This window comes from Solea senegalensis, linkage group LG13 (assembly GCF_019176455.1).
Source record: "Solea senegalensis isolate Sse05_10M linkage group LG13, IFAPA_SoseM_1, whole genome shotgun sequence".
NCBI lineage: Eukaryota > Metazoa > Chordata > Actinopteri > Pleuronectiformes > Soleidae > Solea > Solea senegalensis.
Window position 1 is genome coordinate 7,183,492 of NC_058033.1, and position 144,179 is coordinate 7,327,670.

At 42.1% G+C, this 144,179-nt stretch overlaps 1 protein-coding gene across 1 annotated transcript; it reads right to left on the bottom strand.

Annotated features, from left to right (window-relative positions):
* Window positions 1–32,753: 32,753 nt before the first annotated feature.
* LOC122779521 (polypeptide N-acetylgalactosaminyltransferase 10) lies at window positions 32,754–104,496 on the bottom strand. Its single transcript, XM_044041966.1, has 12 exons — window positions 104,053–104,496; window positions 74,812–74,914; window positions 73,065–73,203; window positions 69,834–70,000; window positions 54,031–54,216; window positions 53,187–53,370; window positions 48,843–48,960; window positions 42,729–42,836; window positions 36,800–37,021; window positions 36,587–36,703; window positions 35,643–35,792; window positions 32,754–34,840 (listed from the first exon to the last, which is right to left on the bottom strand). Exons 1-12 carry the CDS (start codon window positions 104,212–104,214, stop codon window positions 34,676–34,678), a joined length of 1,821 nt encoding a protein of 606 aa, XP_043897901.1. The 5' UTR covers window positions 104,215–104,496; the 3' UTR covers window positions 32,754–34,675.
* Between the last annotated feature and the right edge of the window lie 39,683 nt (window positions 104,497–144,179).

Here is a 144,179-nt window from a genome sequence, read left to right on the forward strand (position 1 = left end):
CTTCTGGACACACAATGTCAAACAAGGAGACTAAAGCGTGAGAGCGGAAACAAACTGGGCTGTCGTATGTAAATGGAAGCTTCTGTATGAATGTTTTATTCCAGCTCGGCTGAGGAAGCGTGAGCAGAGGTAGCAGCATGAAATATACATCACTCGGTCTGTCTGTCTGTGTGTGTGTGTCTGTGTGTGTGTGTGTGTGTGTGTCTGTCTGTTTTCAGTAAGTTAATGAACGTGAGTGAAGCTTGTGTGTGACTTTGACACCAGTTAGCGGCTAACGCTAACAAGAACGCAGTGAGAGTTCATCGGCGAAGCAAAACAAACAAACTTTGTTTGTCAACTTAACAACAACAACAACAACAGCAAGACATGGTGGCATCCAGGGAGAATAAATCACGTTCACTAATGAATTCATTTACAGTCACATGACAACAAAAGGAAGTGAAGGTTCTGACATCACAAAGAGTCAGAATTGAATTTGAATCCGTCCCAGACGTGGATTCATCTTGACATAATCTGTGATAACAGTTTGTCTCTGTTATTAGAAAAGACTACATTTCTGCTTCAGAAAACATGGACCAGTTCAGAGACGAGGAGGAAGAGGCAGATTTAAGTGCAGGGGTCTGCAACCTGCGGCTCTGGAGCAACATGTGGCTCATCAGCCCCTCTGCAGTGGCTCCAGTGTTGTCTTTAGCAGCCATTTTAGATTCAGTCAGTATTATTATTATTATTATTATTATCATTATTTGTGTTGTTATGTCGTTGTGTGTCCTGAGTCTTTACCTGACACACTGTTGATGTGTCCTGATACATTTTTTAAAAATGACACAAGACTTTTTGAATCTTACAAAAAACACTGAAACTCAACAAAGTCATTTGAAATTCAGTATTTAGTGAAAAACAAAGGGACTTTTACGGTGTGTGCGTGTAAATTGAGCGGCTGCTTGAAGAACTCTGGATGAGAAACTAAGTTAGTTAATTGGCGCTCGAGGGGAAAATGCTCTTCTTTGATTCGCCTGCTGAGATTTTTTTACTCCAACAATGAGATGATGATGATGTTCGCCTCGGGAGTTCTTCTGCATCTGCTGCTGACTCTCACACACACACACACACATGGCGACTCGCTGTGGTGAGACTTGTGTGTGCCTGCGGCACGCGGTGGTGGTGGCGGCGACCAATCTGCAGCGTCGCGTAATCGCTCAGCAATGTGTGTGTCCCTGAACGTCCTGTTGAGAAGCTGCTCAGGCTGAAGCTGACGACCCCGACGTGCTTCAGAAGCATCTCGCTCCGCGTCTGATGATTCCAGAGATCTTCTCTGTGTCAGTAAACAAGCGACTCTAGACTTTTTTTAGAGTCTAGAGTCGAGAATTCCACGACACGGTCCCAGCACGACTCCACGTGCTGTTTCTGCTTTTCCATCAGAGACCGAACCTGGAGTTTTTCTTTATTTCTGCTCTGACGAGGTTCAGCTGAGCCGACGTCGACAGACTGCCGGAGAGTTCTTCACTTAAGAGTCACGAGCGCCAACAACGTCCAACTGTAGATCAGTGAAAAAGACTTCAGCGTTAATCTCCAACATTTCTAAAATGTCAGCGTTTAACAGAGGAGAATTTCCAACATTCAATTCTCAATCTTCAGCTTTAAGTCAGATTTACGAGACTTTATTCAGACTTTTGCATTTAAAGTTGGAATTTTTGCGATTAAAGTCAGAATTCTGTGATGTTAAATGTGAATTCTGAGATTTTGAGTCAGAATTCCGAGATTTTAAATAAGAATTACAAGCTTTTAAGTCAGGCTTCTGAGATTTTAAATAGGAATTTTTAGATCAATGTCAGAATTCTGAGATTTTAAGTCAGAATCACAAGATTTTAAGTCAGAATCACAAGATTTTAAGTCAGGCTTCTGAGATTTTAAATAGGAATTTTTAGATTAATGTCAGAATTCTGAGATTTTAAGTCAGAATCACAAGATTTTAAGTCAGAATCACAAGCTTTTAAGTCAGGCTTCTGAGATTTTAAATAGGAATTTTTAGATTAATGTCAGAATTCTGAGATTTTAAGTCAGGCTTTTGAGATTTTAAGTCAGTTTTCTGAGATTTTAAGTCAGAATCACGGAATTCGGTGATTAAATTTAGAATTCCGGAATTTTAAATTAGGCTTCTGAGATTTCAAGTCCGAATTTTGAGATTAAAGTTAGAATTCTGAGAATTTAAATAAGAATTCTCAGATTAAAGGGGTCACTGAAGAGTCCTGAGCGCGACGTCTGACACAAGAATCAAAGCTAACAGTGCTGAGTTAAAAATCACTGAAAGTGCTTTCAGACAGACACAGTTCTGGTTCTGGCTCCGTTCTGGAGTCTCAGAACCTTGGTGCTTTCTGGCAAAACCAGCCTGCGTTCACACCAGTTGAAGAGGAACGCGAGGAAAGGTTTTTGGTTCCAGCTGAGAACCAATTTTTCTGTGATGTGTCGGCCAGTTCAAAATGAGGTCGGGTAACCGGGGTGAAATGTTCACTAATCAAGTTTTAGAGTATTAGAGGCAGCGCTCTGTCTCAGAGACTTGAAGACATTTAACCATCACACTGACCTAAAATCCTGCACAGTTCCAGGTTATTCTAAAATCTCTCTGTTTTATAGTTTGTTGGTTTTATGCTCCATGCAGCACACTTTGTTACTGCGTTTCTAAAAGTGCTAAATAGGTTTTATCGTCTTGTCGCACACACACACACACACACACACACACACAGTACAGTGGTTGAACTGATGAGATAAACTCTGCCGCAGCTCTTTATCTGGTGGTATGTGAAGAAAAAGCCCGCAGCTGTTTTTTCTTGAGACAAAAGCTTTCACCTCCTCCGACTTTAACGCGTGACTCCACTGTGAACAGAAGCCGCCTGCAGAACTTTAAACACCGTTATAGACGAGACGACGGTGGCCCTCACAAACCGCTTCTCCCTCGTTTGTGTCTGATTTGCTGTTTGCTGCAGCTCTGCTTCTCCCTCTGGGCTTTGAAATGAAACATTTTCACGCTCTTATCGAATCAAGAAGCCCTGACTGTCCTCTCGCTCTCGCTCTGCTGCTGCAGTGTAACTAAGACAGATTAACATGCTTCTTTTTCTTTCTTTTTTTTGCTCTTCTTGGTCAATAAAGCAACACGGATCCTGAGGCCATTCCTTTCTCTTTTCAGAAAATGCTGCGTGTGGTTCTGCAGACAGACGCGGACGTCACGCTAAATCACGAGCCTTAGAGACGCCGCCACCGCTCCGGCGCGTCTCACTTTTCTCCATTAGCGACTTTTTGAGTGAGTGCCTCTGGTCCACTCGCACCAAATCAAAAAAGCCTGGACGAGGACAGCTGCCAGAGGGGCCCCGCGTGATTTGCATCCGTGCCACTTCCCCCCTCTGGCAGGCGAATGCAGATCGCAAAACCATGACAGAGATTGTGCCACAATTCGTCTTCAGATTACAGTAATTAAACTGTCAGGAGCTCAGAGCGGCCATATTTCAACCGGGGAAACATGCAATTTTATCAACGCTGCATTATGGACTCGCTTTAAACATCTTTAGGGCGACATCTGGAGCAAAGCGGCCTCCATTAGAACAACAAATTTAATGAAGCCGCCTCGCACACTGCAGCAACTTCAACAGAAGAGCAAGAAAACATCGCAGGGGATTAATAAGACGGGATAACAGTCTGATACAACAGGTGGCTCAAACCATGGCTCAAGTCAAATCTCTTCTATGGGACACCGGATAACTATGAAAGGACCAAAAGTCTGATTTCTGTGTCCAAACAGTCACAGAGTCTTGATAATCTGGATGAAACCTTAGCTACTGTAATAATGATAATAATAATAAAGTTAATTTAAAAGCGCCTTTCAGGTCACTCCAGGACACTTTACAAACAGAATGAATTAAAATCACACAATTAGATAAAAACACATAAAATCAACACAATAAAATAGGGAAGTGACGGTAAAAGCAGGGAGGTTAGAGGGAGTAGGCGGTCCGGAGTCTTTTGAGTCTTGATTTGAAGAGGTGGAGACAGTCACAGTTATGGAGGTCAGGTGGTAGTGTGTTCCAGAGCTGGGGACACACTACCGCCTGACCACCTGTATTGTTCACCTGTGCAAAAGTCCAGAAAAGATTTAAATTCAGATTTCTGTCATTACTGTACGCCGTAAATAAAGAAATCTACAGCATAAAAAAGCAGTTTATGACTGAAAAATTCAAAAATCCTGCACCGCATTATACCAGAATATCTTTTATTCCAAGACGACATCAACATTTACAGTATTCAACTTTATTCACAACAGTTTTACACCATTCTTTAAGTTTCAAGAGGGATCTGAAAACTCGCTAAAGATAGCTAAATTTCCACCAATCAGGGTTTGTCATCCCACAGCCCCGCCCCTCTAATCCCTTGTAATCTGAATCGGATCGTCCACAGGAGAGACAGACGGACGTGGAACAAAAGTAACAACGCAACAAATTCACGACAGATCCACATTGATACTGCGATAAACAATCTGCGGCAGAATCCCCGCCTGCACCGACGTGGAGGTGAACGTCTCTGTGTGTGTTTGACCCAGCAGCTGCGACCACAGCTGCCTCACTGACATGTTGCTTGATAATTTAGTCGCTGAGCAGATGTGTGCCAGCTGCTGCCTCGGGGGTTCGCTTTGCGCGCTCCGTTGCCACGGCAGCCAGACAGAGAATCATTTAAAGTGTCTAAAGTGACCGTATCCTACTGTTATCGGCACCGGTCGATGCTCGAGTTTGTGACCTCGGTATCGTACGCGAGGTCACAGGGTCCACGACGTCCACATTCACTCAGTTTTTAAAAGTCTGTGAAAACAAAAACCCCATAAAAATAAAAGTTTCCTGACGTGAATTGAAAATATTGAATTCTTCACCACGCGTCAGCTTCCACCCGCTTCCTTTCAAACACAGCACATACGACACGGAGCGCACTCGGCATTAACACAATCCCATTAGGGCACAACAGAGAGTGAGTGGACTGTGGTCGGCGTGCAGACCCGAGACCTCATCCATCATAGCAGCCTCTGGTTTTTTTTTTTGACTCCAGCCTCGCTATGAATTATTCAACGGGAGATTCATTAACCTGACCGGACGCACACGCAGAGGATGAGACCCGTCCAGAAGTCGAGGAGCTGGGAAAGCTCTCAGAATAATTGAGTTGTGGTTTGGGAGAGTTTGGGCGACGGAGGCTCTCTCTCCATCTCATCGTATTAAGCACAAAAACAAACACAGTTGACCGCCGTGATGGATCTGAGACGCGGGGGGAGAGTCTGTCTGCTGTGGCTTAGGCGCAGCACAGGAAATGACCATTTTAAGACTTTTAAAGGGGATTTTTTTGCCTTAAAGAAGGAGACAAAGGGTGAAGAGCGTGGTTCTAAAAACACAAATGGCTTTTGCTCCTGTGACGGAGGAGTGATTCGACTCAAAGTCTCGACTTAAGCGAATAAGCTACTGGCCAAATGCAGGAAAGGGCTGCTTGAATGCTAACTGTTGTGTTTAGAGATTCAAGTTCGTGTCCAGTGAGACACCAGAGGTCTTCTGTCCTCGGGTAGTTTGCTTCGTTTGTGCAGGTGTGAAAGTTCATCCAAACTCTGAAAACACGGGTCTAGGTTTGGTTGCTGCTGCTGCTGCTGCTGCATTTTTTCCTTTCACCACAACCTGTCTTGGCACATGGTCGCACATCTTTGAGTCTGGCTCTGTCAGAGATTTCTTCCTGTGTTTGCCTATTGGTGGAAGAAGGTTTTTTTGTCTCTGTTGTACAACATGTAGCTATACAACCCCAAGTTGAAGAAAGGACAACTCGCAAACCTTGTTGTGAAAAACCAAACCACAAGAGTGCATAAATGTGGCGTTTGTCTCCACTGTTTGTTTCTGAAGACCATGGATTTCCCTTTTTGGTCCCAGACCATCGATGAACCGGGTTCTCTTCTTTCTTGCTGGTCAGTGTCTGGTTTGGACAACACAGCCTCAAACAAGCAGTTATTCTCACTGTGTGACGTTTGGTCCAGTCACAAAAGTGCAGTGAGAGTCTCTCAGACAAACTTTTACAACCCTTCTGACTATTTTAATTGTAATTTCTGTAAAAGAAAACATGTCATTTCCAAGAGATCAAAGATGAACATAAATGTTGCATATTTACGTAAAAACATCAGAAACAAAAAGCTGGGAACACATTTTTCGACTCTTTTTAATATTAAATTCAGATTATAGTTTACAAGATGGACGCCAAGATCAAATCATTGACAGAAGTACAAACAGTCTCTCAAACTCAAAATAACCCAAACATATTTCAAAATAAAAGTGTTTGTTTATATCTATACTTCACAACAAAACCTACTCATTAATCAGATTAACTTGATTTTCAGAGTAATCTGAGACCTCTGGTGTAAAGAGCAGAGAAGTAAACAGTTTAAGTTCAATCAATAATTCTAAATCATTGATTACTTTTTAAAGTGATTTAATTAAATTGGGGGACGGAAAAAAAAAAGGGATGAGCACTTCATTCTAATTTGCCCACTGCAACAACAACCACCAACATCCCATAATTCAGTGGGAGTCGCTGTGTCATGCAGGATGTAGACTGCATTTATACACACACACATTTTCAGGTCACACAACGATGAGGAGGACACACAAATAAATGATGTTATTATTATTATTATTATTATTATTATTATTATGTTCCACGCTTCTCTCTCTCTCTGTGTCAGTCAGACGGAATGAAAATGAAAATCTCTGTGGCTCAAATTGGATTTGCGTCTGATGAAGGTCATTTCACTGGAAGCGAGCAGAGCAGAATAATTCACAGAATAAGAATTGATCCAGATTGTTCCGCCCGCCTCGGCCGCTCGCGTCCCTGTTCTGCCACCAGCCAGGCCTCGGTGGATTTACACGGTGATTCCACGTCAGCTGCGGGTGACTGTGTTCCCCTCGAGGCTGCATCCACCTCAGAGCTGCAGCTGATTCTGAAGCTGTCCATCTGATTCATCCAAATCAGCTGACTGCAGTAATCATCACAGTTTATGTCTGACAGGAAACTGAAGTCTGTAAACCACTCATTCTCTCACACCAAACCCCATAGAGAAAATCAGTGACTTTAGAAGCTGTGTCCATGAGGGAAATGAGGGATTTCATTATTAGAACTTCCTGATGGAGGCAGCAGTGGATCAACAACTCCTGTGTGCTGTGGTGTAAAATTGCTCATTTTCCCTGTGGGGTTTGGTGTGAGAGAGTGAGTTGTTTCCTGTTGAAAAAGTCTGTCTAATTGTGAAAAAAGTGAGTGAACATAATATTCTAAAGATATCGTAGACTTAATATACAACATAATACACACAATCTCACTGTTAAACAGACTTTTCTAACAGGAAACTGAAGTTTCTCTCATATAGAAAATCAGTGATTTTAACATCACAGAGTTGTTGATGCACTGCTGCCTCCATCACTGAGTTCACACGTCTTATTTTGTCACTTCGACATTTAACATCTTTGTTCAGATTGACCTCAGTGACACAAACTAAGAAATGAAGAATGATCACATTCAGACACAAACACTTCAGGAGAGTCCATGTTGGACGAGATGTTTTGGTGAATTCAGGGATTCATTTTTCATCCATGACAAACTCCTCCTTCACTCTGATCCTCTGTCTCTGTCAGCTTCATCACCAACGCTGAAAGTGGTCCAGTGGACAAGGACGTGGCTTCACTGATCAGCAGGTCGTGGGTTCAAATCCAGCTCAAGGTAAGGATCTTCCAGAATGTGTGTGTGTTTGTCTGGGTATACAAAACTAAAACCTCTCAAAAACCAATTTCAAACCAAACTAAAACTCTCATCCGTCGGTCACTTGCGTTGCGTTTGCGTCATTTCATTTCATTTCAACTTTATCATCAACACCTGCAATGACAAGAAAATGGGACAACTGAGCTATCCTGGAAAAGGCTAGCTCCGACTTTTTAAGTTTTTGTTGACGCATGGTTGTAAAAGATTTGAACACAAACCCACAAACACTGACTGTGCTGTGAGCGCCCCCTGTGTCTAGAACACACACTAGATTTTATTATCAGTTTAATCAAAGACATCTGAAGAATGTGTTCACGTCTTTATCTCACTGTGAGACAGATTTTTCCAACAGGAAACTCAAGTCTGTAAACCACTCACTCTCCCACACCAAACCTCATAGAGAAAATCAGTGATTTTAGCTCACAGGGACACAGGAGCTGCTGGTCTGCTGCTGCCTCGTGTGGTCACTTTGTGTCACTGAGGTCAATCTTAATAAAGCATTTCAAATGCAGAATTCTGTGATGTTAAAATCACAGATTTTCTCTATGGGGTTTGGTGTGGGAGAGTGAGCGGTTTCTAAAGCTCAGAAAAGTCTTATTTTAAGGATACAAAAAACACTTGTTACACTTATAAAAACGTTCTTATTGGTTCTATTCTGCCAATAAATCATCACGTTATTACACACGAGAATAAGGCCTTTCAACATTTGCCGCATTTGTTGTCTGGAAAACCTCACCGAGCGTTAATAGTGTGTAGAGAGTTGTTGACTGTTATTGCCAGGGCTGGCACAAGCCTTTATGGGGCCTTAAGCTGAATTTGATCTGAGGGCCCCCCTCCCACCACCTCAGAGTAGCTGGTGCTTGATTATTATTGATGCCACTGTCACTTTAAATTGCGTTAACCCCTTAGAACACAGAGCATTTCAACTGTTTTCCCATGACTCTGTTGTAAACATAGAGCGTCTTATGTCACAACCTCGAGGTAAATCTGATGAAATTATCATCTGCGCAGCAAGTTTGGAAATATGTCAGCGTTCAAAGTTTGCTTTTATGCTTTTATGCTCGCTTTTATGAAGAAAAAGAAAAGAGTTTATTTTGCGACTTCTGCACAAGTATCACTACTCACGGAGTTTTTTTAAATATGGCATATGAAATAAATCCTATTTTGGACTTAACTTAAAAAAGCCCAGGATGTCCATATAAGGAGTTGTGTATTATTCCTATAAACCAGTGTTGCTCTTGTGTGTTTTTTTTAACAGTAAAATCACAAACGTGTCCTCTTACTAATTTGAAGCGCTGAGTAAACTTGACTTTAGTTTTTTTTTTGTTTTTTAAACTTAGAACAGACGTGCAAATGTGCACTAAATGAGCAAATCTTCAGATTAAAACTTGGGCCCCCCCACCCCCGGTTAAGGCCGGCCCTGAGTAAAAAAGCCCAAAAACTGTCCATGTAAATCCTGACACCACGCTGTCGTGCATCAGCGACACGTTTTTGTGCTACCAAACAGACACAGTTTGAGGCGGCAAAGTTTTCTCCAAACTTGGAATTGCACTCGTGAGCTCCGTTCCAAAGCCTCTCATCCTCTCCTTCAATCACCCGACAATTTCAAGCTGTTTCTTTTCTTTTCTTCTCCAAACGTGGTGAAAGCGGCGCGGGCGTTTAAGGAGAACATCTGCCGGGATGATACCACGGGCCTGAGAGGCATTACTTCATTTATTTATATATTTATTTAAGTCCTCGCTCTCTCTCTCTCTCTCACTCCTCCTCCTCCTCTTCTCCTTTCACCGTGAGGGATTTAGTTCAGCCCGACCAGCTCTGAATACACAACACAGAAAAACACAGCTCACAGGGTAAATACTCACACACACACACACGAGCACGCGTGTGTGTGTGTGTGAGCAGCAATAACAGATACGACACATCTGCACGGGGGGTGTTTTACAGCCAGCATAATAGAGCAAAGTAACATTAGACGTCTGACTTTTAAAAAAGTGCAGCCGGGCAAAGAGGAGGGGAAGGAGGGGGAGAAGGAGGAGGGGGAGGAGGAGGGGGGAAAGTAAAAATAAAGACGGGAGAAAGGAAGAGGAAGACGACTCAGGGGAGTTGGTTTGTTTTGTGCTGAGTGCTGAGGCATGAAATGCAAAACAAATTCCCATGCATGCACACACACACACACACACACACACTGCAGTGTTATGTTGAAAGTAAATAATAAAAAAACAGCAGAGGTGGTTTATTCCTGCCGGCGTGTTTACTCCCCCATATATACTGTACTATACATACGTGTATATATATATATGTATATATATATATATATACATATATATATATATATACATACATGTGTGTTCATATACCTGTTTTTAGCTGTTAACATCAGTTCACCCCGATGTGTTAAGATGTCGCTGAGATATACAAATTATGTTTAAATTGCTGCCAAATCCGTAATCTGGACCAGATTAGGCTTAAATTTAGTCTGAAATTTGGTAGAAAATCCAGTTCTGCACACATGTACCAAATTTCATTCATATCCGAGTTTGTGTTTTTGAAAGAGATCGATTTTACTGTGGGGATTTCTTGTATTGTGATGTCGTCAGTGGGCAGATTTCATTTCAACTAAATTTCCGCCAAATCCCTGAACTGGATCAGATCTGGATGGACCTTGGTCTGATGGTGGAGCGTATCATCCCCCATGCATGTCGCAAATTTCGTTAAAATCGGAGTTTCTATTGTCGACGTAAATGCGATCATTTGAACAGTTTCGCCCATTACAAGCAATAGTGATTTCTTGTCAGTGAGTCGATTCACGATAACACTTGTTCATCGTGATAGCAAATAAAAAGTCCTGTCATCACAAGAGCAACACACAGTCAAAATAAGAGCAGAAACAATCACATGAAACTGTACAGGAAGTGTTAAAGTGCAAATAAAGTTTGTTCTGCAGCCTGCGCATGCATATGATCGTCATCAAAGTACAAGCGAGCAGACGCTGCAGCAGATTTTATGGAGCGATATTAAGCTCAATGAATCAAATAAAAGCCACTTTATATGAAATAAACTGTGCTGTTCTCCTCCAATCACTTACAGTCACACACGTACGAATAATATGGGAAGAATCTCGTTTTTGAGGGCGTTAACGTGCAGAAAGCCTCTTGAAACTGTGCATGTACGTCAGGTTTGCCACAGCGTTTAAAGCAGAATTCATGGATGACGACGGGAAACAAGACGGCGTGTTTTTATGCAGACGACGTCGCGATGTATGAAGACGACCGTGATGCATTTCCTCGCCGTAACCAGAAAAAACATTTTATCCTGGTGGACACCGGGTTGCACCGAGTTCCACGTCCTCGCTGAGGTGGTGGGATGGTCCATTCTGTGGACGGGAGAGTGATGGGTGAAGTCAGTCCTGACCGGTCCTCTGTCACACACTGATGGAATAAAACGTGCGTCTGACAGAGAGATAATTACCGTCTATAGAAGATTCTCCTCAGACGCCTCAGAGGCAGCGGGACGGAGACTAAAGGGAAGAGACAGGAATTCATTGAAATAGATGAAAGAATTAAAAAAAAGTAGGAGGAAGTGAAGAAGGATGGAGAGACGGTGAGAGGCAGCGAGAGTTGGGCGCTAAGTGGTGAGGAGGTTATTAAAGGAACCTGAAATGATCCAGGTCAGGGCAGCGGAGAGATCCAACATCCTGTGGCCACTTTTAAATTTAAATGTGCGGCAGGAGATGCCGTGGAAGGAGGAGACGGGAAGACGGACAGCGTCCAAACAACGAGCACCAGCCTCCTTTACTTGAAAAATCCAAATCCCACTCATGTGCTGAGTGGGAGACACTCGCGTAACGCGGCCATGTTGACGATGTGACCTGTGCTCAGAGGACGGGGACGTCCTTCTCAGAGCAGGCGCACAACTGTTATTGTTTACTTTAGGATTTATTGCTTTATTTTAGATTTAGTGTTTGTTTAAAGATGAAGAAGACAGAGAAGAAGAAGGAGGTCAATAAAAGAAATGAGGCTGGCTGAGATATTGGTCTGGTCCTGATGTTTACACACAAACACACTCTCTTTTGTTCAGTAGACAGAAATGGTCTCTTCACGGTTTTAGAATCTCCACTTTCGATGAGTCATTTCGGGAATGAAGTGTTTTGGAAAAGAAAGAGCACGTGTCCTTGAGTCAGAAAGTAAAGAAGCCAAATGGACGTTTATTGCGGGAGATTAGCTGCGTTTATTTACGACCACAGAGCCGTTATCAGAGCATTGATTTATTCTGCTGCCCGCCGCCGAGCGAGAGCAAAGCAACAACAACAAAAACCACAGCAGGACGACGGAGTATGACGAGAGTCCTTTTTATTCCTAAGAAAAATAACGTTCTGTAGTTTTTTAAAATAAAAAATCATTTCAAAAAAGTAAAATGGATGAGGATTTTGATGTTAAACTGGAATATGATAATAATAATGATAATAATCCTCGCTCATATACAGTCCTTCACAAATGCGTCATAAAAACAAGAAAACAAATGTTTCCAAATCTCATTTAAAACTAATGTTGTTATTTGTCGAGGACGACAAAGCACGTCAACGTCGAGGTCATTACCCTTAGCGGCGTCAAATGATCGCGTTAATTGCGATTAATTAATTACGGTCATGTTTATCGCGTTAATCTAATTTTTAATCTCTGACGTTACTGTTTCTGTATGTGAGTCATTTTTAGGTGCGATTAAAAAAGAGATTAATTAGATGAATTAATTACAAATCATAATGAATGAATCGCTCAATCTTTTTAATCTCTTGAAAGCACTAATTACGGTAATTTCACTTGTGACGTTGCAAGAAGCCGGCGAATCAGCGTCTTTGTCACCAGAGAGGAGAGAGTTGAGACAAAAACTTAAACAATCGCTGTCCAAAATGTTTTTTATGCTGAAAATCCACCTTCATGAATCCCGGCATCCACAGCCCTCATTATGTTTAATACACTCTCTGAAAGGACGACTGTCTGAGGCTTTATTGACCCAAATAAAGAGTGAATTTTATCACACGCTTTTGTTTTCTGTTTGCTTTGCAGCTCTGAGGCTTTTTCTTCCAATGAGAAAATATCAACGTCTGCTTTATAGAGACTTTATAGAGACGTCCGGCCACTTTGATGATGATGATGGAGGTTTATGTGGCTGATTATCTCTCCGGCATATGAACAGGTGATAATCTGGAAAGAGAACGTTTGTCTCTTGGACTCGTGTTTTCCAAAGATGACAAAGTGTCTACATGGTGTGAAAAGCAGCAGAATTGTTTGTGTACTGGGAAACAAATCATGTTTGGTAAATTCATTAAAAACTTTATCCGTATATATATATATGTATATATGTATACACATAATAAATATGTTTTCCTGTGTGGTTCTAATCCTCTTCCGTAATGTCCAGATTCTTCAGCTCATACTGAAAGTGTGTGGACTTAATTCCCAGAACAACCCCTGCCCTGTGCTGCCGTGTCCTTTGCCGCTGTCGTATTCTTAAAGAAAATGGATTGAATCGCTGAAGACAAAGGTTTCACTGCGGCGGAGACGTGGGCGCGTTCTGTTTCTCAGCTGGAAAAATCAAAGCAAATTCCCCCGCGTGTTCTGCTCGTCCGCTCCGGCGAAAGATTGAATGTCCTAAATTAAACCAATTTGGCACAAAAACACTCGGCAGAGGACACTTTTCTGACAGGCTCAGGGTTTTTTTTTGCAAAAAGGCCTCGACAAAAGCAAAGAGATGTGTGCGCGGCGGCTCTGCTCTTTCTGCAAGAAGGGAAAATTAGATTAAGTTTTTGGAGGTTTAGTGAAGTGAAGTGTGAAAGTCAGTTACAATAAGAGGCTCAGTCAGTCATCGCTGTGCAGAGAATGTGAGAAAAAAAACAAAAAAGAGGAGAGGAGAAATCCAGGCTTTGGAGATTCTGTAGATTCCGGTTTCCTAGAAACTGCAGCTCTGACTGAGAGTGTGCTGCTGCAGACACAGGTCAAAGGTCACACAGAAGGCTAAATGTTAAAGAGTCACTTCAGCTGCTAAACGTCGTCCACTCTCCCACACCAAAGTCCATAGAGAAAATCTGTGACTATAGCTGGTGGGGACACAGGAGCTGCTGGTCTACTGCTGCCTCGTGTGGTCACTTTGTGTCACTGAGGTCAGTCTGAACGAGGGATTTTAAATGCCAACATCAAAAAAGAACAAGTTTGAAGTGAGTGATGGAAGCAGCAGTAGATCAGCAACTCCTGTGTGCTGCAGTGTAAAAAGATGTGTTTTTTTCTATGGGGTTTGGTGCAGGAAACAGAGACACCTGTCCCTCATCCTTATGTAGTTTACAGTTGAACTTTAGTGAAGTCTAAAACTCTGTAAAACAAGCAAGTCGGACTAACATACCTGGATAATGAGATTCATAGTCTGATTACTCTTGCATGTGTACATTTAGTCGGACTAACATACCTGGATAATGCGATTCATAGTCCGATTACTCTTGCATGTGTAAACTTAGTCGGACTGGAGTCAGACTTGGTGTCCTCCCCGGTCTTTGACGCTGATGGCGGACACATCATCCGGCGGCGGCGTCTTCCTTCAGCACCGGTTGTCTGTCGTCAGTGGCGTCACCTCGGTGGCGTAAAGTCTATAGTGGGATGACTCACTAATGAGAGTAAGTGTTGCCCTCAGACGACACAGGTGGTTGAGTTTGAGGCCGAGGCTCAGCGCCGCGCGACCATTAGAACTAATGTGGTAATTTGACAGAGAGCAAGTGAACGTTCCAGTGCAGCGCCGGGTTAATGTGATGTCCACTCTCATTTCCTGGTTATTAGTGCTGAGTGATTATGACAGCTTTTCTGGGAGTTCAATTCCCGCTGCTTTGTGAACACAGAGTGAAAGAAAAAGTGTTTGTTTCATTTCAATCTTTTTCCTGGTTTGTCGTCAGACCTTTGTCGTTCTTCCCTCACCGTCTTATTTCATCTCTGTTTTCCAAGCTTGCATCAATGCCAACAGGCTCTATTGAGTCGTTTATTTGCCTTTTTTTCTGCACAGCGCCCCCTTGTGTCTGTCTCTTAAAGGCCTGTACAAACTCAACAAGAGCAGAGAAATGTCGCACGTGGGCGATAATACACCGCGTTCCAAATTATTATGCAAGTGATATTTTTCTCAAATGTCTCTAAATAGTTGATGCAAATGACAGTCGTGAGATAATACGTTGCATGCGCACTTTACTAAGTTGCACGCGGGAGATACTATGTCGCACGTGCACTTTACTAAGTTGCACGCGGGAGATACTATGTCGCACGCGCACTTTACTAAGTTGCACGCGGGAGATAGTATGTCACACGCGCACTTTATAGCGTTCATATGTACAGTCAGAAAACATGTTTCTCTGTGCAATGACATTCATTCTTTGCTGTCCACACTGAGTTAAAAGTCAAAAAGAAATAGATAAATAGTTGATAGTTAAATAGTTCAAGTAATAAAAGAACACACAACAAGGGCAGTAAAAGTAGAAATGCAATAGAAAGGAAATAGACATCATTATACACGATGAATTCAAAGTATCTCAAACATGAGCTGTGCATGTTGTGCAAACCGTGTTTGTTAAGAAGCTGCTTTTCTCTGTCTTAGAACAGACTCTGACCCTCTTGTGTGGAATTATGTTAAAAAAAAAAAAATAACGAAAAAAGGAGGTTATAATGCAACAACTTCAATGTTCTGGACATGAATTATGATTTTAAATGTTTTCAACACGTTTAACTGGCTCCACTATGTCTATTTCTTGTCTGTAAATGTGTATTTATGACTAAAATGTATAAATAATAGTGTCTGTATTCATGTACAGATTGAATTAAACCTGGAAGCCATAACTCGCTCCCTCTCGCTGCCACGTAAATGTCAGCCGCGCCAGAATGAGATTTCCTCAGAGCGGAGGAATGAACTTGTTTATTTGAATAACAGCGTGACGGAGCATGAGCGGGCGAGCGAGCACTGACTGCACTGAGAGAGAGAGAGAAAATGACTCCCGCTCAAACTTTGGTGACCAGCGTGACTTTAAAGGACTTTCACAGTCTGTCTGGTCAAATTTAAGGAACCAGAACATTTATATTTTTCACTGCTGCGACAGAAACGTCAGAGAAAACTCTGTCGTCTTCGAAGACGCATTAGCCTGAACACATTATTGATCGTGTGGTTCCTCGGATGATTTAATGCTTTTTCAAAACTCTGCCAAGAACATTTTGTTTAGTCGCCGTCGCAGCAGCAGCAGAGCAGATATTCACGACATCAGAATTACAGCCGAGTCGTCGTTTTGCAACCAGACCAAAGAGCTTCACTCTGCTCCCACACTCTCTCCTCCTGCTTTAAGGGTTTTCTAGTAAACATCTGCAGGGATTTGCTCCTGTTCAGAGTTTCACTCTGATCAAGTCTGGCTTACACTTCCTGATCCACTTCATCAAAAAAGGGTGTTGAGAAGATCTGAGGTCAGGGTTTTGTGCAGTTTTCTTGGGGTCACAGCTGTTTTCATTGAAACTTTAGATCCAGAAACTGAAGCCTGTATTCTCTTGACTCACCACCAGGGAGTTAGATGATGTCATACTTTTTTTTTCCCACCTATCACAAATAATAATACAAAAGTGTCTGCTATTTCCACTAAAGTGTAGATAATTGGAAAAAAAAGGCTCCTACAGTTAAAAAGGCCCAAGTACCAAACATGGTATTTCCTCCTATTGTAATCTCTAATCCAAGGAGTCAACCTCTCGCTGAAAACATGGCTCCCAGGAGAAGCAGAAGCTCAAACTATAATATCTTGAAAATATGATCTCATCTGTTAAACATAAGATAAGATAAGTCATTATTAGTCCGTTTGTAAACCACTCACTCTCCCACACCAAATCCCATGGAGAAAATCAGTGATTTTAACATCACAGCTCACAGGAGTCGTCGAACCACTGCTGCTTCCATCGGTCACTTTAAAAGTGTTGTTTTGTCACTTCGGCATTTGAAAATGTTTGTTTAGATTGACCTCAGTGACACAAAGTGACCACACGAGGCAGCAGCAGACCAGCAGCTCCTGTGTCCCCACCAGCTATAATCACAGATTTTCTCTATGGACTTTGGTGTGGGAGAGTGGACGACGTTTAAGGTCTGTCTAACAGTGAGATAAAGACATGAACACATACTTCCATCCCCTCAATATGTTGCAGTGAATTCATGCAGCTATTTACTGGACTGTTTTTTTTTTTTTATCTATGTTTAAACCCTGCCACATATTTTCCCGTGGCAAAGCCTTCGCTCACTCTGAGTTGTGGTGCTGCTGCGGGAAGCGATCATTCCTTCACTGCCACCTTCACTCACAGAGGGAATAAGTGGGGCTTGTATTGATTCTCACACACACACACACACGCGCGCGCGGTCAGTGACCTCGTACGTTAAAATGACCCGCACTCCTTCAATCAAACACCAGTGACTGAATAATTCCTCGGGGCGGCTCCATGTCCGCGTGGTGTTTACTGTTTTGTGCTAAACACGTCGTTGATGCACAGTTAAAAAAAAAAAACTCCCTCGCAGCGTGCACGCCGCCACTTTGACTTATTGCTTTCTGACCTTTCGTGGCATTTGGAAAAGGGCAGCTCTGGAGACAGATGGCGGCGTACACGACGTATGCAAATGGACGGCCTGAGTTTGACGGTGGGTTGAATCCCAAAGTCTAGTAACGACCTCTGTATGACACTGATGTTTGACTTAAGGCCTAATGTTACGCCCCTCAACAACAACACACACCTCAGGTTCTGCATAATCTCTCTGGGACATAATCAAATCACTCTCAGTGAGTGGAATCGTGGGAGTGACGCTGCCCTTTAAGGACGAGGAGCGGCTGCATTTGAACGTGCCGCACCTTTGACCTCGCTGTCGTTAGAAATCCGTCCAGTCAGAGTTGGTTTGTCGAGGTTAACTGAATAAATGCTCGGTTTTTTTTTTGTCCCGCGTGACCTCAAAACTCAGCTCATTTACAGCTCAAACGCTGAAACGTGTCTGACGCGTTTTAAGACTGTCATGATATAGAATAAAATCATAGTATAGAAAAAAGGGGGTCAAATGTGCAAAATCATCATAATATCATAGTTTGTCAAACCACGTCTCCGCAAAACTAACATTTCAACACAATTAACTGCATATTTATTTGGTTTGGACTGACAGTGACGCATTTCGCACATATTTGAGGCAACATTCACTCTCATGTTGCCAAACCGCTTCATGAAAGGCGTCAAAAACGTCATCCAGTCCAGTAAAGATGTTAAAAACGCCACAAAACGAAAGAATATAAACAGGTCATCGACAAATGTCCCAGTGTAGCCGGCAGTAAACGTCATAAGGTTTCAAAAATATAGATCCTTCTCAACTTTTCCGCAAGTTTTCATATTTGAAAACGCCACACATTTGTTCTGCATATTTGCATTTCTTATTACATATTCTGTTAGTACTTATTTGTAAGAATATGTTTAGTGTAATAAAAAAAAAACCCACACATTTGGAGACAAAAACAATCCGTTTGGTTGTTGTTTGGCACACTTTTGTGCCACATTGAGTGGCCGCCTGGTGATATCCTCACTGAAAATAGAAATGTCACTTTTCTCCTTTGGTTTACTCCAATTAACTCAGGCTGATAACAGACACAATGTTATTCCTGTGTCTCTGAGGTCCCTCGATGTCCTTGCATATGAACCTTAACATTGTGGAGCTATTTTTCATTTACTTCGTCTTTCAGGCATTTTTCTCTGAAAATAATGGTCATAGTCCGACTAAGTAGTGTTGGATTCATGTTTAAATAAATGATGTAAATTCTGACTTAAAAACACTTTATGCTATTTAAAAATCTGGAATTAACAAATTGACTATTTTAACTGAAGAACTTGGTATTTTATTTGTTCACTTTTTATTTGAAGTCTGTTTTTCCTGCTAAAATAAGTATAAAATGAAAAATCTAAACAGATTTCATGAAGTTTCTAATTGTGTTTATATGAAAACATACTGTATAGTTACAACAAAATATTTACTATAATGACAGGGAATTGATGAAAAATGGGAAAATACTTTTTCTGATTCTGATTTCATAAATGCATACGACATTTAATCTGTGTTTTATTCCGTGTGTTTGATGCAGATCCTGTGTTTTAAACTTGGAAACATTAATCTCATAGAACTGATGTTCTGTTTAAATGAAGCAACCTTTATTCCACGAGAAAAAGACAGTAATTTAAAGTTTAAAGAGACTGAGCTGAGTTAATCTGTGTTTAAATGTCAAAGCACTTCTTGTTTTCTCGCTGTGGCGTCTCTTAATCCCGTCACAGGGAGATGGGATTATTCTCTTCTCACGTCCAGACTTCTTTGACTCCGTGACGTGAAATACTTGAAGAAAACTGTGCTGTTTTCAGGCGACAAAACGTGGACGATGAACACCGTTGTCATTTTTGGAGCAGCGGAGGAAGAAGAGGAGGAGGAAGAAGAGGAGGAAGAGGAATGTGTGATGTCGTCGCTCGGGAATCTCCACGGAGCTCGTTCATCAATCAGACCAACAGAATTCTCTCCAGACCTTTCAGCCGCTGATGATTCTGAAAATAATTGTTCGGACCTTTAATTTAATCCATAATCTGAGCTGGATGTCCTCACCTGGGAGCTGCAGCGTCGTCGAAGCCCACCTCACATTTCAGGGAAACACCAGACACAAAAAAAACAAACCCAAAAATGTTGACTAAGATCAGTCTGAAGTGAACATTAACTTTGTTTTTAAAATGTCCCTGATTTGTAAAACTCACTCACTCTCCCACACCAAAGTCCATGGAGAAAATCAGCGATTCTCGCTCACGGGGACACAGGAGCTGCTGTCTACTGCTGCCTCGTGTGGTCACTTTGTGCCACTGAGGTCAATCTGAGCAGAGGATTTCGAAAGCCGAATTAAAGTGGACATATTATACCCTATTTCCCCCATTAAAATAGTTCCCTGGTGTCCTAATGAACATGTCAGTGACATGCTTTGGTCAAAATACCATAAGGATGAAGAATCATAGCAGTTCAATAATCCTGCTAAACCCGCCCCTTTCAGAATGCTCGGTTTTCGAGCATGGTCCCTTTATATGCAAATGAGACACAGGCAAACACACACCCACTTCTTCCAGGGGGTTTCTGATTTGTCCTCTTTACAGCGCTCACTCGCTCAGATCCTGTTCCATTTCTCTCCCCCTCCCTCCACTAGTTCTCTGACAATATCAACATGGCAGCGTGCGCAGAAAACAGCGAATCAGTTAAAAATACTTATGAACAGCACCATTGATCGCCACCGCTGATCGCCAGTGGTGCGCGGCAAGCTGAATAAACTGCCGCTGTATGTGACTGTATCAGACTGAGTCTGTGCTCCGGTCATGGAGCACAGACTTTAAATATTTTTAATTAGGACGTGTTAGAATGGTCATTTATGAGTTCTATGTGACCTTTTCTTAACAATGTGTGTGTTTGTACGTCGGTGAAATACGTCCCCTGACTAAATACGGCGACCGCTGGCCACAGTCTGATGCGAAGTGGTGCGAACACACAGACACACGTTTGCTGACTTTATCCGGCACATTAGCTTCATATATAAAATCCTCTGAGGCTGGAAGCTTGTGTAAAACACTGTGCTCCACTGTGCAGCCACCAACAGCACACTTGTCTCTCCGCGTTGACATAATACCGCTCTTCCTCCCTCGCCTGCACTCTCGCAGGGACAAGGTGGAGCTAAGGTGGAGCTCTCGAAGTAAACTTACTGGTGGGGCGGTAACATTCGCGGTGAAATGCGCATGCTGCCGTCATAAGCGCAGGGAATTCAACATCGTGTGTTTTATCGCCTATACTTACACTAAGGGGGACCACGAAAACATGACTGATTCTTTTTCCACACTTAGGCGACTGGTAGGGCCTCCAGAGTCCCAAATATAAGTATTGAAATGGTTAAAAAGTTGATTTCGCATAATATGTCCCCTTTAAAGAAAATAAGACATTTGAATTTACTGATGGAGGCAGCAGTGGATCAACAACTCCTGTGTGCTGTGATGTTAAAATCACTGGTTTTCTCTATGGGGTTTGGTGTAGGAGAGTGAGTGCTTTACAAACCACTTTCCTGTTGGAAAAGTCTGTCTAACAGTGAGATAATGACGTGAACGTGTTCTTAAAGACGTTGTAGACTTAAGCTGATGGAGAAAAATCAGCTGCATGGAAGATAAATTTATGCGTCCATGTCCTCATTAACTTCAACAAAAACTGTCCAAATTTAAACTATCAAAAATGTCCTAGTACAGTATGTTGACAGTGTCATTGAGTGGAAAAAGCAAGTTTTTTCCCTAAATAAGTCCAAAAACACTGCTACCTGGTGGAGAGTAGTAAAAACGATCACTTCCAATGCAAACGCCCGGACGAACAAACATCCTTCCATCCATGATATAATAAAATGCATTATGCTTTAATGGAAGTGAGATGAAAAATTGCAGTTTGAATGGAGTTACAAGTCATGAACAATTATTTGGACACAACAAAAATGTCCAAAAATAAATAGTATAGTAGTATACTATTTTGTCAGAAACTGGACAAATGTGAACTGACATAGGGCGATAGGCGGGTATTTTATATCTTTAAAAACTGTCCAAACATACACCGTTAAAATGCCTTGGTATATAGCATGTCGAGAAAAACTGTCCAAATAGAAACTGTCAAAAATGTTTTAAAAGTTTAGTATAGTATAGTATAGTATCTTTTTTGAAGATACTATACTATACTAGGCTAGTATAATACTAATACTAATACAAATATAAAATGTCAAAAGTGTCCTAGTAATACTCGGACACAACAAGAACAAAAAATATCAATTTATTGTCACAACATTTATTGTTGATCATTTTAAGACAAAAAGCTAAAACAGGATCATTTCGGCAGCTTTTAGAAGACGAGGGGAAAAGGACATCCAGTCCAGCAGGTGGCAGAAATGTTTTGAAATAACAACAATTTCAGCTGCCATTGTTCTTTTATTTGTCCAGCGAGGACATGAACGTTGATTAATTACAGGTGGAGCTGCTCCTGTACAAAGATACACTGATTTAAAAGCCTTTGTGTACTTTTCGTGACTTGGTACATTCCACTCCTCCCCTCTGAGTCGATCTATTTGGAATGTTCCACTTCCTTTGTCGGAGGCGGAGCTTCTTCTACGCAGAGACAGAAACGGCAGGAGGACGAGAAGCATCGCGGACAAACGTGTGGACATTCGTGTGGTAAATACTGCTTGAGCACTGAATGAGCCACACATTTCTTAGACGCTCTGTTCACACCTGCTGTTCACAGCTGACCTGAGCGATCTGAACACAGGTGTTCAGAGTACACCTGCTACTGCTAACGCTAACGTGACGTCACTGCTCCACAACAAACACACTTGTGTTGTCAATGCGATTGTATGGCGTAAAAACTGTCCAAATATGAACTTTCCGAGTTTAGTATGTCATCAAAAACGTTAACATATAAATTGTCCACATATGTCAAAGAATGTCCTCAACAAAAACTGTCAATATATCATTAAAACTGTTCAGAATGAGTATCTAGTCCGGCCAGTAGCAGGTTAGCTGCTGCTAATGTGACGTCACTGATCCGCAGCAAACACACGTGTGTTTTCAAAAAAATTGACTTGGTGTCAAATTATTATATTGTATTATGTCATACTGTCAACAACTGTCCAAAATGTCATTCGTATAATATGTCAACAAAAAGTTAAAAAGTCTAAAAGTGTCCTAATATAGTATGTCCTAAAAGAATATTATTTAGTAAACTGTCCGATTATAAACTGTCAAAAATGTTCAAATGTAGTATGTCAACAGAAAATGTCACTAGACCGTTAAAACTTAAGAATGAGTATCTAGTCTGGCCAGTAGGGGGCAGGTTAAGTTAAAAAAAAACTGTTGCGGAGCAGTGGTTTAGTAGAATTTCAAAATAAAAGTGTCTGTGTTGATATGGATCAATATATAGTTGACAATAAAAAGGTTTTCCTGTGTTTTCATCACATTTCTTCACTCATTTACTGCAGTGAGCACATTTGAACACTTTAAAGTGGACACTGCTTTGTCTCATCATGTCCTCTGACTGACGACCTGCAAACAGCTGCCGTTAAAGGCACAGTTCATGTTGTTTCAAGTCATTCCATTCACAGTCGTCACTAAATACATCAGAATCCTCTGTTAAATATAGAGATTTTACAAATGTTTTCAGGATCTTTAAAGTCTTTGTAATGTTTTTTTGGAGCAGGGCTGAGCTGCCGGATCAGGAGCCAGGACCAGGACCAGGACCAGGAGGAGCTGGAGGAGGATGAGGAGCAGCGGGGACAGATGTGTGGTAGCTGCTGCTTAAAAATTATCTGCACATTTCTTAAATGTTCTGTTGACGCTCTGTTCACACCTCCTGTTAACATCCGACCTGAGGGATCCGATCACAGGTGTTCAGATTACACCTGCTAATGCTAATGCTAATGTCACGTCACTGCTCCACATGTAAACACACACACCTTTCATTTCACTTCACATACAAATGATGTTGTTTTCTGTTTGTTACAGAAAGACAAAGAATCCAGGGAATGTTATTTATTAATTTTTTTTATCCACAAACCAAAAATGATTCAGTTTTAATTATTTCTTTGTTATTATAGTAATAATAATAATTCTAAGCTCATATATCAGAGTGCAGTCATTAGTCATATCGACAGACCTCGCACATATCCCATAATACTTTTCCAAGCAAATATCTGCCCATAACGATAATATCATGCATCCCAAGTCAGGTGTAAACTAACAACAGTTTTTTAAAGAACGAAATCAAGCTTTGTGATTTTCCAGCTTCTTAAATGGCAACATCATCATTTCCACCTTTAAAAAAACCCTCATCAACATTTTAGCACATTTTCTGGAGCAAACCATCACTCTTTCACCTGTGATTTCATCCCCTCACACGGACGTTAACAGCACTTGTCAACAGAGCCTCTGTTTAATGTGTTCACATCATTTTTACATTGTTAACAAGTGAAAACTGTGGACGAGTCAAAGTGACAACATTCAATCAATAAATACACCATTAAATAATGACTCAAATGTGTCTCACATTCATTCATTCACATGGGAATTAAATACAGAAATGTCTCATTGTTAAATGTGTCATTCATTCACATACTCAATTCATTTGATGTAAAAAAAACATATAGAATTACTTAAAGACTATTTAATGAATTATTTCATGATTTACTGCAACACAGGACCATGAAATAATTCATTAAATAGTGAAGAAGTTAGGTATGTTTTTTACATCAAATGAATTTGGTATTTGAATGAATGAATGACACATTTAATAATGAGACATTTGTGTATTTAATTCCAATGTGAATGAATGAATGTGAGACACATGTGAGTCATTATTTAATGGTGTATTTATTGATTGAATGTTGCCACTTTGACTCGTCCACAGTTTTCACTTGTTAACAACGTAAACATTATGTGAACACATTAATCACACAGAAGTCTCATTCATGTGCTCATCATTATTAAGCAGCAGTTACTGGACACCTGGACCCAACTGTGTGGTCAACAGTCCAGGGAGTGAACCCCGGTCATTTTTTTTTGTCTTTTTATGGCTTTTTTGGGATTTTTTTGGCCAAAAATGTGAAATAAAATGTTATAACCCCCTGCTGTTATCTGTGCGGGGGGGCCGGGGGAGCACAGCCCAGCCCCAGCCCCCCACCACCACAATGGCAGTGAGAGCGCGCAGTTTGGCCCCGGCGCCGGGGCCAAGTGTTCGGAGGATGCTGGATTTGAACCAGCCACAGCCGGACTGGCACAACCTTGCGGTTGCGAATCAACCCACCACGCCACGAACCCTTTTGCGCTTTGGTAAAGGAGCTCCGGGCGTTTTTGACTCTTCACTTTGGCTGTGGAACCTTAAACCTTGACGTATAAAGGAATTGAACTGTCAACGTCAGGACTGAAAGGCTGCTCTCTAACCAGCTGAGCTAACTGTCCACACTCTTCCTCGGGTTTTCTCACACCTATTCACTCTCTGTGTTGAATATTGGGCTTAAAAAGTTGCTTCATCGAAGATTTGAACCTCTGACCTCAGGAACTCCAGTCTTTGTCTGAACCACGTGAGCTATTTGTCCTCACACACTTCTTTTTCCACGTTGGACGACTTTCAATAACAGATGAGCACAAACATGACTTCAAAAAAACCTCCCACTGATGAAGTATTTAAGGATACATGTCCTCCGTAATGGGCCAAACACTTGGTGTAGTGGTTAGTGCTCTTGCCTTTGAAACAGGAAGACCTGGGTTCGAGACCCATTTGGAACAAGTGTCTTTCCGGAGTTTTTCATGTTCTCCCCCTGTGTGTGTGGCTTTTCTCCAGGTGCTGTGGCTTCCTCCCACAGTCCATTAATCATCTATCGCTTTGTCCTCCACTGGAGGGTGGAGTGGGGTCCTGTGCCAAGCTCAGCTGTCATAGGGTGATAGGCGGGGTTCACTCTGGACTGTTCCCCAGAACATACAAAACAGTGATCAGGTTAATGTCCACTGAAACAGTCACTTGATGTAAGATTCGAACCCCTGACCATAGGAACGCCAGTCCATGTCTGAACCATGTGAGCTATTTGTCTTTGCGTAATTTTCCGCACAATTTGGAAGTTGTTCAATAATAGAACTCATGACTTCAAAAAAAGGTCAGACTGATGAAATATTTAAGAACGTCTGTTCCCGAATATGGACAACATGGTTGGTGTAGTGGTTAGTGCTCTTGACTTTGAAACAAGAAGACCTGGGTTCGAGACCCAGTTAGAACAAAGGTCTTTCTGGAGTTTTTCATGTTCTCCCAGTCTATGTGGATTTTCTCTGGGTTCTCTGGCTTCCTCCCACAGTCCATTAATCATCTACAACTTTGTCATCCACTGGAGGGTCGTGGGGATTCCTGTGCCAAGCTCAGCTGTCATAGGGTGATAGGCGGGGTTCACTCTGGACTGTTCCCCAGTCCATTCAAAACAGTGATGAGGTAAATGGCCACTGAAACAGTCACTTGATGTAAGATTCGAACCCCTGACCATAGAAACGCCAGTCCATGTCTGAACCATGTGAGCTGTTCGTCTTTGCATAACTTTTCACACAATTTGGAAGTCTTTCAATAATAGAACCCATGACTTCAAAAAAAGGTAAGACTGATGAAATATTTAAGAACGTCTGTCCCAGACGACGCACAACCTGGTTGGTGTAGTGGTTAGTGCTCTTGACTTTGAAACAAGACGACCAGGGTTCGAGACCCATTTGGAACAAGGATCTTTGTGGAGTTTTTCATGTTCTCCCAGTGTTTGTGTGTGTGTGTGTGTGGCTTTTCTCCGGGTTCTCTGGCTTCCTCCCACAGTGCGAGAACATGCAATATGGTGATTAGGTTAATTGGTCACTCGAAATGGACCAACTGAGGCTGAAGTCTGTGAAGTCAACTATTGAAACACTTGTAAAGTTGTGACAGTGAATGTGTTGAAAGGTTCATTGTCTCTAAAACTCCATGCACAAAGATTCTTGTTCCAAGTGGGACTTGAACCCGGATCCTCTCGCTGCAAATGTAAGAGCACTAACCACTACACCAACCATGTTGGCCGTGGGACAGAATGTTCTTAAATATTTCATCAGTCTGATTTTTTTGAAGTCATGGGTTCTATTATTGAAAGACTTCCAAATTGTGCGTGGAAGTATGCAAAGACAAATAGCTCACATGGTTCAGACATGGACTGGCGTTCCTATGGTCAGGGGTTCGAATCTTACATCAAGTGACTGTTTCAGTGGACATTTACCTCATCACTGTCCTGCATGTTTTGAATGGACTGGGGAACAGTCCAGAGTGAACCCCGCCTATCACCCTATGACAGCTGAGCTTGGCACAGGACCCCACTCCACCCTCCAGTGGAGGACAAAGCGATAGATGATTAATGGACTGTGGGAGGAAGCCAGAGAACCTGGAGAAAAGCCACACACACAGGGGGAGAACATGAAAAACTCCAGAAAGACACTTGTTCCAAATGGGTCTCGAACCCAGGTCTTCCTGTTTCAAAGGCAAGAGCACTAACCACTACACCAAGTGTTTGGCCCATTAAGGAGGACATGTATCCTTAAATACTTCATCAGTCGGAGGTTTTTTTGAAGTCATGTTTGTGCTCATCTGTTATTGAAAGTCGTCCAATGTGAAAGAAGAAGTGTGTGAGGACAAATAGCTCACATGGTTCAGACAAAGACTGGAGTTCCTGAGGTCAGAGGTTCAAATCTTACAGGAAGCAACTTTTTAAGCCCAATATTCAACACAGAGAGTGAATAGGTGTGAGAAAACTTGAGGAAGAGTGTGGACAGTTAGCTCAGCTGGTTAGAGAGCAGCCTTTCAGTCCTGACGTTGACAGTTCAATTCCTTTATACGTCAAGGTTTAAGGTTCCACAGCCAAAGTGAAGAGTCAAAAACGCCCGGAGCTCCTTTACCAAAGCGCAAAAGGGTTCGTGGCGTGGTGGGTTGATTTCGCAACCGCAAGGTTGTGCCAGTCCGGCTGTGGCTGGTTCAAATCCAGCATCCTCCGAACACTTGGCCCCGGCGCCGGGGCCAAACTGCGCGCTCTCACTGCCATTGTGGTGGGGGGGGCTGGGGCTGGGCTGTGCTCCCCCGGCCCCCCCGCACAGATAACAGCAGGGGGTTATAACATTTTATTTCATATTTTTGGCCAAAAAAATCCCAAAAAAGCCATAAACAGACAAAAAAAAAATGACAGGGGTCCACTCCCTGGACTGTTGACCACACAGTTGGGTCCAGGTGTCCAGTAACTGCTGCTTAATAATGATGAGCACATGAATGAGACTTCTGTGTGATTAATGTGTTCACATCATTTTTACATTGTTAACAAGTGAAAACTGTGGACGAGTCAAAGTGGCAACATTCAATCAATAAATACACCATTAAATAATGACTCACATGTGTCTCACATTTATTCATTCACATTGGAATTAAATACACAAATGTCTCATTATTAAATGTGTCATTCATTCATTCAAATACCAAATTCATTTGATGTAAAAAAACATACCTAACTTCTTCACTATTTAATGAATTATTTCATGGTCCCGTGTTGCAGTAAATCATGAAATAATTCATTAAATAGTCTTTAAGTAATTCTATATGTATTTTTTTTTTTTTACATCAAATGAATTGAGTATGTGAATGAATGAATGACGCATTTAACAATGAGACATTTCTGTATTTAATTCCAATGTGAAAGAATGAATGTGAGACACATGTGAGTCATTATTTAATGGTGTATTTATTGATTGAATGTTGTCACTTTGACTCGTCCACTTGTTAACAATGTAAAAATGATGTGAACACATTAAACAGAGGCTCTGTTGACAAGTGCTGTTAACGTCCGTGTGAGGGGATGAAATCACAGGTGAAAGAGTGATGGTTTGCTCCAGAAAATGTGCTAAAATGTTGATGAGTGTTTTTAAAGGTGGAAATGATGATGTTGTCAAACGTGTTGTTGAAAACAGAAAGTGTTGCCATTTAAGAAGCTGTAAAATCACAAAGCTTGATTTCGTTCTTTAAAAAACAAACAATGTTGTTAGTTTACACAGTTGTCGTGGAAATGTGTCGGGATGCACGATATTATCGTTATGGGCAGATATTGGCTTTGAAAAGTATTATGGGATATGTGCGAGGTCTGTCGATATGACTAATGACTGCACTCTGATATATGAGCTTAGAATTATTATTATTACTATAATAACAAAGAAATAATTAAAACTGAATCATTTTTGGTTTGTGGATAAAAAAAATTAATAAATAACATTCCCTGGATTCTTTGTCTTTCTGTAACAAACAGAAAACAACATCATTTGTATGTGAAGTGAAATGAAAGGTGTGTGTGTTTACATGTGGAGCAGTGACGTGACATTAGCATTAGCATTAGCAGGTGTAATCTGAACACCTGTGATGGGATCCCTCAGGTCGGATGTTAACAGCAGGTGTGAACAGAGCGTCAACAGAACATCTAAGAAATGTGCGGATCATTTTTAAGCAGCAGCTACCACACACCTGTCCCCGCTGCTCCTTGTCCTCCTCCAGCTCCTCCTGGTCCTGGTCCTGGTCCTGGTCCTGGCTCCTGGTCCGGCAGCTCAGCCCTGCTCCAAAAAAACATTACAAAGACTTTAAAGATCCTGAAAACATTTGTAAAATCTCTATATTTAACAGAGGATTCTGATGTATTTAGTGACGACTGTGAATGAAATGACTTGAAAACACATGAACTGTGCCTTTAACGGCAGCTGTTTGCAGGTCTTCAGTCAGAGGACATGATGAGACAAAGCAGTGTCCACTTTAAAGTGTTCAAATGTGCTCACTGCAGTAAATGAGTGAAGAAATGTGATGAAAACACAGGAAAACCTTTTTATTGTCAACTATATATTGATCCATATCAACACAGACACTTTTATTTTGAAATTCTACTAAACCACTGCTCCGCAACAGTTTTTTTTTAACTTAACCTGCCCCCTACTGGCCAGACTAGATACTCATTCTTAAGTTTTAACGGTCTAGTGACATTTTCTGTTGACATACTACATTTGAACATTTTTGACAGTTTATAATCGGACAGTTTACTAAATAATATTCTTTTAGGACATACTATATTAGGACACTTTTAGACTTTTTAACTTTTTGTTGACATATTATACGAATGACATTTTGGACAGTTGTTGACAGTATGACATAATACAATATAATAATTTGACACCAAGTCAATTTTTTTGAAAACACACGTGTGTTTGCTGCGGATCAGTGACGTCACATTAGCAGCAGCTAACCTGCTACTGGCCGGACTAGATACTCATTCTGAACAGTTTTAATGATATATTGACAGTTTTTGTTGAGGACATTCTTTGACATATGTGGACAATTTATATGTTAACGTTTTTGATGACATACTAAACTCGGAAAGTTCATATTTGGACAGTTTTTACGCCATACAATCGCATTGACAACACAAGTGTGTTTGTTGTGGAGCAGTGACGTCACGTTAGCGTTAGCAGTAGCAGGTGTACTCTGAACACCTGTGTTCAGATCGCTCAGGTCAGCTGTGAACAGCAGGTGTGAACAGAGCGTCTAAGAAATGTGTGGCTCATTCAGTGCTCAAGCAGTATTTACCACACGAATGTCCACACGTTTGTCCGCGATGCTTCTCGTCCTCCTGCCGTTTCTGTCTCTGCGTAGAAGAAGCTCCGCCTCCGACAAAGGAAGTGGAACATTCCAAATAGATCGACTCAGAGGGGAGGAGTGGAATGTACCAAGTCCAGTCCTGCCACCTGCTGGACTGGACGTGCTTTTACCCCTCATCTTATAAAACCTGCCTAAATTATCGCTTTTTAGGTCTTTGTCTTAAATTCGAATCACAAACAAATCAGAATTCTGACTTCAATTCTACTGAGATTAAAGTCAGAATATTGAGACTAGTTAGAATTCTGGCCCTTTTTATTCTTTATCCAAAAACAATGTTCACATGTGGCCGTAATCCTCTTCCGTACCTTTTTAACACAACATAAAAACGGGTTCTGAGATTAAAGTTAGATTCCTTAATGAATTAATCTCAAATCAAGTAAATAAAGTCCCCATAATCCTGATTTTTTAAATTTGGTCCCCAAGAAAAAAAAGTCTGAATTCTGACTTTACTCTCAAATCCCAAAGAAGTAAAGTCAAATCTTGACTTTTTTGCTTTACAGAGATTAAAGTAAATATTCTGGGAAAAGTTCTGATGTGGCCCTAATCCTCTTTTGTACCTATTTAACACCACAAAATAGTCTGAAAACAACAAACAATGGGGTTTTATAAGGATTAAAGTGAGATTAAAGTCAGACTTCTGAGATTAAAGTTAGATTCCTGAGAAAATCCTAAATTTTGATTTTTTCCCCTTAATCTTGATTTTTTTTTTAAACTGAGATTAAATACAGTATTCTGGCATTTTATATTATATTTTAAAGTTCATTATATATATATATTTTATAGTTTGTTTCCCCAAAAATCTGGCCCTAATTGCGTTTTAACACAACAAAACCATGTTTTATAAGTTTACGTTGACCTTTCGTCAAAAACAAGTGTGAGTTTTTCAATCATCGTCACAAACAAACACATTTTCATCCAAATATAGAAACTTCTTTATTTTTTTCACAATTTCCAGAAGAGAAAGAAAAATATCGTACAATTCCAGTTCCGCGGTTGTGGCTGAGGTTAAATATCTAAATACACTTTTACAGCTGCATCGTCAGTAGAAAAAAATATTCTTTTCTTTTTAAACTACGAGATAGAAAATGTACACATTTTGTCGTCTCGACACAAACGAAGAGTCACACGTTCACGGCGTCACAGCGCTGGCTGTTCACGCTTTAACCCTCTCATAAAAACGTCATGGACGTGAGATTAAAACTGAATTTACTGTGAGAAGGTTAAAAAAAACACAACTGTTTCAAGTAGTGGGATTAAAAAAATGCAAAATGTAAAATAAACTTTTCCCTCGTGAAAATTTATCGAACATCATTTTAATGAATTTATTTCAGGTTGCAACTTTTAACCTTTAAAGTTTATGAATGAACCCTAATGAATGACTGAATTATAAACTGGTGTTGGGATTATAATCCCACCATGTGACGGACGTTTCCTCTGAAGCAGATGATTTTTACACCAAATCATGGAAAAGAACAACAACAACGATGATGAACAAATCACTAACAATTCTTTTTATTATTTTAACTGTAACAATATAAATATAGCTAAATGCATTTTGTAAATTAGCCGTAAATGTACACATCCGTGTTTAGTTTTGTGTGGTGACGCGCCGTCATTTGTTTTAAATCTATAACACGTTAAATATTGGATTGAAGCTTATTCTTTTTTAAATAATACATGTTGTTAATGTGTTTTTATTTGTTGGGACAGTTGAAAAACAATTTCCACACGGTAAAAACGTCTCGTCTAGTGGATGCATTCAAGGAACATAAATAAACAATATTACCAAGACTGATATTTGTCATATATCAATGAATTTATTGACACTTCTCTGAGGACGACAGACTTAAAGGTTTGGTGGAGGAACAGTGCACTTCTTAACCCGACCACAAGAGGGCATCCTCTTCAGTTAAAACTAAACTTTAATTCTTTTACAAATCTTTTACTTTAAAATCCTGTTTGAACGGACGTCTGTGGGATTATTTAGTGCATAGTTTAGAAATCGTTGACTGAGCAACTACAACCTAAAAGTTTCTTATATTTTTAAAAAGATTTATGGAAGAGGATTAGCACCACATGTGGATTTTTTTGGGGAAACAACATTTTTAAAAATGAATAAACCGGTCAGTCTGAGAAAAGTCAGAATTTTGAGCATTTTTTGATTAAAAATTCCGAGATTAAAGTCAAAATTCTTAAACCAGATTTTTTTGAAAATGTTATTTTATTCTGTTTTTCTCCCCCTCAATTATAAATCAAAATTCTTCAAAAAAGTAAGGATTTTGACTGAAATATCAGAATTATTAGAAACAATTCAGATATCTGAGGGGAAAAAAAAGGAATTCTAATCTTTTAGAATCACATGTGGCCTTCAATCCTCTTCCGTACTTTTTGTTACAACTGAAAAAAGGGCCTTTAGAAGGTTACTGTCATTAGTAGATTTAAATCTTTTACAAGGTCTAAACTGACGTGTGTGGGATTATTTAGTGCACAGATTAGAAGTTGTTGAGTTTGTAGTGATTACGAGTTTCTAGCAACGTTTCTCTAAAATTTTCAGCTTCATAAAACTCAATATTTCCCAGTTTCTTTGCTCTTTCAGGATTCCTTTTTTTAAAAAAAAACAAACATCGATGATGGAAACAAACATCAGTTTCAGCCCAAATTACCAAAAATGAATCTACGAAAACAAAAATCACAATCTGAATCACGAGGTTAAAACTAAACATGAAGATGATTTTTCAAAATAAAGTTGATTCTCTTAACTCTACGACCACTTTCTCGTTAAAAAACAACAACAAACAAACACAAAACAAAACATAACAAAAAGACTGTGGAGAGAAAAATGGAGAAAGATTCAAAAAACAACATTTTTCAAGAATTTTTCAAGAAACGTGATAGAAAACAAACGTCTCTTTAAGCTCAAATCACAGCCAGCAGTTACACACACACGTGTGTGTGTGTAGTCTGTGGTGCGTTCAAGGTCCCGCACCAGAGTCCACTTCAGGTCACGATGAGACTCGGGAGAAGGTTTTTAGTCGGAAAAAGATCCCAGTTTTTTTTTTTTTTATTAGAAAAATCACTTCTGGAATCGAGTGAATTGTTCCCTACACTTGTCTGGACGCACACACACACACACACACACACACACACACAAAAACAAACACACACACACACTTCCTCCAGTCCTCTTCCAACAAGGCACTAAGATTTCATTCAAGTTTCTCGTTACACAAGTGCTTTATGCTTCTATTTTTCTTTTTTTAAAGCCTCAGTCCCAGAGTTCGTGTCTCCTCTTGTCGGCCAATCACTCGGCTCTGTGGTGAGTCAGCTGACCTTGCGGGGTCATGAAGGAAGCCGCGGAGTGGGCGTCGGCTTGCGTCGCCCGCTCAGTGACGTGAGTGAACTCCGAGCACTGGCCGAGCAGGTGGAGGGAGATTAGGATTGGGGGGGAAAAAACCAGCAGTACTGTGACGAACCGGAGAAGACGAAAAACAGGGTTCTCCCACAACTTAAATCAAACTCAAGGACTTTCCAGGACCAATTTCCTGGTCCTTGAAGCTCCACTTTTACTGATTGTCCTCGGGATCTTGGTCAACGTCGCTGTTTTTTTAATTTTCTTTGGTGAGACAGAGATCTCCCAGGCTTCACGTCGTTTTTAACTTTACTCGCTCGGGGCTCTGCGCGGAATCTCGCGTCCACTGGTGACGAGACAGACAGAGGACAGTCTCCACAACACCGCGAGTAATAAACAAGGGAGACTTAACTTCTTTCTGGCACAGAATTCAAGCACTTTCAATGACCATCGTGTCTGTTTAGGGTGATCGCAAACACTTTCAAGGGCCTTGAAGACATTAAAGGATTCCAAGGACCCGAGATTCTACACTTCTACACGCGGGACAAGCGACTCAGTTTTGGGTCAGATTCTGTGCCGGTGGATTCCACATGAATCCGTACGAGGAACCAAATAATAAATAAAAAACAAAGTCGAGCAGAGTTCATGGTTAAAAACAGCGAGGAGTTGTCTGGGTTCTCTCTCCGTCGTCTTCCAGCTGCTGCACTCGCAGCGCAGCGACTGCCCCCGAGAGCGCGGCACAGGCGAGGGTGAAGGATGAGGAGCAGATGGTTGGATCAGGACTGAAGAGGAGAATCAATTCACCTGGTGATTTTCAGAGTGGTTCTGCTTGGCTGCATCCAGGTGTCAGGAAGACTTGGCCCCCTCCTCCTCCTCCTCCTCCTCCTGCACCGTCTCTGGGGAGGTTGTCAGAGCTGCACAGACATGAGGGGATTTGAGACGGGACAACAGAGGAGGAGGTGGGCAAAGGTGCAGTCGTGCGGGGAAGATGGAGGCGGACGTGCGGGATGAAGCAGATCAGCAGGGACGCAGAGACGGACGCGACAGATTCCGAGCGAGCGTTCCCAAAGAGAAGCAGCTGTCACTTAAAAAAAAGACAGAAAAAAGGGGAAAGCAGAGGCGATGTGAAGATCCTTGTTTTCCCAGCAGCATCAGTTCAGCAGCTCTCAGTGACACCGGGCGGCCTCACATGGAGGCGCGGTTGAAGTTCTCCAGCACGGTGCCGTTGGTCCTCTCAAACAGCCACTGCTGACTCAGGGACGACGCGTCGCACGTGTTCATGAAGACTCGCCGCTCGCTGGCGTTCGTGTCCACGCAGCTGTTACTGACCGGGTGGAACAGACTCTTGTCCTGGAGGAGGAAGAGACACGGGAACGTGAGGAATTCAAATGAGGCTTCTACATTAAACACTTCTGACTCGTGTCCTCATCTTGCAGGATGCAGGATCCAGGATCCAGATCCAGTTTATTATTATTATTGTTGTAAGCATACATATCATCACTATTATTATTATTATGCTATAATTAAAGTTGATGTCAGTCTAATTTTTATCAACAATCTCTGCTGCTGCTTATAGAAATGTCCTTTCACCACAACCTGTCTAGGCACAGATTTCTTCTTGTGTTGAAAGGGATTTTTAACTGATCTACAGTTTGACTATTTTAGTTAATCTAAACCCTTAGTGCTCACACGCAGGTGAATAGTACACAACTTCTTATGTGTTGTTGAGTCAAAGTTGTTGAGTCTAAGTTAGATTCATTTTATCCCGGAGTAGTGATGATTGTGCAGAAGTCGCACAATCGGCAGGTTTTATTTTACTTTTGTTTAGTAAAAATTCCAAATTTCACAAATTCAGTCCAATTTCAAAAGGTTTGAGTCCTTTGCTTGGGTGTGTTTACACACATATAAATATATACATATATATACATATAAATATATAAATGTATATATAAATATATACATATAAAGTGTATAAGACACTTTATATAGTGTCTCAATGGCTTTTTCCACCACAGAGCTGAAGCGCTTTGCGTTAACGATAATATTACGTCACTAATTTAGTTTCAAACGTGACGTTTTCTGTTCACACCGGTGCAGAATCTCTGTCACATTCTTCTTCACTGAATTCCCGCTCAGTTCTCAGCGCTCATACTTTTCTGTAGCGCCACAGCTGGTTGCCCTTCATGCCGTGACAGTCGTAGAGAGTGACGGGACTGTTGTGGGAGATGGCGTCGAAGCAGACCTTCTTGGTGTGCATGGGGTCGCCCACCCGGATGTCCTCCCTCCAGCCGAACGTGAACACCTGCGGGGAAGGAGAACATGTCCACTTTAACGTCATGTAGAGATGAAAACGTCGTTTTCACACAGCAGTTTGAACACGTTCCACTTCCTTGCTTCCTCCCCTCAGACTCTGCACTCTCTCTGGATATAAACACATCTAAAGTCCTTTCATATCTGCTTCTTTTCTTGAAGTTATGAGAGACAGAGAATAAAAGTCAAGGTTTTTGAGAAAAAAAAAAAAAAAATTATTAGCACTGTGGCCTTTCCACCTGTTATTGACTCAGTGTTATTTTGGCTCCGCTGCCGATATAAAAATATCAAGCTATTAACTGGAGCTGTGGATGTTTCTGTGTGTGAAAGTGCATCCAAACATCACAGGTCAGTGGAGACGTGTGGATAATAAACACCACTAATTTCTGTCAATACAAGTGATATTTCCTGCATTCCAGACAAACGGACACTGCTGAACAATATGAAGACGGATCTTTAGTTTTACATTCGAAACACAGCGAACAGAGTCTTCAACACCAAACCCCATAGAGAAAATCACCGATTTTAACATCACAGCACACAGGAGGTGTTGATCCACTGCTGCCTCCATCACTAAGTTCAAATGTCTTATTTTCTTTAATTCGGCATTTGAAATCCTTTGTACGGATTCACCTCAGTGACATAAAGTTACCGAGGCAGCAGCTCACCAGCAGCTCCTCTGTGTCTCTGTGAGCTTAAAATGCAGATTTACTCTATGGACCAAAAAAAGCTGAGTAAAAACTTCCATTTCCACCTGAACTATTCCTTTATTATGTTGCGGCTCACCTGTCCATGGCTCCAGCTGACCTCCCCTCGCCCCTTCACACAGTTCTCCAGACGGATGGGCGTCCCGGACACAAAGTGTTTACTCTCCAAACACATGTCGCTGCCCAGGTTACGGATCTGCAACACGAACAAATAACATCGATAATATTCTATTGTTTTTCTTTCCGTTCTGGGTTTTTTTGTCTTTGTTTTAAAGTTCTATAAAGACTGTACCTCCCCCCATGCGGCAGCGGGGGGCTCCACCGGCGGGTAGTGCTTGGGCAGGTCCCAGGCCACCTCGCTCATGAACCACTTGAAGTTCTTGCAGTTGAGCCGGTTCCTCAGCTCCTTCTGCGTGGCGACGTCTCCCGCCGACAGGTGGCGGTACTCGGGTCGCCGCTGGTAGATGTACTCGGCGTACTCGTCCATCCACACCTCGGCCACACGCTTCAGGTTCTGAAATCAGAGAAAAACAGTCCCCTGAACTCGGATTTCCAACTTTGTGTCAACTGCTTTTTAAACCATGTTCCACTCTCTCTGAGATCTTAGTCCTGGCGACGTTTGTCACGTTACTTTAAAAATGTAGACTTGTCTGAAGGTCTGAAAGGATGAGTTTGCTGACGGAGTCTTCATGACTAAAACAGACAAAACTGTCTGTCGTTTCCCACTTCCCGCCGTCGCGTTTGATCTGATCCGACTCGACAAAACTGATCAAAGCAGAAACGACGACGACGGCGACGGCAGTCATCGCGCGCCAATCTGTCATCATTCCCCGAGAGGCGGCTGATGAAAAAGCGGAGAAAGAGTTGTCTCAGATCATGAAAGCAGACACGACACTGAACTCAATTATCTGCTGCTTAACAGGGGGCGGCCTCTGTGAGGAGAGAAATGTCTAAAAACTATCATCAAATCACAATAAAATGAGGCTCATTTCCCGTTTAAACCCACTGATCTACATTTTAGATAAAACTAGATTAGATTATTAATAATCAACGACTTTTTGTGATTTCAAAACTATTTATTTCCACTGACATTGCACAGCTTTAACTGACTTAGTCCGACTTATACTATATGTTCTTTATCTTATATTGCATCTTAAAGTGAGCCGGAAACCAAATGTGTGTGTGTTTTGCAATGATAATAGAGTCTATTCTATTCTATTTATTTCAGGATGTTGAAAAACTATTATGCAAACAACTCATTAATTAAAAAAATAGACAAAAAGAAATCATTAGTAAAGACTTAGAGCAGTTAAGATATTGATTTAAATGTCAATACTACAGTTTTTGGAAATTGGGGTAAAAGAAAGACACTTTATAATCAAAGATTAAACCGGTTTAAGCAACAGTTTAACATTTGAAAAGTATAATACAATAATATTTAATGTCCAGGTCTGATTTTCTTCACAGTGTGAGAAGCACTTCTTTAAGAAAGTGTGTCAGTCGCACATAAGAGACAGATTGTTTCAACTTTCAGATAAAGGTGAGATGAAAAAGCGTGTCCTCTTCACAATGTTCCCCGGGACAGGAATATCCTGACACCACCCTTCTGTCTTCATACTGTATAATTCACCTGTTAGTGTGGCCTATATATTTCCTGTGTGTGAGATCACAGTGGAACAGGAGCCGATTTTGTGCTTCAACAAATATGATTTTCTTTTTTTCTGGGTCAGATGTTTTTCTTATTATGACGTACAGTCACTGCTAACGTTTGACACCAATAACAACTTGTTTACTAATGTCGGCCATAACAACTCGTACGGCTAAAGTAGCCGCTAACCAGCCAACTAGCTGCTAACATCAACCATCTGAAAACAGTAAATTAAACACCAATAACACTATGTTTGGCTAAAGTAACTGCTAACGTTAAAGTCTGATGCCATTGTGTCTGGCTACATTTTCTGCTAATGTCAAACACTGCTCACGTTAAACACCACAAACAACTTGCTTGGCTAAATTAGCTGCTAACTTTAAACACCAATAACAACTTGTTTGGATAACATTAAACACCAAAAACAACTTGTTTGGCTAAAGTAGCTGCTCACGTTAAACACCAATAGCAACTTGTTTGGCTAAAGCAGCTGGTTAAACACCATTAACAACTTGTTTGGCTAAAGTAGCTGCTAACTTTAAACACTGACGCCACAGTAGCTGCTGTGAGTTTAGCGCCCCCTGCTCACAAACATACACTTAGACAAAGTCTATGTTTTTTGTTTATGGTAGAATATCACGTTTGATTGTTATGCTAAAACTGTGGCTACGATAAAAACAAATAAATGCGTCTCTTTATCCCAGTGCTTGTATCACGTCGCCAGTGTTTTCATTAACCGTCACATAACTGTCCAGTTGGCTTTTAAACGTCTCGCAGTGCATCCATAATTCGGCACAAGATGCTTCCGCGGGAGACTTAACGAGGGCAGCCTGGAATTAATAACGCAAAAAAATTATGGACGCGGGGCCGCGCTACATTATTTAGTGAGCGTTTAGGCAGCTAAATTATGCATTTAGTGGCTTTAATGCATACAGAAAATAGCATCCATATGCTTTCACCGTGCTGCATCAATCATTATGAAAGCTTCTAATTTCATAAAGAAATTTGCCTGAGTGGAATTAAAAAAAAAAAAAACAGGGAAAACAGATGAGTGATGCGAGCGTCTGCAGAGTCCGTCCACTGCTGGTTCTTTAAGCTCAGACCATTGCTAAACATCAAAGATTTACACTGGAGTGATGGGAAGTCCATCCACCTTAAGTCTTTGAGATGTAGGAGTAAAAGAAAAACGAGTATACACACACACACACACACACACACACACACACACACACTTCCTGTGAGTCTCTGAGGTGCAGACACGTGTCTGGAAATACAGATACAGAGCAGTCGTGTGGGAGCGGAGGGTGGAATGAATGAGAATACAGGGTTCGATGAGCCTCACAGGAGAGAACAGATACAAATCCTCCTCCTGCTCCTGCTGCTGATGCTGCTCCTCCTCCTGCTCCTGCTGCTGATGCTACTCCTCCTCCTGCTCCTGCTGCTGCTGCTGATGCCCTCTGAGGGAAATAACCCTCCAGAAACACACTCCTGTAGCATCGCTCTCTGCCTGCAGCTAAACTCAAACTGCAGGTGAAGCTGAGTTCAGTGGTTCTATCTCCCTCCATGGTGACTGGACCCCAGGGTGATCTCTCACACACACACACACACACACACACACAGAGGACACATCATAGACATAATACATTCCCTATTAAGTGCTTTAAAGAAGTGAGGAACAGACAAAATGTCCCCACAAGTATAGGATTTTCCATTTTTTTGGAGCTCACAAAGATATAAATACAAGCCCACACACATACAAACTTTTAATCTCTTAGTGAGGACACGTCCTCCATATAATACATTATTTAGCCCCTTGCCTTAACCTTAACATTACAACTAAGAGCCTGCCCTGAACCCTTAAACCAGGTCTTAACCCCAAAAAGCACTTTAAAGAAGGGAGGACCGGACAAAATGTCCCAAACACACAAATAAAAACTTGTTTTTATATCTTCGTGAGGACACGTCTTTGACAGAAGAAATTCCCTTAACCGTCACATCCAAGTGCCTAACCTTAACCCTTAACCTAAACCCAATTCTAATCCTTAACCCTGAAAAAGCCCTTTAAAGTTGTGAGGTCCACACAAAATATCACACTGCATTGACATCCATTCATTTCAGCAGCCTTAACTAACCTGACCTGACCTGACCTGACCTGACCTGACCTTAACTTAACTTAACCATTTAAAGGTGACATAGAATGCTTGTATCACACATATATGTTAGTTATGGAGGTCTACTTACATATATGAACTTGTTTTCATGATTAAAAACCTCCTAATCGCAGCAAACGAGCCGATCAAAATATCTCCTCACTGACGCTCTCGTCAGCCGCGCTGTTTCAGACCAAAACCACACCCCCAGAATGTGGACTGTGTTGTGATTGGCCAGCCAACGAGAGCTTTCCCACTGTCCTGTGATTGGCCAGGTACCTGGAAGTGACGTAATAGATAGGCCAGCTCTCAGATACACAGCTCCCCCTCTGGCACGGTGGATGCTCTGCATCTCAGCAGCTACAACAAGAGTAGTTCTTCTTCTTCTGCGGTTGAATGTACGCAACCGGATGTGCCCGGACTAGTGCCCGCACCAGGAGGCGCTACGGTGGTGAGAGGAGTGGTGAGGATTTTTGATGACGACATCAAATTAAGGAAGTGCCGATCCGCTTCGCAGAGCCCAGGAAAACAATACAACACTATTTTCTCAGCAGTGGCTGAACTGTTTGTTTTGAAACTTTAGGGTTTCATAAACGAGGTAATGACACAGATACACACACAAACGCAGCGTTAATTGGAGCTTCCGGTCTATGTGGGCTTTAATGTCTAACCTGAACCTTAACTATAAACATAATTCAAATCTTAGTCCTAAACTTGACCAGTTCCCATGAGGTTCTGCCTCATTAGGACCAGGTTTTGGTCTCCATGAGGACCACTAGTCCAGACAAGAAAAGGTAACAAACACAGGACATCACATGAGCTAAGTTTTAATGAGTATTTATGGCATTGTCGTCACTGAAGAACCTGCTCATTAACATAATTTAAGGTAAATTGAAGTGAAAGGACGCGTTTGACAGACGAGGAGTCTCAGAATCTCAGAGTCTCAGAATCTTAGAGTCTCAGCGTCTCTGAGTCTCTGAGTCTCTGAGTCTCAGTGTCTCAGGGTCTCAGGGCCTCAGCGTCTCAGAGCCTCAGAGCCTCAGAGCCTCAGAGCCTCAGTCTCAGTGTCTCTGAGTCTCTGAGTCTCAGAATATCAGAGTCTCAGAGTCTCAGTCTCAGAGTCTCAGAGTCTCAGAGTCTCAGTGTCTCAGAGTCAAACCTGAGTTAAACCTGCTGCCTGTTTGATATTAACATTCAGTGGCGCAGCCTCAGTCCAGGTCTAATGGTCAGAGCGCAGGGACAAAAACACAGGCCAAGAGGTTTAATTACAAATTCAGCCCAGCCAAAAAAAAGAGCCCGGTGTCGAGTGGACGGCGAGTCATGCATTAATGAAGAGTGTTCAGCTATAGGCGGCGTGTGGAGAAATGTTCTCTCACACACACACGCGCGCGTGCTGCTTCTTTGTCGCCGTGTTATTTAAACAATAACTTTCAGGTTCATTTCACACCGTTTACAAACTCATTTTACATTTCCACGGGTTCGGTGTTCGCAGAAAAAATTGTTTTTTTATTTTTGTTTCTTAAAAAAACACGTTAAGACCTGAGGCATCAAACTCAAAATACCCCGGGGGTTTTGTGATTAGAAATTCAATATTATATCTTGATAATCCAGAATTCTCAGACAAAATTCTGAAGACTGACTTTAATCTCAGACGTCAGCTTGTTTTCCAATTGTTTTCTACATTTAGCCCTAGTCCTCTTCCGTAATAGTTATATATATATATATATATATATGAATATATATATATAAAATATATATATACATGAGTATAACAAACAACCTGAATGAACCCTTTATATTTACATTTTTCTCTCTCTCCAAGAGTCAGAACAACATTTTAAAACATTTCCAGAGAAACTGCTCAAAAGTTAGCTGACGGGAAATTAGAAGTATTCAATCAAGTCTGCAATTAATAATAATTATTTTAATTATCAAGTAATCTGGTGATTATTTTCTTCATTGGTCGTGAAACCTCTTCATCACAAACCAGCGTTTTTCTCGTTATAGAATAAGACGAGCAAAGAAAACGTCAAATATTCATGTTGAAGGAGCTGAACTGGTTTTTATTTAAATGAAAAAAATAACGTCAATGTCATTAATTAGTCAGGTTTCTATCGATGTGGGAGCAAAACGCATGAAAAGTGGTCAATTGTGACCCAAAAAAAAAAAATTGGAATTAAATGAAAACTCAAAAACTAGAAAACCTAAAATAATGACCAAAACAACCCTGAACCAGTGGACACAGCAGGGAGACAAACGAGGGAGGAGGAAACCAGGTGAGAGGACACGGGGACAGGGAGGACGAATGAGACACATGTGGGACAGGTGAGCAGAAAGACGAGCATGGAACAAAGACTCAAAACATCTCAGCTTATTTTAAAAGGACAAATTAACCCTTTAAAGTCATTTCAATCATGACTCACCCTGGCCAGACTGACGCCTCCGGGAACTTTGTAGGGGACATACTTCCTGTAGATGTGTCCCACCCTGGAGCAAGGGATGTCCTCCATGCGTCCACCACACATCCACACCTGCAGACACACAGAGAGAGGGTGAGAGGATGAGAGGATGAGAAGTGTCTCACAAGACTGAAAAATTGCTGTCCCCACATAAAAAAATAAAATAATAATAACAACAATGATGATAATAATAATAAGAGAGCACTCAAATCCATCTGAAGGTGTAGAATAATACAACTTTTTCAGAAATGAGGTCCTGCCACATTAGGACCACGTTTTGGTCTCCATGACGACTACGGGTCCTGACAAGTTCAGTTTATTGGTTTGTGAACTATTTTTCAACATAGAAACTCGAACACCAGAGGGAGCTTGCGTACCACTGGTGGTACACGTACCACAGTTTGAGAACCACAGATTCCTTGAAGCGTGGTAGTACGAGGCACTGACACTTTAGCCACTTCACTAAACACCTGCTTGAGTCTACGACATGTGGTGAAAATGATTGCTGCTTTATCGCAGGGTCACTCACTCTCCCACACCAAACCCCATAGAGAAAATCAGTGATTTTAACATCACAGCACACAGGAGTCGTTGACCCACTGCTGCCTCCATCAGTGAGTTCAAATATTTATTTTGTAATTTTTGGCATTTTGAAACCCTTGTTCAGATTTACCTCAGTGTCACAAACTCGCCACACGAGGCAGCAGTAGACCAGCAGCTCCTGTGTCCCTGTGAGCTAAAAATGCGGATTTTCTGAATGGAATTTGGTGTGGGAGAGTGAGCGGTTATTAAAGTTCAGTTCTCTTTTGCAAAAAAGGGCGACAAAGGTGAGTTTAAGTAGCAAACACATTCTTAAGATATTGTAGACTTTACCTTGTGAACAACCTGAATTAACCCTTTACATTTTAGAGTTCTGTTTCTCTCTCCAAGAGACAGAACAACACTTTAAAACAGTTCCACAGAAAGTGCTCTAAAGTTGGAGAGTTTCTCGACTGCACAGGGAGCAGAGAGGGTGAGTGACATCAAAGGGAACACACCAGTCAATCAGGCTTAGCTAAATGATAAAGACTTGGAATTGGATTTGTTATGCTACTCAGGGGAAGAGAGTCTGTATTTTCAAAGTCTAAAGGGAGTCGAAGTCTGAAATGTTAAAGATTGTTCTTGTTCAGAACAATCGCAAGACACAAGGTCAGATGGATGTAAAAAAACGCTATGAATTCATGTTTTCCTCCTCCAGGTTCTTCAGGTGCTTTAAACTTTCTGTTGCGTAAAGTGTAGCTTTAGTTACAATGCACTGTCACGGATCATGACTCATCATTTTTCCGACCTGCTTCTTACAGCACTAATCACCAAATGTTCTACTTTCACAAGAAGACCCTGGGTTCACAACCCCGTCAGAACGCGGCCTTTCTGCGTAGGGTTTCTCGGGTTCTCCGGTTTCCTCCGACAGTCCAAAGACATTCAGATTTGGGGATTGGGCAAATTGAAGAACGCCCCTCGCAGTGATTTTACTCAAATTTACTGACGTTACCCCCGGGTGTGTTGTCAAGGCTTGAGGTTCCCAGGGTTGAAGGACTTGGAACCTTTGGAACCCAACTCTCCGCTCTCCCTCAGAGGGTAGAGGACGGTTCAATGTCTCCTACTCCAGTTCCTGGGGCACCCGGCCGGTTCCCAGTTCTCGCCACACCACACAAACTGTCCTTGGTTTTGGTCCTTTGATTGACTTCAGACGAGTACCAAGTTAACCCTGCACCCAACCCACGACCAAGGGCAGCCTCCATTCTCCTTTATGACCCGGAAAAAGAGGCAGAGACAAAAATCTAAAAACAACAACAAAACCAACTAATAACCCAATCCCAGAGTAACACTAATCCTGCACAGATAGCTGATGCAGTAGCTGGTGTTTTAATAAAGTCTTGGAATCGAATTATATCTGTAATTATGACGGATAGACAGTATTTTTAGGGCCTGAGCAGTCGAGATGATTTTTCTGATTTTGTGTTCCTACTAGCCAAGCAGCAGGCTCCGCCCACACAGACTGGGGGTTGGGGGGCCTCTGAGCAAGATACCTTTTGAAACCGAAATGCAAACTGTCATCTTTATGTTCTGTTTTCTAACATAATTTGCTTATTCTACTTTTACTTTTCCATTTTTGTTACACGTCGACTCTGACCCCTTTGTACCGCTGTCACAAGTGACTTTACCATAATGTGGGATCAGTAAAGTCTAATCTAATCTAGTCCACAGTGGATAATGTTCAATACAAACAGGCTAGACTTGAAGAACATGTTCTAACCTCGTCCACTATCCCCAAAATCCCTCATGTCTTCGTTTCCTTCCCCCCACCGTGTTTCTACTTTTGCTCCACACGGACTGTGACTGGTTAAACGTGTCGAAGTGCAGAGATGTGGTCAGTGTGTGTGTTTGTCTATTCTGCATCATTCCTCCCTCCTGATTCTCCAGAGTGGACATCAGCTGGCGGCTGTTTTCTATTCAATTACTCCCTGTCAGGTCTGCTGCACCGCACCGGCATGGACAGACAGAATCTGGGGAAATAACAGATTAAATCCACCTTTTTCCACATCTCACTGTTGAGGATGAACGACCTGCTGCGCCAGACCCTCCCCTCCTCTTCATCCTCTTCATCCCTGCACTGAAACACTTGAGTTTAATAATAACAGGAGCGTGTGGCTGCCGGGGGATCAAGAGCTGGAGTCAGCGGCAGTCACATTAAATTGAAAGTCTTATCACTCACCTCGAAAACACACGACTTCTTTAATCTGCTCACCTCCAAACATGAGCCACAGCTGCGCTGGAATCACTGTCTGACCTCGATATCACTCAAAGTCAACGTCCTACAAATGATATTTGTATATTTGATGGCATCGTTCGTCGAGTATTCTAAACTCGAGTGAAAGTGACGCGGGGGTTCATTCTAACGAGATGCATTCAAAGATCCTGGTAAATGTCATCACTTCTGCAAACGTGATTAAAGGTCCACTGTAAATGTTTTCATAGTAAGCTTTGTTAATCAAGCGAATAGTCAAATACTCCATGTTTTTGGGAACTATAAAATATTCTAATTGTGTGTACCACGTCACAGCAGTTTCACACAGCTGACAAAACTGTGGTGCGTGTACCACCAGTGGTACGCGAGCTTCCTCTGGAGGAAAATCAGAAATTCTTGAAGACCTGAGACTCCTGTTGAGTTGAGGCCGTGGTCACGGTCGACTTTTTTGTCCGTCTCGGTCTAAAACATCTTCCCACCAAGTTTCGGGAAATTCAGTAGAACTCTGGAATTTTGCCTCCGCTGTTCAGCCCTTTAGCAACACACGGGTCCGGGAGCTAAGCCAATATCAGACCTGACCTCCTGACCAGACCAGACCAGACCAGACCTCTCGCTCCATCACGACACCAGTGTGTGAAGTATTATGTGAGGAAGAGGTGGATGATGACAGGATGAATCTCGGTCCATTTACACCACTGTATTTCAACATTGGCGATCACGGTGTTACCGGGAGAGTTCAGGATTTTCTCAGGTGATACTAAAAAGTTTGAGAACCACTGATGTTAAGTCATGTTAAGAGGCCAGAGAGAATCCTGTTATCATGGTCTGTCGATGTGTGGAACACGGACAAAGAGAAATATCTCAGGCTGTGAAAACTCAAAAAGTTCCCTGTGGAGCTTTTGAGGTCGAGTGATGCTTTTACAGCAAGCTACAGTCGCCCAGTTCAGTGTGTGTGTGTCATAAATACACACACAAGTGCGACTATATATACATTTGCTTTTCTTTCTCCGGTGAAGCAACAAAAACACCCCGCAGATGTTTTCAGGCTGTGTTCCAGTGATAAAGAGCTGCTGGTGATAACGAGGTAAAGAACACAGCGGAGCTGCGAGAGTGCGGCGGCGGTGGACTTTAACCAAAATAACAATAACGCATTTCTGAATTGAATTTATTGAAAATACTTCTTGAAGATGTGTGAAGTGTTTGCACTCACAGGACAAAGAGTCAGGGCAGAGAAAGAAGTGCAGATGCAAAAAAAATAACACAGATTTCACTCTGAAACATTTGAATTTGAACCAAGATGACGGTTTTCTACCTTCGTTTTTATCAACATTCTGTTTAAAAGGTAAAAAATGGGTGGAAAATGGAAAAATGTGGAGTATTTTTCCACATTTGCAAGTAGATTTTTCACCTTTCCGGAAGCAAAACACACTTCACAGGGAATTATTTGACACATAAATTCACTGTTTACCTCACTTTCTATGAAGGGGACCCACTTTTTAAAGATGGCAAACTATTGTGACCCAAATCACAAGATAAATCTCGATGAGAGAGATGCATTCCCGAAACTGTGACCGACATAAACACAGAAGCATGAAATGCTGCGATCCCCGTATCAAAGCCAACGCAGGCTCAAAACGATTCTGGCGGCGAATTTGATATTTTTTGTTTTGCATTCTTCAGTCTCAACAGACAACAAAAGCGACCACTGCTGTCAACTTCCACTCCGAAGCCGCGGCCTTTTGTCCGGTCACATCCGACGACCGCAGCATCGGCTTTTGTGCTTAATTGAGTCGGACGTTAAAAGTCCCGACTCATTCAAGGCAGAATTCAATTATTGTGACGGCTTTGCTGCTTCTGTCCAGAGCTCATTGACAGAGGCAGCAGGTTCTTAACATGCCGGCCATGTCACACGCACTTATGGCGACGCTACAGAATAATTCATGCTGAACCAGCAGACAAAAGCATAATCTAATATGGATTTTTGAGGATGATTAATGTGGAGAGTCTTCGGGACACAGCAGAGCGAGCGAGGCTCAAGATCACACAGACAAGAGCTGCGGCTGCAACAGGAATCTCGTCTCATTTCCTCAAAGAGTTTCTGAGAATCTGTTTAGCTAAAGAGCGCTGGGTAAACACCACAGCTGGAGGAGAGGCACACGAGTCAACGCCGAGAGCGAGGAAAACCAACGATATTCAGTGAAACTGTCATCATTTCATTTGTTCTGTGTGACGACGTCCTGTCACAACAAATTACGTTATATTATAGTATTATGTATTATGTTATCTTTAGTAGAAGTTATTCTTGAGTTATCTTTGAGCGTTTATGTTCACCTTTACTGTGCGGCGAAAAACTAAAGAGATGAAAACAGTGACACAAAAGTCGCTCAGCCAATCATACATAGCCACCACTTCCTTTCCACCTGGCTTTCAAAATAAGAGCCACTGACATTGGGGTTTTTACGACATCTTATATAAACCTTTTGCCATAACGCTGAACAATAAAAACAGCTAAATAAATACACGTTTTTTGAATGTCATTTTCAGTGTTAGTCATTCCATTTTACCTGGGTTTTCAGTTCAGGCTTCAACATAAATGGTTCAAAAGGAAAATGACATCTATGTCAAAACAACAACTATAAATCTGAGGCTATAATTTTTTTTGCTTACACTACTTTCAATGGGGACATTTTTGTCCTTAAGGTTCTAAGTGGTATATGGGAACAGGGATCAATTTTATTTTTTAAATATCACTACAAAGGCAATGTGTAATGCTGCTGCCACCTTGTGGTAAGAGATGTACTGCAAATAAGGTATTCAATGGAAATATGGGGTAACCTTGATAAAAAGTTGTGCAGTTTTTATTTTTTACCTTTTGTTGTGAATATTGTTCTAGCAAATGTTTTTGAATTATCAAGACACTGACTCACATAATTGTTTTGTCATGTTTTTTTTGTTTTTTTGAATAATCAGCTTCTGCTTCAAATTTTAACCCGTTTTTTAAAAATCCAATTCCAGTCGACCTTCAGGAAACGAACTCTGGTGGAAAATGTGAACATAATTCACCATAAAATCACGATAAAAACATAAACAACAAGATCTGCGGTGCAAACAAAACTAGAAAAGCAGAGTGATGACACCAGAGTCACTGCAATGACGATGAACATAAAGATATGTGTGAATGAATAGTTTAATCCAGACTTTGCTGCACAATAAAGAAAGACCTTTTATGACACCATCAGTGGACTCTGAGAGAGAGAGAGACACTTTTGTAGATTAACTGTAGATTTTACCTTGAACGAGATCTCGTACTGCTCTCCTCCCCAGATCTCCAGGCCCGTGTCGTAGCCTCCCAGTTCCCAGAACCACTTCCTGTCCACAGCAAACAGTCCGCCTGCCATCACTGGAGACCTGCGAGACACATTAGACACACAGTTAGACACACAATAAAGAGCACAAAGGAAAACAAAAATGGGGGGCTGCCGGGCCAGTGTCCTCAGAATCAGGAGGTCTTGATGAACACTGTGTTATTGTTATTTTGAAAAAGAAGCCGCGAAAACCGTTGTCAGAGGAAGCGAGGAAGAGGAGACGACTGTCTGACCGAGCGACGGACGGATGTTTACGGTGGTGTCGTAAAAACATGTACTCCACCAGACTCGCAGAGTCTGGATATGACTGTCAGATGATAACACTCTGCAAATGAAGGAGAAGTGCAGAACAAGGGCAGTAAAATGGTGTTTTTCAGGTATTTCATCAAATCACTGTTCTGCAGCCAAGGTGGATTTTATATCACTCCTTCTGATAATAAAAAACCAGAGGCTCAGAGACAGGGTGAAGAGTTCAGATATGGAGAGTGAGACTGGAGAAGAGCTGCTGCTGCTGCCGCTGCTGCTGCTGCTGCCGCTGCTGCTGCTGCTGCCGCTGCTGCTGCTGCTGCCGCTGCTGCTGCTGCTGCCGCTGCTGCTGCTGCCGCTCCTGTGTGTCCAAACGAGCCAGTCGAGGTGGTGGTTGCAGCATCTGATTAGGACGCCTCCTGGGTGTTTTCCACTGGCAGTTTTCCCAGACACGCCCAACTGGGAAAAGACCCCAGGGCAGAGAGCTGGAACTCAGTGGAGGAATTCTATTTCCCATCTGGTCTGGGAATGAATCAGGATCCCACCGGAGGAGCTGTAAAGCGTTGCCAGGGAGAGAGAGAGAGAGAGAGATGTCTGGAACAACCTGCTTAATACACCAGTTTCCCCAACAAGACCATCAGACAGCTACAGCTTCATCAGACTGCTGCTGCGGCTGGAGTGCTTTTAGAGCACTAACGCTGGGCATGAACTGTACAATTCCAAAGTGATTTTTTTTTTTTACCCGATTTGGAGTCAGTCGAGTTGATTTTCAGCAAATATCAGCCAAGAAGAACCAATCATTTGCTCTCAAACGACTGTCTGTGTGAATTTCTTGAAGGTGTTCTTGTACAGATGAATCAGAGCCATGACAGTAGAGCATTTAAAAAACCATGGCAGCAAGATGCTAAAGTGTGGAACTTGTTCCAGTTGTGGCGACATTCCACGCGTTTGTTTCACGATTCCTTCTCTCACGGCTAAGTTAACCCCCTAAAGAATGACCTTTAGTTCTCGTTATCAAACCTTTAACCATTCAATAAACTGCTACTCAACCCAACGTATCAACGGATTGATATTTCTTAAGCAAAATCTACCTCGATCGTGAAAAATCATCAGTTACTAGTCTTTTTATAACATATTTTCATAAAGTTTAAAAAAAAAAAGAAAAAATGCAAATTATCAAATTACCTTTGGAGGGATAACATAACCTGGGATATGTAACTAGTTACCAACAACTGCATTACATTAGTTCACATATTGATGTTTTTCTTTCAATTATTAAAAGGAAAACAAAATATTACATTTTCAGTATTTTCAGCCTCAGAATGAATGCATCATTCCTTTTTTCAGGGTTTCAATGGGTTACATTTTTGTCCTTAAGGTTCTAAGTGTTAGTATTATTTTGTGTAAAATGTATAAATATATATCACAAAAATAGAAACCTCTGGCAACTGTCATATCACGTGTATCGACACAAAAGCTTAAAACAACACTCTGGACACACTGAGTGACTTTTGGGTAAAACAGTGTTGGAGCAGTTAGTTGTCCATGACGAGAGATTATTGTGTGCTGCAGGAAATAATCACACACACACACACACACACATACAGAGTGAAGTAACACAGAATGAAAAGTTTCATCAGGAGACAAAAGAATTAACTCCAGTGGCTGCAGGGAACCACACGACTGTGGTTTGTTGTGACAGAGTGCAGACGCTGTAGTTTGTGTGTGGTGGAGTCTGTTGCTTCATGTTTGCCGGAGGGGAAACACACACAAACACACAAACACACCTGACCCTCCCTGGAGTCGCGTCGTGGAATTGAATATCTTGGCCTTCGGGACACACGACACCGACGTCTCAGACTGAAGTGAGTGAACAACAGGATCATTTAACCCTGACTTAAGCACTTAAACTCAGCAGGAGAGCAGCCAGATGCAGGTTCACCATCACACGCACCACTTCAGATTTGGTGCCTGATATTATTACTCCAGGATACAACTCAAATAATAATAAGTGTTTTTTCTGACTCCGGGCTTGTACTGGATATGTGGACATGAATCATCGTCACAGCAGAACAACAGGGTTTTATTAAAAAACAAACTGAGGCAGCATCTCAATCTGAAAGACGAGTCGCAGGGGAGTGACTTTTTCTCTGTCGCCTCATCAGCTGACTGGGAAAGATTTAAGGAGATTTAAGACGAGTTTCAGTTTCATACAGAATTCAAGTCAAGCCACTAAAGACAGAATGTACAGATGCAACTGTTTTAATGTTGCCCTGAGTCATCAGAGCGTGTTGTTTTTGTACAAAACAAAATAATGTGAAAAAACCCAAAACCGTGATCCAAAAACCACAAAGCCAACCGAACCGCAGGCTCGTTGAACTGCTGCATCATCGGGGGGACACAACCTGAGACTACACCACACACTTGTTTAAAACAGGGCAGTGCTGCTGACCCAAAGTCACCAGTCACTCTGCTGCCGCTGCTGCTCCCCTGTTGCTAAGCAACTACTTTGTTTTGCTGCTAAGGAACGACTTGTTGACCCGGCAGATGATTTAATTTGCGAGACAAGAAAAACAAAAAAAGTACTGTATTTGTTTTAGCAACAACTCACAGCAAAGGAGCTGAAATATCTCAGAATGTCTGTTTCAACTCATCCTGAAGTCAACGGTCCATGAATATTCTGACTCTCTGTTTGCATTTAATTTGAAATCGTCCCTTCTTTCGTCCACTGACCTTGGGAAGAGACGGAGTTCAGGCCTGAGCTCACGGCTCAATGAAACATCGAGAGCCAAAGGGAGGATGACAGAGAGAGAGAGGGAGAGAGTGAGAGAGAAGGAGAGAGGTGATGAAGCTGACAAAAGAGACAGTGACAGCAGCATGAGATAAAATCACACACACACACACACACACACACGCACGCATGCACACCTCCGAGATGGATTCCGCCACTCCGCCGCGTCCCGCACTGCAGCAATGTCAATCAGGATGAAAATGAAAATCTTTGCCACTCAAATTAGATTTGCACTGATGAAGGTCATTTCATTGGCCAAGAAGAGCAGACTAATTCACCAAATGAGGATTGATTCGGGCTGTTCAGCAGCTCGTTTCTTCTTCAGCCTCCTCTCCCTCTCTCTCACTCGATGATCCCTCACTGTACCTCCCCTCCTCTCACCTTAAACGGCCCTTTGGCATCCAAACGCAGAGACATGTTGTCAAACCGAATCCCCGGACGCTCGCAAATGGAGTGCCTGGCATCACATGCAGAGTTATTTGGCCTTAATAGCGGAGACCGTCTTCGGTGAACAGTTGATTTATTCTGCCCTCCATTACTTAAAGGTTACGTTTCCGTGTGCCGCGGCGTGCGCACGAAGGTCACTGCGGTCAGAAGCTATCAGTCGTTCTACCAGGGGAGCTAATATCATACAGCGACACTGCTCTCCATGCATGACTGGTCTGTGGTTCACTCGTGTGCAGAACGTAGTATAGTAGTATATCTCAATATTCCACTTGAAAAAGAAGAAGAAAAACAAATCCAATCAGAAAAAAAGTGGGTAACGTGGGTTCGACAGCAGCTATGAGACGCATTCAATGACCCCCATGGTATTAATTACATCTGCAGGGTCCACAACCTATAAGAATACGAGTATTTGATGTGTAATCCACACAAAGGGCTGCAACGTTTAAAAAATGCCTCGTTTTGTCCACATTTAGTCATCGATATCTAACAGATGAACCATCACAGCTTCTGATAATGAATTTTAAATAAAGTGATTTTATAACCAAATATACCTCGTACACATATGGTGAAAAACATCAATCTGTGTTCATTTCCGTTTCAAACAGCGATTGTTTTAATCTGAGTGTCAAACAGGTGATTTCTGTTTGCAAATAACAATCACGTCACTCTGGAAAACAGGAAGTTGATGACCGTCGAGGAAAAAAAAACGGCACTGATTTTGACACAGACTTACGCACTCGTGGCCACGATAACATAATCAGGAGGGAATAAGGACGAGCACTCACTCGAAGGGTTCACTGGGGTCGTCGTTCTGCAGCTCGGCGGGGATGGGGATGCGCTTGTAGTACATCTCCCAGTCGAACGCTCCGCGCATGGCGTTCCCCGCCTGCGTCTCGTAGCCGAAGTTGTCGTGGTCGATGACGTCAATCATCGGGCACACGATCGTCTTCCTGTTCTGGGCGATTCGGTCTGAGACACAGAGACAGAGAGGGAGGAGCTTGTGAGACAGACGGTGAAGCAAAGTGCAGCTGTGTGTGTGCGCTGATGTTCCCGCCGTCACTTCCTTTGTCCCGAGAGTTTCTCCACGTCAGGATTTCCTTCGTAACAAAAAAACAAACAAACGACTCGACAGATTTTCACAAAACTTTGTGGAAGTCTTGGGTTCAGGCCAAAGCGAGAACCCATTACATTTTGGCCCGGATCCCGGATTAGGGGGCAGATCCAGGAGTTGGCTTAAGCTGTGAGGCTTGATTGAATTTAGGTGAGTGTTGGCTTTTGATGGAGGCCTGAGCTCCTTCACTTACACGCCATTAACTCACTAAACTGCACGTCCATGGTTTCTGGGAATATTTGGGTTTCATTTTTGCTCCATTGACTGATTTTTCATTTTTTTAATGTAACGCAGGAACAGTAAAGGTAGAAGTGATGTGATTCATGGAGAAGACGCTGGTTTAATGTGAGCTGTGGGTGTTTTATCACACTCACACTCAACTTATTTCATTTCAGATTGGTGACTTTTATTTTTTACACAAATTCTGCTGCCGTTTTACTAACTCTCTGTATTATATATAGATGTACAGAGAGAGTGAGTCGACGTGAGAGTAGCTCGTGTAATGGTGAGTTCCTCACCCAGCAGCGGAGGCAGCCAGTTGACGTTGGCCTCGCAGTGAGAGTCCAGGAACGTGATGACCTCTCCTGTCGCAGCAGCTGCGCCCAGCAGGCGAGTCCGGATCAGACCCTCCCGCTTCTTCGTCCTCAGGATGCGGACCTTCAGCAGCCGCACCATGTACTCCTCCAGCGCCACCTTCAGGTGCTCTGAGGGGAGAGCAGGTTCAAACACGGAGATCAGTGTGTGCTTGACAGAACGGAAGGAACGACGGAGACGAGTTCAGAAACAGCAAAATGTTTCCTCACTGAAAAAACATCAAGAGAAGCAAACACGAGAATCCACCATCAAAACCACATCTGCTGAGTCACACGACCCACACAGCCTCACACACACACAGCTACACACAAACTGGGGAAAACTTTCTATTTCCACTCACTTATCTGCATGTTTTCATCCCTGCTGCAGTCATTAGACAGAATGTTACCCTGAAGAGAAAGACTTCAACCGTGAGGACTGAAAAAAGGAATTAAATCAGCCTCTTGTCACGTGTGCGCTCATAAAGCCCATTGGCCAAAAAAGAAACAAAAAGAAGAAGAAGAAGAAAAATTGCAATTATGCTCAACATTTCACTGGAAAAGAAATTCATAATGCCTAACAAGGGAATTTAAGAAAACTGCTGCATCCAACAATCTGTCCAGTTTACTGTCAGATACTAAATTACACCAGCACACACTTTTAAATAAACAATTTAAAGGTCTTTTCACAGCGTCAGGAGTCACCGGCAGCGGCAGCAGCAGCAGCGGCAGCAGCAGCAGCGGCAGCAGCGGCAGCAGCAGCCATAAATCTCCAGAGAGACACACAGAGATGCAGGATGTTCAGACGACCACGGCAAATTTACTGGAAGGTGAAACAATGAGGAGCTGCAGGGAGCAAGGGCAAACCACGAGATGACCATAAAATCATCAATCCATCAAAAAAAGAGACGCTTTTCACCAATCTGTCCCCCGAGCTGCCTCTGAAATCAATCCTGCCCTAAATACACACCATAAATATTGTTTTCCTGCTCACACGGCGAGTCAGCGGTGACAGTGCAGGAAAATAAATATTTTTATTTATATATACGTATATACGTATATATAAATACATATAGATATACATATATGTATATATAGATACACATATATGTATATCTATATATATACATATAAATATTTATACGTATAAATACATATATACGTATACATATACATATGTATATATACATATATACATTTTTGAATATAAATATGTATATTTATATGTATGTATATGTGTATATATATACATACATATAAATATCAATATTTATATTCAAAAATGTATAAATCACAGGAGCTGGACTCGAGGACACGTTTCCTTTAAATATGAGTGTTTCCTTAAACACTAATAATCACTGTAAAAATAACATCTATCTGTCTATCTATCTATCTATCTATCTATTTATCTATCTATCACTATATCTGTCTCTGTCTCTCTCTCGCTCCTCTGAATAAAGACGTACGTATGATCTGTTCTTCGTGTCAATCATCAGCCTCTTGTTGAGACTCATTTGCATATGTGCTGCCATGTTGATAAATGACCATATGGCCGCGAACGCTTCCAGATATGATGTTTTTCCACCTTGACTGAACAACAACAGACGCCTGTACAAACAAATAAACAAACAAATAAATAAACAAATGAATGAATGAATGAAGGAATAAAAATGTGTAAGGCAGCTAAAGTGTGACGTGATGATCGTCTCTGTCAGACAAACATGACTCAGCTGTTTCAACAAAGCTGTCGCGCTCAAATAAATAAGAAACAACAACACAGTGATGTCATCAGCGTATAATGTTAATGAATGAACTCTGAATGTAAAGAGTGCAAGTCCTTTACTGGACTCAAGCCATGGTTCTCAAACTCTGGTACATGTACCGCCAGTGGTACGCGAGCGCTTTTGCACTATACAGTTTGTTTAGTAGCTGCTCTGCGTACAGTTTCAAAATCGACTTATAGTTAAAATCTTGCATTGAACTGTTCAAGGTCGAGCGCCTTTTTTTTCAAGCTCATTCTTTCTTTTTCTTTTTTTGCTGAGTCGCGCTGCAGAATGTTTTCGATACTCTTCTTGACCAACACGCATGATTGCACACTATATTCTCACTGACAGCGGCCATACTGAGGAACGCCGTGGAGGCTATGACGCCGTAAATCAGATTTATCGCGCCGCTTTCTTTACGACGAGTCGTACATCTCCAGAAACTGGATTTTTCATCTCTTTTTTTCCCTCACCTTGTAATTTGTGCCTGTCGCCAAACTTCAACACAAAACACCAAAAAGAGAAGAGCCATTATTTTGTGAACACAGGCAGCCAGGCCCGACATTAATAAAATATGACTTCTGTCTGTGTTGCTCATTGATAATACTTCTTACAAATGGGGCTCTGTCACCGAGGAACCCCCTCTAACACAGGCACTAATTGGATTCTGAATATCACAGGAGAAGGTGATGGAAAAAGGCAGCGCTTCTTTCCAACCTTCAGTGGATAAACTGGCTGTTTTTATCTCTGCACTCTTACTTCCCTGCTCCGTGTCTTTGGTCTTTCCTGTTTCATTCAGCGTGTTTTTCCTGTTTTGATTGTGTTTGGCAGCAGATGTCTGGACGGACCGCCGGCAGAATGAAGACAGCAGGACCAGTCAAAGCCAACAGGCCTTTCTTTCTGTCACTCTCTCCATCCATCCATCCATCTTGTCTTCTATCTCTCCTGTGATTTATCTCACTGAGCCTCAATAAATGACCGCACATCCCAGAGTAACGGCATCACATTTCCTTCTGCAGTGTCAGATTTTAAAAAAACTCCCAAAAACCGCTGTAAAATTATTATATATTAATATTTTTTACCACTTTAAATTAGTCAATCTTTTAAAACCACCTCAGCCTGATATACACATATCAAATATTAATACTATGTTTGAAATTTGAACAGTTTGCAACGCCGAAGAAAACAGTCAGAATCTAAGGGAAAAGGGTTAGAATTTTAAGAAAAATTGTTTCGAATTCTGAGGGAAAAACGTCAGATTTCTGAGAATAAAGTCAGAATTCTCGGCCAGCATTTTAAAGCAATAGTTTTATTCCCAGTTTCACAAGACTTCAGGACATGTCTTCAATAAAAAGACGTACAAGTGCATGAAGACTCTGTCTCGTTTAGTTTTCTGCTGCCACTATAACTATTTAATCATGAAGCTCTGCGTCTGATAAACACAAGTGAAAAATGAAGTCATTCCCTTATTAATGATTATATTACAGCGAGTTTTTATGCAGCTACGATAACAAGCACTGCAGGGCTTTGACCCTTGGACACAGACACACAGTCTCCATAGGTTTGGTGCCAGCCTGGGAGGAAACGAGGTGCCTTCACCTTCACAACACGGTAATAAATCAGCCCATTAGCTATTAACCGTTAGGAGATTGATTCAGACTGAACCCTTGACCTGCGAGCCTTGATTCTTACATAACCTCCCTAATGACCCACATTAAACAACCAACATTTGCATCGCGCATGCGGCACGTTCGGCGAAGGAGAGCGGAGCCGGGAAAAGGTTACGGCGCCTAATTATGAACGGTTAATTTGACCTGAATAAATTGGAATACGGCTCCGCCGGTTTTATATGAGGGGAGACGATAAATCAGACTAATGAGAGCGGGCTGACGCCGGCAAACACATTAGTCATGATTAGAACGTGACGTCCAGGACACGACGAGGGCTCAGACATCATCGACGCACGAGTCACTTCTGCACGCGACCGCTGCTCTTTTCTCCGCCTCACAGACCCTCATCAGAAATCAACGTAACGATAACACAGAGAAGTCGCGTCACTCTGTGTCAATCACTACATACGACCTCTGACCTCCAATAACATGACCACACATGGACGGAAACACCTTTGGTTGTGGTTCCAATACGTTAATGAAATGTTTATAAGGTCACATGACTGATGCTACTCACATTAGCATCGTTAGCTCTAGTTATTGCTTTAGAGACAGTTTGACTTCTGAGGACATTTTTGCTCCAAATGAGGATAGAAGAAGTGAGGACATTTTCAAAAAGTGAGGACATTTCCAGAAAATGCCGCAGTTACTATTATTTAGAAGCAGGTTAATGGGAGGAGCTAACATGTTATCATGGCTACAAACACAAACACTGTGTTTTTTCTCCTCTGGCATGCCTGCAAGACGTCACACGTGGAGGGGCGTGGTTAATCCTGGAGATCGTGACGTCGTTCTTTTGAATATCTGATCTACAGTTGTGACACGCCCCTCATTAAAGGGACAAGTCTTCCTCAGTCACAGCTGATTACACGTCAGTATCTCACACAACAACACTTTAAACGGCACAGAAACCGTGGAGCGAGGGCGGCGGCGATCGTTTTGGTTCAGAAACCAGCGACAACATTTCCTTCTCCTTCATATTTGCTTCCATGGCAGGGAGGAGTGGGGAGGGGGGAGCGGGGACTGTTCAATTCAATTAACCTCAAATTACAGTGGATCCGATTTGACTCTTCATCTCGTCTTTCCAAGGTGCTGGATTACTTCCCAGAAGTCTTGGCACGTCACCAAAGAGCCAAGCTGCTAATTTATTCCTCCAAAATATTTCGTCTGTGAACTCCTGCATCGACACATCCTCCGTTTTCTTACCCAGTGCCAGACTGGAGACATTTGAAGCTGCTTTTCTGCTGCCGTCATTAAAAAAAGACGAAGAAGAAGAAGAGGATGCTGTGATGATAGAAGACGGTCTGAGGGGGATTTTTGAAAACAGCACACACACACACACACAAATGGCTTCTGAGGCAGTGATAACAGATGTATTACAGATGTGCACTTTGCCATGTCACGTTGTAAAATGATGAAAGCGCCATGTTGATAAGACGACGGACGATTTCATGTCTCTCACACACAGACACTAACGTCTCCATCAAAGCTGCTCGATTTTATTCTTTATTTCCATTCTTCGACATCGAAAAAAAAAACTAAACGTTTCTGAAAGTATCTCGTGCTCACGAGAAAGTATCTTGTGCGCAACAGAAAGTATCTCGTGCGCACGAGAAAGTATTGTATGCGATCATGATGTCCGCAAACGCACTTTTAAGATCATTTGAGGCATGAAATTAGTCATTTAGAATTCAGAAATGTGGTTTGTGTATTAAGATAGTTAAGATAGTTTGGCAGCGACGGTATCGGAGGTGATCAGCTCCGCCTCAGCACGAGATACTTTCTCGTGAGCACGAGATACTTTCTGGTGCACACGAGAAACGTTTAGTTTTAGGTTTTTTTTTCAATGTCCCTTTAGGGGCTCCGTACTTCTTCTTTCAATGTGTGTGAATGAATTTAGAATCAAAATGTCAAAATGACATTAAAAAAAAACATATTTACTTCCATCAGTCATCACCTCGTAGATTAACCCTCGTATGATCGTCATGATAATCAGGCCGTCCGGATTTATTTAGATTTTATGTTCAATGAGTGAGTTCTTCTGCCTCACTTTCACTTTCCATATCTGGAGGGGGAAATGTCAGAATTCCCAGAAAAAAGTCAGAATTCCAAAGAAAAAAGCCAGAATTTGTCACATTGTTTTGAGAAAAAAGTCGGAATTTTGAGAGAAAAAACAGAATTCGGGGAAAAGACAGAATTTTGAGAGAAAAAGACAGAATTTTGAAGAAAAAAGTCATTTCCTCACATTACTTTGGACAACTATGGGCAGGACATGTCTTCAAGAATTGGATGTATCAGTGTATAAAGACTGTGTCGTCATCAGTCGAGTCTTTTAACAAGACAAATGTCACTTTTCACGTCTGGCAGTTATTTATTCAACTGTTTCGGAACGACAGAACTGAGAAGCTGACGACACAAACATGTGACGCGCTGGTGAATCTCGACTGTGATCGGACGCTCGTTCCCGTGGAAATCCTGACGTTCCACAGCAATGACGCACACGTTCTATTTCTTTGTTTTTCCGGTATCCATCCATCCATCCATCTTCTCCCGCTTCATCCTCCTGTAATTCGTGATGCGGTGTGAACTCAAACTCAGACCGGCTGAACATTGCAAGTCCAGTGGAGACGACAGACAGCAGGACTGGGTTCAGACTGGACTGTACACAATAACCAAAACCTAATCAAATTAGAGCCTTTTTTTCAGGGTAAATTATAATAAATGAATAAATCATGTTGCGTTCAAGTGCTGTCGACATACCAAACCAAATCAATCCACCCGGCTTTTCATGTTTCTGCCAAAACTAAAGACTCCAGGGACACTTGTGTTTGGATCAAGACTAAACGGCTTTATTTTGAGTTTTTGAGACGCACAAGAAGATAGTGATTGGTCATATATGTATATATGTATAGTATATATACACATATATACATACACACTATACTATCTATACTATTTATATATACGCACTATACTATATATATGCATATAGATATACACATATATACAGTATATCTATATACATATATATATATACACATATATGTCTATATATATATATATATATATAGACATATATATATAGACATAGACATATATAAACATATGGCCGAGCTAAAGCAGAGTGACACTGCAGAAATGAGTTCTGGCAGAAATGTCACATACAGTATCGTCGGAACAGTGACACACAGCTGCACGCACGCACAAGGAGGAAGAGGAGGAGGAGGAGGAGGAAAAGGACGCCATGACAACGACAGCTTCAGAGACAGAGTCGCTGTTAGTCAGTGTTAACAGGCGGCGGCGACACGGTGTCCACTCCGTCACTGCACAGGAATCTGGTACAACTGCTGGTGCTGATTTAATCTGCGTTGTGTTTAAGGACCTGTGGGTGTTTTGTTTCTAGCAGGAAGTGCAAATTTTCCAGGATTATTACGTAGTTAATGGAGCGAGACATGACACAGGGTTCAAAACTAAAACAACAAAAACTACGACGATGTGTTCAGGTGTCTTTTGATAGCACCTCGTCACACCTACAAAGATATGTTATACAATATAATAACATACTGTATATAACGGTGTTTTATTTCCCCTCTTGTTATTAAAACATCATCAAGTGTCTTTAGCTCCTCCCCCTCCCTGTCGTTCTAGCCTCGTGGTTAATGGTTAAACTGTGTTCATGATTTCTTTCTTTATTTAATTCATTCATTATTTCTCTTTCTGTATGAAGATTGCCCCCATTAAGCTGGAAGGACGCCAGTTACTTCTGCTATTAAAGACGCTAATGACGCTCCTTGGGGAGCGCGGCGCCGGCTCTCAATTTAAATTTCAATTAAAGTCATATAATGACGACAATAACAACATTAATAAGCCATTTGTGGGGAAACGAGACGACGGACACCGACGCGCGTGTTGGTCTCACGCTGATGGAACAAACGTTTATTTATAAAGTAATTATACTTAATTATTATAAACGTGAATTGTTTGTTAACTATGACAATAAAGCGATTAATCGTCAATGAAAAAGTCAATGAAAGTCTTTCATCGGTCAAACCGTGGATCAGTGAGCGTCGCATGAGACGTGGATTCGTTTTGTGACGTCACATCCAAACGAACCTGGACGCGGTTTATCAGAGGACGCTCCTCAAAGCCAGCGCTCGCTCTCCAACACGCACCAACGCTTACAGGTGCTAATGAAGTCAGCGTCCTGTGGGAAAACACTCTCATCTCCAAAGTACACTCTAATTAAATAGGAGTGTGTGCGAGAGACAAACATTTGCCACCACATGAAAACATGCGCTGCTGTTTTTGTGCAAAAACACGTCACCTTCTCGCCCTCAGGCCTCTGGAAAAAGCTGCTTTATTACAGGAAACTAAATGATCTGGCAGAAAATAAAAGTAACAACACACACACACACACACACACACAGTGTGGCTAAAGAGAGAGAAAACAAATCATCCTAATGCAGTTTAGCGGTGATGAAATGAGGCTTAACTGCTTCATTCCACACACTCACAAAACTCCAATTTCAGCAGCCGCTTTGCATGAGAATGGATATTTTATGGACAAAGAAAAAAGAAAAAGAAAAATCTGGAAGGACACAATCTGTGCGACGATATTATTCATGAATTCATCTGTGGATGAATCAATAATCTTTGTTTGGATTCTGGTCTTGACGACCATTCACAGCTGCTTTAAGTCACTTTATCAAACTAATGAAGCTCATTTCAGGTCCAGTCATTTAAACATCTGCAAACCAACAACCTGAACAACGTGATAATTATGTCAAACTGAAAATGTTTTTATCTGTGCCAATGTTTGTCTTCAGGCCTGAGGACGAGAAGTCTGCAGCTGTCGTCTTTGTTTCTGCGACGCTGTCAATCAAAAACTGGCCCCGCCTTTCAGACACTTCCTCTAATCATCACACATAAGCACAGCATTTAGTGCCCTGCCCACTGCTCCACTGACTCCCAGAAACTACAACATAGTAAACTACCAGTAAACCTACTAATAAAAACTACTATAAAAACAAGTAAACCACCAGTAAACCTACTAATAAAAACTACTACAAAAACAAGTAAACTACCAGTAAACCTACTAATAAAAACTACTACAAAAACAAGTAAACTACCAGTAAACCTACTAATAAAAACTACTACAAAAACGGCAGTTTCATGCAGCCGTGTTGTGATGACTCCGCCCACATTGAGGAGGAGGGGCTATGAAGTCATGGAAAACGGCACCATCGTTGCCTTGGCGACAGAGAACAGAGTCACAGTCACAGAGTCATGTGAATCATGTGCGTCCACCTGTGTCAGCTTTAACAGCGCAGGTCATTGTCCAGTCACAGCCGTGTGTCGCCTGAGGTTCTCGTCTGTCATCCAAGCGCTGACGCGGTCCGGCGTGCGGATGACAGACGACGAGGCGGAGGAAAAACCCCGCCGCGTTGGCCCGAGCTGACCTTGAGACGACGCTCTCCTGCAGGGACGGCGAGGGATGAACATCCTCCCTGCGTGAGGCCAGGAAATTCAATTACTGTCTAATGAAGAGTGAGCTGACCTCCCCTCACCATCATCATCATCATCACAGCATGAGCCGGTCAGCTCACAATCTGTGCTACTTTACTCGGTCTCATTATGTTTTCATGGGTGAGTTTGTGATGATTTAACTTTGTTCCCATGAGTTAAACCTTTAAAACTGTGTGTAGTATCTGCAGGTGTGAGTGTTTACAGATTCATCTTCATATGTATCACGTGTTCTAGCCGTGATATAAAGTAGCAATAATTGTTCCATTTGGATTGGATCTTCGTCTGAACTCAATCCTTGTTTTATTTATTTATTTATTTATTTATTTATCATTCCTCACGGTGAAGGTGTCTTTTCATGTTCCTGTCTGTTCCGCGCCGCCGTCGTCGTCAGATCTGCGGACGTCGACCTTTTATTGTGTTTTTTTTGTTCTAAAAGTTTCAAGGATCCTGTTAATTTACAACAGTGCTGTGATGTCATGCATCATGATTGTTCCAGTTCTCACTCCCGAGTAAATGTATTTCTTGTCCCCATTTATCATCTGCTGACACACACAGAAATGTGTTTTTATATCTTAGTAAGGACACAGTAGAGCTCATCAAACCTTAACCTTAACCAGTTAATGTCCAACCCTAACCTAAGGTTTTGGTCTCCATGACGACTATCCTGGTCCTGACAGGAATAACATTTGAAGATGTTTGAAGACAAAACATCTTCATGAGTTTTGACAGACATGAGAGATTAAAATCATCTCTTACAGGAGATAAGGAGTTCGTAAAAATGAGGGAAGACTCTTATCAAAATTTTAAAGGGGACATATTAAACCCTATTTCCCCCATTAAAATAGTTCCCTGGTGTTCTAATGCGAAATTGCAGAGGAAGTTGTTAAAAATGGAACAAACCAAGGTTATGATAGTTTTAGTTTTTTTAGGCCACTTTTTCCCATCGAGCGAAAGAAACGTGCAACTTCTCAGCTTCAGAAACCGTCCAAAATGACCCACAAAATGCAAATAAAATATGGATTTAATCGTTCAAAAATATTGTATTTGATTTTATTTTTTAAATAGACTTTTTCTTTGCAATGATGGTCATTTAGGTTGCGCTCCCTAACCCCGACTCCAAACTTGTGACGACTTTAGCTCCAAAACTCAGTAGCCAATCAGCAGGCAGCTCCCTAAGCCCCGCCCATGGTCAGCATCACAAACAAATAACCACGGGAACCAATCAGGGAACAAAATTCCAATCATTGCACAGAAAAAGTGAATTTTCAAATCGATATAGTATTTGCATTTTGTGGTTTTGGATTTTTGTTTGTAATGTTTTTTTTTATTTATTGTATTGTGGTTGTTCTCATTATTTTTATTATATTTTACTGTGAGGCACTTTGTGATGTTATATCTGTGAAAGGTGCCACATAAATGAAATTTACTGATTCCTTACACACGCTTCCTCGTCGCTGACCACCAATAACACTGTCGCACACTTACAAGTCACAAATTGGCAACCGAACACAACTAATAACCCATTTTTTTTAAGTCCGTCCATTTAGCGCAGACATTTCAGGACACACTTCGTGTCTCATCTGACATGTTGTCTTTCTCGCCCACTCATATTTCTCCCACAGGAAACACGTAATTGATCGGGAAGTGAATAACTGGACGATCCATCAGAGGAGCGGGCTGATGCTCGCTGGTCCTGCTGACAGACCGCACTTAACCATGATGGATACATGTGGACTCGCACTCGTCCCCCGATTTAATGAAACTCTGCTATGAAGACATCGGAGCACAATAACGTGCCAGAGATGAGATATGGAAGCAGAATGCGAGGCTGTCCTTGAGCTGATGAAAGTCTTTTTTTATCAACCCGAGTGCTTCCTGGTATTTTTAGGTATTTTTTTTTCTTTTACTAACAAAGCAGAAATGAAAATTCGGAGCAGAAACTCATTTCTTGCAGGTTACAAGAGCAGAGATTGGGTTTTTAGATGAAATAACGGTGTTTTTGACACTTCTGGAGCAAATGAGACTTGTGGGGAGCCAAACCCAGCTGAAGCAGGGTGAAAGGTCGGGTGCCCAGTTAACCTCAGCATGTTCTCGGTCTGTTGGAGGAAACCGGAGAACCCAAAGAACACCAACGGATCCATGGGTAGAACATGCAAACTCCATATAGGAGAACCAGGCCATGAACCCAGGTCTTTTTAGCTGTGTTTAGATGTGGTTTCCAAACAGAACCAAAATAACCAGCACCAACCGTTCCATGTTTTTGGCATTCTGTGAAATATTGTGACATACAGGTCAGGTCTTCTCCTGACCAGACTAGAAGTTCATCAGCCACCCGGGTGATTGGAGTTTGTGACGCCTGCTCTAAGCAATTTGACCACATTTAGGTGTTTTTATACCATGAAAATTCATTTTTACATGAATCAGCTCAATAATAATAAGGAAATAAACGTGTTTATTAATCATGAGGTGTGATTATTGTTTGTCTCTGTTCAAAAGCACCGATCTGAAGATATTTTCCTTTCATGCGGTTAAAAATAAGGCTTTTATTTTGACTCAGCAGCATCAATAGGAATCATAAAGACAGCGGGGGATGTTCTACTTTCTTTTTTCCCCCCCAATCTTTCCAGCCCTTATTCAAACCCCAGCAGGTGCACGATATCATTTCCTCTTGAAGCTACAGTGGGAGGAAGAGTCGCTCCCTCTGCCGCGTCTGTGATAAGACTTCCTCCCGTATGATTGTTGAATGTCAGTGGGAAACGGAGGAAAGAGGAAACTGCACAAACTTGACATTTACCGTCGTCGTCGTCGACAACAACAACAACAACATCAGGGATTAGCGGGAGAGAGGGAGAGAGAGAGCGAGGGAGAGTGAGGACGGCAACATGACAGCAGATCCACCAGAGTCAGATTAAGGAGATTTGTTGACCGCCCCGATCTCTAAAAGAGACGGATTATGAGCCTAAGATTCACATAATAACCTCCACAGCGGAAGCGTCAGCAGCAGAGAGTCCTGAAGGGAGTTTAGCGATCATCACACGTGTGATTAAAGATTAAAAATGACAGCTTCAAATTATGTACGAAATCCCACCGTGTCACACAGAAACCTAAGGCTGAGGCGACTCTGTGTCAGTCTGATACTCAAGATACAAAATCACCAGACTGAAATAAAACTGGGATACAAAACAAAACGCCTTCATTTAACATACATGCTTCACTAAGGCCTGTCTGTGAAAGTGTGCGCTGTTTACTTCAGAACATCTGTTACGCATTAGGACTCTGGCTGCTGATAACTAAGTGGCATTATTAGTTAGTGAGTTAGTTAGTGATCAGTTTATTTCAGAAAAGCAAAAACACTGCAAGCAGAAGACAAGATAGAAACAAAATATAGATTTACAGGTTTCTTTGCTCCATATCAAAAAGAAATCATTCATATTTTATGGATCAAACGATGAATCGAGTAAGTGATTTCAGCCACTTAACAAAAAACTCACAAACAAAAAAAATCTACGATATCGTTAGAAACTCAAGTCTGTAAACCGCTCACTCTCCCACCAAACTTTTTAGCTCGCGGGGACACAGGAGCTGCTGGTCCACTGCTGGTCCACTGCTGGTCCACTGCTGCCTCGTGTGGTCACTTTGTGTCACTGAGGTGAATCTGAACAAAGGATTTCAAATGCCGAACTCACAAAATAAGACATATGAATTTACTGATGGAGGCAGCAGTGGATCAACAGCTCCTGTGTGCTGTGATGTTAAAATCGCTGATGTTCTCCATGGGGTTTGGTGTGGGAGAGTGAGCGGCTGCAAAAAGGCTGCAATAGATCAAACTGTCAAAGGCACAATGTTTTCTCAAAGCATGCCCTATTGTCTATAAAGTGAAAAGAATATAAAAAACAGAGCACAGTGGGGAATAAATAAATATTAATCCTTCCAGAGAAAGCCATCTGACCCCTGCCTTGAATCTGATGATCTGTAACACACAACAGTCGCCGGCTGACACCAGCACACTTCCTGCCGCCCGCTCTTTGTTCCCCTGAGCACACACTCTGAATAAAAAGCCCAGCACGACTTTTCCTTTCCAGTTCATGCAAGATCATGTCAGAAGAAAGAGAGACCTGACATCCACACAAAAACTCATCACCACGTTTCCTCCGAGTCAAACACGACGCATCGCATTACTCGTGGTTTTTAATGAAAGGGGAGAAACTGGGAGCTGGTGCTGAAGCACCGAGGCTGTAATTGCACAACACAAAGAGCTGCGCGCTCATTAGCGACCGCCGCCTGAGAAGCAGCTCGGCATCTGTCCACGTTCAGTGTGCCGACGACACAACATGGCACCGATTACTGCGGCGAGACAGCAACATAGCACATTTAGCCTTATTACAGGCATCTTTAGCCACTGAATATCGATCGAGACGACGTCCCGGTCTCCAGGATTTAACCACGCCCCCCGGAGGAAAAAAATGTTCTGTCATGTAGCACGATCAACACGTTAGCTCACCCCGCTCACCTGAAGCTGGTGCCGACCAACGGTAACCACGGCGACATACCGACCGAACTCTGAAATCACCGGTGTGTGGGAATGTTTCGGCACAGGACGTCTGCGTGTGCGTCATGAGGACATAGAGACGTCACCGCGGCAACAACGCAACGCTAACAAGCTAACTCTTCTGTTCTCACGCGCAGCAAGATGTCCTCAAAACATTCAAGTGACGCTAAAGCGATCAATAGGGTTGCAAAGGGCCGGAAAATGCCCGGTAATTTTCCAGGAACTTTTCACTGGGATTAGGGGGATTTTGGGAATATTTCTTACAGCTCCTGCTTCAAAATGTCTTTTTAAAAAAAGTTAAATTCAAGCAGTTTTCCCCTCACTTTGGCTCAAATGCGTGGCTTCTTTATTTCCATTAAATTCCCATGGAATGTTTTCGCTTTGGAAAAATTCCCGGAGTTTTGCAAACCTAGCGATAACGAGAGCTAGCGACGTGTTTGCAGCATCAGTCATGTGACCTGGTGGAAAAACCCTGGATTTAAACGCCAAGCAGGTCACGACTCTGGCTCTGACCTCCCGTCTGTAATTGGACACTCGTTCCTGAGGTTCTACCGTAATGACAAGTACGTATACTGGAGCAATGGTCACAGAAAGGTTAAAGGTCAGGGTGGAGGTTAAGTGGATTCATCCAGACTCAGATTTTGGGGTGATAAAAAACCAAAGACCTGGTTTCAGTCACTGTGTTTATCACATCGTGTGATCGTGATGAAATCTCATGAAAGCGTAATATTGTCCTCCTGAAACGTCCCCGCGTGTCCTTCTCTGTCCCGCTCTGCTCTCCTGCATTATTTAACATCTCAGGAAACGGTGGGAAAGTGAACAGGAAATTATGCGGCGCGGCATCTCTGAACCGATAATGAATGTCTTGTTCTCTCAGAGCCCGGTGATGACACTGCACTTGTGCTCTGATTTATTATGTAAGGGCTCAGCGCTGTACATTAACTCCCGGGTTCACACTGATTAGGCCGCCGGCGTGAGGGGAAGCAATCCACGGCAGAGCGCCGGGCGAGGGTCGTGCGGCGCCCTCATCAACGCTCGTCTGCTCCCGGGAAACTGCTCATGATCGTGGTCTCCATGACGACTGTGAGGATGATTGCATTTAAAACTTCAGTCCACTCTGATGGTTTGATCATGAAAATGCAAACACGCCATTTACAGCCTTTTTACTTCTACTTCATGCTTTCATGCTTTCATGCTTTCATGCTCATCTGTGTTCTCTGATAACAGCTGAAAAGAACAAATAAATAAATACTGCTGTATTAGAGAGCAACTTATAGACCAGGGGCCTCAAACTCATGACCTGGGGGCCAGTGAACTTCTCATCTGGCCAGGAGCCCTGGGGCCAGGAGCCCTGGAGCCAGGAGCCAGGAGCCAGGAGCCAGGAGCCAGGAGCACAGGGGCCAGGAGCCCTGTGGCCAGTCAAATGAAAAATGTCTGGTGAATTTCAAGTCTGGTCAGGAGGGGACCAGGAGCCAGGGGGCCCAGGAGCCCGGGGGGGGCCAGTCAAGTGAAAAATTCCGACATTTTAGGGAAAAATTAATAGTTTAGTGATTAGAAATTAAAAAAATGATATCTAAATGTTGCACATTTTTAGGATGATGTTACACACCCTTTCAAATTAAAAGTGTTTTTTTAACATATATACTGTATATGTATGTATATCTACATATGTACTGTATATACAGTGTATATCATTTACAATAAAAATAAAATAGAATCAAACAATTTGATCAAAAATAACAAGCAGACAATTGAAATTAGAGCTTATATAATTATTAAATGTTAAATTTATATTTTAATGTGATAAATATAACCCTCATGTATAATTCTTATTATAGAAATATTGTTCACTGTTTGGTGAAATAAAAGATAAATAAGTGCAGGGCCACAAGACATTGACTGGGGGCCACGAGTTTGAGACCCCTGTTATAGGCCAAAGAGAAAAGAAAAGCATGAACTTAAAGCATGAAAAAAGTAATGTTCCGATCTTCACACAAATGAACATTTCCACAGAGTGTAGAAAATGTCTGGACTTTATTGTCGGTGCAGTGAAGACAAACAGCGACATCGGAACGATCTGCGGGACATGAATCGCCTCCGGGCTCAAATGTCCCCCGACAAACGACTGTGACGCAGCAAAAGTTCCACCATTAAACTTCTTAGTGACGCGGCGACGCAGAACACCTCGTTAAAGCGACCACTTCAGACAACAAACAAACAGAAATGACTGTGTGTGTGTACCTTTGTCGCTGAAGTCGTCGACCAGGATGATCTCGGCGATGAGCTGCGGTGGCGAGCGGTTGAGGACGCTGTGAACCGTCCTGAGCAGCGACGACCAGCCCTCGTTGTGGAACGGGATGATGACGCTGGTGGTCGGCAGCTCCGCCGAGTACAGCTTCTGTTTGCAGCTGAATCACAAACAACAGAAAATCAACATCATCATCATGAGAGAGCAAAAAACACCTGTGCTCAGAGGAGCCGCTCTCAGTTTCTTTCATAATCATCATAATCTCTTAATCTTAGTCCTGATGTTTAAAATAATCTGTTTTTTTCTGCATTTGTGAAGCTGAAACCAAAATGTATCTTCACCAAATGCTCTGCATTCTTGACACAGGTTACAGCTGATCATCTGAGATTTATCTTAAATAATAATTATGATGGGCCACACGGTGGTGTAGTGGTTAGCACTCTCGCCTTGCAGCGAGAAGACCCGGGTTCGAGCCCCGGTTAGAACAAGGGCCTTTCTGCATGGAGTTTGCATGTTCTCCCCGTGTGTGCGTGGGTTCTCTCCGGGTTCTCCGGCTTCCTCCCACAGTCCAAAAACATGCAATGTGGGGATTAGGTAAATTGGACACTCTAAATTGACCATAGGAGTGAGTGTGAGAGTGAATGGTTGTTTGTCTCTATCTGTGTGGCCCTGCGATGGACTGGCGAACTGTCCAGGGTGTACCCCGCCTATCGCCCGATGTAGCTGAGATTGGCACAGCACCCCCCGCGACCCTCTGGTGGAGGATAAAGCGGTTAGATGATGACTGACTGAATAATTATGACTTTATTCTCATAAAATGACCATTTATTAAGACTTCAGTGTCATAATATTGTGACTTTATTCTCATAAGATTATGACTTTATTAAGACTGTATTCTCATTAGATTACAAATGTATTCTCATAAGATTACAACTGTATTCTCAAAATATTACAACTTTATTCTCATAAGATTACAACTTTAATGCAATAATATTATGACTGTAATGTCATTAGATTACAAATGTATTCTCAAAATATTACGACTTTATTCTCAAAAGATTAAAAACTAATTCTTCAGTTTGACCCAAATACTGTGTCATAATAAAGACTATATCCATATTATATACAGTAAATAAACTAACGTTGTGTTGTTTTTATATGAATGAATGAATGAATGAAGAGAACCTCTCTCTTCCTCTTTGGATCTGCACACACATTATTTATCCGAAGAACAGTTGGGAGGTCTGAACCTGACGTGACACGGCGCTGTCACCACAGCCGTCAGTCTGACCCATCACTCACACACAGCAGAGACAGCAGCTCCTCTCGTGCTGCATACAGAGCACCACAGCAGAACCCCAGCCTGACCCAGAGTGGTTCTGCTCAGATACAGGAGGCAGAGCTGAACCCAAGCCCGGTTTATACTGGAGACACTTCCATCTAAAGACGGGACGATACCACTTTTCTGTGTCCGATACCAGATAACAAAACCTACACATGGTAATTTTAGATCATTTATGAACATATGAATGTATCTCATGATATTACGACTTTATTCTCATAAAAATTATGACTTTATAACGACTTTGCTGCGACTTTATTCTCATGAGATTACATCTTTATTCTCATAAAATTATGACTTTATTACGACTTTGCTGAGACTTAATTCTCATAAGATTACGACTTTATTCTCATAAAATTACGTCTTTATTCTCACAAGATTACGACTTTATTCTCATAAGATTATGACTTTATTCTCATAAAATTACAACTTTATATAAATAATAAACCATTCTTGACCATTCTTTATAAAAATAAAGAATGGTCAGGTGAATGCGTGTGTGTGTGGGGGGGCGAGTGCTGCAGGCCGGTCAGTGACGAATCGGGTCAGCAGTTCCCAAGCTGTTCGGCAGATGATATTTATAGTTTTTAGTTTAGTATTCTGGTCTGTAATGAGTCAGAGGAGCTCTGGATGAGACTCAGCGATCCTGTGTTCTTTAACACACGATGGAGTCGCTCTGTTCATTCTGTTTGGTACAGTACGCCGTGGGTTTTCATTTGGAATAGTACCAAAATAACCAGCCCTACCCGTTCCATTCGTTAGTAGTAAAATGGGACAAGCCACTGCCTTGCGATTGTCGTAAATATCTAAGAAACTGGGCTTACATTTCTTTCTGTCAGAGAGAAAAACAAGGGTTTTGATGACCTTGACTTGTTTCAACCACTTCATGTGCTCTTTAGTTATCAGTGATGATGACCTTTTATTTATATAGTTGATATATATTCATGTTATTTGACTATAAGACAGAGACAGAGGCAACTGGTCATCAATCATGACACCCAAGTTTGTTGCTATCTTGGAAGGAGCCAAGAATTTTAATATCAATCCTAAAACTGGTGCTGGTCGCCAATGGCGTGACGCCTGACGACTACAGTCACGGAGCTGAAGCAGGAGAGCCGCGCTTTAAAACCCCGGGGTTTACATCACAGAAAAACAAAGCTAACGCGACGCGTTTAAAAGCCAGGCGCTAATGCGAGTCGATGCGAATGATCCGGAAAACACCTTCACAGAGAAAACCCCCTCTTTAAAAATAAACCCTGGTGCCACAGCTGTCAAAATAAAAGCTGCTCCAGTGCCCAGAATCCATCGATCAACACTTCTTCACACCCTGTGCACAGATGGAAGCTGGTGGTGGTGGAGGAGGAGGAGGGGCATCAATGACACTGATAATTGCTGTCAGAAACATGGTTTATAAGCGCATAGGTGCCGTGTGGAGTGTAATCAGCTCCTCTCGGAGCAGAGCTACACCTCCCCTGTGAGTCGACTGCTGAGGCTGATAACTGGAACAATTGTTCCACACACTGCTCGTTGTAATGAGTTGGGACTGATCCAGCTGGAGGAAAATAAAGGTGTAAATAATGCTCAAAATAGTGTGTGTTTGGTTTGGTGTCTGGACAGCGTTGTTCAATTAGCTCGCTGACAACTGACAATGGAGCGTCCTGTGCGACGGGCTGTGTTTTATTCATCTTCTCAGCAAGAACGAGTACTGGACTGAGACACTGGTTAGTGCTGTCGCTTTAAACTAATTTAAAAATGACCATTGCCAGTAATCCTTAATCTCACAGACTTGTGGCTGTTGTGTGTTGTGTGTGCACAAAGACATTTAAACACAACACAAGTCTCCGTTCTCTCTCTTTCTCTTGAACAAACACACCAGACTCACTTTGGGTGACGGATGTCGGGGATGGAGCGGTTGAGGGAGATCCGGTCGCTGACGTAAATGTTGAATCCATTCTCCCTGTACGCCTGGTCGACCCGGTCGGCGTCGGTCAGAGGGAACGGCTTCCCCTGTTCCCCGTTACCTACAGTCGGAAGATGAGAGGTGAGGTGATGAGGTCCAAATAACTGCTCCAACCTGACGTCAAGTGAAACCCCTGAAACCCCAAATACGGCAAGCTTTGTCTTCTAAAACGTCCTAAAACTGGGTGAGAATTACAAGCTCATTTTCCCGTAGACTTCAATACAAACTGAACCCAAGCCCGGTTTATGCTGTTTTTCCATCTAAAGACGGGACGATACCACTTTTCTGTGTCCGATACCAGATAACAAAAACTGCACATCGTAATTTCAGACCATTTATGTGAACATATCTCATGATATTACAACTTTATTCTCATAAAATTACGACTTTTTGTCATGATATTACAATTTTATTCACATAATAATTACGACTTTATTACATTGACATTTTTACAGTCAGTGAACAATGAATATTTAGGATTTTTGGATTGTATCGGATTCTAAATCTTTATAGGTCCGTTATTCCGTCTGCTAAATTATTTTGGTAACACTTTAGATTAGGGAACACATATTCACTAGGTGCTCACTAACATGCATAAATAGCACACTAGCCCTTTCTTAGTAATTATTAAGCATGTATTAACACCTTCTTCCACATAACCTTATTCTACCTCAATTACAACATGAATTAAGATTTTTCCTGATTAAGGTGTTAATACGTGCTAAATAATTACTAATAAAGGTCTGGTATGCTACTTATATGCATGTTAGTAAGCACCTAGTTAATGGTGACTATGTTACATTACAATACATGTCATTTAGCAGACACTTTTATCCAAAGTGACTTACAAGGGAATTGAGTTACAACCTGCCGCTGGTGACCATGATGTCTCTGCACAACACCACTGAGCCACTCGACCCCTATGTGTCAGTCATCATCTACCGCTTTATCCTCCACCAGAGGGTCGCGGGGGGTGCTGGGCCAATCTCAGCTACATCGGGCAATAGGCGGGGTACACCCTGGACAGTTTGCCAGTCCATCGCAGGGCCACACACAACTAGAGACAAACAACCATTCACTCTCACACTCACTCCTACGGTCAATTTAGAGTGTCCAATTTACCTAATCCCCACATAGCATGTTTTTGGACTGTGGGAGGAAGCCGGAGAACCCGGAGAGAACCCACGCACACACGGGGGAGAACATGCCCCCTGGTGGCTTCACTTTTCACATCAGAAGACTCCGCACATTTTGATAAACGACTGTTCAAACTACAAAAACACACGAGTGGACGAATAAGCACAAAAACAGACTCATTTCCATCCTTAAAAGCGACGCCTCGCAGACATCAGCCCGATCCTTCCAGCAATAAAACCATTATGCATTATTTACAGTGTCTGTATAGAGGCTGATTTCCCTGAGCAGAAAATAAAAGAGAATTTGTGATGATTGTAGTAAATATAAAGAACATTCAGAGGAAGTGGATTTATGGCCCCTGCTGCAGAGGAGCCAGAGCCAGAGGAGGAAAACAGGGAACAGTGATTTGTGAGATTTGTGAGACTCTTTCTTCAGAGACTGTAAACACCATGTGCACGATGAAAATGTCACCGGCTCCTCATCTGCATTTCACACGTTATTTACGAGCGGCGCGCGGCGCACACACACTCACCAGAGCGAGACGCGTCCCTTTTGATTGCCTCGTAGTCGTGCCAGTCTTTCCTCCGCACGCCGTCACGTCCCACCTGAGCGTCCTTCACCAGCCGCTTTACGTCCTGCAGACACACAGGAAAACATGGAGAGGAGCCTGAATCCTGTCCTTCACAGAGACACTTGTGCTACATGGAAAACAAAGCCAAAGTGTACTGACAAGATTCAGGGGGTTTACTGTCATTGTGGTGCACAAAGAGCGTGAAGATGAGGGCGATGTTGTTACGCGATAACATAAATAACAACAAAAAGAAAGTAGGGCAGGCCACAGTCGCACTGCAAGGATTATTCACTTATTTTCTGGACTGACTTACGCTCCCTAAACTTAAACTCCCTAAACTTATGCTCTCTAAACATGCGCTCTCTAATCCTACGCTCCCTAAATTTACGCTCCCTTAACTTACACTCCCTAAATGTACGCTCCCCAAACTTACGTTCCCTAAATTTATGCTCTCTAAATTTACGCTCCCTAAACTTACGATTATTTTCATATTTCATATTTCTTAGCAGTTTAAGACTTTTACTTAAGTAAATATTATACAAAAAGTGACTTTAACTTCTACCAAAGTCATTTTCTGGTAAAATACTAGTACTTTTACTCAAATATCACCTTTAATAAGGTTCTTTATACTTTATAAGAGTGGACTTTCAGTAATGTCATCACCACCAAACAAGCTCGGGCGTCGCCGCCACAAACAAAATCCTCAAATTACAACGTTTCACACCTGTTGCACCTGAGCTTGCATAATCCCACGTGTGTGTATGTGTACACCTCTGTTGTGTAACAGTGTGACACACACACACACACACACACCCTCGCTCTCGCTGCTCTGTCAGCATCAGTGTCAGCTCACAGATTTCTCCCGAGCATCAGCCTCTCACTCTCCAGCAGCGCCGAACCCAGAGTCAATCCACACAAACTCTGCTCTTCTATTTCATGCCTGACGAGCACGTGAGGAGAATATCAATGCTGTGATGCACAGCCCCACAGAGACCTTATACACACACACACACACACACACACACACACACACACAGACACACACAGACAGCAGACAGACAGACAGACAGACAGAGGCAGCCGCCATTGTTTAGTCATTCCGCTCGCCGCCTCGACTCCCGGTGACTCGGCGTCGTGAATTACAGGATCACAGCACAATGGAGTAATAATTAGCTTGATGGAAGGAAGCAATTAGGGAAACACTTTAAACACAAAGGCACCAGTGGCTGCATGAAATACAACGGAATTATTATTCAGAGGAACGCGACGACGCTGAATCACAACCTCCGCGGTTATCGCCGCGCGTCTCGTTCGGGGCGTTTTGTTGGGGTCGTTGTCGCCTCCTCCGGTGGCAGATTACAGTCACAGAGTAAATGATTGCATCACGTGTCCCGCCTCCTTTGTGCAAAGAAAACGACACAAATAACAAGAACATAACAATGAATTAAATAAGAATAATAATGGCTGCTCATCCAAAGATGGCGGCCTTCCTGTAGGACTCATGGCAAAGTCCTCATTGACTTTTTGGACCATCCCGGCATGATTAACAAATGTACCAACTTTCATTCATGTACGTGAAACATTTAAAAAAAAATCACCTAATAAAAGCTCTTTTAATTTCATTTTCATTAGCCCCTCCCACTACCAATTTTTGACCCATATAAATGTGGTCGAGGGCCATTGTTTTTGTAAGCAATTGAATATTTGGACAAATAAAAGTTTTATCTTCATCAGACAAAAGTTAGAAACAAAAACAATAATGTGGGCGTCGTCTTTAATCACCAAACTCGTTACGAAGACACAAACGTGTGCGAGACACGGACTCGTTCTGTTGATATTTACTGTGCATCATTACTGCTTCTTCTTCTTTGAGAACTAACATATGCAAGTCAATATTTTACGGGTATTTCCTCCCCAAACCTGGCTGTCTCCATGACAACAGCAGTGTTTTTGTTTTTATTTATCCAACCAAACATTCTCTATTTGAATACGTCCATATTTTTTTCTGAATAAAAACTCTGAACTGAGATGTGAAATGTTGATTTGTTAAATCATCTGCCAGGGCCCAGATACTGATGCTGGTGGGCCAGTTCTGGCCCAGGGGCCACCAATTGCTGACCTCTGAGTAATCGTAATGAGAAGTATGCATGCCCAGTAACAGAATGCGCCTCCTGCGACTTTAACCGTTATTTCAATTTTGATAAATTTTGGATTCATTGTTTGGAGCTCGAGTTCTTGGAATAAAAATTTTGAGAACGACTGATCTGAAACAATCAGGAGTCCAGCTCCTCTCAGACATGACAGAATATCTACGTACATACGCACGAGAACCTCAGGTCTAGAGTATTCTACGTGGACGGAATAAAACAAAAGACTCTTGAATCTTCTCTGATTGAAACTTTCAGTATGTTTTGCTTCACATCATGTATTAAATGATGTTCTCTTCCAATGAAAGCTTTTAAAAAGCACCACTTTATAGTTTCCTCCATGCAGTTCAGTCATACCGACCCTCTAGGTCAACGGAATAAAAAAATGATAAAAAAGAAACCCAGGAAACCTTGAATCCAGTGAGCAGGTTTCAGGGTTAGTGTGATGAATGCATAACCTATTATTCCCTCCTCTGACTGTCCTCTGCTTACACAAAGTTTTATAGTGCAGGAGCCCCGATATAAAAATGTATCCAGGTCCTTTTCCTTCTGCCGCCGTCACACGAGGACCTGACAGGCAGCGAGCGTCCATCTGTGCAAATTTACACGAAAAAGGAAAGAAGCGCGATTGTGCCGCCCCATTTCCTCCTGATTAAAACTGCAGCACGAGTCGCCGCAATATTCCTCTGGGGCTTTTCCGCCGCACGCCCGCTCAACGAGACCTTGAAAAACAAGACAAGGAGAGAGGGGAAAACTTTTCAGCTAATGTGTGCACACATGTTTGGTTTCGGTTCTGACACCCGGGAGACGGTAATTGAGATCGACAGCGAAAGAAGACGGGGATGAAGTAATCTGGAGGAACAGATGGGCGACGCGGTCACGTGCGAGCAATCAAAGTGGCACGTTCTCCCTTATTAACGCACTTGACTCCAACCATTTTATTTTGGGATGGAGGATGAAAAACACGGGGAATCACCATGTTACTCCCACTTCAGCTCCATCCACTCGTGGTGGAGACGTTCAAAAAGAACATTACAGGTACAATATGTAAGAAATGACAATGAATCATAACGGTGCGATCTTTTTCTCCTTCGTTCTTAAAAACGTTTTCCATAAACTGAGACATTTTTCCCCAAAGATAGAGATCTCAAACTCTTCTGGCAACAGAAGGATTAAATCTCAGGAGATTAGCAGAGGCATGACAGATTCATCCTTTGGGAAACTTGTATCCATGTAATCTCCAAATGATGTTGGTATTTCCAACTCTTTTTTTTTTAAATATTGTAATCTATTTTAACTTCAGAATATCAGCAATGGAATTAAAGGTTCATCCTCTGGGAGTAAGCGTTGGAAACAACAGGGTAACTTAACCCGCGGTTCCACCAAAGTGCTTCAGTTAAGTACTGTCTAGATTATTTTTATAATCTTCTCGATTAATCGAGTAATCGTTTGGTCCATAAAATGTCAGAAAAACGTTGATCAGTGTTTGTCAAACCTGGAAATGACGACGTCCTTGAATGATTCACTTTGAATGATTTCTTTGTTACATGGAGCAAATCAATTAAGAAAATACTCACATTTGAGAAGCTGAAACAATAACAAAAATCATGAAATACAGCTTCAAACTGATCTATTAATAATAAAATAATTGTTTCAGCTTTAGTACAGTACATATTTCATTAGGAGTTGTACAAAAATATCTGTCCCCAATCATTCCATTCTTTGGTACCCTTCCCTTCGTGGTATGAGAGTAAAATGGTACGGTCCCGTCAGCTGATTGTGCGACAGAAAAACGATATTTTTCGTTTATTATTTATCGTATTCTCACACAAAACAAAAAGACGCAGGCCTGTGCCGTGATGAAAACACAACATTATGGTGCAGTAACACACACACATGGCTCATGATAAAGATAACTGCTACTCTGCAATCATCTCTATCACGACAAGAAAAACGATGCAGTGCCAGACGACGACAGTGAAAACCTCAATCGTTCTTTTCGTTGTTGGGCTTAATAGGAGGTTTGATAGGTGTTATCTTGTTTGTTAGAGTCTCATTTATAATACGGACACACACACACACACACTGAGATTGTTTTGACAAGATAAACTGACTGTAAAAAAACAAAAACATAATTAGTCTATAACAAACCCCACAGGTTGTCTTTGAATTTATCTTACAAGGATTTTTATAAGATGACTCCGGCTCCGTCCCAGCCGGCTCATAAGAAAACACATTTACAGTCACCTCACACACACACACTGAGAGGGAAATAAGGCAGTAGCAAACACAGTCATCCGTTTCTCTGTTGTACAACACAGCAGCGCAGCTCGGCTAATCACCATCATCAGAAAGCAGAGACTCCACGCTGCCACAAACTCATTCCACTCTGGGCACTTTTCCACTCTGTTAATATTCAAGAGCCGGCACAAACACGGAGCGACAGGACAGCGTCAGGAAACGGCGCCGCAGACGCACACGGGGCGCCGTGTCGCTGTAAGACGCGCTCAAACGATCCGACACAACCCCAGAATATTTCAGAATACAGAAACCAGACACAGTTTGGCGAAAGACAGAGAGAGGCAGATGTGAGGACAGCTAAGAGGACGGGGGATGTAACTCGTGTCACCTGGCAGCGTGATCCCTCATTAAATTTAATGTAGCCATTTAGTGGTCGATTTAACTGATGAGAAAAGGCCACGTGTCAGTCAGTGTTTGCACACAGAACCACAAAAGACAGACCGTCTGTGTCACTTAATGATAGTGTGTTTGCATGAGACGTTTGAGCCGAAGAGGCTCAGACGTCTGCGAGTCGGAGCAGAGCAGAAGATTCATGGGGACCTCCCGTCCGGATACTGTTCCCGAGTACAAGCATGTGAGAACACAGCGGGAAAAGATTTGGGTCACGCGAGGCCACTTAGAACCTGAGACAAAGACAAATGTCCATGTGCCTAAAACCAGGAGCTGTCTCTTTCATCCAGTCATCAAAAATGGTCCATACAATGGTATTTTATTTTATACTTATGTTTATTTAACCTTTATTTAACCAGGTAGAACCCATCAAAATCCAAATCTCTTATCCAAGGGTGACCTGACCAAGAGGTCGGCAGCACACGTCACCATCCTGTCGTTGCCTACTTCTCAGACCGTACGGAAATTCAAAAACTGGACTGGCGATCTGTCCGGGGTGAGACTCCGTCTTTCACCCTATGTCGGCTGAGATTGGTGCAGCACAGAACGAGTGTCCAATCACAGGTTAGATTCAGCATCGCGTCTCAGTACAGTAAAAACGTCCAGATATGGAAAAGTGACAGTTATCTTCAGAAGAACTGACTAAATCCTGCTCATAAGAGGGTTAACAGGGATTCAGTTGGTGGCAATGTAGAACTTCACCACGAGATGTCACTGAATGCCACATACTGATCCTTTAATATGTTGTTGTATTGTAAGTCCCCGAGGTCTGATTCTGTCATTTCCACATCATGTGAAGCGACATCGCCGAGTCACCATGGCGAGAAGGCGTCGCTGAGTCACCCTCGGTCTCGACATGTGGACGAGACCTGAATCAGGACGTGACGGACGGCAGAGACATCGCAGGCCGACACCGCTCTGCTGCCGCTCCTGCCTGTGACCTCGATGGAGGGATTTCTCTCTGGATTATGACAAGCCTCTCTGAAACGCTGGCTGCCCAACCTCATTTCCATGCAGCTGTGGTCTCCTGCTAATCTGCCCAACAGCAGATTATGTTTGCTGTTGGGTCAGATAGGGTGGGATTGGTGCTGCCGCTGTGGATTTAGGCTCAGAGCAGCTGCTGTGGGCCACAGTGCCGGCCTCTCACAGAGAAAGCGCTGATTCCTCGACCAGTCGGACTCTCTGTCTTTGTCTCTTTGACAGGTTTTTGGTTTTGGTGCTTTCAGAGGGACAGGTGTTTCCATCTCCTCTGGCATTGTGCTCTCACAAGCCGCGCTGAAAGAACTGTCATCACTGTTGTCATTATTTGTCCTGCAAGGCTACAAAACATGAACAAATCACTGTCCTTGGCTCTTTTTTTATTCCCTCTCTGGCTGTGTTGAGCTCACACAAAAGCCCGACACAAACACAAACAGGCTGCTGCGGTCATTTCAGAAGTTGTCTCTCAATGGTTGAGGCGCAGGTAACATCTTCACACATGAATGAGCATGTTGTGGACGCTGGTGAAAGAAAGGAGGGAATTACACATTTCTTTCTGCCATTTACTGCCAGTTTTCTTGCTTGCTGCACGACACCATTACACCACACTCACACACAGCAGTGGTTATTGATGTACTGATTAATGTGCCAAAGCAATGTTCACGATTATTAACCATTGATTTTTTGATATTTGATATTTTTTGGCCTGTTTTTACACATTGAGACTGAAAAAGTGTTATTGTAAATCTGTTTGACACGCAAACACTGTGGTTTGTGTACAACTGCAGCGGTTTTTCTACATTTTAAATTGTTATTACACTATTTTAACATGCAGTATGTTGTGATTTCGTTATACTGGAAAAAAATGGGCAAAAAACACTTATTTTGTCCCTTTAATGGTTAAAATAAGGGGAAAAAAAAGAAAGGACTAGACATTAACTCATCCTTTTCTTCGATCTGCCACCAGGGCAAAACCAAAAACTCTACAGTTTGGAGAAGTGTCTGTAACCTCTTAAATGGCCATCAGGGGGTGACTCACCCACAACTTCTTCTTGTCCTCCAATGTTCTTTCATTTGTTTCACACCACATCGGAGAGCAGCACTAATCCCGCTGCATTGTGTGGCAATGTAATGACAATAAAGGCACTTTGACGAGACAAAGAGTGGTTGGTTAACGCGAGGATTTAGCAGAGATCTAGAGTTTATCAGATGAATTGTGTAAAGTCTGTCTTTCAAACATAGACAGCGTTTCTTCACAGAGATCATGTGAGATCACAGAGCCGGCATTCTGGACTAAAAAAAGATCATCAAGTGTGGGAGATACTCACATGATTTGTCTCGTATGACTTTAAAGTTAGATTTTTTTCCCCATGTAGAACAGGCTGGGAAATTCCCTGGTAAAGTGAATTCCAAATGACCGTCACAAATGTGACTGGAAGGACATGTTGAAACACACATCCACGTGTGTGGCGTCACTTTGACCTGTTGTTGTTTGAAGAAGAGAAGAGGCTGGTATTACAAAGTTTGACAAGAGCCGAGCTTCCCCCGGTCACACTCTCAGGAAACATAAATTGGACCGCCTGGGGTCAACACGAGTAAGAGGAGGAAGGCTTTTCTCTTCCTCTGTTGTGTCAGAGCAGAGACAGTTCTTCTACCTCGACCCCCAAAGGCACAATTACCTCCTCTGTCCTGCCTCGCCCTCCAACTCCTCATCAGCCACTCCACAGACTACTGTCCCAGCTCTTCACACACAACCAGGAGCGACCAGTCCACACTTTTTCACTTCTGTTTTCACATATTTTCTATGATATTGAGGAGTTTTTTTTTTTAGATCACGTCAGATTTGAAACATCCAGTCATTTTGGCCAGTGTGAGACCAAAGCGATACCAGTGCAAAGCTGTTTCCCAGCCGATAGTTATTGTTACGGCCGATGGACATTGTTGTTGTTAGGTATGCAAACTAGTCTGTGTAGTCCCTCAACTACCTACTGGAGTTGCAGGTGGACTGGACAGCAGTTGGTACGGCCACAGAACCTCCAAGTGCCTCACTCCTAACAGAAGAAAACAAGAGGCTGTTGGTTCAGAGAGGGTGGGATTGGTCTCTCCCAGAATGAGAGAAAACTGAGTCCTGTCCCACTCGGATTCCCTGTCTTCGTTTCGTTTTGGTTTTGGTGCCTTCAGAGGGACCAGTGTTTCCATCTCCTCTTGCATTGTGATCTGGTTTAGGGTTGTTTCTCTGTCTTTTCAATTTATGATACCTTTTATTTCCTTTTTCCATTCAAAGTTGAAAACTACAGGATTATGAGGATACCACGCAAAAGTTGTGTATTTTAACAAGTAAAATGAGTGGGAGTAGACGAGAAAGAAAGAAAGAATGTCCTTTTAACACTGTTGAGAAAATTGCTGGTGGCAGAGACGGCTTTGTTGAACTCATCTGCTGTTTGCCTTTGTATTTTTTTCCTAATCCTCAGAGAAATATTGAGTTATAGAAAAGAGATTGTGGAGTTTTGACCGTGAATCCAAATCTAGGCTCGTCCCCTGGGCTCCGGAGCACTACTGCTCTTTGCTGCTGGAGATTGAGGCGTGGAGACCTCCCCGGAAGAGGAGCCCAGCGAGGCTCTCTGCACACTCTCCCATCTCCCAATAGGCGTTATTATCATTCTCAGCTCTCGGTAGCAACCGGAGACACCAGGCAGACAACTGGACAAAGGCCATGACAGATGGCAGCTCCCGAGCCTTCTTCAGGCACAAAACTGTGCTTGATTGCTGGATGCACACAGTCAAACCAAGAAAAAAAACAAAAGAAACTGGCAGTTTTCAGACTTTCAAGTTGTCTGAACAATTCCACCCTTTTGCAAGATGTTTATTCTGTACAAAAAAAAAACAGCGAGTCAGTGTTTATAACAACAGCCGTCACTGCCAACAACCCCCTGCCAAATCTGCAACGATCTGCCGCCAAACAAAAGGCAAGCGTTCTATTTAAATGTTCTGTGCAGGATTTATGACACTTCAGTGGCACAACATTTATCTCCATCTAATTCCACATCATGGAACTTTCGAGTATTGAACAAACAACTTGGAAAAGGTAGTGCAGCCATTAACGGAGCGCAAACATCGCCAGCATCCTGTAATTTAGAGATCAAGAGTCAGGCAGGTTCTGGAACGACAGGAGGAAAACTGCGATGGGTGATGTTAGGCGTCAGGAATTGATCGATATCAAACACTGATCTGGTGCCGACGATGCCTGAACATAGCGGTGTCACCTTCAGACTTATTTTACATAACGTTAGATTTCTTCATAACTATTCAAACCCCCATAATACAACACTATTCAATTACAAACTCAAAACAAGACATTTTCCAGCAGCGGGTGATGACAAATTTGTTCATACCTGTACTTCGCACACCTCAAAGTGCGGATAAAATGAGCCCAGTATAAGCTGGGACAATTTTACATGTGTTTGTCATCTCATATTGCATAAAATCAAAAAGGTGCATGCCATTAGCATGTGTCTCCCTTTGAAATAAGATAAACACATGTTATATACGACCAACAAACATTTCAAAGTGACAGAATACCAAAGATGGATGCGCAATATGGTGGCCTCTGACTTATTCTCTGACGATATTAAGCAGTAATACACTTATACAAGTGTATTTCCAAATAGTATATTCAATCTCTGCCTACAAAACCCTCCTAAATGTGATATAAATATGAGTTAGTCCAGTCACTTATAAATATTTCCTGTTTCACTAAGTGGGGCAGATGTTCATAATTTCCTCACCTCCTGGAGGCATCTGCGCCAACCTCACGCCAAAGAGATTGTTCCGTGCAATTTCGAGTGAAAACTCCATTTTAATAGGAGACATATTGTGATGGATGTGGAAGGGACCGCGGTGGTAATTTACAGCTGTGTTGCCACTTCCTCCACTGGCGTCCGTCCAAACCCATCTGATTAAAGTGCTGTTCAAATAAGCTCCTTATCATGTCCGTGGGAGAGGAAGCGAAGAGATGCTGTACAGTCGCCATTAATTCCTTCTCGGTGATGTTTCCGCCTCCTGTTCCGTCCACAGAAACCTCTCCAGTCGCTCCCACGGTGCTTGGATTAACGCAGGTAAAAGGCAGGATTGTCCTTCACGTGTCACCTGGTCAAGGTTCGGCAACGGACACAATCTGCCCTGCTGTAGCATCAAGTCATTCCTTGTGGTTGTTTGTTTGTTTGTTTGTTTACCACATCACATTTGACAAATAACCTGTTTAATGTCAAACAAATTACAATTCAAAAGTCTCCTTGCAAAGAAAATTAGACCTAAAATGCCTATTTAGGTGATTAAAACACAATTATTGCAATTTTCTCTTGGTTAGCCGGGGTGGAAGAGTAGGCGAGATTTAATTATGTTTGATTAAAAAGATGAAGCCGTGAGACCATTTCACACAACACCACTTCAGACGAGCCAAGAATTAAAATGACGGCGATAAAAAAAAAAATCCTTGCACAGCGCAATACTGCGACTTCAGAGATGATTCAGACGAGCAAAAGCAATAAAACAACTAAGTGCCATGAAGCTGCTGCTGTGGCAATTCATCATTTCATCAGTCGACGGACCGTCGCCATATCTCGGCAATCCATTACTTTTACGATTTTCCAGTTATATTAAAAATTGGATTACACATGGTTTTTGAGCTGGGGCGACACCGGTCGCCTGAAAACAATCTGACAGTGTGATGTGTATTTATGAGTCATTCCTGACTGATGAGACCCAACAATAATTAAAAAAAGAAATCAACCGATCAATGCAGGGGAAATAGTGGAGCTTTAAATCCGAGGAAACAATCGTCGACTGAAGTCCTGATATTTTACAGAAACTGTTCAGATGGCAGAACTCGAATGTTTCTCCCAGGAACTTGAAATAATGTGCAGGCGAGCCAATGAGAGAGCACAGCAGGAGAAACTACGGATAACAGCAAGCAAGTGGGCGAGTGTGTGTAGAGCAGCAACTAACACTTATTTTCATGATTGATTAATCTGGCAAATTAGCTCATCAATTAAATGACGAAGAACCTCAAAATCTCATCAATATCTTCTGTCCCAAAAAAGAGCAAAGAAACCAGAGAAAACCAAAAAGCCATTGAGCCCAAAGGAAGTTTGGGGCGCAAACGCAAAAGAGTCGGAGCAAGCGAAATTTCAATCATTGCAAACAAAGTGTTGTTTGCTTCTTAAAAAGTGTTTGATTATATTGACACAAATCTAATTTCATACTCAAAGAGACATATTTGATTGATATTGCTGCCATAATACCGAGGTTCCACCCATCAGCCACATGTTCCAGACATTCTCCTGCTGACGTGACGTGTGACAGATAAACCCAGAAAAAATGGCCATACCCAAATTCTGGACACCTTCTCGTCTGTGAAAACCGGCTCATACGAGATTGCTGTGTGCGATTTATGATAGAATTGCTCGTACCAGTCACCATGACAGTGAAAGTGAGGGTCAGTGCTCATTATTCCTCTGTGACTCTGTCGAGGCGAGAGCACTTCTGCCCGTTACATGAGCACTTTTTCCTCCGATGTGGCGCCCGCGACTTGTTCTGTGTTTTGCCGACCAGCAGCCGGCCGTGTGTTTACCTCCCCCTCACCTCACCTCCTCACCCTTTCCCCCGGCTTCCTCTCTGCGAGCAGCAGAGCTCCTCTCGTGGTGCTGCTGCCGGGTTTGGCTGCTCTCAGCGTGGGAGGCCGGGAGCCACAGAGAGGACACAAGACAGATGTGGCTTACATAATGATCAGCAAATCGCTTCTCTTGGGTAGTGCTAATCCTGCTAGCTCCCCGCACTCACCCCCCCCCCACATACATCTCCCTGTGGCGGACTTGTCCTGCTATGCCAAGCTTGCCGGTGCTGTGCACTGCCAGGAAGCCAGAGGCTCGCGCGGCAATGCCCCGCCCACCTCCCGCCACAGCTGGATAGGACGAGCTTTCACAGCTCCACTGGAAGGCAATTATCAACATTTGTCAGAGCGGGGACAATCAGACTATAGAATGATAGCCGGGGGTCTAACAGACAACAGTCCAATAAAAGAGCATAATGAAACAAAGTGCTTTCAGAACAGGCAGAAAGACCCACACTCAGTGTCTGCCTCATAATAGAATAACATACTGTTAATGTGCGACCAAATTTCAACCGTCTGCGGGGACAAAGCGAGCGCCGGCAGAAGCAGAAATGACTCATCAAATGCAGGGGTGAGATACAAGACATCACTTCTCATTAACGGTCCGTTCAAACTGTGCACTTACACGTTTCCCTGACTCAGGCTTTAAGATGGAGAATATTTGCAAGTGCTAAAAAGTTCTTTGATCATATTTCAGACTTTTCAACTCAGTAAAAATTTGAAAAAAAGTCTCTTTAGTTTCCAGCGTCTGTGAAATGTCCAGATTATTGGGTTAAGACATTCTCCGGAGTTTAGTGTCCACATGTGATGAACGCAGCGGGACACTGTCCAAGGAAGGACATGTTCACAACCGCAGGAGAATGTCCGCAAACTCCAGGGCTAGGACTGAACCTTACATACAGTCGTACTCGAGGAGGCGTACAGCGTTCAAATTTGAACCTTAAAAAGCATGTTTGATTTCAAAACGTACAGCCTAGAATTGCAAATAGATGCACTGTGCATGTTGTACTTTTGTTTTTGTTTGTTTTTTAAGGTTCTGAATTCCGGATTGTTGTGGGAAAATTTGGCTTAAGGATATAAACGCTTGAGTATCAAACAGATTGTTGAAGCGTTTATTTCTTTGCGAAGAGTCAAGATGGACGGGAATTGTCCAGAGCTCTTGTCCCACATGGGCTGAGCCAGATATTATCTGGAAATACTATGTCCAGATTTGTTGAATTTCAGGTTCGCCAAAGCGACCAATCAGCCGACCCAGAAATATGACACAGGGGCTATTTTAATGTGCCGCAGCCGTCGTTCGATATCTTTTGATGCTTTTGGGCCACAATCCAATCGATGGATAATCAATTACTGAATGAACCGTCAACTATTTTGTCTTTTTTAGCAGTTAAAAATAAACTTTTCAGCTTCTTAAATGTGAACATGTTCATAAAGAAGTAATTGAAATGGATATTTTACAGACCAAACAAGTTCTCGATGAATCAAGAAAATGATCAACCGATTAATCAATGATGAAAATAACTATTAGTTGCAGCCGTAGTTTCAATTTCAAGCCAACAGACTTGATAATATAGACACAATACTTACTACTATCATATCACTGCTGCATATTAATCAATTACTTGGCTTCCGATGGTAAATTTTGGCTGGTTAGGCAGGTTGTGCTATTAATGAGTGTCATTTAAATGATTTTGATTGAAAATTAAGTTGAGGGCACACATTTGGGGGGCAATCAGTCCGTCTTTGGTTTTTCCTCAACCATAAATATTTGAGGAAAAACCTAAACTTTCAGCAACGTTATCTTTAAATGCCGGCCCCAGAAAATACAGGCGGCGGTTTTATCAAACAGAGTGATGCAACAGCACGACAGCTCATAAAAGAAGCAATTTATAAAAGAGCATCTGAAAAAAAAAATCACTAAGAGCTCTTCTCTTCTTCTTCTAAAAACATCCAGCAGACAGCCGGCAACACAAAGGTCTGAAAACACACATTGACCCTCTTTGACCTTCTTTCCACGGGAGAAGAAATCGCAGAATGAAAGGGCTCCATTGTAATGAAATCTCTCTGGTTGCATTTTTCCTCTTAGACAGAAGTTCCAAGTGTTTCCAGCAGCAGAAACTTGACAACACGAGTCTCTTCAGCGGCAGCACATTTGATTCAGTGACATGAGAGGAGGTGAATGTCTTTATTTTATTTTGATTTTTTGTCAGCCACACGTGTCTGTCTTCATTTCCCCGAGAAGCGTCTGAAGTGAGTCATCTAAAGAAAGAGGACTTACATTTCTTTGAAGGTTGATATTTATGAGATGCAGTGGACAACTCACACTTATAATAGCTACCATGTTAGCTCCCCGCCGCCCCCCCCCATTTCATTTTATGTAATCCACTTCAAAAGCACTTCAAATTAATTGTGCTCTGCAGAGTTGTGTAAAGTGGCAACCTGCTGATGCAAAATGTATCCGCCAATTCAAACGCCGCCAAGTGAGAAAACAGATACTGACCCACGTCGCCAATGAAAAGCTAACATTTAGCGTTGAATAAAAGCATGCTACGATTAGCGGCTGTAAACGGCCAAACATTAGGGCTGCATCTGAAGGTTGACTGCATCACAGCGTTCGCCACTTAGCTGTTCCATTTCAACGGCTCCAACAAATGTCACCAGAAATGACAGAAGGATCTAATGGGTGGATCCTTTCCCTACTCCCAAATTATGAATAATTGTGTGCCAGAGAATGTTTTTGAAAGGAGATAATAACAATAATAATGGCCAACAATGACAACACAACCTTTCAATATGACTTTCAGGTTTTTAGCTGAACTGAGTAGCTGACAGTTCTCAAACTTGGGGTCCAGGGACTTTCGGAGGTCCATGAAAGGTTCCCACATTTATTAATTTATTCTTGTTTTTACAGAGGGCTTCACCATCGTGCCGACAGATGACAGACAAGTCTCTTCTTCCTTCTCTCTAAACCTCAGTCAGGAATATTATTTATTTAACTGACAATAACAAGAAAGAAAGGCACACTGTGCAGCTCTGTTGTCAAGGCAAATACTGGACTGAACTGGATCAGGGCTTAGTTCTGGTGGATACTCAATCGTTAAAAGTTGGGATCACTTTCAAAGACTGGAACATCGCTGCTTATCGAGTTCCAGTACCTGACGTCATGCAATAACCATCACGCAAAGCACTCAAATACCAAAACACTATCACTTTGGCAGGAAGTGGCGCTGTTCCAGGCTAACGGGAGAACAGCATAGGAGACGGGGCGAAGGGGATCTACAGGCGATGGACTCCACTTGTGTTGTTATCACTTCATATCAGGTCGTGCTAATTGAATACCTTGTTTATTTCACATGCTTTTTATTGCGATGCATAAGCACTCTCCGGAGTGGGATGAGAGAAAGTTTGTCAGAAGGTTAAAGATGTCAGTTTTACAGCAGGTCTGGAAAATAACGTCCGCTCCAGCTGCTTCCACACTTGTGAAAAACACCCGGGGGTATTGTAAGGACCGGATATATCCAGTCTGACAGGTTCTGTGATACACTGCTCGATCTGGATGGATTTAAATTGCCCGGTGAACTCTGGTGGCCAGAAAACTGCCACTGGTGGCGTTCTTCCTCCCAACATGGCAGAGTAAACACAAACGGCCAAAGCTCTATAAATGTAATTTTTGCTGTTAAAATGTACGTGCAGTTATTGATCTGTACCGCGACCGGCAACAGCTCTGTTACTAGGTGACAAAGACACAGCATCTCATTTCAGTCTCGTCTCCACGCGACCATCTCCTCCTCTCAAGGAAGATGTTGAGACACAGCTGCCAAATTTTCAAAAAAGAAGCTGAATGTCTGGACCAAATTCATCTCCGACGGACGACTGCTTCAACATCTGTATTAATATAGAAAACGCTGGGCTGGGGGATTATTCTTAAAATGAGGCTGTGAGGAGAGAAACAAGTTTGTAATCTGTGGACTATTGCATTATTACTTCATTTTCAGCATCAATAGCTGTTTATAATTATCCAAATAAAACCAACACTATAATGGCTTTCATTCAGCCGACCAGCACTTTGAGTAACAGCAGTGTTAATCGTGACATTAACCTACAGTTGTACAGCACTGCATCAGCCAACACCCAAAACCACTTCCTGCAGCCTGGACAAAAATAACCCAGAAAATGATTTCACAAGAGGACGAGGGTGAAAGGACATTTCCCTCTACTTAGATCTAAGATGGAGACAGGTTTTAGGGGGGATATACAGTATGTGCAGATCAACACATCAGATTCGCCAACAGTGACATCAATTGCTGTCCCTGCAGGTAGCTCGCCGAGGATTGCCACGGTCTAGCAGAGCACAAAATACTGCAATTTCTCCCAGAGACGGCACGTCAAGTCTTCAAACGGCTTCTCTGAGGAGCTGCAGCCTGATTGCTGGAAAGCGCTCTGAGATGTAGAAAAATGTGAGCGGCCGCCTCGGTGTGAAACCTCCTTCCTCTGAAGCTCTCCGAGCGGCGGGGAACATCCACGGCGCCCTGATCTCTCAGAAATGAAACAAAGTTCTGACACTTCACAGCACGGCAGAGCGACAGTGGCCTGATGGTGAGACAGGAAGAGTCTCTTGCTTTGAAGGAACACAGAGGTTTGAACCAGAATTGTGAGGCTGTGGGAGAATTGGATGAAGCTCAGAGCTGCCGTGATGCCCCTGAGCCACAGAGGAGGTGCATTTTTAGTAAAAGAGGACATCCTCTAATAAGATTGATAATACAGTAGTTCATTCATTCATTCATTTTCTGCCACTTTATCCTCCACATGAGGTTTGGGGGGGTTGATGTCGGGTGAAAGGCGGGGTCACACCCTGGACAGATTGCCAGTCCATCAAAGGAACACGAGTGTCCAATCAATCTCTTTAGAGGTCTTTGGAAAGTGACCTTCTTGCTGTATGAACGATAACAGCTAGCACTCTGGCTGCTGTAAAGGAGCTAACGGAAAAACTAGGAGTTGGCAGAATGTTGTAATCTACGCTGTCAAAAATACTTCCACATGCTGTTTTTCAGAAGCTCTGTGATTGTCCACTCGGGAGAACTGTTCATGTTCTCCACGGTCAGCAAGAACAGCAAAGCATGACACTTGAAGTGCCCTCCGTCGTGCTTCTAGGCTGTATATTTTGAACTTCAACGGTTATTTCGCATATCCAGTGAGTCAATTCATCGTTTCAATAACCAGACGTTAGTTGGTTACTTGCAGTACTAACTGAGGACCCAACGACGGTAGCAAAAGAGATACCGTCTCTGCGCGCCGGTACCAAATTCCAATTCAAGGGACAATAGATCCCGAAGTGGGGTGAACCCATCCGAGTTTGCCAATGGTTGTATTTCACATGATTTTGGCAAACTACATAATCTCCTAAAAAGGGAACCAATAACAAATGGCTTTTTTCCCCAGAGAAGAGAAGTCTTGCCACCATCCAACGTTGCTCCACCTGCCAAAAGTCGTTTGACGACATTCCTAGATCGCCATCAATCCTAGTTTTCCATGCTTTGCAGACGTCACCTGGGTCATCCGTCTGGGTGCATTCTGAGCGGGTAACTAAACCCTTTCCAGACTCGTACTCAATCGCAAATGAGATTAAGATGCAGTCAGGCGTTAGGTCCCAGTTCCCAGCGAAAAATGATTAGCATTTCTCTTTCAAATGGCCATCTGTACCATTTTACACCGACATTTAAGACTCCCCGAACCACGTTTCAGCAGAGTTTGTGAACGTACTTCAGCCAAGAAAAGCCGCTAAACATCACCTGCTCAAACCCTGGACATTGTGGATTTAACCGCTGTGTCTATAAAACAACCGTGGTCTGCCTCTTCAGCCGATCTTTATTGGTGTGAAGCCCGGGCAGGCGGCGTGTTGAAAAGAAAAAAAAAGAAGCTACTCTTCCTTTTGAACAGACACACACACACACACACACATACAGAAAGCTTTTATCTCATATGCACAAAGCCTACAGCAAGCCTGCCTTTAAATGGCGCACACTGCGACAGAAAATAACACAAATCACACGCATCAAAGTGTTTTCCAGCAAAGTGTTTTTGCTGCAAGGGGAAAAATATGCATCTATCTACAAAAAGACTACAATGGTAAATCTGCTTTTAACAAAGATAAACTCATCATAGGTCAGGCACTGCGGTCAAGTATACAGGGAGGGTTATTTTTATATATTTATAAGAACACAGAAGAGAGAGAGAGAAGTTTAAACAAACACTGCAAACAATCTGACGAGTTACAGTCATGAGAACAGGAGTCGATGACTTAATTCGTGCTGCATCAAGATTAGCAGCGAGTGCAAAGGTCAGAGGCGGAGTTCACTCATAAACACTGTTTATCTACAATGGGAGGAGGTCGACCAACGCCCACAACTAACAAACTAACTAACTAACGACAGAGAGCAAAATGTTTCTGTTACCATTTAATTTCGGGCTGCAAATCACAATTATTTTCATGTTTGAGTAAGCTGTCAATCCTCTCCACGTTGTTTAATCCATAAAATGTCAGAAAATATTGAAAGACGTCAATCAACTTTGCCCAAAACCTCCAAATGATAAAGTTCTCAAGTGTCTTGTTTTGTCCACAAACTAAAATCAGTCTGTTTTAATACATTTATTTTGTCAATTGGAGCAAAGAAACTAGAAAATATCATTGTGGCCTTAATATGAATACAGTCGAGGCGTTGACTCAATGTAATGAAATAGACAAAATAACAAAAATCTTGCTGCTCCTGCTCCTTGCTGAGCCTGTGGACATTAGAGACTGGACCGCAACAGTGGAGCGAGATTTGGGCAGGAGGATACAGGAAGTGGCATTATACTACATATATATATATATATATATATATATATATATATATATATATATATATATATATATATAGATAGATAAATATAGATATGAAATCATGGAAACACCTGACCCCAGGTCAGCGTGTGATTCCGCGTGTTTCTGTTTTACATACACGCAACACTCGGATGCATCCCACTCTGTGTGGGGCTGTGGCACGGCGGAGTGTGGCGCTAGCCTCAAATTAGCCTCCTGGGATTAGATTAATCATCTGAACATTAAAAAAAAAAAAAAAGAAAAAAAGAAAAAGAGCAGCTCCATAAGCCACGAGGCTGTAATTAAAAACCTGACTCCTCGCTCCGTATCCACAGGCTGTCTCTGCTGCACCTGTCCCTCATTTGGCTCCTCGCACTGATCTGGGCCAGCAGATTCCTGACAGGAATACAGAGCAGCTCCTGCACGCCCTCAGTCTGCGCCGCCGCCAGCGCCGAGTCAACGTCTGCCTTGTGCAGAAGGAACCTGGGGAGGAAACGCTCTCCAAAAAGTTGAACAAACACCTCCTATTCCAGCTTGGTTAATTTTCCTCTTTTATTTGCTTTTCCTCTCGAGGTGTTTCATCCTCCTCCTCCTCCTCCTCCTCCTACTCCTCGCTCTCCTTCTCAGCTCTGAGTGATAAAGTGCAAATGACTTTAATTCTTGCAGCAAGTAACTCCACTTGTCTTTGCAAATGACTTTCACCCCTCAGTCTCCCTGGTTTCCAGAGGCTTAACATGTTAAAGATAAAATCTAATTCCCAGTCTGGCAGCACAGCTGCTCAGGCCTCTGCGACGCCGCGTCAGGTACGGGTTTTTTTCTTTCTCACGTTAACAAGGTTATCAAGGTTAGAAATGCAACGACAGCAACAAGGACGGAAACAAATGCATGTGTCACTGTATCACTGGGCGATGTGGCTTGTGAATAATATCTGGATATTTTTATCTATATCCCGATATTTGAGAAATATGTGGATATAAAGCTGCAAAACGCACTGTAAATACACTCTAAAATCCACTGTTAATGATCTGTATTAACATGATCTCAAAACACTTATTATGACCTGTCTTTTTACACAATACCTGCTTTATTTCTTTATTTTATTTGTTAAATGAAGGATATTTACGTGCTAGAAACCATGACTATGTTGTCAAATTCTGCTACAAAACAAATAATTAGGCTCAACATAACCTTGTTACAATATACCACATAATATCGATATATTGACCAGCTCGAGCTGCAGCTAACGATCATAATCGATGAATCTGTCCATCATTCCCTCGATTACTCGAGTACTTGTTTTTAAAAAATGGAAATGATCATGTTGTCGACTGTCTTGATTCTTTGTGGCAAAGAGACCAGAAAATATTATTATAAATATTCATTTAAGGAGCTGAAAAATCAAGAAAAAACCTCAAACCGATGAATCGCTTATCAAAAGAGTTGACGCTAATTAGCGATTAATCCAGTAATTGTTTCCTATCTAGTGTTTTTTTTTTTTCATAAATTGACCAACGTGTTGTTGTCTTTTTAGATTTTAAAGCCCTTTATTGTCAAAGTTAAAAGAGGGTGTTGCAATGTTAGTTTGTTCCGTTTGTTTTTGAACATTTAGTGTATCATGTAAAAAAGTATGAGGGCGTAAACGTGATCAACGTCTTTCTTACAATGGTACGACGACAAAATAAAAGCCTTGGACACACGACAAGAATCACGTCTGACACAAGAATCAAGCCGAACAATGCCGAACTGTAGATCAGTTAAAAATACTTCACAATAACTAAAAGCGTGGGTTTATCTCCAACAATTACCATGGAAATGTCTAAAATCTCAATATTTAACAGAGGAGTCTGGTGTACTGAGTGTATTTCAGTCCAGTCCAGTGTCAGACGGAGACTGTGCTCCAGTCATGGAGGAAGTCCTGATTCTAACGATTCAGTCACCAGTTACTCGTTTGTGTCGTGTGTGAAACCATGTCACGGCACTTTAATGCAGCCGTGCAGCGATGACTCCGCCCACATTTAGTAGGTGCTATTTTGTAGTGGAAAAACAACCGTGCCGTACAGTGCCGTGCCGAGGCAAGCGTGCAGCGTAATAAACCCCTAATACTCTCACAACGTAGAATGAACCGCGTTAAACTGTCTTAATCCTTCCTTCACAGTCTCTCTAATTGCTCTTAACCTCACCGGATTCACCAGAGTTGATGCGATTTCCTTAACTGCGAGTGGGCCTCCATCTCCCACACCGGTTCACAGTCACACGGAGGGAAATACTCTCCACAAACACTGTGCCTTAAGGAAGCTCAGGTTCTTTTTTTTCCTCAAATCCTCGTGCATGTGCGTCGGAGACTGCCTACATCCATTTGATTTCAATTTGGCTCCTGCACTCTTGATCGCACGCTTTCCCCCGTAGGGCTCAGCCCGAAGGCTTCCAGTCGCTCTGAAATCACTGTTCCCCTCTCTCTCCCACACAATATCAACAGAGCAGGAAGGAGAGAAACACAGGCTTAGTCAACGTTTATGTTTATCAAGAAAGACCTCAACATGTTCCACGGACAGACAGGACAGACCAGGACGTCAGTAACTGGTACAAAATGCATGTATATCTGTACTTTTACTTTGTTATTTCTATTTCTAGGAACATGTACTCTTACTCCGCTGCATTTCCTCTCACTACCTTTGTTACTCGTTACGACCAAATAAAACCAGTAGAAGAAGAAGAAGAGTTATTATGAGGAATTCAATTTTAAGGTTTTCTCTTTTTACAATATCCAATCATGTGATTTTTAAAGATGAAGTCGGGAACTTTTGCCAGGTTTGACAGTGAAAGTACTTCATAAGTTCAAGGAAACGCGATGGCGACGATTAGGGCAGCGCAATTCTGGAAAAAATGTGAATCAGTTTTTCACAAATGGAAATGTTTATTGTGCTCATGAAAAAAAGATAAGAAATACTCAATTAGGCATTCAAGTAAAGAGCCTGAACATGGCCCTGCATAATGGGCTTATCGTTGTTATTATTGTTGTTATTATTATTGAGTGCCGTCACAGGAAGAGGCACAAGGATCAAGCCGAACAATGCCGAACTGTAGATCCGTTAAAAAGACGTAACAATCCTGAAAACGTGGGTTAATCTCCGACATTTAGCAAAGGAAATGTCTAAAATCTCCTCCTATAACAGGGGAGTCTGGTGTGTTTAACAACAGAGCAAACACAAGCTCGGGTCGGGTGGTTTGTGTGATTCTCGTCGCTAGAACCTGGGTTTTCATAACCATCTGTTTTAATTATTTCTCGTTAGCGCACTCGTTCTCCTACGTTCTGTGCCGCACTCACTCGGCTCCGAGAGGAAAATAGGAATCGTTTATTTGCAGCTCGTGAAATAAAAACGCAGAAGAACCGTCGTCATTTAGAAATGGAATGTAGTTGTAGTTGTTCACGTGTCGTTGTGAATCGATATCGCGATTTAGAAGCCACGGGGAACAAAGGAAGACAAGGTGGTTCAACGTTGCTCTGCGTGCGTCTGTCGCTGTAAAAACCAAACACTCCCGACCACAGCAAACCACGAGTGTTAAACTCCGCCGTCTGGCTCCCACTGACACATACGGCAGCTTCACGTTGTAATCACACGTCTGTATGTACGCCGCTTGAATGAGTGACTATTTCACGGTGCAGTAGAAGGCGCGAGTAGCCTCAGAGCTTCCCCCGCTGTGACAGTGACAGAGAGGTAATTTTCACATTTCCCCGTCTCTTGTTGAAGCCGAGGTGACTCAGCTTCTTCCTGTCTGCTCCAGCGGCTCAGGGTAAGTGGAGGTGAGAGGAGATGAGAGAATAAAAAAAAAGAGGAGAGCCTGACCTGCTGCGCTGCCCTGCTGATTCACTGAAGGACTGACGGACAGCAGCGACCGAAACCAATGCGTGTCCAGACGGAATCCTGGCACACTTGTGCAAATGTATTAACTTTAACTCGCCAAAGCATTCAATTTCACACTCTGTTTTAGTCCATCGGGCAAAGCTGACGTTACTAAGAACATCAGTCGAGTTTTGCTGGAGGGAATGCGAGAAAAAACTTTTTTTTTTTAGCCTTGTAACTAAAGGCTAATCTCATAAAAATCTATCTATAAGAATACATTTGCCACTTTATCTCACTGGGAATGTTAGTTTGTAAACCGCTCACTCTCCCGCACCAAAGCCCAGAGAGAAAGGAGCTGCTGGTCGACTGCTGCCTCGTGTGGTCAGCAGCGCAATAACCTACAAAAACAGTTGATGGACGTCACAGAGAGACAAGTTCCTCTAGAGCAAGTTCTGCCAAAAACACAGCGTTGATTCATATCAATGTGCATAGTAGTTACACAAGAATCCTGACCTACTTGTTGTCAGTATGCAGCTAAATCTCGTCAGTGAACAGGAATATCTGGATTACAGCCAATTAGAGACAAAGACAACTCCCCCATACTCGTACGTCTCGGATATGTCTGGACTACCTTCTGGTCCCAAGTGCTGACAGAGTCAAAAGCACAGATGTATAAAATGTTTGGCAAACCGGTGCCAAAGCCCGGAAAAGAAAGACTTCTGCACTCTCGAGTCCTGCGGGAAGACGACAGCAGGGAGCTGGTGGGAGAAGATCCAGAAGATGTCCGCATGAACTTCACGTGACGTTTCCAGAAGCGCCAGAAGTGATTTGTGTTGGTGTCTGAATGGTGGCAGCCATCTTGTACTCCTCACTTGGGGTTGCTCCGATTATCTGAATTGGACATCCAAGTTTAGAGGGAGTTCCGGCCACCAATGTCCAGATGTTAGTGCAGGTCTGAAGGCCGCTTCTGACTCCCGGGTACAGTCGGGATCCAGTTTCCAGAGGCCTCTTGCTGCTAAATAAACCCTGGTTCGAGTCCAGGAGGGAAGTGGAGTGTGGTCTCCTGCTCCTGAGCAGAGAAAGCTGGCAGAGATTCACGGCGCCGTCCCCAGAGGAGCGAGCCTCGCACAGGCCTCGAGGCTACATTTACGAGCCACACACCGTCGGCTGGATTACTGCTCGTTCATCACTGCGGGACCTTGTGCTTCTCACCTCTGACATGTGCACAGTGTCCTCCCTGCCTCACACACACACACACACACACTTTTATATATATATATATATATATATATATATATACACACATACATATGTATATATATATATATATATATATAGTGTTTTTAGAGGTACTGAAAGGTCAGCCAGTGACCATCCAGTCTTATTAATGAGCAGAGTAAACTATGTAGAACATCTCAGTACAAGGAGAAATACCTGTAACCTAAATAAATAAACATATAAATTGCAAATAACGCGGTCTAATCTCTGCAGCTTTTCCGGCCGAATCAAAAAACAAACCGGTTTCTCTCTAAAAATAAAAGAAATCCCTCCAGCGAGCAGCACCGGGGCCTGATTGTGAATTCCCTCGCTGTCTGCCACTGATGTTATTCCTTCCTTCCTCACAGTCACGATGCAAATCAGATATTTGTTTAACCCCCTCCGTCCTCCAGGACCTCACAGGGCCTTAAAAAAACACTATTTCTCTAGTCTTACCGTTTTTCAAGGGTAAAAAAAAAAAATCCAACAAATGATGATTTATGCATTTGTTTCTTATTGACCGGAAAACACACGTTGGATTTCATCGGTCTGCAAACGTGCGGCGGTGAAATCAGTCCGAGGAATATTCTGCTCTTTAGATGACACGCCCACCCACGTGGGTTTTGCTGACGCCACAGAAACCAACGCAGCCGTCAATCTCTGACCTACTTAATTAACCAATTCCAACTGTTAAATGACAACAAACAAGACTAAAAAAAAATGCTTCATTTCAGTAACCAGACTATGAGTAACTCTAATATAACAACATTGTCAAAAACGAAGGCGCTCTAAAGTAAACAGTCTCTCTACTTCCTGTCTCCTCACGGTGGCGCTGCTCAAATGAATGAGGGGGAAACTTGGGCAGAAGTTCCTTCATGACCTCTGACCTTTGCTCTCTATGTTGTAATAATTGTTGTGAAATCCTGCACATATTATTGGTATCGTCGGCTGTGTAATTAGGGCTCAACGATTTTTACTAAAAATTGCCGTTGAGATATGATCTGCAATGCGACAGGAAATGCGAATTTTTCATTTACATATTTAAAAGTGTTTTACAAGTGTTTTCTAAAGAACTAAAACCAGTTTCTGTGATTTTTCTGGTTTATTTGCTCCATAAAACAAAGAAATCATTAAAACTCAATCATTTTGGTGTGTGGTGAGTTATTTCGTTTTTATTCATGTATTTATACATGGTCTGTGTTCTCTTATTGTTTTTGCTGTTTTTATTGCGTTGACTTCCTCGCTGTACTACACACACGTCATGGATCTATTATTATTGTGTCATTTTCCTCGATTAACCATCAAACCTCAAAATGATGACGTTTTCAAATGTATTTATTACATGGAGCGAAGAAACAATCTAAAAATTCATTGAAAATCCATTTTTTTAAACTGATTAATTTTGCAGCCCTGGTGTAAAGTCTCGACTAATGATGACGTTAGACCTTATTCTCTGTAATAGCTGTTATAATTCGATGTTTTTGTATTTATATCATCTTTTATGTCATAGTTTTTTCATGCATTAACATATTATGTATGTTTTTTTTAATAAATGATGTTTTGTAAAGAGGAAAAATAACACGCCATTCCATCCATCCACCCATGCAAAAACATGAAATCCGAACTGGAGCAATGAGACGTGGGGGAAATTCCTCTTCATTGTCGCCTTTAATTCGGCCTGAAATTCAGATTTAGCCGCTGATGCCAGCAGCCGTTTATGGCCTGAAAACAATGACCCGATCATGCAAATCAATGTTTCCGGGTGATAATTGATGTTATTCCGCGTTTTAATTGCGCATGAAGATAGTGCACGTCACAGACTCCAGATAAAACTCTGCTCCTCGGGCCTCGACCTACAATCCACTCCGCTCACCACAAGCACACACACACACACACACACACACACACACATACCACCCCTGAAAGCCTCCATTCAGCACTTTGCCTCATTTGAATAAGAGGAGCTTCTATTGTCTGCCAAATAAGGTTCTTTTCTGAATTTTTTTTTCAGCTCCTGCACTCATTTTTTCCTCATTTTCCTGAGCTAAATTCTATTCTGATGAACACATTCATGCCACATAAAAAGAAACCGCATGTAGGACATCGAAAAACAAACTTTTTTTGAGTTATTTACGATATCAGAATTTATATTTTCTATCACGGTGTGACTGCATGGTGTATTAAAGGGATATTTTTAGGGTTGTGAAGTGGTGTTGCAGAGTTTAGCTTCTTAACAAAGGGCTCGCTTCATAGCATCTGCACTACCTTAAGTGTACGCTATCCTCAGGCTATGTTCAGTGTCGTACCTCACCAATAAACAGCATTTACTGACAGAAAACTGACATTTGCAAAGCGCTCACTCTCCCACACCAAACCCCATAGAGAAAATCAGTGATTTTAACTAGGGATGCACGATATATCAGCATTAATATTGTTATCGGCCAAAGTTCGTCATTTTTTAACATATCGGCATCAGTCCAATGAGTAAAACTGCACCGATTTCAACAACCGATGTTTATGCCCGTCTAATTGCTATTTGTGTATGTGTGTCGGGAAGGGGAGGCCATGCGGTATTTGTTTGACGCAAGCGCAGCACAAAATGCGCGTGTGTGTGTGTGTGTGTGTGTGTGTTGAGGAGAGAGAATGTCAGCGGTGTGGGCGATTTTTCAGGGTGTCAATAGAAGATATGCGAAAAGCATTATGCAACACTTGCAAAGTCAAAGTAATGCGAGGAGGGTTCCGCGTCAAGTCATTCAATACCACAAATTTGATTATGTCATTTGAAAAACCGTCACCCTGAAGTACACAAACAACGGCAGGAAGCTAACGCTAGTAACATTAGGCGGCAGACAAAAAGAAAGCAGCGCAGCTGGGACTCGACCAAAGGAAGACATTGGCCAGGGCAATAACGATCAAGGTAATGGAAATGATTGCTCTTGACGACCAGCCGAGGGTTCCGACGGTTGATAGCGCATATTGAACCCCGCAACAACCTGCCAAGTCGGCGCTACTTCTCCGATGTTTTGCAATTGAATAAATATCTGGTTGCCATGAATACTGGCAAGTTTGATAAAGTATTTTAACATGTTTTCTTTTATTATGGCAGCTCTTAATAGAGCTTGTCAGGTATTGTTTCTCATATCTGTTGTGTAGTTTTATTGTGAAGGGAAGTGGCGCGGTTGTTGTTGCCGGGAGGAAGGGTTGTTGACTTTATTTACGTACCCAGTATAGACGCCCTTATCTCGGTTACAGTAACTTTGGCAGGGTATTATTTTTATTTATGTTCACGTTTGTAATTTATGATCTAAACTTTCTCACAGGAGTTTAGTGAGTTGAGGGAGTTAAACTGTACTTTAATTTAGTTACACACTTGCTACAAGTGGTAAAGGTTTCTAAAAACCTTTACTTGTAGTTGGTTACTTGTGTCTTATGTGACCTTGTTATTTGGAGGTAAAACATGTTTTGAAAATAAAGGAAGACATTAAAAAATTCAGCTAACTTTTATCATCTCAGAAACTTTTTTTTTTAAACATATATCGATATCGGTAGATATCGGTTATCGGCCATAGCAGCAATATTAATATCGGATATCGGTATCGGCGGAAATAGTCATATCGGTGCATCCCTAATTTTAACATCACCGCCCACAGGAGTTGTTGATCCACTGCTGCCTCCATCACTAAGTTCACAAATATTATTTTGTCACTTAGCATTTAAAATCCTTCGTTCAGATTTACCACAGTGACACAAAGTGACCACATGAGGCAGCAGTAGACCAGCAGGTCCTGTGTCCCTGTGAGCTAAAATCACTGATTTTCTCTGTGGACTTTGGTGTGGGAGAGTGAGTGGTTTCCAAACTTCAGTTTCCTGTTGCTAAAGTCTGTCGAACAGTGAGATAAAGATGTGAACATGTTCTTAAGATGACATAGATCTGATTAGGCGAGCCTTTTACTTGGCTTAAAATAAGTTTTTCCGTGGTTGCAATGAATAAATAATTGACAAGGAAACCAAACATCACACTCATTCGTACACTTACATTCTTGTCAGATGGATCCTGAGCTAACCTTAGTCAATAGGACAATTGAAGTTGCGTTGACACCAAAGGTATACAACGTCACACAACTCGTCTCACGGGTTGTTGCTCCGGTTGGAAGAGTATTTAAAGTGCCAATAAGACGTCTTCTGGAAAAACAAGTAGCTACAACATCCTGGGAATTTTCAACACTGAAAACTTTCCATGGGAATAAACTAGACATTACAGGTGTGTAACTAAACCTGGGTTACATCGCCAGCTGTTATAACCATTATACTATATATGTTATATGATTTCCCACTGTAATATTACACCGATGTTGAACTGACAATAACATTTGTGAACAATAGTTTTAAGACTAAGATCTATAAAAATTGCTGGAATCGCACACTGTTGGACACAGACTGTAAACACGTAAATAAAAATCTGCAAAGCCATTATAGCCGAGTCATGTTTGGGCTGTTTATTTCATCTTTGTTGGCACAGCAATATTTGTGACAAAGTTGTAGAATTATGTCTTTGAAATGACTCGGCAAAAATGTATCGTCAATGAGTTTTTGATGTCGGTATCAGACACACAAAAAAGTGGTATCGTCCCATCCCTACTAGTTTAGGTTTGTCTTGTCTTAACTATCTTAACTAAGGTGTTGTTTGATGCTGCGTGTCCTTTAAACTGGAAAGCAAGCTCTCGCATGACAGGCTCAGAGTTAACATTATTAGTTATTGTGTCCGGCTCCGTATGGTTGATGGTGAAGAGAAATACTACGTTACGTCTGTTTAAAATATGGCGAAGTGCGGCCAGTGCTCCCATCACTGCGTCACATAATGTATAACACGATCCCACGGCGTGATGGGCGATGTGACAAATCACGTTTGGTGTGAACGCAGCATTAGATCAGCTTTGTTAAATCATCCACCAGGCCAGGTACTGATGCTGGCGGGCCAGTTTTGGCCCACGGGCCACTAATTGCTGACCACTGATGTAGACAATCAAAATAATAAATATATATATATATATATAGCGCTATATTCTTGGAGCAACATGGGGTTAAGTGTTATTATGACATAAAACCAATGACCCTCGACTAAACAAGTCTTGTACAGCAGAGTCTACATGGGAATCAAACCCACAACCTCTGAGTTGAAAGACAACACATTCCACCACTAAGCTATCGTCCCATGTTTAAATGGGACTTTAAAAATTAAATGCCTTAATATGACACAAAACCAATGAACCTAGACTAAACTAGACAAGTCCAAAAATGTCAGACGCATCTGTGCTAACAGAGAAGATCGAGAACCGAATCGAACACAAAGACTGTTTTGATTTCAGCCTGAACCTTAAAATGGTTAAAAAGTTGATTTTGCATAATATGTCCCCTTTAAAACTAAGTGAGGGGCCATGAACGCAGCATCGTGTGTTTTTAACATTTCACAACTTCCTTGAGTCCCCGGGTTAAAGTGACGTGGCCACGGCTGCTCCTGAGCGGTGAAGCCGATGACCCGCCGCGGTGACACGGTGCCAAACACTAGCTCCGTGCGCCGTAAACGCGCAACCACACACACACACACACACACACACCGAGGCTGGTGCGTTTACAGACACTGGGGGAGAACGCAGCCAAAAAAAAGAAAGAATCTCATCCTCCACCAAACTCAGATATTAAGTGTTTTTAGTGGCAGCGGTGGGTGGACGAAGGGCGCCGATCGTCCCGCGTCTCTCTTACCTGAATCACGGGAACGCCGCCCGGACCTTCCACGCTGTTGTCGGGCGAGTTGTCAAAGACTCGGTCCCGGTACAACGACCACAGCCCGACGTTCGGGAAGAAGAGCAGCGCGGCTATGAGCAGCCCGGCGACCTGCAGCAGCCTCTTCTGCTTCCGCCTCATCTCTATCGTTCTCTCTCTCCGCCACCAAAGCGTCTGAAGCAGCGGCGAGAACCCGAACCGGCCGCTGCGCTGACGGGGGAGACAACTTCCACCACTGGCCGGGGGGCAGAGCTCCTGACACGGGGGAACTGCTGTTGCTGCTGCCGCCGCTGCTGCTGCTGAGAGTGACGCTGCTCACGCCGAGCCCAGTGCTGCGACGCCAGGGGGCGCCAAGAACCTCTTGTGCGGGGTGACAAAGTTCAGTGGAGGAGGGCTAAGGATGTCAACTGTAACCGAAAACTTTCACTTTATTTATTTATTTATTTGTTTTGTTTGACGTATGTGTCTTTTCCTTTGAATCCTTTTAATACCCCTCTGGCAACTGCCGTTTACAGAGTGTCCGTGAAGCATCCACACAGTTCTATAGTTCTATCCCCGGTGCTGCCTTCAAGTACAGCCCGGAAATGAGACACTCGCAGGTTCCTCCAGGCACAACCACCTGTTTGTGTGTTTTTTGAGAAGAAAACAACACTTTATTAATTGAAAATCATCCAAAAAAATACAAAATACATTTGCAAATAAAACTATTCAAAAATTATTGTATTTTATTTGTTTGAAAATACAGTTGAACAATGAACATTCTGTCATAGGTGGAAATTGGCATAAAGATGGAATGTGATGCCGTGATTTTTGAAAAACTGATCCAAGAGGGGCCCAAGAATAGGACCCTGAGGCACTCCGCAAGTGAGAGGCACTGGAGACAATTAAGCAGAACCCTAACCCTATCCTGTGGGTCCAGATCTGTGCTGCGTAAGCACTAAGGATTAATGCAGACTTCATAAATATTAAAATTCAGAAATATAAAACCAATAAACTAATTTAAAACACTCATTTATATAGATAAACGCTCCCTGACAGAGTCTGTTTTCAGACAAAGGTTGCAGTGGTGGTGGTGCTGCTGCTGCTGCTGCTGGAACACAGCTGAGCAGGAGCTGCTGGCAGCCATGGAGCAACAAAATGAAGCCACCGTCTGACTCTGATGTAAATCCCTGGAAATCCAAACAGTGGCCACACCTGCACACCTGCTCTGTGAGTGAGCTGCAGAGTGTTTGGTAAAAGCTTGTTAGTGAGTTTCAGAAAATCACATCTACAAGAGAAGTCTGGGATTGTGACATAGTCACACCGACAGTCTTATATAATAAAATGCACATTTTATATATAATATATATATAATATATCCAACCTAACCCAATCTAACTTAATTTAACCTGACATAATCTAACGTTAATTAATCTAACCTACATTAAAGGCAACATCAAATGCTTGTATCACACATATATGTTAGTTATGGAGGTCTACTTACATATATTAACTTGTTTTCATGATTAAAAACCTAATAGTCAAGCAGATCAAAATATCTCCTCACTGATGCTCTCGTCAGCTGCGCTGTTTCAGACCAAAATCACACCCCCAGAACGTGGACTGTGTTGTGATTGGCCAGCCAACGAGAGCTTTCCCACTGTCCTGTCATTGGCCAGGTACCTGGAAGTGACGTAATATATAGGCCAGCTCTCAGATACACAGCTCCCGCTCTGGCACGGTGGATGCTCTGCATCTCAGCAGCTACAACGAGAGTAGTTCTTCTTCTTCTGTGGTTGAATGTACGCAACCGGATGTGCCCGGACTAGTGCCGCACCAGGAGGCTCTACGGTGGAGAGAGGAGTGGTGAGGATTTCTGATGACGACATCAAAAGTGCCAATCTGCTTCGCAGAGCCCAGGAAAACAATAAAACCTTATTTTCTCAGCAGTGGCTGAACTGTTGTTCTGAAACTTTAAACCTAATCTAATCTAATCTTATCCAAACTATTTTAATGTAATCTAACCTAACCTAATTGTAGCAAATTGATCAAATTATCTAACCAACCAATCAATCTAATCTAATCTAATATATGATATCTATCCTATCCTAACCTAACCTGAACTGACCTAATCTAATGTAACCTAACCCAAAATAATCCAACCTAATATAATCTAACCAAATTTAACATAATATATCATAATCCAACCTAACCCAATCTAATTTAATTTAACCTGACCTAATCTAATGTTAAATAATCTAACCTTCCCTAACCTGACCTAATTTAATTTAACCCTAATCTGACCTATTTAACCTAAACTGTTTTTTACCTAATCTAATCAAAAAAATATTGTCTTAATCTGATTCAAACGGCACAAGTAATCCTGATAGTTTGACTGAAATTGCACAACATTACTATTATTAATTACTAATCATCCATTTCTCAAAGTTAAAATTAGGTTTTTCTCAATAATTAAATCAAGTTTCTCTGATTTTTCGAATTTTTAAATGCAAATATTTTCTGGTTCCTTCACTCCATATGACAAACAAATAATAACAATGATAACAACAAAAATAATAATAGTAATAACAATTATCATCATCATCATTAAAACTGAATCATTTTGCTTTGTGGACAAAACAAGACATTTGAGAACATCATCATTTTATGGTTTTCTGACATTTTATGGACCAAAACATCGAGAAATGAATCGACAGATTGATCGTTTATGAACTTTATTTTATTTTATGCAGCTCACAGTCGTTGTTCTGTCATTCTTACAGAATAAAAGGCACTTTTTTGTCATGTTATTCATGGCATTATTTTTAGTGTTATACAAATAAGCAGAAAGGAAGCATATCGCCACCTAGTGTAGTGGAGGAAGACTCACTTCATCCAGACAAATCAGTTTCCTGCTACTTCTTTTTTACCTTCAGCTTGTGATTAAAATGTAAATATACTGTCGTTAACAGTGTATTAAAATGCTGCGGAGGGTGATTTTGTCGTCTGTAATGACAAACGCTGCCAGCAAATTCACTCTGCAACAGCTAATTCTTATTGATTCTGGCCGCTGCCGGCCTTGTGTCAGCTCTCATCTCCCCCATGTTGGTAAAAGATATTAGAGATTAAAAAGGTAAAAAAGGATAGAAATTCATACACAAATGTAAGATTTTGGGTGAAAAACAAATGAACTTGTGTTGAATGAAGTTGTCGCAGTGTTTTATCTCCGTTGTGGTGCATTTTACTGTATTTAATTTAAGTTTAGAGAGTGACGCCTGAAACCTGCACTTAACAAAAGTCTCACCTCATAAAATCCACATCAGTTGAAGTCTGCAATATTTTGAGGAAATGATCACGTCTTTATCTCCCTGTAGCAACAGGAAACTGAAGTTTGTGTAAGTGTCTAAACTCACGCTCCCACACCAAAGTCCATATAGATAATCAGCTATTATTGATATGACATCACAGCACACAGGAGTTGTCGATCCACTGCTGCCTCCATCAGTAAGGTCATAGGTCTTATTTTAGTGACTTTGGCTTTTGAAAACCTTTGCTCAGATTGACCTCAGTGACACAAAGTGACCACACGAGGCAGCAGTAGACCAGCAGCTCCTGTGTCCCCGTGAGCTAAAATCACTGATTATCTCTATGAGGTTTGTGTGAGAGGTGAGAGAGTGAGTGGTTCACAAACTTCTGTCTAACAGTGAAATAAAGACGTGAACATGTTCTTAAGATACTGTAGGCTTAAACTGACATAGATTTTATTCGGTGACACTTTTGTTTCAAGGTTAAAATCTTTATTTGACTGACTGACAACATGTCACCTCCTCACACAATCACACTTTCCAGTGAAAAAGAAAAGAAGTCAAACTTTCTTCCTCGCGGCGCTCCGGCCCGGCGGCTGCTGACTTTCTTCTTCTCCAGCGTGTGTTGCGTCAGTGTTCTACCTGCTGCCTGACAACCGTCTCTGCTCCTGTGTGTTTGTGTGCAGAGTTATGGATTTAAAAAGTGCTCTGCAAAAATCAATACGAGTCCACACACACAGAGAGTGTGTGTGTGTGTGTGTGTGTGGCTGACAGAACAAAAGGCATCAAATGCATGAGCAGAGATGAAAATGTGAAACGTAACCTGAGAGCATTTTCAGAACATCACATGGACGGAAACATGCTGGCAGCAAAAACCTCAACTCAAAGTCTAAAGCGTGGATTCTTCTTGTGGACGTATGATTTTATTTTATTTATTTATTTATTTATTTTTAAATCTCCACCACACTTCGATCAGGAGAGAATATTATGAAGTGGAGAAGTTATTTTTATGTGGAGCCAAAGACTATTTACACTGTCATAAATAAATCATAATGCTTAACTGAAGCAAACCTGACCTAATCTAATTTAAATTAACCTAACCTAACCTAACCTGACCTAATCTGACCAGACCTCATCGAATCCAATCTAAAGTAATGTAATTTAACCTAACCTAACTCTACCTAACCTATTCTAATGAACACTAATCTAATCTGCTTTAACCTAATATAATCTCATTGAACCGAATCTAATGTAATCTAATTTAACCTAACTCAATCTACCCTAAACTAACCTAACTCTATCTAATTCAACCTAACCTATTCTAATGAACACTAATCTAATCTGCTTTAACCTAATATAATCTCACCAAACCTACCATAACCTAACCTAATAATCTAATCTAATCTAATATAATCTAACCAAACCTAAGATAATATATACAAATTTTACCTTATCTAATGTTAACTAATCTAACCTAACCTAATCTAATGTTAATTTAACTAATCTAATCTAATCTAACATATGAAGAATTTCATCAGCGCATTTGTGTGATGTGTGACGCCATTTTGGTTCAGAACTTTTTCAAAAATGTGAAAAACAGATTTTAATAAAAAACACAGAGCGACAGTTAAACACGTTTGTTTCTTTGTTTGGATTCCATGACAACAGTAACGGCAATCTCAACGTAATTACAGATTACTGTGAAAGAAAAGAGACGTGTGTGTGTGTGTGTGTGTGTGTGTGACTGATTATAAATGCAGTTAATAAGCTTCAGTCACAACAACCGTCCATCACTGGTGTCTCAGCAGAGCACAACACTAACAGGCTGCTTTGTTTGGATAATCTGTAAATCAACCAGATTATTAACAGCCCCCTCACACACACACACGCATGCACACACACACACACACACACACAGAAGGAAGTTACAAATCTCTCCATCAACGTTAATCCCCGTCACTTTCACAGGTTACACAGTTCATCCATAATTCAAACTGAGAGACAGAGAACAGATTAAAGTGTCACAACGTAGATACAGGAGCACTCTCTGTCTGTCTGTCTGTCTCTCTGTCTCTCTGTCAAACGACAGTAAATGCATACCTGAATATAAGTACACATATGTTAGTATAAGTACACATATATGAGTATAAGTACACATACTGAGGGAGGAACAGGTGTGTGTACATGTTTACATTGATATACATATGAACACATAAGAATCCTCCGGTGATAAAAACCCAGTGGAGCTGCAGTGAGAGCAGCTTTGCTTCCTGAATCGATGCATTTGTAAAAACACGGCGTACGCTTGGTGATCTTAAAGGGCCAGTTCAGATAGTTGTTTTTTTTCTGAAGTGTGGCTGTAATCTGTAATCTCACTGTTGGACTGACTTTTCCAACAGGAAACTGAAGTTTGCAAATATGCTCACTCTCCGACACCAAACCCCATAGAGAAAATCAATGATTTTAACATCACACACACAGGAGTTGTTGATCCACTGCTGCCTCCATCACTGAGTTTAAAGGCCACATAGACCAGAAGCTCCAATTAACGCTGCGTTTGTGTGTGTGTATATCTGCGTCATTACCTCGTTTATGAAACCCTAACGTTTCAGAACAAACAGTTCAGCCACTGCTGAGAAAATAGGGTTTTATTGTTTTGATGTTTTGATCGGCTCGTTTGCAGCGATTAGGAGGTTTTTAACCATGAAAACAAGTTAATATATGTAAGTAGACCTCCATAACTAACATATATGTGTGATACAAGCATTCTATGTCACCTTTAAATGTCTTATGTTGTATAATTCGGCAACAAACACTTCAGATGTCTTAGATTAAACTGATAATAAAATCTAGTGTGTGGTCTAGACACAGGGGGCGCTCACAGCACAGTCAGTGTTTGTGGGTTTGTGTTCAAATCTTTTACAACCATGCGTCAACAAAAACTTAAAAAGTCAGAGCTAGCCTTTTCCAGGATAGCTCAGGTGTCCCATTTTCTTGTCGTTGCAGGTGTTGATGATGAAGTTGAAATCCTCGTTGAAATGAAATGACGCACACGCAAACGCAACGCAAGCGACCGACGGACGAGAGTTTTAGTTTGGTTTGAAATTAGTTTTTGAGAGGTTTTAGTTTTGTATACCCAGACAAACACACACACATTATGGAAGATCCTTACCTTGAGCTGGACTTGAACCCACGACCTGCTGAGTAGTGAAGCCACGTCCTTGTCCACTGGACCACTTTCAGCGCCGGTGATGAAGCCGACAGAGACAGAGGATCAGAGTGAAGGAGGAGTTTGTCATGGATGAAAAATGAATCCCTGAATTCACCAAAACATCTCGTCCAACATGGACTCTCCTGAAGTGTTTGTGTCTGAATGTGATCACAATTTCTTTGTTACACGATGATTATACAACATTTTGAACATTTGTATGGATATTAAATTGAATTTCTGCAAATATATCCCCGGAAATGCCATCCCTCCTGTGTGCTGTGATGTTAAAATCTAAAGAACCTAATTAAGTTTTAAAATGATTCATGACTCCAAATTTCTAAAACAGAAAGGTTATTTAAACTTGGAGATTTTTAAACGTCATAAATGCAACTGTTTAAAAATCACAAAAACAGCCAAAAACAAAGGAGACGAAGCGTGAAATAAGTCAGTTTATGAAGGAACTTGGTGATTTTGTGGGATTTTAACACACAAACATCGCTGGAGTTGACAGGAAATGATGAAAGAGTTCTGAGGGAGTGCAGCAGAAGTAATCCTCTATTGAAAGGTAAAGGACAAACTTAATTACCGACCACTTTACGATTATGCAAAAAAAGGAGAATGCAAGAGAAATCTCTTTAAACGACACACAGATCTGAACACGCCACAAGTTATTCTGGTTATTTTGAAGGAAAATCTGTGGTTTTTAATCAGAAAATATTATTTGAATCTGCCTAAAATAGTTTCCTCGTGTGCAAGGTTTTAAAAAAAAACTCATGGTTGCTTTTGTTTAATCTCATTAAGGAGACAATTTCTTTCCATTTTTTAAAAAAATGTATCAAACTTTAAAATGAAACACAAGTGGCACAAACTGACCACACGAGGCAGCGCTACTTGTCAAACGTGCAAACGTGTGCTTAAAGGGATAGTTCAGGTTCACAGGTAACAGAAAAACCCCATTGAGAAAATCAGTGATTTTAACATCACAGCACACAGGAGTTGTTGATCCACTGCTGCCTCCATCACTGAGTTTAAATGTTTATTTTGTATAATTCGGCATTTAAAATCCTCAGTTCAGATTGACCTCAGTGGCACAAAGTGACCACACGAGGCAGCAGTAGACCAGCAGCTCCTGTGTCCCTGTGAGCTAAAATCACTGATTTTCTCTATGAGGTTTGGTGTGGGAGAGTGAGTGGTTTACAGACTTGAGTTTCCTGTTGGAAAAGTCTGTCTCACAGTGAGATAAAGACGTGAACACATTCTTCAGATGTCTTAGATTAAACTGATAATAAAATCTAGTGTGTGTTCTAGACACAGGGGGCGCTCACAGCACAGTCAGTGTTTGTGGGTTTGTGTTCAAATCTTTTACAACCACGCGTCAACAAAAACTTAAAAAGTGGGAGCTAGCCTTTTCCAGGATAGCTCAGGTGTCCCATTTTCTTGTCGTTGCAGTTGTTGATGATGAAGTTGAAATCCTCGTTGAAATGAAATGACGCAAACGCAACGCAACGGACCGACGGACGAGAGTTTTAGTTTGGTTTGAAATTGGTTTTTGAGAGGTTTTAGTTTTGTATACCCAGACAAACACACACACATTCTGGAAGATCCTTACCTTGAGCTGGATTTGAACCCACGACCTGCTGAGTAGTGAAGCCACGTCCTTGTCCACTGGACCACTTTCAGCACCGGTGATGAAGCAGAGACAGAGGATCAGAGTGAAGGAGGAGTTCAACACAGTGATTCCATCGTCATTGCTTCATCAATTCATGTAATCATCTCACACTTCAAACACACTGTGTGTCATGAAGAATCAAAACAGAAACAGAAAGTTAAGACAAACTTTTCCAACAGGAAACTCAAGTCTGTAAACCACTCACTCATATATACCACTCATATATATATATATATACATATATATATATATATATATATATATATATATATATATATATATGTATATATATATAATAGATTTTTGCAGTGGTGAGTGTGAAACTTTGATTTCTCAGTCGTATCAAGGTCGCAGAGTGAACCTCTGAGGTCGAGACGCTGTAGTGGCAGCTCCTTATCTTATCTGCTCAGTGACGTTGTCATGGCGATCGACAGAAATCCCGCCAGGGTCGTGACCTCCGAGAGTCAATTAAAGCGCTGCTCTTCACCTCCTCTCTTTCTCTTTTCTTCTTCTTTTTCTCCTTTCTGCGTCTTTTTGACAAAGATGAGACAGCAGAGTTCTTGGCGTGGACGTGGTTTCTTTTCTTTTCTTTACTTTACTTCATTATTTCTCCCGGTCTAGAAGAGAGTGACAGACAGCGATTATGTAACATAGACACACAGTATGTTACAATATACCTTTTTATTATTGAATTTATAAAATACTACCCCCACTCATTAATGGATTAATTAATGAAAACATACTCATGACTCATTTTTTTAGCTTCTATTTCATGAGAAAAATCGTAAATAAATAAGCCATTTTCACTTTTATTGTGTCTTCATCTCTAACTTTGTTTCTCTGTTACATTTTTGTAAGGAACAAATTCTCTTCTCGTCCTTTTCCGGTCACATACTTTATACACGTACTTTATACACGACCGGTGATGTTAAACCGTTAAAAAAAAACACTAAATTAAAAATACTAAATTAAACCTCAGCGCCCGGGAATCATGTGACACATCATCACACACACACGAAACAAAGAAGCTGAGTGACTCATCCCTGCATGAAAAACACAACCTTCTTCTTCTTCTCTCTGTGTCTTCACGCACAAAAAAAGACTGAGTGATGAATGAGGCGTCGTGTGTGTGTGTGTGATGGCTCTCTGGAGGTTTCACATTGATTCTCCACCTGAGCGTCGGTGATATTGAGAAAAGTGACAACAGCATTTATCATTTCACTGATTATTTGTGAAGACGAGGCCGAGCTGAGGAGAGCACGGCGGCCGGAGACAAAGGCGCAGCATTTAGAGCTGAAGATGTATGAAAGCGCGGCCGTAAACGTGTTTAACGGACAGGTCTAACGCTGAGAGACCGCTCCAAAGACCAACAACCTGCACCTGAGGGTAAACAACCTGCATTATTAAACACCCGTGTCTTATCTCCAGTCTCCACACCACAAATCGATTCCGGATTGAAGATAATTTTGTGATGAAGTAAACAGAAGCTGCTCAAAAGTTCTGTGTGGGTCGCGTTTATATTTGGGAAAAGGAAACGGGAACGCGAGCAAATCTAAAACTTCTTTTTTTCCATTTCGGTGCAAGTGTTTACATGCAGGAGTAATCAGACTATGAATCACATGATCCAGGTTATGTTAGTCCGACTAAGACAAGCTTCATTTTAGTTGGACTAATGTGTTAACATGGCATTCAAAAATTTGAATTTTCCTTTTACTTCTACCAAAGTAATTTTCTGGGAACATACTTGTACTTTTACTCAAGTATAACTTTTAGGTACTTTATACAAGTACCAAGCAACCAGTGGTGTCACCAGTAGACGTCAATAGATGCAAATATGACACCAGTAGACACCAGTAGATGCAAGTAAGACACCAGTAGACACCAGTACACACCAGTAGACGCAAGTAGACACAAGTAGACACCAGTAGATGCAAGTAAGACACCAGTAGACACCAGTAGACGCCAGTAGACACCAGTAGCTGCAAGTAAGACACCAGTAGACGCAAGTAGGCAGTAAGACACCAGTAGACGCCAGTAGACACCAGTAGACTAGTAGACACCAGTAGCTGCAGCAAGACACCAGTAGACACCAGTAGTTGCAAGTAAGACACCAGGAGACACCAGTAGTTTCAAGTAAGACACCAGTAGACGCAAGTAGACACCAGTAGTTGCAAGTAAGACACCAGTAGATGCAAGTAGACACCAGTAGATGCAAGTAGACACAAGTAGCTGGGAGCAAGACACCAGTAGACACCAGTAGCTGCAAGTAAGACACCAGTAGTTGCAAGTAAGACACCAGGAGACACCAGCAGTTGCAAGTAAGACACCAGTAAACTCAAGTGATCACCAGTAGACGCCAGTAGTTGCGAGTAAGACACCAGCAGTTGCAAGTAAGACACCAGTAGACACCAGTAGAAATTAATGCATTCATTTACATTTGTAATCTTGTCTTGTATCTGCCTCTGTGTGACCACAACATCAGAACAAGGGCAGGAGTTGCAGTTAGCCACCAGGGGGCGACTCCACTGGTTGTTAAAATAACTCAATTTAAAAGGAAGTCGAAGAGAAAACGAGCGTCTGCTCCAAACATCTGCGCCGTCGTCCAGAAACAGATACATTTCACAAAGTCTGTTTTCTTATCTGCTCTAAAAAAAATGTTCCCTCTCTTTTCCTTCATTAAAGTTGAATGTGGTCTTAATTAAACCATCGCTCGCAGAAACATCGACTTTCACTTGACTTTGCATTATTAAAGAGCAGCTGATGCAGCCGTCTCTCAAAAGGTCGCTCCTAATCTACACAAGGTCGCTCCTAGTCTACACAAGGTCGCTCCTAATCTACACAAGGTCGCTCCTAATCTGCACAAGGTTGTTCCTAATCTAAGTAAAGTCATTTTTATCGTCACGTTTTTACCTGCGTTCACAAACGTTACTGGCGTCTGCACAGCCTGGAGTTTTTATGACATGAATTCACACAGTTTTCATTTTATTTTCATATAATCCACACTCCAGTAAACACAAGCCAGCAAGTAAATCCCGGACTGGTGCAAAACTGACCGGACCAGACTATGAGTTGTTCTTGGAATAATTTGACTCTATCTTGGGAATTGAACAACAGTTCAGCCACTGCTGAGAAAATAGTGTTGTATTGTTTTCCTGGGCTCTGCGAAGCAGATCGGCACTTCCTTAATTTGATGTCGTCATCAAAAATCCTCACCACTCGTCTCACCACTGTTGCGCCTCCTGGTGCGGGCACTAGTCCGGGCACATCCGGTTGCGTACATTCAACCGCAGAAGAAGAAGAACTACTCTCGTTGTAGCTGCTGAGATGCAGAGCATCCACCGTGCCAGAGGGGGAGCTGTGTATCTGAGAGCTGGCCTATCTATTACGTCACTTCCAGGTACATGGCCAATCACAGGACAGTGGGAAAGCTCTCGTTGGCTGGCCAATCACAACACAGTCCACGTTCTGGGGGTGTGGTTTTGGTCTGAAACGAGACGAGACAAGAGCGTCAGTGAGGAGATATTTTGATCTGCTCGTTTGCAGCGATTAGGAGGTTTTTAATCATGAAAACAAGTTCATATATGTAAGTAGACCTCCATAACTAACATATATGTGTGATACAAGCATTCGATGTCACCTTTAAACACACTCATGCACAACCACTCAGATTAGCACAGAAGATTCCATTCCATTTTTCGCACAGCCTGAATTGGAAGGCGCTGCTGCTCGGCTGAGCTCTAAGTGACAGAACCTGGAGGAGAAGCAGCTGTGGATTAAAGTGGAGATTAGATGTGGTGCAGGAGAAGACGCCAGGACAGATTGAAGTCGCCCAGAGCAGACGACACTTTGACCTCAGACCAGGGATGAAACCAGCACAGATGAGGCTGTGTGTGTGTGTGTGGACTAAGGTATTTTTACTTTATATCAATGAAAATACCTTTTTCAAAATGTAACACCAATCTTAACATCAGAGAAAATAAATAACATCATCTAAAATGACATCAACCTACGAACTCGAAATAAAAAGTACTTAAAAAGTCATTAAAAGTCATAATAATACAGTGATTTTCATGTTTCTATAAAGGCTAATACACCAGTATGTAGAAGCTCTTTAACTGAAATCATATTTTAAATGTTAAAATAGAACTACTAGTTAGTGTTTTCGTTTTTGAAAGTTACGCTTGAATTATTTCTTTGTTATGTGCCAATAAATAACAAAAATAGATCTATTTTTCTACGTTTTCTTGACAGGTGGTCGCACACATTTGTTCAGCACTGTACGTTACCGCTGCGTCGTCTGCTGCGATGTGGCGACGAGTGACTGCAGGGACAGGAAGTATGAAGGCTGAGCTCACGAGTGAATTGGGAGCAGGTGAGCTCCCGCCGCAGGTGAGCTGATTGCATGCTGGAGAGAAAGGAGGAGATGCAGGAGGAGGCAAAGGCGGGGCATGGCAGATGCCATACGAAAATGAAATAGGTCCCAGAACGCAGCCTTGGGGGACTCCATGTGTGAGAAGAGCAGATTAAGTCACAAAGACTGGCAGAAAAACGTCTTTCAGACAAAGAAAAACACGTTTTATCTTGAACTGAAATCTCTGGACTTTTACTAACACGGCCACTTTATTAGGTACACTTGCTCTAACTGTTCTGATCTACTGGGATTTTCACACACACACACACACACGCAAGAATAATTCCACTCTGGTGTGAACTGGAGACAATCACAGCTGTGCTTTTATCACACAACAGCGACACAACAACCAGCCGTTTACAGCCAGCGGTGAACGTCACGTGTGGAGAAACAGCCAAAACCTCACACAGAACATTATGTCCGGGCTTTATCGTGTGTAACTTTTTTCATTTTGTTGTTATCCTCTGTGTGTGTGTGTGTGTGTGTGTGCGTGTGCCGCTTTAATGCTTTAATGCTTTAATGCAGGAGCGGGGAAAATGAAAGTTTGCTCTCGATAATTGAGTCCAGTCTCTTTAGGCCCAGATGAAAAAAAAAGAAAGAATTATGCAAGCGCGTCCTGTCCTGTGGATTCAGTGTAACGGCCTCAGGCTGCCGTGATAATGTTTCCCCTAAGGACGACAAACTTCTGCTCCAAGCCTTTCATTTCCTCTCTGTCAGGCCGTAAACGCATTAAACGCTGCCATCAGTCGTTTTAAACGACTCTCACAATCTTTCAGTTTGTATTCCACTTTCCTGAGATCCAATATGTGTTTTATTTCATTTCTTATTTCTCTGTGTTACAATGTTGGTCCTGTAACCATGCATGGAAGGATGACAACGCCACATTTTCAACAGGAAGCATTCATTAATAAACTAGTACTGTCTCAGTATAGACACACTTTTCATGGTTTTGTTTGTGCGTAATTGTTTTTATTTAAGCCCCACATTATTTATTCATTCATTTATCGCTGTGCTTTTCTTGTTTTTACCCGTTATAATTCTCTACACAGCTACTGTTACTCCCGAATTTCGCCCCATGGAGCTCAATAAAGCATCTTTTATTTTTATATTTATGCCATATAAACAAACAAACGAACAAACAGAAGTGAACCTACATCTTTAGGATATATTTGGTGTTTTATTTTAATGTTTTTCAACCTTTTTTAACAGGACACGCACACAGAAACCACTCCATCGAACCACACACCAAACCCCATAGTGAAAATCACTGATTTTAACATCACAGCACACAGGAGCTCTTGATCCACTGCTGCTTTCATCAATAAGTTCAAATGTGTTCTTTTGAGAATTCGGCATTTGAAAACCTTTATTTAAATTAACCTCAGTGGCACAAAGTGACCACACGAGGCAGCAGCAGGCCAGCAGCACCTGTTTCCCCCTGAGCTAAAATCAGTGATTTTCTCTATGGGGTTTGGTGTGGGAGAGTGAGTGGTCAGTCAAGATGTGAGATAAAGAGGCAAATTTTTTCAGACGTCCATGTGAAATAAATAAACCTCTCGACTGCAGCATCTTTTCATTCTTCACAGTTTCTCTCTCTCACAAACACACCTGAACTATCCCTTTAAAGCTCTCATGGAGACTCTTCCACCCGACGTAAGTGGACCTTAAAAATCCGCGGCATCGATTTCCCACCAGGACAAACGTCTCATGTCAGGCGGCCCGGCGGCTTTTTCCACTGCTTTTCTCTGTAATTGGCCATTTTGAGACAATTGGACTCAGATTGTAAAAGTTACCCACTTACCTCGCGTTGCTTTCCGCACAACGACACAGCGAAGGGAAAAAAATAAAAGTCAGATACCCATAAATTGGCAGCAACAATAAGGGCCAAACTCCCTGCAGCTGCAGCTTTTACTCTTCACTGCACGAAGCCATTTTTCCTCACAGAACAAGCACTTTAATGTTGGGTCCAGTTTATTTTACTGCCGTACCTTGGTTCTGAAAGCAGGCGAACTTTTTTACAAGACTCCAGCAACTGCATGTCATTGTATTTTCCAACTATTTCAATGTTTTTCAGGCTTTTCCAACAGGACACGCACACAAAAAACACTCACACACACCAAATCCCATAGAGAAAATCATTGATTTGAACATCACGTGACACAGGAGCTGTCGATCCACTGCAGCTTCCATCATTAAGTTCAAACGTATTATTTTGAGAATTCAGCATTTAAAATCCTTCACTTAGATTGACCTCAGTGACACAAAGTGACCACACGAGGCAGCAGTGGACCGACCAGCAGCTCCTGTGTCGAAAAGATTTCTTCTACATATAAAGTTTGAAATGGTTTGAACTCATATAAATGTGTCTTTGACTCTCTCTGCTTTGATTTCCTGCATGCACTCTTTCTTCTCCCTGAATAACAAAGCAGGTTTGTTTGTCGGAGCCTTTAAGGAAATAGAATCTTCTAATCTGGCGTCTCTCAGGCCGAGTTGGAACATCCTGACAGATGTTGTGCGGAACGCAGAGGGAGAGCGACTTCACAGATGCTCTGCTCTCTAATCTCAGACGTGAACACGCGCCACCGCAAGATTGGAAAATAATGACACATCACACACATGCAGGGATGTTATTGAGCGCGGCGAGGGAGCGGCGTGTGCGCCACCTGATGTCATCTGACACGTGTGGTTCATGTGAGGAAATTATCATCAAAAGTGTAATTTGGCACTATTCCTAATGGAAATGCAAGAGAGAGTAAATGAGGAAGAGTAAATGATAATAAATCAGCATGAATTCTCAGATTAAAGTCAGAATTATGACATTAAAGTCAGAATTATGAGAGTAAAATTATGAGAATAAAGTTCTGAGATTAAAGTCAGAATTATTCTGAGATTAAAGTCAGAATTTTAACCAGACTTTTATTTTGCACACATTTTACGGTAAAACCTTTATCCTGTTTGTTTTATTTACTCTTCCCTAATTTGGATTATTTACTCCTCTCATGAAATGTGGATTACAGTTGACATTTCCATTCATGCTGGGCTTGCATCTCTCCAGAGGACGAGGCTGCTCCTGGATTTGCCGGGGAAACCAAACTCTTTCCATAAACATGGTGTCCTTTGGCCTCGGAGTCTCTTCAGACCACAGGATGGAGAGACAGAAGACGAGGGGAAGAGAACACATGCATTATGTATCATGTCCTACAGTGGAGAAGGCGGCGGCGGCAGGCGCAGAGGTGAGCGCGCTGCATGATGATGAGCCACGTCTGATTAAAAGAACGAGGACGCTCCAGTCAGTCAGAGACAGAGAAGACACTGGAGACGGTTCAGCCGAGGACACGACGTCTGTCAGGAGACGCGGGGGACACTTCAATCATCAGCTGGGACCTGGGACACTGAATACATCAATTATTCATTGTTTATTGACAATCCCAGCTGACACGGTGCGAAAGGTGGGGTCAAATCCTGGATCCTGGACCCTGAACCAGGTCGGGTCGCCAAAAACTGAACCACCAAATCAAATTCATACACAAAATATCGATTTAATCGTTCAAAAATTATTGTTTTTAATCCAAGCCTGTGTACTACTTCTGGTCCACTGAGCTGTCACTCCAAAACTCAGTAGCATCCTAAGCCCCGCCCACAGCAATCAAAAAAATATTATGAAAAAGTAACAAGTAAATTAGTCACCTAAATCAATGAAAACATCAATACCAAACATACACACAGCAAGACTTCAAGGTGCGTGTTAGACGAAGTCACCAAGTCACCGGCTGACCTGGAAAAACCACGAAGCAAAGACGATGACAGCGTGGCCCCAATATGCTGCAAGTAAGGGTCCCGTACCCTATAGAAAGCATATATTTTAGAATGAATCATACATGTGATATATTCACTAGGAACGCAGTCCATAACAATATTGTGCCATGATTTTTTTGTCGGAGCAACATTCTTGATCCAGAAAAGTAGGATGTTCTGTCTCGCAGCAAAAGTCAGTATATTAAAAAGTCTCCTGTGTTTACGATCAGTGATTCGACAATCCGGAAGTATCAAACACATAGGATCCATCCGTATTGTGACACCAAAGGCAGCAATCAGATCATTCACGATACTAGACCAGTACTTTTGAAGTTCAACACATGACCAGAGACAATAAGTCGTAATATTTTGAGAATAAAGTCGTCATTTTGTGAGAATGAAGTCGTCATTTTACAAGAATAAAGTCGTAATGAGAATAAAGTCGTAACATTTTGATAATAAAGTCGTCATTTTTATGAGAATAAAGTCGTAATTTGAATAAAGTCCTAATTTCACAAGAATAAAGTCGTAATCTTATGAGAATAAAGTCGTAATTAGAAGAAAATCATAATATTATGAAAATAAAGTCGTAATCTTTTGAGAATAAAGTCATGAGTCATTGAAAGTGCTGATTTTCTGTGAGAAAGTTTTAGGATATTTCTCCTCTTGTTTGTGACGGCGCCACCTATTGTTCCATGCCCTGCGTTTGCTTGACGTACTGGAGCTTTAACGACAGCTCCCAGCTCTATCTGCTCCTCTTCCTGATGAGGTGTCAGCGTTAATCCCCGGAGTGTGGACGGAGTCTGAGCAGCAGATGTGAGATTACAGAGCTGCTGCGTGTGTGTGTGTGTGTGTGTGTGTGACCGCACACGTGTCTGAAAACTGTCCTTCAGTGTGAGACACGCGGCCGTCACTGTCTCATTAGAGACGCCCGTTCTTTCCCGTGGCAAAGGTTAAGAACAATTAAAATTTCAAATGTTAATGAATGAGTTACTTTTAAATGTAAATGTGACAAAGACTCAGTTTAAGGTTAAATTTACATCTCCCTCATTGTCAAAAATCTATTTAACATTTACATTTATTCCTCTAATGAGTGCAGAAGTTTCTGTCTGAGAAAAAAAAGATTCAAATTGATGACTTTTGTTGTCAAAAGGACAGTTTATGCTTTTTTCCAGACAAGGACGCTCGGGGCAGCAGCAGACCAGCAGCTCCTGTGTCCCTGTGAGCTAAAATCACTGATTTTCTCTATGAGGTTTGGTGTGGGAGAGTGAGTGGTTTACAGACTTGAGTTTCCTGTTGGAAAAGTCTGTCTCACAGTGAGATAAAGACGTGAACACATTCTTCAGATGTCTTAGATTAAACTGATAATAAAATCTAGTGTGTGTTCTAGACACAGGGGGCGCTCACAGCACAGTCAGTGTTTGTGGGTTTGTGTTCAAATCTTTTACAACCATGCGTCAACAAAAACTTAAAAAGTCGGAGCTAGCCTTTTCCAGGATAGCTCAGGTGTCCCATTTTCTTGTCGTTGCAGGTGTTGATGATGAAGTTGAAATGAAATGACGCAAACGCAACGCAACGCAAGCGACCGACGGACGGACGGACGAGAGTTTTAGTTTGGTTTGAAATTGGTTTTTGAGAGGTTTTAGTTTTGTATACCCAGACAAACACACACACATTATGGAAGCTCCTTACCTTGAGCTGGATTTGAACCCACGACCTGCTGAGCAGTGAAGCCACGTCCTTGTCCACTGGACCACTTTCAGCGCCGCTGATGAAGCCGACAGAGACAGAGGATCAGAGTGAAGGAGGAGTTTGTCATGGATGAAAAATTAATCCCTGAATTCACCAAAACATCCTGAAGTGTTTGTGTCTGAATGTGATCAGCTCCCGTGTCACTGTGAACTAAAATCACTGATTTTCTCTATGGGGTTTGGTGTGGGAAAGAAACTTCAGTTTCCTGTGAGAAAAGTCTGTTTAACAGTGAGATTAATACATGAATATAGTCTTTAAATAATGTTTTTTCCTGTCTTCCAGAAAAAAACGTAATATTTATCTTTCATAAGACGACTGAAGAACTGAATGTTTCTGAATTGGTTTCCCTGAATGTCGAATAAAACCCTGAGGTGACCTTCTTGTTACATTAAGTCCATGCAGGTTTTTCTTTTGCCAGGTTTGATGAGAAGCACTTGAGTGATGCAGGACGGTGATGAAGCTGAAGGACAGGTGGCCGTCTGAGGAGGGTTTTCCACTCTGCTCGTCCATTAAGACGCAGGGAGCTCGACCTTTGTGAGGCGGAGTACAAACAGCGCGCAGCAGCATGTGGTGTTTTACTCACACTGTGTACATTAAAAGCCTTGGAACACAGTAATGGGTTCGTAATGTGCTTCCAGCCTCTCGTGGCTGCCTGATGTAAACTATGAACTCTTGTGTTTCTCGCCTAATGCAGCGATGGTTGTCGGCCGATTGTGACGATTTGAGGTTAATGTATGTGGGGTTTGAAATGTGTTATTACACTGATGAGGTGATGAAAATGTGGGGCTAATGTCAATAAATTGTTTCTGTGAATGCAACGGGACAAAAATAAAGGTTTTCTTATTATATCCAAGACAAAACCACTCACTCTCCACACACAGGAGCTGCTGGTCTACTGCTGCCTCCATCACTGAGTTTAAATGTCTTATTTTGTATAATTTGGCATTTAAAATCCTCAGTTCAGATTGACCTCAGTGACACAAAGTGACCACACGAGGCAGCAGTAGACCAGCAGCTCCTGTGTCCTTGTGAGCTAAAATCAGTGATTTTCTCTGTGGACTTTGGTGTGAGAGAGTGAGTGGTTTACAGACTTGAGTTTCCTGTTGGAAAAGTCTGTCTTAACTTTCTGTTTCTGTTTTGATTCTTCATGACACACAGTGTGTTTGAAGTGTGAGATGATTACATGAATTGATGAAGCAATGACGATGGAATCACTGTGTTGAACTCCTCCTTCACTCTGATCCTCTGTCTCTGTCGACTTCATCGCCGGCGCTGAAAGTGGTCCAGTGGACAAGGACGTGGCTTCACTACTCAGCAGGTCGTGGGTTCAAATCCAGCTCAAGGTAAGGATCTTCCAGAATGTGTGTGTGTGTGTTTGTCTGGGTATACAAAACTAAAACCTCTCAAAAACCAATTTCAAACCAAACTAAAACTCTCGTCCGTCGGTCACTTGCGTTGCGTTGCGTTGCGTTTGCGTCATTTCATAACAACGAGGATTTCAACTTCATCATCAACGACAAGAATATGGGACAACTGAGCTATCCTGGAAAAGGCTAGCTCCAACTTTTTAAGTTTTTGTTGACGCGTGGTTGTAAAAGATTTGAACACAAACCCACAAACACTGGCTGTGCCGTGAGCGCCCCCTGTGTCTAGAACACACACTAGATTTTATTATCAGTTTAATCTAAGACATCTGAAGAATGTGTTCACGTCTTTATCTCACTGTGAGACAGACTTTTCCAACAGGAAACTCAAGTCTGTAAACCACTCACTCTCCCACACCAAACCTCATAGAGAAAATCAGTGATTTTAGCTCACAGGGACACAGGAGTTGTTAACTCTACAAGTTAAAGTTGTTTCAGCAAACAATTTTCCTGCGATATTTCACACATTTAGTAAATAACTAAATAAAAGAAGCAATATAAGTAGAAATAACAGAAACATCATAAGCATTCACTCTTTTTTTTTTTATTAAAGTTTCAGAGAAAGTTTCAAAACAATAAGCGAAAAAAGAAACAACCTCAATCCACCATTTTGTCCTTCTTTTTCTGTCTAAACTTGTGTAAAAATGTTGTTTCTATAGATTCTTTTAAACTTATTCCACGTCACTTCTTCTCTGAGGTTCCTGTGAACAATGGCTGATTGATTGGTTGCCATGGAAACAGGGGAGTTTGTCTGTTTTTTCTTGAAGTTTTTCACTCGAGTCACTGCAGAAGATCAGTGTTACAAACTGAACCTGAGGCGCCAGCGACGCTAAGACGCCGCCACTGAAGTGAACAGAGTCGACGGGCACAGGAAGAGCAGTGGACTCGTGGCCTGGTGGGCGGATGCAAACGCGGTTCCTTTTATATCACACGGTCATTATGCTGAGTCATTAGGCCGTGGGACACACACACACACACACACACAGACATTAGCTTTGCAGATAGCAGCCGTCGCTCTCCTCCTCCGGCACAGGAAAAACCTCCTCTGTCACTTTTCTTAACCAGCAGGGGAGTTGAAGCGTCGCCTTCACCAAAGTGACATTTCCAACCAGCCTTCCTCCTCCTCCTCCTCCTCCTCTGTTCACCCTGTCACTCTTATCTACCCTGTCATACTCTGTGTTTACTTCTGCATGCATTTACATTCTCCTGCTGTTGCTCTGGAAGATTGGAGGCTGCACAGACTCTCTGAGGACTGTGATTCAACAACGCTCTCTCCACACGAACACACACACACACACAAACACTTCATCTTCGTCTTCTTCTTCTTCTTCTTCGTCTTCTTCTTTCACTGTGATTCATTTTCTTTCTGTGTAATATTTACTGCAGCCACAGCAGCAGCAGTTTCTGGCAGAAACCAAGATTAACTGTAGAGTTACCTCATAAGGTAACACCTGATACAACCATACTTGAAAAAACCTGAACTATCCCTTTAACAGCGATGACACTGGATTCCCTGTGAAGGTTAAAGTGACGCAGATTCATTAACTGCACCAATACTGATTCATTTAATTCATCTTCTTCTTTAGTTATATTTAATTTATTCATTATTTTCAGCAGGAGTCATTTTCCTCCTCCTCCTCCTTCTACGGTGGCCTGCAAGTGCAAACCATTATTACGTAACATGTAATCATTTAAAAAAAGGACGCATTTCTGATGGAAAAGGGAACAATTCAGTCAATCTTGTATTACAGCACCACTTCCTTTCAACCTGGCTTTCAAAATAAGAGCCACTGACTTTGCCTTTTTATTACTTCTTATATCCACTTTTGCCATTACCTTCATTGTGTGAGTTAATTCTATAAAAACAATTTAATGTCATACCACAAGCCTCGTCTTGACAGTTTGTTTCATGTTTTTGTAAAAGTCTTTCATGTTTTATTAAAAGTCCCTCATCTCCTCCTCCTCCTCATTTTCTCTCTCTCTCTGTGTTTACTCCTTCTCTCCTCGAGGCCGGTCATTGAAGGTAACAGCATGTTGCTAATCACTTCATCAGAGGCAGACATGGATGGAACAGCTGCCTGAAGTGTGAGCAGTATAAAGTAGATTTTCACACACACACACACACACAAAGCTGTTGTTGCAGTAAAACAAAAGAATTCCTTTATTCCTCTCCCCCAAACTTATTTCCATGGTGTTGTTTTTCTCTCTCACGCTGTATTTAGTTCGATTAAGACCATATTATTGCCACAAAGTGCTGATGTCAGGCGGGCGCCGCTGTTATTATTATTATTCTCCTTCTGTAATAAGTGCAATCAGAATAACTCATACACTGAATCAAATGAGCTTTTGTAATGTGAAACGCTTCCTTGTGATCAGTCCACAGAGACTTGCAGCGTCTCACGCCTCAGTGTTTTTCCTTTATTGGCTCATTTACAGTTTAGTTCACTCGCTCTGTGTTTTCTTCCCTTATCAGGAGACGCTGTGTTTCAGAAGCAGCAGCAGCAGAAGCAGCAGCAGCAGTAGCAGCAGCAGCAGCAGCAGCAGCAGCAGCAGCAAGACAAAACATACCATCCAAATAAAGAAGTCAGTTTTTCTTATCCGCATGTGAATTCTGGACTTAATTCATGAGTAACATAATTAGTATGCTTCTTTAATCCATTGTTCTGTTGATGTTAGCAGATTTAAGGCACTGTTTGAGTCTACGATATCTTCAGAACATGTTCCATGTCTTTAACTCACTCTAAGACAGACTTTTCCAACAGGAAACTGAAGTCTGTAAACCACTCACTCTCACACACCAAAGAGAGAAAATCCATAGAGATTATCAGGGATTATAGCTCACAGGGACACAGGAGCTGCTGGTCTACTGCTGCCTCGTGTGGTCACTTTGGGTCACTGAGGCAAATCTAAATGCATTTACTGATGGCTAAAATCACTGATTTTCTCTATGCACTTTGGTGTGGCAGAGTGAGTGGTTTCCAAACACACTTCAAAACACTTGACATGCACAGTTTAATCCATCTGGATTAAGATTAAGACAAGTGTATTATTTGTTATCTGTCAGGCCCAATTTCAGGAACATCTAATTTTCCACCGTTGCCCTGGTAACAATGTTTGTAATCCACATTGTGTTTTTAGTGATTTGACCAATTTTAAGTTGGCTATGATAATCCCTGTGAGCACAGCACAGGAAACTGTAAAATATGGTGTGTGTTTTTGAAACATCTTACAGAAGCAAAATCAAATACTAAAAATAAAAACATCTTCTTTAATCTTTCCATGTTTTCATTTGGAACATTTTCCAGAACAAACGCTGCTAAAATCCTTCCGTGTGAAAAGGCCAAACGTAATTCTCAGCTTCACTCGTCTCTCTCTTTAACATCCGGTGTGAACACATCAGCAGCAGATCCACGTCCTCCACCGTTCATTCACACACCTCTCCGGCTTCAAAGGTCACTCCTGTCGGTAAAAGGCCGTTTTTCTCGTCACCTGGACTTTATGAGAGACGACGGCGGCGGCGTGTGGCAGCAGCTCTTTCTCTGCTGCCCCAGAGTTCACCGGCGTCCGCCCGTGTCTGCCTGCTGGAGCTCCACGGTGGGAGCCCGTGCTGACGTCTCCATAATAGATGTCGTCTAAATGGCAACAGCGAGCCAACCTTTACCTCCGGAGTGGAGACACAGGGAGGCGGGGGAGGGCGGGGGAGGAAGGTGGCTTATTGTTCCCCCATCCTCTGTGTGTGGAGAATGATTATGGATACACAATACTGGTGGCATATTTCCATGATGGATGGCAGCGCCGGGCGGGCGACTCTCCACGCTGCCTTTTGTCTTCTTGCTAATTAAATGACAAATTGTCAGGGAAGGAAAATGTGTATTTGTCCCCGGAGTTGACGAACATTTTTTGTCCCCGATTTGTCGCTGTGGTGTTATTGTGTGTCAGGTAAACACACACACAAACAAACAAAGACGATCCACCACGATTTAAACACTTTGTCACCTGCGTTTCTACAAAATGGCACCTGGAATTTTGTACTGACGGACAGACTCACTGTCACAGACAGACGGACGGACAGACTCGCTGTCACAGACAGACGGACGGACAGACTCGCTGTCACAGACAGACTGACGGACAGACTTGCTGTCACAGACAGACTGACGGACAGACTTGCTGTCACAGACAGACTGACGGACAGACTTGCTGTCACAGACAGACTGACGGACAGACTCGCTGTCACAGACAGACTGGTTGGTTGATTAATTGGTTGGTTTTTTGGTTATATGGTTAGCTGTTTATTTGCTAACCATATAACTCACCGAAAGAGCCAATCAGAAGAACCGGATCATTTTGTAAACGTTACATCAATATTTGTTTGATTGGTTTGTCCGGTCTCTCCCTCGATGAGCTGTGAAAGTTTGTCGTTCAGCAGCCGTGAGCCGGTGACACATGTTCAACTCTGTGCTCCCTAAATTACACATTTACTGGCGACACGGTGAAATATAGGCTGTAATTTGTGAAATCCATTTACCGCAGAAAGGCTGGAGGTTGTTTGAGCTCCACTCTCTCGCTCTCTCTCTCGGTGGCTGCTGGTAATAGTGATGTATGTTTGAAATAAATCTGACCTTCTACACTATTTAGTGCCGTCTACAGGTTTCTTTTTTTCTAAATAATTATTCTCTCCCCTGCAGGAGCTGAACTCCAGTGAAGCTTCACACTCACTGCTGCTGGACAAATGGTATTGAAGCAGTTCATCACGGCGGGTTAACTAGCATCTCGCCGCCGTCTGAGTGCGACAGCAGCTTCACACAGTTCAATACTTTACTGCTGCACCAAATACGTCTGTGCACTAAAGCAGACAGCAGCTCTACGTCTCCGCTGTCTGGCACCGGTGTTTATGGGCCCGTGATCGAGCCAAACGCCAGAGGATTGAGCAAAAGTCCGGAATGCTTATAGAAATACGTTTGACACAAAATCAAATTAAAAACAGTTAGCAAATTAAAAAAAGTGTCTTTCTCTGCAGACGTTTGCTCATTCACCAAGGCAGGTAAACATGGATGGAAAAACAACTAAACTACTACTAAACCAACTATACGACCACTAAAACTACTACTAAGACAACTAAACTCCTACTAAATCTACCACTAAAACAACTACAACTAAACAACCACTAAAACAACTAAACTACTACTTAAACAACGAAACTACCACTAAAACAACTACAACTACTACTAAACCAACAAAACTACCACTAAAACAACTACAACTAAACTACTACTAAATCTACTACTAAAACAACTAAACTACCACTAAAACAACTACTACTAAACCAACTAAACAAGTACATCCCCAGTGAAATGACTTTACAACAAGCCCCACTGTGCAACTGTGCAGCAATAAAATAAAAATGAAAATAAATTTAAATTTAAAACACAGTTTTGCAAAATAAGTAGCAATATTATGTTATTTACATAACCAACTAAAGTCCTACTAAATCTACTACTAAAACAACTAAACTACCACTAAAACAACTACAACTACTACTAAACCAACTAAACTACCACGAAAACAACTACAACTAAAACTACAACTACTACACTACTACAACAAACAAAAAACAACACAAACTTCAACTAAACTACTACTAAACCAACTAAACTCCTACTAAATCTACTACCCAAACAAAAAAACTACCACTAAAACAACAAAACTACTACTAAAACAACTAAACTACCACTAAAACAACTACAACTACTACTAAACCAACTAAACTCCTACTAAATCTACTACCTAACATTTTTGTTTGCAATTCTTCAGCCATAAAATCAGAATAAATCCAGCTGATATTTATCTTTAAACTCCATCAACAGCAGCAGCTCCTTCACAGCGCGTCGTTATAAATCTCCTCGTTCTATGCAAACATTTCTATATCAAACCTGCCGCTGAAACACGAGGCGGCAGCGATGCATCATGGTTCCCGCCGCTGTCACATGACGCCGCCTCTTTTCTCTCTGGCTAATACTGTAATGACTGCAGGCCGCGCTGATGTGCAGGTAATGATGTCATTTATTTGGATTATGACGGGCGAACGAGGCGCGGTGACAGCGACAGCCTGTCACACGTGTTTCATCTGCCAGTTTACACACTTTGACTCGGTGCGTGAGCGCTCAGCTCAGGTGAAGGAGCGCTGGGTTCAGTGGAGAAATAAAATCACAGCTCTGTGGGTGTCACACATGAGACAAATTCATCACAGCGACAACAATTGGTCTTTCATCAACAACGTCATTACACTGACGGTGTAATTCAATTAGAATGAAATGAATGTTTATTAAAACGATGATTATTCCGCAGCAGATCCCACACCAAACCCCATAGAGAAAATCAGTGATTTTAGCTGGTGGGGACACAGGAGCTGCTGGTCTACTGCTGCCTCGTGTGGTCACTTTGTGTCACTGAGGTAAATCTGGACAAAGGAATTTAAATGCTGAATTCTCAAAACAACACATTTAAACTTACTGATGGAGGCAGCAGTGGATCAACAACTCCTGTGTGCTGCTATGTTAAAATCACTGATTTTCTCTATGAGGTTTGGTGTGTGAGAGTGAGTGGTTTACAAACTTCAGTTTCCTGTCATTTCAGCCTTTTGAACTCAATATAATCTTTGTGATTTTAAGTCGACGGTGTCTTCAGAACATTCACTCTGAAAACAGCTGGTTGAAGGTCAAATGAAAGACGTTTTCCTTCTTCTTCAGTTCTTGTTCTAATGGATGAAGCCTCGCGGGGCAGCAGCTGTTATCTGGTCACACAAACCGCTCGGTAGAGCATTGTCTGGACGACGACCATGACTCAGCGTGAAGGAGGCGAGCAGAGGTCAGACGAGCTCCAGGCAAGGTCACCGCATGAACTGAACCACACACACACACACACACACACACACACACACAGATGGCCAGCTGTTCCCTGAAGCTTCTGTCCATCCATCTGTGGATTTTTCTTATCATTTCCAAAAAGGTGATGACATTGATTTTCTGGGCTTTGGCTGAGAGTGTTTGTGTGTTTGACTAAAGTCGATCTCAGCAACAGCAGCAGCAGCAGCAGCAAAAGTCACAGCAGCAGCAGTAACAGTAGTAACGGCAGCAGCATAGCAGCAGTAACAGCAGCAGCAGTAACAGTAGTAACAGCAGCAGCAGCAGTAACAGCAGTAACACTAGTAACAGCAGCAGCAGTAACTGCAGCAGCAGCAGCAGTAACAGCAACAGTAGCAGCAGTAACAGCAGCAGCGGTAGCAGCAGTAACAGCAGCAGTAACAGCATGTGTGTGTGTGTGTATGGCTCAGTAAACACTGTCTCACACACACGTTTGTATTTAGAGCTTAATTCATGCACATGTTGTGATGTTTTTACATGTGCTGTTTGAATCCACTCATGTTTTATTCATGTGTTCATGTCACTGAAAGATTAAGGACACAGACCTGTGTTTGTTTATATGTGTATTAGATTATATGTAAATAAATATATCAGTAATATTTGTCTTATTTTATATTCTGCTAATTCTGTTACTATTTTGTATTTTGGCATGAATAAATGAATGGATAAATTATTTTCATCTCATCTAATCTCATCTCATCTAATGTCATCTAATCTCATCTAATCTAATCTCCTCTTCTCTCCTCTCATCCCACCTCATCTAATATAATCCAATTCTAAACTCATCTCTTCTAATCACCTATAATCTCCTCTCATCTAATCTAAAACAATGTTTTATAAAAATCATCAAATTGAAAAATAACTGAAAATGAATAAAACAATAGGAAAAAAGTAATAAATGAAATAAAATAGGAAACATTTAAGACCTCACCTGTAAACGGTAAGACAGCAAAACATGCAAAACATACATAACATTTGCCTAACTATTCTATACAAACATTACAAGATACAATACAATACAATACAAAAGAAGCATTTTAAATGTGTAGCTTCTCCTCGTGTGGAAAACAACAAACACAACACTTGCTGTTTTTGTTTGAGTCCTGCTCATGTAGGTGGATCATATTTAATATTGTCCCCGTGAACACGAGCGAGAACAAAGATTACACAGATCACAGACATTAATAAGACAAGAGAATTATCTTCTCTGCATCTGCAGGAAAATTAGAGACTGTTTTCAAACAACAACAACATTCCCTTCACTGGAGGAAAGAATTCAATTCCACACGACGACTGTGGACAATCAGAGACTCAGAGGGAACGTGTGTCAGATTAAAAATCACCACAGGTTTCATTCCGAACATCACAGACGTTAGAAAGGAAAGAAAATGAAAGATTTCACCTCCTGCGATGATCAATAACGCCCCCGTGTGGCTGATGGGGGCTGACAGCAGGGACACAAAGAAAGAATCACAGCGAACAATGTCCAACTGTAGATCAGAAAAATACTTCAAATCTACTCATAATGCCAAAATCTGCTTCAGTTCCAAACTCTACTTAAGTTCTTCTTAATTTTATTTTTTTATTATTATTTTTTGTATTTTATCTTGGTGTCTGTGTATACAGCAAGGTTTGCTTGTGTATTATTGTGTAACTGGTTTGGTATGGGGTGATGTGTTTATATGTTCTTATTGAAAATCAATAAAAACATTGTTCAAAAAAAAAAGTTCCAAAATCTAGTTATAGTTCTAAAATTTACTTAAGTTCCAAAATTTACTTAAGTTCTAAAATGTACATAATTTCCAAAATCTACTATTTACTCTCCCACACCAAACCCCATAGAGACAATCAGTGATTTTAGCTTGTGGGGACACAGGAGCTGCTGGTCTACCGCTGCCTCGTGTGGTCACTGTGTGTCACTGATGTAAATCTGAACAATTTCTAATGCTGAATTCATAAAATAAGACATTTGAAGTTACTGAATGAGGCAGCTGTGGATCAACAACTCCTGTGTGCTGTGATGTTAAAATCGTTGATTTTCTCTGTGGGGTTTGGTGTGGGAGAGCAAGCGGTTTACAAACTTCACTCCCCTGTCAGAAAAAGTCTATTCCAGTCTAATCTGAGGATCAATTCTGATGAAGTGTAACTCCGTCAAAGCCCGCGTGTCTGCTGTTACAGTTGACATGATGTGACTGAGACAGACACTGTGGGCTTTAATTGGAAAATAATGAGTGCTTTACCTGGGCTGGAGGCCAGCTGCCTGGCTGCGATAGCATTCCTACGCTTGCCAGATACGCATCAGAATTAATTTTGCTGTAGAGAAATGCTTATCAGTTTAATTACGCAGCCTGTCAGAGCCGCGATTCGTCACGTCGAGGGATGTTGCTGAGAGACAGACTCAGAGACAGAGAGTCAGAATGTTGAATATTAGCTCGGGTTCATCGTCTGTGTTTGGTTTGAATCATTGTCATTAGAGGATTCAGAGTCATAATTAATCACAATTTAAATTTGCATTTACAGCCGACAAACTCTTTATGTTTGGAATTGGTGCTTTGATCTGTTGCTCCGCCTACCACCACCACCCAGTACTGCTTGTCCACGACACAGTTCCAGCACGGCTCGACTCTGCTCGTTGTTTTCTTTTGCTTTTCCATCAGTGACAGTTCCTGGTACCTGGTCATGAACTCTCGCTCTCAAAGACACTCAGCAATTTTAAGTAAATAGACACGAGTGTGACATCAAATTAAAACGAACGAGCTTCCATTCAATAAAAAGGTTGTTATTGGATCGTTTGGAAGATTTTAATGAGACTTCCTGTTCACTCCTGCCAAAATCCACAGAGTCTCAACCAGAGGAGACTTTTCATTCATTCATTTAATCTTTATTTTACCAGGTTCGGTCCCATAGCAGCGTGATTACAGATAAAAATCAAAGGTACATAAAGTAGCACAAGTGTTAAAGTGCTGCTCTAAAAATGTAGAAGTTATTGAGTTACTTTTTGAACAAGGTTCTGTCTTGTGTCGTGCAAAGAGGACAAGGGAACACAAAGCACAAAATAAAACAAAATGTATCATTCAAAATGGTCAAAGGTCACAAATGTCAATCACTCAGTTACCTTAATTTATTCACCTGTCCTCATCATTCACTCTTCATTCACCTGTCCTCATTATTCACTCATCGTTCACCTGTCTTCATCATTCACTCACCTGTCCTCATCACTCACCTGTCCTCTTCATTCACTTGACCTCATCATTCACCTGTTCTAATCACTCACCTGTCCTCTTCATTCACCTGTCCTCATCATTCACTACATGTTAACATGTGTCTCTGTGTCTCCAGCGCTGACAGTTAACGTGACGTTCATTCCCCTGTCGTGTCACAGACATGGAAACCCTGAGTGTTTGTATCTGATCTCTGCGTCCCTGCGACACACGCAGAGGAACCGCAGGAAGTCGTCCAAGTGAAAGGCACAAAATGCATTCTGTGAGGAGAGAAAAAACCGCAGGGTAATTCCACTTCACAGTAATCACAGGGGTCCCATCGACTCGATCACTGCGTTTAGAGCAAATGTCGATCAGCAACAGACTCGGCAATTTTCTCTGCTGCAGTCACCGGAAAAGCCATTTTCACTCGCGAGAATGGAGGCGGGGGATCGGCGGGTGCTGGAGGTGAAATTTCCCAGGAGGGCTGCGGCGACATATTGTGAAAATCACTCGTATTGGAACGCGTCCAACAGACTGTCACTCACAGCCGGCGTGGGCGTGGTCACGGCGTCGTGTGCTGCCGGCACAGCAGAGCATGTTTTTGTGGTTTTTAGCTTTTCTCTTCAACAACATGTTGGAAAAAGAGAGTCAGTGTTTTTTGTTTCCTGTGGTAGAACAACAGCTTTCTCTCTTTCTCTTCTACTTATTCAGAGGAAACATCATCACATCACTCTGCTGCTTTTTTTTTTGACTTTTTATTTTCATGTTTTTCCTGCTGTTTTGTGGTTAATTAAATTAAAGAGTGTTCTAAAATAAACACGAGAGAGCGAGAGAGCGACACTCTGAACGCCGGCCAGCGAGGATTTAATCTGCGCTAATGCCACAAAGTAATTAAATCAATAATCCTCCATCTGGGGACGTGATCTCAGACGTCGGAGGACGAGTCAGAACGTGTTCACACGTGAAGTTGCTTCCTGTTGACAAATAATTAACAAACAGCAAACAAAATATGGCCGGGGAACGGAGCAGATGGTGTGTGTGTGTGTGTGTGCGCTTAATTAAAACCCTCTTTCACTTTATTTTAACACAGAAAGTCAGAAGTATTATTGATGTTTTGCTTCAGTGTCACAAAGTTTTACAGCGTCGCTGAAAACATTTTATAAAAATTATTTTTAAATATATTTCCATGTAAATGATGTCACTCATGGAAAAAAAGTGTCTCACCACCAAGTATTAACACCATATTTGGATGAGAGGGTGGAGCTGTCGACCTGTCAATCACACCATAGAATATCATGTGATAACGAAAACAATGACCCACGAGACGTATGATGTCGGGACAGTGTGGATCTGTGATGATGATGTGTTTTCTTTTTTTTTCTGTCCTCACATTGAAAGCTGCTGATGAACGGCACACACTCCACTGACGGTTCATCACTCCAGGGCCTCACTCTTCTTCTTCTTCTGCAGACGTTAACTGACCCAAATACATCCAGCTGCGTCCCACAGGAGCCCCGGCCTGCCACTGCCATGCCGCCGCCACAGCCATGATTTTCCATCAGTGTCACAGCGTTTATAACAGCAGTGATGCAGGTTCACCGGGATTATTCGGCTGACGGATTACAAGCAGAAACAGGCCTGTCAGGCGCCTGAGGCTCCGCCCCCACCTCCCCAACCCGAAGTGAATCGTCCGTCGGCTGAATTTATTTACATAAAAACACACAAAACAAGCAGGACCTAAAATTAAGACGCACGGCGTCGAGAGGATTCAGCAGCGAGACACAGTGGAAGGGGCCTGTCTCCAACTTATCCAAATCATGCAGAACCACCCGAGAAGTCAGAGGTCAACACAAGATCTTATAAGATCATAGTCAACCATTTATATTTACATTGTTAGCAATTGTTAGCTTTACCGACAATGGTTACTGTTGTTATCAAAACAAATGTTATTATAATAAACATTATATTATGTTAACGTTGTAATAAACATGTTAGTAAAGTAACGTAACCATGACCTAAACTGAACCAGGTAACGTGATTACGGATCTGTTTTTATTCCATTATGAAGCTCCGCCCCCTGATCCCCTGATTACAGTTTCGCCCCCTGCGTACAGTCAGAAAAAAACCCGCACAAATTCGATCAGCAGCGAGACGCAGAAGCTAGGGAGGACGCTCAGGGGGAGGGGCCTGTCTCTGCAGAGTAAAAGATGCGGGGTGGAAATCAAGTGGGCGGAGCTACAAACCATGAACCATGCAAACCATGTGAAGTCAGAAATCAACACGAGATCTTGTCGGTAAGATGGTGAGAGTTCAACTGAACCAAGTAACGTGATACGGATCTGTTTTTATACTTTTGTTTTACCACTTTTGACGTCTTGAAGCTCCGCCCCCTGCGTACAGTTTGCAGAAGATTCAGCAGGGAGACATCCAAGGAACCTTTCTGTGTTTTCTCCTCATGACTTTATTCTATTTTACTGATCTGGAAAACAGTCTGATTACACAATTATTACTTCTATTATTACAATATTATTATTATTGTTATTAACTAAAAGTCTTGTGCTGAGTCAGTGTTTGTGATGCAAACACAAAACATAGATCACAGGTAAACAACACTTATATGAACCTCCGTGGTTTTCCCTCTGCTCGTTACAGTACACGCAGCAGGTGATGAAGTACACACATAAAACAACACTGTGCTGTTGTTGTTGTTGTTCTTAATATACGACGTACAGAGACTCTGGTGTTTTTACAACTGCGTGCGTTGGATGAAAAAAAACACCAGCACCTTCAGGATCTTCACGAGAACATAAAGTGAGAGTGAGACGGATCACGGCAGTTTGAAGTATCTGTCACATACGGACGTTTTTATTTCAAACTGTGGGTTCAGACAGATGGTTGTTGTCTAAGGAACTTTGCATTTTCAAATATGATCTACAGCAGCAGCAGCATATCTGCCAGAATGAGTCACTGTCTTCACTGAGGAGAGGCTGATGAACTTTGACTGGAGGTTCAGAGCATTTTCACCGCGTATGAAACATTCAGCTTCATTACAGTGAAGACAGCGACAGAGCCAGTTCATCGGTTTAAACAGAAGAAAATAAAAAAAACAAACTGGAAACAGTGGCTATTATAGCGGTGGATGACAGGTGAATCATAAGTGGACAGGTGAACAATGAGGACAGGTGAACCATAGGTGGACAGGTGAACCATAGGTGGACAGGTGAACGACAGCTGAATGATGAGGACAGGTGAATGATGAGGACAGGTGAATTAATTCAGGTCCCTGAGCGAGTGACATTACATTATGTGTTTATTTTATTCTGTCAGCTCTTTAATTTGTAAAGACTTGCCTAATTAAAACAATCCATGTGAGATTTGTGTTCCTTTGTCCTTTTAGCCACAAGAAAGAACCTTGTTACAAAACCAGTGTTTCCCAGCCGTGGCAGCAGGGCAACATCTAAAACATGCAGGGCAGAGTTAACTTGAGTACATTCTGAGACCAACACTTTACTTGTACTTCAGATCAAAATAGTGGCTTTTCATTTACTCTTTACACCTTTACGTAGCCCCCGAGAAATAGTGTCTTAAAAATGAGTAAATCAAATGTTTCTCTTCAGAGAGAAGAGGAGACTCCTTGTTACTGGTATTTAAAGCATAAAGTGCAAAGGTTGCCAACACTGTTTTGCTTTTCAGAAACGAAAGGGGAAAACAAATAACAATAACAAATTCCGCTGATATGTCGACATTTCCCCCGTCTTTATTTCACTGACGCCGGCATGTGACACGTGAGTCCTTGATGAAGTGACATCGACTGGAGAGAAGTGACCACGCCGGCCTCGCGGCACCGAAACAAACGTCAAATCTGTCAACTTCATCCATCCGTCAAACACACACACAGAAGCCAGTCAATCAGAGATATTGATAAACCCCGCCTCTTTTCCATTACTCTGAAAGTCAAGGGAAAAAAAAGTGACATCAAAGTGCCACCTACATACTGCTCGTGCAATTAATTAAAAATCCCCCGTAAGCGTAACTCCATAATTGACAGAATATGAGCAATCAAGGACATAAAAGCTTTTTATTGTCATTAGCAGGTGTAATTTTGTGTTCACACTTCAATCACGCGATGATTGGCGCCCGCGACGCACACACGCCACAATCAGCCCTGATTACACACACGCTCACATCACCTGCTGCTGTTTGTGTTTTTTCATATTCCAAACATATTTACCTTAAGTTTACATTTGCATTTCTTTGCCCTAACGATGCACACACACACACACACTGTCTCATTTGTCATTTATGGGGAAAACAGTTCAGATTTTATGTTTTTAAAAACGTTTGTTTATTTATTCCAACTAGATTTAGGGTTCGAGGGAAAATATACTCCATCAATGTCAGACTGTAACTCGTTGATTACACGTTTTAGTTAAACAAGGACGTAAATTGTGAATAATAGTGTTGTAAGCCCTTGCGGAAATTGAGCCAGCAGGTGGCGCTATGCTCTTGACTCGCTTGCCATGTGCTGATGTTTTCTAGCCAGGTCTCTTGTGTCACGTGGGAAGTTTCGAGCCGATCGGTCAATGTACGACAAAGTTATGAGCCACTTCCTGTTTGGTGGTGAATGGCTGCCGTGGCCACGCCCTTTTGAATCTGTGAGACCTTTTGGTAACTTTTCATCTTTGTTGTGTCTAGAAGAAATTGACGCCTTTTAAAAAAAATATTTAAAAACATGGTACGATAAAGGCGCTCCCACATGATAATGATTCTCGTGTCTCGTGTCAAATAAAATATAATAATAGTCAGAAGAATGTAACAGTGTTTTGTTTATTTTGCCAAAACATGTCGCAAATCTATAAAACCTGGAAAAAAGCCCTGTCACTGTGGAACCTGGGATCCAAACCTACGACCTTCTTACTGTGAGGCAGCAATGCTAGCCACTACACCACCATGTGTTCCTAAAATCTAAGGTTATTTTTACAGGTATTCCTTGATTCCAGAGCTTTAAAACCACAGATCAAATACTACAACTGGAAATGTTACTATATATTATAATACAGCGACTCATCAATACTATCCTCATTCAGCCTTTCACCTATGGCTACATGAGGAGCTGGAACCAGTCCCAGATGGACGTTAGATTTTTTTAAAGGTCAAGTGAAATTGAAGATACAATGATAATCTCAGGTCAACTGTGTGGAGGCGGCCATTTTGTGCCCTTATGTTGTTAAATAAAAAAGTATTTTGAGTTTTGATGCTAACTCTCGGACGAATTTCTATTTCACTATCAATTAATGTTCGTGTGGATGGGACGGTGCATACTAACGAATATGTAAATATTTAGCACAATGCTAATGCTAATTTCCATGCGTAGTCCCAGACATAAGAGAAACAGAAATGAGAACAACAAACAATGCAGTAAAAATGAGAGTTAGATTAAAACAGTGCTTTTTGGAAAGTGTGTACTTAACATAAGTGCTTTGTCTCGCTATGCTAATATATTCTAGCTCGTGATAAAACAGTCCGTGCAAAAGTGGATTTTCTGATTTGATCTTCACGACTTTTTGATCAAATCACCAGAAGAAAAAAGAGTGAGACAGAATCAATCATTGCTAAATTCCATTAAATTGAATCAAACTAACGTTGCACAGCACTGCTAATGGGCAGTGGAAACAGAAGTCACAACAGAGGAAACAGAACGGAGTTGAAACAGTGTTGGATATTTGCTCAAACGCCTCCTGTTAAACACTCGATTCATTATTCCGTCTCCTCAGACACTTCACGGCTGTTAATAGTCCAGGTTTTAAACGCTCCATAAAAGAGGAGAGAGAGAAAATCAGAGCACGGCGGATCAGTTACCAGTCAGAGCTCGTCAAGAGCTCCTCACCGAGCTCTCGGAAGCAAAGCAGCTGTTGAAATCTTCTCTGCCATTAAATCAAAAGCTCTTTGAGACCGGCAACCACCAGAGAGCCGTACCTGAAAATGAAGTGCTTTGCCCAAGCGGCGAATGCAAAATTATAACCACGAGATTAAGACGCGCAGTGGCGGCAGTTAAAGTGACAGGAGACCCCACACCGCCAGGATTTAACGTGTGCGCGGTTTGACAAAAGTTTGACGACTGCAGTAAAACAAGAGTTTTAGCCTTTATACGTCGTGATAACCATGAATAAATACAGTAGCTGGTGGTGAAGCACGGTCCTACCCTCGCCTATGATCATGCTGGGCTCACAAGGACTCTTTCTGTGATGTAGTTCTGCTGCATATCCACTCTGAGCTGACCCGACGCACAGCTGTTCCACAACCAGGGTATGTACATTACGTCATCCGGGGATTATCAATGCTGTGTGACCATTGCACCATCACGTCAGCGCGTTTTTTCGCCAAAGTTGACTTTGTATTTAAACAAAGTTTAAGATGACTTAAATTTGCCTTACATCCAGTGTGAACGCAGCGTCAGAGAGCGGGTGAAAAGCTCGGTCAGTAGGAAGTCTGGGCTTCTCTGTTCAAGTTGCTGCCCCCGTGACCCTTGACCTTGGACAGACAGTAGAAGTTGGATGGATGGAATTTTTGAGCAGTCATACTTTTATTAAAACTCTGTATTGAAAACATTATTTCGAACCAAAGGTACACTGTGGGGATACAATGGAGTGAATGATTGCTACTGTTTGCGACTGAAATAAGAACTAAATAATTCGATGTTTGATGTTTAGCTAATGCTGCCGCTGCACACAGTGACTAACTGCGCCTCCACTGATGCGACATTGGCACGACAAAAACAAATCGAAACAGATAAGAAAACTATGCCTCGGAGTTGATTTGTCATAAATTATTTGCTGAACTGATGCAACACAGAAGAAAGAGATAGAAAAAAAAGTTATGCACACGCTATTTTTTCCTCCCCCCTCAGTGACGGAGGCAGACTCTCAACATTCACTAAAAATCCTCTCCGTCGAGCTCGCAGTGGGACATTAGTATTGATCGTGACACAAAAACACACGTACACAGCCTTAAGTGCTGATAGCAGGGATTAGTGCATAGATAGAGGGAGCGTGTGAGAACGTGTGAAAGCAGAGCCGGGGTTTGCTGAGGAACCTCAGTGAGCAGAGAGAAGACAGGTTTACACGGTTTTCTGTGACAGACACTGGAGGGAATAACCCGTCTGCTAAATATTTCACAGGCGCAAGTTTTCTTCCAACTTTACTGAGAGGAACTTTTCACTGAAGTCTGTAGTAAAAAAAAACTCTTGTTTTCACTTTGCGGCGATGTGGCATCGTAATTAACCTCCATGACTGGAGTTTGACACGACTGCATTATCATTATAAATCATTAACATATCAACCCCTATCTGGGAATATGTGCCAGGAATTGGAGTTTTCCAACGCTCTTTTCTCCTGTTCAGTCCAAACATGTGGATGAATGAAAGATGTCATAAACAGGAGGGAGCTAAACCACCAAGAGCCTTAGAGTTCAGAGTCAGCTGGTGCTTAAATCTTTGCACACTCGACCAAGGCCAGAAAGCCAGATCTCAGATCGAGTTCACAGTGGTGTGTTGAGGCCACTAGTCTGGTTTATAGAGAGAATCCAAAGACTGAAGACATTTGGCTGAGGTACCCAAATACAGATACCTACCTCCCCACCAACCAACCAATTAAACAAGCAAGCAAGCAACCTACCTACCAACAAACCAACCAACCAACCAACTAAACAAGCAAGCAAGCAACCTCCCTACCTACCAACTAAGCAACCCACCAACCAATCAACAACCAAGACAGCAAACTACCTACTTACCTACCTACCCACCAACCAACCAATTAAACAAGAAAGACAGCAAACTACCTACTTACCTACCTCCCCACGAACTAACCAATTAAACAAGCAAGCAAGCAAGCAACCTCCCTACCTAGCTCCCCACCAACCAACCAATTAAGCAAGCAACCTCCTACCTACCTCCCCACCAACCAACCAATTAAACAAGCAAGCAAGCAACCTAACTACCTACCTCCCCACCAACCAACCAATTAAACAACCAACCTACCTACCTACCTACCAAACCAACCCAACCAACCAACTAAACAAGCAAGCAAGCAACCTACCTACCTACCTAGCTACATACCAATAAACCAACCAACCAACTAAACAAGCAAGCAAGCAACCTACCTACCTACCAACCAATCAACAAGCAAGACAGCAAACTACCTACTTACTTACCTACCTACCCACCAACCAACCAACCAAGTAAATAAGCAACCAACTGTCATATCCAGAAAGTTGTGTTAAGTTATGTTTAGTTTTGCCTTCTATTTGTTTTGTGACTTCCTGTTTTATTTTGACATCTCTCTTTCCTCTCGTTTCAGATAACTTGCCCTTCCCCTGTAGTTTTCCCGCCAGTCTGATTATCTTCCCCGCCCTGATTGTTTCCACCTGTTCCCCATTTACTTTGAGTTACATATAGCCTGTGCTTCCCTCTGCCCTGCGTCAGTTCGTCTTGTCTGTCATGCCAGAGAACCCACGCCAATCCATGCCACGTCAATTGTTTGTAAGGTTTTTGCTTTTCTTAGTTGCTACTTTGTTTTGTCCCTTTTTGAGCCATCAGAGTTTTTTCCTCGTGAAGAGTGATTTTGATTTGGCACCTTGCCTAGACCTTTTGTCTCCTCCCAGTGAGTGATTATAATTTGTTACTTTGGCCTTTTGCTTATCTAGTGATTCCTCGATAGAGTGATTTTCTGTTGATACTTTTCCTCCCTTTGAGAGTGATTTTTATTTGTTACTTTGTCCAATAAATTAGAGTATTTTTGGAAGTTGTCTCTGAGTCGTGCTATTGGGTTCAAGTCCTTGTTCGGTTGTGACATTACGAACTGACCAGCATGAACCCAGCCGACTCAGAACAACTGACAGCGGCCGTTCGCTCCCAGAGCACCCGCCTGACTCAGCAAGAGGAGCACATGGCCTCTCTGCACAGTGGCGTGAAGGGGATGGCTAAAAGTCAGGAGGAGTTCAAAGCCTCTATGACAGCCCAAGTTAACCTCCTGGCAAACCAAGTACATCAAGTCCTTGCTCATCTCACAAGGGATCCCTCTCCCTCAGACACCATGACCACACCATCTCCGGCGGATACCAGAGCTTCATTGATCTCAGCTCCCCATGCCACGACTCTTCGCCTTTCCCCCCCAGAAAAGTTTTCTGGTGAGTCAGGAGGATGTCGGGCGTTTATTGTGGACTGTGATATGCATTATGAACACTTGCCCTCAGCCTTTCCTACGGAACGATCGAAGGTGGCATTCATGATCTCCCACCTCACCGGGAGGGCGAGGGCATGGGCTACGGCTGAATGGTCTCGGGATTCAATGATCTGCGGATCCCTCAAGGAGTTTAAACAGGCTCTGCGGAAGGCTTTCGATCCCCTCTCATCCGACCGAGAGAAAGCACGTGAGTTGAGCAACATCAAACAAAATAGAGACTCTGTTTGTGACTATGCTATCCGCTTTCGCACCCTAGCCACGGATAGCGGATGGAATACCACGGCCCTGTATGATGTTTTTCTCAAGGGACTTTCAGATCAAATTCAAGACTTGTTAGTGCCCCTAGATTTGCCTTCTGATCTAGACTCAGTAATGACTCTGGCCATAAGAACAGACAACCGCTTACAGGAGCTACAACGAAGCCGAATGGCCTCTGCAGCTGGTCGTCATCAGGGTCGCGCTGCTGTCACTACACCCAGTTGGCGGAGCTCCTCACGTGCTCCATCACCCATTACCCGGAGGGAGAGGCCATCCGAGGAGGTGGAGGAGCCCATGCAGTTGGGGCGAACCAAACTGTCCACAGAGGAGCGCCGTCGTCGCCTGCAGGAAGGCAGGTGCTTCTATTGCGGACAGCAAGGGCATCTGCTAGCAGCGTGTCCGGCAAAAGGCACAGGCTCACCAGTCGACAGGGGGGTACTGGGGAGACGTTTCTCCTCCACGGAATTCCCTCCTCGAGCTTTAACCCAGACTAAGGTGAGGCATCACAACACCACACTTAGTTTGGAGACTCTCATTGACTCGGGGGCTGATGAAAGTCTCATGGACTGGGATTTTGCCATGAGACTCAAGCTAAAAACAGAACAATTATCTCAGCCTATAGAGGCCAGCGCTCTCGATGGCAGTCTGATTTTTCGAGTGACGCACAAGACTGAACTGCTCACAGTTATCATTGATAACCACTATGAACTTATGCAATTTCATTTATATAACTCTGCCCAGTATCCTCTCATTTTGGGTTTTCCCTGGCTGAAGAAACATAACCCGCACATTGACTGGAGTACTGGGAGGGTCTTGAACTGGGCAGAAGAATGTAAAACCAAGTGTTTAAAGTCTTGTCATAATGTGAAAACTAGTGATAACATTGCCTCTGTTCATGTCACAGACTCTGAAACTCCTGACCTGACTTCAGTCCCAAGAT

Excerpts from the sequence above, each read along its gene's own strand:
- LOC122779521 (XM_044041966.1), bottom strand. The coding sequence starts at position 104,214 with ATGAGGCGGAAGCAGAAGAGGCTGCTGCAGGTCGCCGGGCTGCTCATA. Across the intron at positions 73,204-74,811 it reads AAGGGACGCGTCTCGCTCTG|GTAACGGGGAACAGGGGAAG; the intron begins GTGAGTGTGTGT and ends TTCCGACTGTAG. Across the intron at positions 53,371-54,030 it reads CTGGCTGCCTCCGCTGCTGG|ACCGAATCGCCCAGAACAGG; the intron begins GTGAGGAACTCA and ends TCTGTGTCTCAG.